Raw genomic sequence first — 144,179 nt, 5'->3', positions numbered from 1 at the left:
AACTGATGAAGAATAATGTCTTATCATATGGGGTGACCACCTTTGATAGGCAGGTTTGGAAATACAGCACAGACAGTGGCCTTGATTTATTTTATTTTTTCATTCATCTGACTGGATTTATCAGCCTTGGATTTTGTGCCTGTTTAAAGTCTCACAGATGAGTGTAAGGTGGATCCTAATCTACCCTACCCTTTCTGTTAAAACCCCCAGAGGAGAGGGCCTTATACTTTACTAACTTATGCCCCCTACAGTCTCTTTTAACCTCCACTGGAGACTCATGCAATTCATCATGTCAGCGCTCCTTCTTTCATAGCTGGCGCAGATCCTGTCAGCCCCGCTTGGAAGTTGGGAGCTGTACTGGGATCACAGATGGTGGGATGGGTTTTCTTTCTTCAAAGGCCACTCTTGCAATGGGGCTCCACAAGGAGCTGGTCAGGGCACAGGTTGTTTATCTGAGTGTAGCTGCCATGGAGGGCTCAGGTGTTGGGTCTAGCTAGGAAATGTTTCAGGACCCCATTGGTGCAATGTGTCCTCTGAGGACAGCCAGGCTTGGTTCATCTCACACACATAGGACTGAGCCCACTGTATTATTATACTATTTATTTTATGGGATTCCATTTCAGCAAGGCCTAATAATGACGCTGCTTATGCCAGGTGTGTTTAACTTCTTCCTGGTGTATCACCTCTGTCCTGGGGGATGGTTCTTGGTGTTTGAATTGCTGTCATTTCTCCTTTCCTTCTTTGGCAATGCACTTCTTGAGCTTCTCTGAGATCTTGTTTTCCTCCACATTTTGCGCCTGCACACTTGAGTATCCTCAGTCTCTTGGGGATACATATAAATATGAAGAATACAATTACCGTTGTTACAAGAGATATGTGTGACATCATTCACTCTGTGGCTGTCCGTACTTTAATGCCGACATTCCCGACCACATTTGTTGCTGCTTTCAACCCTTCAACCACATCATCTGTTTTTACTTTAATTAAAATTCCCCCTTCCCCCAGGGAGACTAGTGCATGGCCATAGCACGTGGGATTAGATTTGGGTGAGTTTTGATGCTCTACCTGTCTGGTAGGTTGCTTGTAAGACTGAATTTGATTTACCTCTTTTTTCATTGCACTATTGTAGCCTCCAACCAGACTTTCCCATAGTGTTGACGCATGTTCTGTTTCTCCTTCTTAGTTTTGGTTGCACTGTGCTGGCTTACTGCTTAGCTTCTGCTCCTCCATGAGGTGGGTGATCCTTCCCTTTTGCTGGTTTCCCCTTGGAGGTCAAAGGGGATTTTGCACACAGGGATCGCAGCTAGATTGAGGTTGGTAATTCCCTCTTTGGCGACCACCCCTGCCCCGAACAGGAATGCCGCCTTGTTTTTCTTAGTTCTGCTGCCTGAACCTGGGAACCATGTATACAGATGTCATGTATTCCCCTGGCCAACAAACTAGATAAGGACCTTGGCAAGGGCACAGTTATCTCACCTGCCACATGCTTTCTTCCTCGGAGTCGGTTTTCACAACAAAAGGAGGATGCAGTCTCAGACATTATCTGCCTAAAACACAATCCACTGGTTTCCTCTTTTGTCCACTGTATATTTGGCTGTTGGACTGTCCAAAAGGGGAAAAGGTAAGCAAGCTCTTTCTTCTTTTCTCCCCTCCCTTACAGTATATAGAGGATCTTAGGCAGAGGCTGTGTATCACATGTGTTCCTATTAAGGCCTTATTTGCAGAACAAGTAAATATATGGTTACGTATCTCAATACAGAAAGCAATTGTATGCGTGGTCATATATGTAAATGTTGAGAGAAACATGGCTCAATGAGTTTGTGTCCCTTTTCTGCTTCCAGCGCAGCCTTCTCTGATCTCTCCATTGCAATCGGCCATGCCTTAAAAATATACTATGCAGGAATTGTTGGTTACTGTTTCTAAACACAACATTGGAACGCTGCAAGCTGCATTGTAGGAACTTTCCTTTTGTTGTAATGGAAAAGCCGATACTGCTAAACTAAGCTAACCACTGGCACCTACCTGTCCAACAGAAAACAAGCCAACTCTGCCAACTGGCATCTGCCTCGTCTTATTTTCATTTTTTTGGCTCTTTGTTCACCATTTTCCTAGCTTCCTCTTGGATGCATGCTGCTTACACTCTGGCACCTGGTCGCTACCTTTTTATAAAATCCCGACCTCCCCTGCACGCTGTTATTGGCTGGGATTTACACACCCACTGCCAAAAGCTTAGAGCCCAGAAATGTTCTGACCACATCAAAATAAGAAGAAAACACCTTTACCTTTAAAGAGCACAATATCCAGTCACTGGCCCAAAGTGGAGGAACAAAAAAGTGATATATTTGGTACCAGAATGTGACTTTATACAATTATTGCAGATGTTTGCATTCCGCCTGTTTTTATATGACGTTTATATTCTTAAATAATGAATGTTTCCTGCATTCTGTAGGCAAGAGTGGATGTTAATGATTGGCAGACTAATAGTATTTGTGCAGTTTATTTGCTGTACCATTTCAGTACATTTACATGGAACAACGATGCCCGCAACTGCTGACATGAAATTTCTGATTCATTCCTCCAGTAATTATATCCATTTTTTCATGCTGGTTCAAACAACACCCACACAAGCAGCTGCAAAAAAAAACAAACAAAAAAAAAAAACATTTTTGAGGTCACTGTTGCTGTGATTGTCACACGAGGTCACCAGTATCAATGAATAAATCTGAACACATTAGGAAGGCACAACCTGAGATAATGCTGATAATGTGTTAATCTAAGTATGTGTGCAGGTTTCAGCTAACTATATTTATGGTATAATAAAAGCATATGACGTAATAGTGTGTTATTTCAGCTCCATTAGACTATGTTTACAAGTTGTGTGCCTCAACTTTGGTAAATACTGTAACTTAATGGTTATCCAGCAGTCCAGACTGCCTTTAATAAAAACTCAACAAACATTATAACCCAAATTAAAACCAACTCAATAAAATCAATGTGTCTTTGTTGAAAAAAATAAAAATAAAAAATTCAAACTCACTCTTGTATGATCAGTCTCATAAATACACAACAGACAGAGGCTTGCCTTAGAAAGTATATGTTGTGACATATTATTAATCAGAGCACTGTCACAATGTTGAATTAGAGAGAATTGGATATTTTTATTACTCAAAGCTGAAAGACTTTAATTGAGCTGTGCTACTTTATAGTGAGGCCACATTGTTTCAGTCTGTGAGCGACTCTGCTTTTGGCCAAGTGCATTTGTCTCTGTCATAAAATCACTAGCTGGTACCTTACTACAGTGTCAGCCAGCAAGATTTGTATTAGTCCATCCATCCAGTTTCAAGTCACGTATCCGGGTCAGGGTCATGGTGGCAGCGGATCAAGCTGAGCAGCGTAGATGGACTTTTCCATGGTGATGTCCCCCAGCTCCTCCTGGCATTGGAGGGCCAGCTGGGATGTGGAATCCCTCCGGCTCTGCTCCAGGGTCTCTTCTGTTTCAGTCATGCACTCTGAAAAGGAAGCACCTGGGGGAGCACCAGGTGCTTGAATCATATCAAGCGGCTCTCAGTGTTGGAAAGCAGTGGTTTGATGTCCGCCCACATTGCTGGACTTTATGACAGAAAGCAAGGACAGCTAACCTGTGGAGGAACATCATGTCGAGCTTTTGCATGAGTACCATTAATCTGAGTGTGTTTTGATTATGTTTAGATTAGAGTTCTGTGCAGTGTGATGGTATGTAGAACTGGGGCTGTATTCACAAAACATCCTATTGTTCAAAGAAGCTGATTTAGGTGAAACTCTTAAAAATAAGTGTGTCAGTCCTAATTTAAGGCTCTCAAGTTTTTGGCCTGAGAGCTGAAATTAACTCATAATTCTGGGAGAAGTTTGAGGCAGAGGACTCAGTCACTGCAGGAAATACCCCTCATCACATCAGTGTTTTGCAAAAATACAATGATAATGACCATTATATTATTACATTTTGATGGTGGTGAATTATTAAAGTTCCAGTCAACTCAGCAGCAAATCTAAACAATCCAGTAACACCAGAGATGTTTGCACAACTCTGTAGTACTTGGACACAGGAAAAAATGTTTGCAGCGCTGATGAACTTGAAATATCTCAGCCTGTCAAGAGCTATTCATCAAAACAAAAATGTGATTTTCAGACCCAGATTTGTTGGGCGGCTTATTAAGTGTGCAGTAACACCAACAAAATCAGATAAACAAACATTGTTTCATGGCCATCACTGAATAAACAGGTAAAATAGATTTTGCATGTGGAATTACCTCAACAAATCTATGAATCAGATTTGAATCAGAAACTCTTAGCTAGGAAGCACCATTTACGGGCCTCATAGTGTTAAGATCCTTTTTAGGATCCAGTCCCTGATCCGTAAGATGGGATAGAAATTAGTCAAAAAGGAAGTTAGCTAGGGATCAATAAAAGCAGTGATTAACATGTTTTAGTAGCTAGTCTGAAGCTAATATGAAGAGATGGATAGAGTAGAGTAGATTAGGCGAGCTCCCCAGACAATTGTGTGACATCAATACTATGGTGAAATAGAACAGCAACTTTTGTTAAGCTTTTGGACTCAAGAGTTGAAAAGTTTATGGATGGCCTGGAGAATCTGGCATGCCTCCGCATGATTACATAAAACTGGATTGCAGAACGTCAGTTTCCAAGGCAACTGTGTTTTTGTGTCTTTGCGTTCATTCTCATCCGTCAGCTCTCTCAGCACACTCGGCAGTTTTTGTCAATCGAGGGCACTGTGTGTTTGTCGGCTCTAGTAATGGTTAAGTGTCAAATAGAAAACGTGTTTAACAAAGGCTGTGATTGCACAGGAAGACATGAAGAAGTGAATAAGCGGAAATGAGTTCTCTGCATGTAGTGACATAAAAGACTGACGCACAGAAAAGGATGGAGAGAAGAAGAGGAGAGGAGAATGTTTAATTGCCTTCCTTTTTGTCATGTACTATGCGTCTCTCTCTCTCTCTCTCTCTCACTCTCTCTCTCTGTCTCTCCCTATATGTGTGTGTGTGTGTGTGTGTGTGTGTGTGTGTGTGTAGGCATGCATGCATCTTCGAGAGTGTTCACATTTGGTACACTGGCCCTATAGACAGTATGAGTTATTAGCAGACTGCTGGAAAATCTCATTATCTGCCAAACAATGCTGCTTAATAACTTCTCCAACAGCTGCGTCACTCTGTGAATTAAAGAGGGGGGTATTAAAACTGAAAGAAAGCGCTGTACAATCTTTACCGTGAACACGGAAAACTGGGTACGTAGTGGCGCTGTACAGCTATGGAGATGCAATTCCAAATGCATCTGAAGCCTTGTACAAACTAAATCTCTTGTACAACTTCCAGGTCTTTTTTCCTGATTGAATCGTATCGCGTGGCTCACATTTGGTTGCATTTTACATTTAAGGCATTTAATGCACATTTTTACCTGAACACCTAAATTGCAACAATACACTGAGGATTATCTCTTCTTCAGTGTGTTCTGTGACCATTAAATGATGATCTCAAAGTGATATTGGAGTAATTGTAAAGGAGCACTATCACAAAAAACATAAATATTGGTTGCGTAGTGATTTAATTGTCTGATACATGAGTCACATTTGTAGTTAATATCATAGCACTTTGCACTGTATATAATTTAGTTACACATTCAAGTTTACAATGCAGTGAAGTTCATTCTCTCTGCGCACCCACACATTTTCACACCACCGAGTGTGTTGTCTAGTTACAAACATTAAATGCAGCCTCCTTACACTTTCAGATGAAAGTAGAAAATGTGAATGGTTGAGGATTGTGTGTGTCAGAGCAGCCGAACCATTTTGACCGGCTTAGTTATTTTCACAGTTCATTGGATACTCCAGTAAAGCATCAGCACAGCTGCTCTGAATTCATGTGTCAAGGGTCCCTTCCTCCAACTGGGTGCATTGTAGACAGTGAGCTACAGTAGAGGGTGCTACTAGATGGTACTATCAATCTCAGACCACTTGGCAAGCAAATATGAAAGGTTACTCTCCTGGGAAATTAGCTTCTTGCTCGCCTCATGATTGTCAGGCACAGCTTAATATGATTCCTATAATGTAAGCACTCTACGCCTCGGCTGTCTAGTCTGCAAATGTATTATTTTATAAATTCCTCTCCGTGATTACAGTAATTGCAGAGAAATGTAATCTAATTCATCTTTTTGTTAGACTAGAAAAAGTGCTTTGAGGTCCCATCCCATGGCTGATGAATCATACATTTGCCACCCACTCCCTCGCTGGACCATCATGGTTACGTTATGTCCTGGTTAACAGTGTCATACTTGTATAAGCCCGAGGCATTATCATTAGTCAGTGGTAAGGAGTGCTGCGCCTGTATGCTGCCATCTCTCACATTATCAGTGTTTGCAAAGCACGGTAGTACAACCACTTCTCTCACATTCATTGCGAGATTCAGGCAGTGAATGTGGAAAGTGGCTCCGTGAGAAATCCTTGGTTTAAACCTTGAATTTTTTTTTTTTTTTTTCATTTTTATATATCCAGTTCCCATGTTTCCATATTTCATGCAACTACAGCTCTATTGACCACAAATGCAGTAAAGAGTCAGGCTAGTCAGATACTGTTTCACAACATGTAACTTTTCTGGATTACTGAAAAGTAAAAATACTTAAATGCTCACTCTGTGGTGCAGTTTTAATCACCCATAGCTAATTAGGCAGCTTATGATATTTCCATTGAGCTCCCTGCAGTGTGACTTGTGCAGCTGGATCCAAACACTATTGATTGTGGCTGCTGGTGTTTGTGTCTTATTTTTCCAGCACGACGGCCCCTCAGGCACTGGGGACTATGATGTGTCATAAAGATGAAGGCAAGCGATGACATTATGTGGATTTGCTGTGTGTGTTTGTGTGTCTGTGTGTGTGCTTAAGCTTGAGGGTTTAATTTCTCTTCGGAATGACTCACTACCCTTTTTCGCCTTTTCGGTCATATGTAGTTTGGCTGTGGATATTCATTTCATGGGCCTGTTTTCTGTTGATATTTCCCCACTTCTAACTACTTATCTCTATTCCAACTATTTCAAACCATTCTTTGTTTTTAAATACAATCATTTAAGAACGATCCACACTGCTATAGTCACTGGTTCTAGCATGGTTGCAGAAACAAGAGATGTGTCTTTACTGGTTCCCATCAATAGCACTTAACACTTAACACATATTGGGAAAGAGGGAGGCAGAGGGGGAGGAGTTAGTGAAGGACATGAGGGAAGGAGACCGAGCTAGGTGTGTGTGCTGTGAAGCTCTTCACAGCACCATGCTGATAATGAGGAGGATTATTATGTCCCCCCCTCAGGCAGTGGAGGCAGACCGAGTGGGTGTGGGCGCAAGTATTTCGCTTGACAGCGTGATTGTGTGTGTGTGTGTGTGTGTGTGTGTGTGTGTGTGTGTGTGTGTGTGTGTGTGTGTGTGTGTGTGTGTGTGTGTGTGTGTGTGTGTGTGTGTGTGTGTGTGTGTGTGTGTGTGTGTGTGTGTGATGAACGCAGAGAGGAGAAGCCTAACCTTTTGAAAGTGATTCTGTTTTGCTGCCCTGACATCTTTACTTTGTATCCACTTTATTAGGTACTCATCCCTATTTATGAAAATAGCTTGCTCCTCCAGCGCTGAGTCATATAAACAAAGGAGGTGTATAAAGTATGCTGACTGGGTTAAGAGGCATTAGTGTGTGTTCAAAGGTCAGAGGAAAATCTGTTCATGGGTTATGCGCAGCCACACACACACACAAACTCATAATCATCTGCGCTCCCTGCTTCCCTTCCCTGCACACACCCTCTCTCCCACCCCCTCTCTTCATCCTCTCCTCCGGTCCCCCTCCTCCCTCGCTCAGCAGCAGCCAGTGGTATGTTCCACTCGTCTTCGCTCCTCTCTCTCTCTTTCTCCACAGTCAGCCTCAGCAGTCTCCACACCGGAGCGAGACACTGGTGCAGCATCGCTTCATACATGCACACGTGTGTGTTTCTTGGGCGCCGGGCTCTCGAGAACGCTCCCCGTCTGAGTGTGTGCAAGCGTGCGAGCGGATCTGTGTGAGAATGTGCGTGTGAGCGTTTCTGGAGCATCTTTTGTACGGAGGAGCATGTGTGTGGAGTGAGAGCCAGCGTGAGGATGCGTGGTAGGCAGGTGTTGTTGTGATCGGTGGAGTTTTTGGTGTACAATCGTTGAGCTGTTTGCCTCCCCCTCCCTCCCATTTGGTTATCTTGTGAGGGCAAAAAGCATCCTGCTGGGATGTCTACCTCGCCTGGTGCAACAGACGGGAGCCAAAGGAACTCCTGTAAGTGACTTTTTTTTTCTTCGTCTTTTGTGATTGGGAGTGGCGATGTGTGTGTTCCAGCATGTCAAATTTCTGTGTGGCATGTTTGCAACCAAGCTTCCTTTTGTCCAGTCGAATAGAAGGTCCTTATTTTGAGGGGAGACCTGGTTAAGAAAGGAGGAGACATGTAGTTCAAGGCGATGTGACAGCAAACACATTCTGTTATTAATAATGGAGACATTGCAAGCAAAATGAAATTTCTTTCTATTGGTAGTAGGAGTGTGAAGTTGTGTGTGTATGCGCAGCAGGAAGATGGTGAGCAGTGGGAGTGAAGATGCCAAGAGTTTGATTGTGTAACACTACAGTATGTGTAGGGTCAGATGATATGCACATTAGTGCAGATAAAGGGCAATAATGTATGCCTGTGTGTGCATAGTTGTTCATGTTAACATGATGGAAGGAGAGCTTGGCGATGTGTGTAATGTGGGAGTGTGAGGGAACATGCATGAGTCTGTTTACATATTCCCTGGAGCGCCTCCAGCTGTCGCTCTAGTGCAAAGGTGCTGTGCATCGATTGACAACCAAGCCAGCTGTATCTTTTCAGAGAGAGGAAGAGATTAGAGGACCTGTTGGTGTCACTCACTGCTGTCAAACTGAAGAGTATTTCACTTTATCCTGGAAAGACGGCACAGCCAGTTAACCAGGATGCAGTCCTGTGCTTTCAGTTTTTCATTTTCTTTGTTTCTGTTTGGATGAATTAATGAGTCAGAGTGGAATGCTGTGCTGGCTGCCTTTTTAAGTGTGTGTGTGTCTACTGTATGTTTGTCCTGTATGTGTGGCAGTAACTTTGTAAGACGCTGCAGCGATTCTGATAAAGAAATATGGCCATAATGTTATAGCGTGAGGAGTATCAGTTATTCAGTGGGTGAAAATGTGTGGGACTGCTCTGCACTTTTAATGTTTGACTTCATTCTGGCCTCAAGCAACGCACACACACACACACACACACACACACACACACACACACACCAAACCAAATGATCGCTGTACTGTAAGTGGGTGATTGATAAAATGATGTGACTCATTTTGACTCATCTGAGGGCTCAGTGGGAACACACACTCAGAAAATCTTCCTCTCTTACACACACACACACACACACGCGCGCGCACACACATACACATACATTGACTGGCTTGACTGAGGCACAGATCACATTCGGGAAAATGGATCTCCTTTTATTGCTTTCATTATTATTGCACCATCCCCCTCCTCTCGCTTTCATTCCCCTTCTCCCTCCTGTTATTTTCTCGTTGTTATTTACTGCCCAACCTTGTATATAACTCGCCTGGAAAGCTTTTGTGTGTCTGGGTGATGTGTTAATGATCACACTCTGACACACCCACCCAATGTAGACACCTATTGTGTGTTTATGACTGTGGGCTTTTTTTTATCTAATTACATCATTGTGTGTTCAATAATTTGGCTGAGTAATATGCTGGCTTATTGTTGTGTAACTCCCACTTCGCTCTCACATGTTTAGCTCTAGTTCTTGGCTGCTTCACTTTGTACTTGACCAGTTCGTTCCCTGTCAAGACACATCCGTCACATTACCTTCTTATAGAGCGGTGCCCTCAAATGGAAATATCAAGTAGCCTCAAGCTACGATTGCTGATTTACTAGCAATAATGTTACATAACCAAACACAGCATCTGAAGAAACAAGTCAATAGTCTCAGCTCTTAAGAAAAGAAAAAAAAAATGGAGATTAGAGTAGTTGAAGATTGAACAAATGAAGAAAAGAACGATGTAATCATGCAGAGGAACATTTGTTTGACTCATATTTCCATTTCATGAGTTGTGAATTGTCCTTTGTTGTAAATATCAAAGGAACATACCCAGACAATACCAGAATAGTTAATAATTTATGATAGAAACTCATTAAAACATCAAATAAACAGCTTACGCTGTGTTTTTGCTGTTGTTTTTTTTTGTTTTTTTTGGATGATTAAAAATGAGATACTGTAATTACATAATGCTACACCAATTGATACAAAAATAGAGAATAGTTATGGGCTATTTCTGGACATGTGTTTAAAGCCCTTTAGTAATATTTTTAGATAAGGCTCTTCTTTCAGACGCTTTTCCGGCAGCCTGGCTCTGGTGTTATCGCGGTGTGATGCTGGTGCAGAGCTCTCTCTCTGTTCGTTTGTGTCCTCTGTAAAGGAGCAACAGCAGGCACCTGCCACTGAGATGGATGTGCTGTGTCATCACTTCTCCTGCCAAATGATGGCTTGCCTCACCTCTCCTCTCCTCGTCTCCCCTCCCCTCTTCCTCCCTCTGTCAACCACCTTTCTTTTCTTTCTTTTTTTTTTTTTCTTTTTTGCACCTGGCTGCTGGACACATCTGCTCTCTTCTCTGCTGGTGTCTCATCTGTTCCTTAATCTCCTCTCCTCTGTATCCCATAGCACTTCTCCTCTCCTCCCCCTCGTCTCTCATCTTCCTCCTCTCTGCTCTCCTCCTGTCTGGTTTATCTGGGTTCGCATGAAACTTTAATTGCATGTAAATCAAAGCGCTGCAGTTGTGATTAGTCTTTTGTGCTGCTTTAATGAGTGGGGTCTGGACTATTGAAATATGGTACAGTAGCTGGCTCCTGCACTTTCTGTGACTGCCAACGCCACAAGCAAACTCAACTTTTAATGCTGCCAGAGGAGCGCAGCTTTTTTTCTCGAATAAGTTAAGTTCTCAAGGATAAAATGAAAAAAACATTTTTTAAAATATTGCTGAGAGGATTATAGACAATCTTGAATGCGATAACTCTTGAGAGTTTATTGGTATTTGCATAAAATCTCTATAAATATTGAGCTCTATTCAGAAAAGAGTATTAAATGGGGTTTTGGTGCCCATTACAGCAGTATCAGTGTGCAATATAATGTATGTTGGCAAGCTAATGATATGCCATGGCTGACATTTTAAAGTGGCAATTAGCATCTAGTCTACTCATTCTTATCTTTATTGGTTTTGTAACATAAGAGCCCTTGAGATGAATAATACAACAATGCACGAGTATGATCACATAGATGGCCGACCATCCCGCTTAAACAGATAATGGATAATAACAGGTAATAGCTCTTGTGTATTATTTTATATGAAAGAGCAGGATCAAGGGAAAAGGAAAAACTATAAAACAAACATGCCTGACTCCCACATGACAGTTTGATACAGTACTTCAGATCGTATAAAAGGAGGACTATGCTGTGGACTCTAGAAATTTTAGAAAACCACCCCAAATCTTTTTAAACTCTTTCATCTGGTGTACAGATGTAAGTGGTTGTTCATTTTTCCCATTTGTTAGCTGTGATAAGCAGAATTCTGATAAATGTGTTGTTGATTTCATCGTCGATGTTTCTCCCAGTTGGGTTCAGACTCGTCATTCTCATTAGAAATTGGCATGTAATGGAGGAACAGAAAAGGTAGCAGGAGTGTCTGAGATGTGACATTTAGCAAGCGGCGGCACAGAGGGTGCTCAAGTGTTTTATGTTCAGCCAAATGCTTGCTTGCGCTGAAAAGTTTAAACACTTACTGTAAGTGACACGATTGCTGCCAAGTGAAAATATTTGAATCCTATGTTGACTTTTTATGCAGTGTCTCTTGTGACTGAGAGGCTATGTGTGTGTCTGTGCACGCATACACTTCTCCGTGCACTGCAGTCTCACGTAACTAATCTGCAGTTAGCCTGCTAATTAGCGTATTCAAACATTGCTCGCGTAGCATGTAAACAAAGACACTGTGTACACGTGTCTTAATTTGTGTGTTCATTTCCAAGGAAGTCACACCATCATCTCAATCTGTGCCATCGAAGGGCAGAGCACGGCTTGATTTCCATAACACCTAATTATCACATTTAAACCTTCACTGACTCCACTTTTTGTTTGTTTGGTTTTTGTTGCAATCGACATGAAAAAGTAATTATATCTGTGTGTTTAAGCGGGCAGCTTTTCAGTTCCCTGTGAAAATCTAGCCTCTGTGTCGGATGCTCCCACTGTTGTATAAGTGACGCGTGTGTGCAGTTGCACAAATGTCAAGTAATGCACTCACATGTGCACGCAGAACCACATGAGCCATAATTACCTTGTCTTTCCATGCAGATTGTGATGATGCTAATAGTCTGTCCATCCTTTTGTCTTTTATTTTTGTTACCCACTTACCCATCACAATTGCAGGGATGTCAGCCATGGATCAGGAATTTAGATCTCACTTTACATACCTGCCTTTCTCATGTGTCGTCCCCTCTCTCTCTGTCAAGCTTGTTCCCGCCTCTTTTCAGCCCACTGCGTGTTTTGCCGGCAGTGTCCACCTGGTTTAACAGGTGTTGTTGGCAAAGCCTGAGCATGTTGTCTCCTCTCAACACTCATATTGTTTACTCAACTGTACTACTGCCTGTGTCTCCCAGCAATCTTTCCGATAAGATCACCCTTTTTCAATTAGATAGGAGGAACAGTCTAGCAGCAAGGATGCTATTGGGATTCAGCATGTTACAAAGAGTGCCACAGACGAAGAAAGGAGACAACGGGAGAAAGAGCAAAAGGGAGGGAGAGACAGAGGAGGTGGGAGGGCAGGAAATGATTCGATGGAAGAAAGAAGACAGAAGTAAAAGAGGGCATAAAAATGAGATGAGATGAACAATGAACGTTGAAAGAGGATGACAGCGTGGAGAAGAGACGGCAGAGGAAGAAGAGAGCAGTGTGGCAGAGGAGGGCTAAAATAGAGGAGGTGAAGATAACAGGTGGAGGATGAAGGAGAGTGGGTGAAGAGACAGAGAATGAGAGTGACTCAGGAATAATAGAAAGAGACTATTGGTGGAGGGAGGAATTAAAAAGACTGAGCCGAACCAAAAAGCACATTACAGATAATGAGAAAGAATAATAAAAAGATGTAGGAGAGTAGGACAGGCCTCCACACTATCTGGGAGTCTGCTAATTGGTGGTGATGGTGGTAGCGAGGTTGCACAGAGATCACAGACTGCAGCAATGGAGAATCTCTCGCCTCTGCTATCTGGAGGACAGGACGTTTCATTCGATGTTTAGAAATTAATCACAGTGGAAACTGAAGAACTAGGACCTCGTCACATACAATAGTGCTGTTTATTATTTAAGCTTTAACATATTGGTTGAGGGTTTGGCTCCACGCGCTCAGTGAGGTTTAGGTGCAGTTTAACATGTTTAATGCAGTGGGATTTCCAGTACATGTGCAGTGTGTTTTTAGGCAAGTTTTACTACATACTGTACGCAGTAGTCTCCTGGGTGAAAGTCCTGTTTTTGTTTGACCCATTCACGTTCACATAACTTGGCACACAATGATTTCTGGTCAGTCATTATAAATATTGATGCATCTGAGCACCTTTGTGAGATTTCTGTTTATTTCTTTCAAAAGGTACAAGTGAAAGATCACCAAATCGGCTTAACTTTCATCCTGCTATCCATCCATTTTTTTTAAGTTTCACAGGGCTCCCACTACTTATCATGCTGAGAAATGATATTCTGAGCTGTGTGGCATGAGAAAAGAATAAATACTTAGACACATCACATGGGGTATAATGATTGTAATTAAAGGGACAATATTGGCTGGTATGTAATTTTACACACAGTTATAGCAGTTGTTTTATTTTAAGGGCATGCTGCAGTCACTTCAGTGGTGGGTGAGTCAGAGGGATGAATCTGAGTTTAAGCGTATCAGATTTTCAAACACCTTCACAGACGTGCTGGGATGATGTAAAACTGGAGGACCAAGATGACACCCTGTCAAAAATCATATTGCACATGTTGACATACAAAAATAACCTCACAGATACACGCACAGATCAACAAAGACCACCAGGCATTCTCATACAGACATCTATCGAAACCCAAAATCTGTTTTCTAGTCAAAAAAAGAAGCTGATATAATCTGGTTTTCTCTCAGATCCTGGTCACAGATGGTTTAGAAATTGCTTTTTCCATCCCTGTGTGATGTACCTCAGCAGGTGGGTTATCGCTTTTTTTCTCTCCTCTCCTCCCACTCCTCTGGGAAATGGAGAAAGAGAGGATCGAGAAAAAAGTAATAGTGTGGTCAGACAGCCAGAGAGTTGTTCTAATTAGGTCCATGGTTGGACAGACAGTATTTACAGTCTCAGACAGAGAGTCTGTTACAGAGTTTATACTGTCAGTAATCCCTGTGAGTTGAATGTTTTTGTGTGTTTTTGCTTTCTGTGTTGTGTGTATATAAGTCTGTATTTTTGCTAAAGTAAGTTCTGCTCGTCTACATGCTGAAGGCATCACTACTTCTGTGACTTGCTGCTGGGTCTCCTATAGCTTTCTTTCCAAGGCTTTCTTCTGCCTGTACTCTCCCTCTGTGCTCCACCTCCTGCCTGCTGCCTTATATAAGGGTAAATAACTCAGGTCAGGCAGAGACAGGTAACCCCTGAAGGACCTCTCATTTGGACAGGGGTCATGGAACACATCTTTTCCCCTCCTCTCTCCTTGACTCCCCATTTCTCGCTCTGTCTCTGTAACTTACTCTGCAGAATAGAAAATGTTCGACCGTGCGTGCTCCTGTGTTAGCGAGCGACTACGTGTGTCGATGATATCAGTGAACGTGTCTGCTCTCGGTTTTCCTGTGCGTATTCACAGATTTGTAAGCGACGCGTGAACGAACAAAGGGAGACAGCGAGACAGGTTTCTGCGGGGGAGGGAAGGCTTCCCCGCTGCGTGCCAGGTGACTGTGTGTGGCCCAACTAGAAGTCCGACACAACAAAACAACAGATGGATTGACAATACAGCATCATCACTGGGCCACTAATCAAGCGTTTTATCCCAAGGTGTGATGCTGTTGCTAAAACCTGCTTGCCATTAGGAAAGAAAACAGATACACTGCTGACAAGACTGCAATGGTTACAGTATGCGAAGGATGTCAAGATGATTAAAAAGTTTTCTGATAGCCTTTGTCTATTGTAGAAAAGTTTTCTTTTGATGTGCTGGTGAGAATGTACATGGGGCTGCAAGGGCAAAGGTATATGTGTTCGGACAGCAGCAGTGAACCACATGATCATGATGCAGTGTTTGTACTATGATGCCCCGGGACATGCAGTACCATGTATGTGCTACATTAGAGAAATAGTGAAGTAATATAGGGAAGATGAGATAATATCAAAGAGGGGAGCACAGCATGGAGTAAGACATGCCCATGGGGGTTCTATCTGTGTGTGTGTGTGTGTGTGTGTGTGTGTGTGTGTGTGTGTGTGTGTGTGTGTGTGTGTGTGTGTGTGTGTGTGTGTGTGTGTGTGTGTGTGTGTGTGTGTGTGTGTGTGTGTGTGTGTGTGTGTGTGTGTTCTCATGTGTGATGTTGCCTCCTCTCTGTGTAAATGCTCTTTGTAACGTTCTCTCCCCCCGGCCAAGCTCAGGCTTTTCACAATTCATGCTGGGGCTAACAAGAGGGCACACTTTGACTGCAGATAAATGAGGGAGTAACATGGGGGGGGGGGGGGGGCAACAAAAGAATATGTGAGAAATACGCAGTGACAGAGATGAGAAGTGGAGCTTGGCAAAACAAAGAGACGTTGCTGATAGCTTTTGATATCTCTGACATGGTTGAACAAAAAACACTCTTGAAATATTTAAGGGAAGACTTCAGCTCAGATGAGAAGAAGGAGCTCTCTGCCCTATAGCTCGATAGAGAGCTGAAAGCATTGAGTTTACGGGCGGCATCACTACGACCTCTTTTTAGTTTCATTACCATGACACCTTTATGTCAATAACTGGAAAAGTACACTGTTTCCTCAATCCTTTGCGTGAGCTCTGACTTGTTCACATACAATTAATTAGCAACAGCAAATACGTTTTGAAGGAATCATGATGATGACTGAGTTACATTTGTATTAACATAATGAGATAAGGTTGGTAATTAACCTACCTGGCAAGTCGCAAAAATGTTGATACTGAACGTATGCTGATGAACAACGTATTTCATTCATTGTCCGCCGGAATAGGCAATCATGCAATGCACTGTCCACTCGTACTGATTACACCATTATTCACATATTTTATGGTTCAGGCACTTAGTAAGATCACAGTCTGTGTTAATGCAGAGCACGTCAGCAGCAATCATGATCTCTTTCAAACCTAAACCAGAGCGCTTTTGTTGCCAAGACCTGACCTCAGTCAGGATGTGAATCCTGGATTGTGATGTCACAGTCCACCCACCATCCGTCCCGACCACCTCCCTGCGACTCCAGCACCACACATAACATCTAGTATTTCATTCACTAAAAACAAACATTGACTCTGAACGTAATCCAAGCAGCGATTATGTTTGTCAGCACATGATTATGAATGCAAATTGGCTGTATATAAATGTAATTTCCAGGAGACAGGGTTGTTTGTGTAGGAACATAACCCTTTCATTTTTGCTCATGGGCCTGCTTACATGGCCCATTTGCAGTGACATCAAAATGTCATTGAAATGGGAATTGCAGTGGAGTGCACAGCGGCGGCGTATCTAAATGTTTCTACCGTACGAGTAGAGTATACCGCAGCATTTTGCAACGGCAACCTCAGTTTGTAGAGCAACAAAACTCTGCTGCTTGACATCTTCATCTCACAAATCCTCTGCAGCATGTCACCCAGTTTATTAGGGCAGCATTTGGTTTAGTCTCTTCCTGTTGCACCATTCTCCCCAGAAATTTAGTTGCATTTAATTGGCATGACTTGAGGGCTGGGTGGAGGTTTTCAGCCATATGGATCATGTTGTGAACATCCTGTCAGCCTCACCTTGAGGTCATCTGTTGAATTGATATATTGGACCTGTGCAGGACATTAACATAAAGTCATTCTCTTCTTCTTTGAGCCACCTGGAAAAGATGTGGGAAATAGGTGCATCTTCCCGCTGGAGGTGGCAATTTCAAAAAGATTAGTATAATCCCAAGAGACGATCATCTTGTTAATAAGAATTTTTATCTTTGCTGCAGCCCTAAAATGATGCAGTGCTTTTGTAACAAGGCTGGATGGATCCTTCCAGTCTTTGCCTTGACATGTTTTTAAATTAATCTCGGGTAGACTGAATGTGAAATAAAAACCTTTTTCCAGACTTTGGGCAATCGATTTAGATAATTATGTGCCCACCATGGTTATGTTTCATGTACTTAAAACCTTGGTGCACGCACGCACACACACACACACACACACACACACACACGCACACAGATATCTCGGACCCTCCCGTTCACTTGGTCACCACAGGATGACAGTAGGTCAGCTCTTGGAGACATGAAGGAATCACATTTGTAGATTCATACAATAGTTCCATTATCCCACTTGGCTGCCTCTTAACCTAAATCTATACAAACATTACCGCCACCGCCTGCAGCTGGGAGCTTCTCCACTGTTGTTGAGCCCTGCAAGGAGGAAACGAGGTTGCTGAATAAAGGCAAAGTTTAGGGTCCAAGAAAGAGACGAAAAAGTGAAGGAGGAAAATACAGTATATAATGTGGGCTTTTAGTTGACAAACTGATCAGGGCTTTAATAAAAAGAATAAAACAACCCTGTCAGGAAATCTCTGTTCCGCGATTCCTTTGAAAACCTAACAAAGACGCCGTCTCTGTGAGACTCCTTTGAGTCGCCACTCAATGGAGATTGTTGTTAAATTAATAAATGAACGTGTCAAACCGAAATAATACTCTTTTAAAACCTAGTTCAGAAATCAATATTTGAGATGCTCACAGACAGTTTGACTGTTCACAGAAATCAAATTCTTCATGGATGGTGGGCCAAACATGACTACAAATAACAGATAGCTATATTAACAGTAACCATGAGGTTGTTGTACATGTAACCTCAGTTAAATGTGGGATCCATCACTGGTTTGCTGACCTGTCGGTGGTCTTCTCCTCTATCTAAAATCCACCCAAACTCTAAACAAACAGGGAGCACAATACTGTTCCTACAGATTGAAGCATTAATTCCCACCTGCCCTCAGAAACCTTTTTGACTCATTCCAGGTGATCCCGGAAAAATACATTTGTTGCCAACCATCCTCCATGATTAAATTAACTTTAAATAATAAAACAGCCATACTGCACATATGCCCAAACACCTGCTTGAGAATTTTACCTTGCATGTAAGCTAATCTATCATTTATCAGCCTCCCTGAATGAGAAGACCCGCATACAGTCCGCCACACACACCCAGCTCTCGCTCTAACACGATGAAAGATTGATCAAAGGGAACATGTGTGTGGGCCTGTTAGCACCATGTTTTTACTGTACTGTGTACAAAAACACGTGTTCTCAGCTGAGCTGATGGGATATTCATGCACAAGGAGACTCTACACTCTTTGTCTTTGGTGAAGTTTCAGAGATGAACATAAAGATTATTAAATGAAACACCTCCTTTCAAGTTGTATTAGCTGTAGGCATTTTTTTTTTTAACTTTGTCAAGGTTATTGGAATATGAACCGGCTCCACTTGAGACTCTGTGCAGCTCTTTCCAAGGAGATTTTCACATTTTTATGCTTTTGTTGTCCCTCAATGTGCATGCGCTTCACTTCACTTATGCTGTGTTTCTGTGCCATCTTCGCTACGTTTGTGTAACCACAGCGCTGCACTGCCTCTGACTTGATTGTGATAAAACTTGTATGACAACACGTGCAACTATTCACAGCTGACTGCATTTTTAACTTATAGGGTATACTAACAATATGATGTGCCAGGGCCCCAAACCTGATCTTTAATAATTCGCTGTATAGTGAGCACTGCAGAGCTCAGTTATTATTCATCACATACAGTAGGCTGTATACAGATACTCTATGGTCTGCTTGTGTCAAAGCTTCTGCAGTGTTGGAAGTTCAAGTTCGGCTTCGCAGCCTTAGATGTATTTCATCCCACTTCTCAGTCTCCTGCCTCTCCCTCTTCACTTTCCTCTGCTTAGTAAAATAGAGGAATAAAGCACTGAGTGAATAGGTCATTCTGGAGAGGCGTCTTCCCTGAGAGCTTGCAGATGGTTTTGCTGATGTAAGGCTGTATTTGTTGCGGTATAGGGAGGAAAGAGGAGATTGCTGCATAATGCATCAAAGCCTGATCTAGAAGTCTAAAATTTGTATTCCTGAAATATAAACGCATGCGTGTATGCGTGTCTCGAGTACATGTGCATATTGGGTGTGTATATCTTTGCAAACACCCGGTTTCACTTACAAACAGTCGACATGTTTTTCCATTTTAACCGTGCTACAGTAGTATCACATGGTGAAGAGCTCTCGCCTGTCCAGAATAGCCCAGCTGCCTGAGTTAGATTGCACAAAACACCTGAGGGGATGTGTGCACTCTGGTTTCCTTTTTCTGACTGTTTTTTTTTTTGTTGTGTTTTTTTGGTCTCTAAAGATTGTAACTGCCTTGTTGTGAGGATCAGATTGGCCAGAGTTCCTAATTTAGAAGCTCAGCACTACGCTGCCCATCGTAAAACAAGGCATCCCCCTTATCGGTGTGAGTAAAGCTCCCTTCAAGGCAAGCAATTAACCTGTTAGAAAATGCCTCTCATCCTCACTTTTTCCCCTTGTCCTCCTCCTTTCACTTCCTCTTTCAGCCTCTATTAACAGTTCACAGAGGTTTTGGTGATGTAAGCTTTTTTAATTGTCTCCTGGGGAGCAGGGTAATTTTTAATCTGTTTCCAGCAGTTCAGCCTGGCATAGCAACACTAGACAGTATGTGCATATGGTTAAAGCCTTTGTGAAGGCAATAAATTGTATTCAGCTCCACCGTAGTTCGATTCCTCGTTGTCAGGTGCTTAGAGCCCATTGGCTGAACGCTGATTTATTTCGCAGCCCAATGCTTCTTTCTCTCCCATATTTATCTCTGAGCAAAGGGAAGAGTATGGGAAATTTAATTCTTTATTATTCATTAAGACAAGTTTAATCCCTGTTTGAAAGGGTGGGTTTGGCTACATTTGAATGGCAAATGAAGCACGAACTGGAACTGCAAAATTTTGATTAGCCCAAGAATTCAATTTCCACACATTAAGTAACATCATTTATCCCCCATGCCTCAAACATTAGTTACAGTGGGCTCTTGATATAAAAGTATATGGCATGTGAACACGAGGAGGGTTTCACGTGGGCAGCACATTTTGTTGGTGAACGAGAGAGTCGTTTTTGAGCAGATTGTGAGAGGTGGGCAGTCTGACAGGCTGGTGAAGAGCTGAAAGACCTCTGAGAACATGTCGGCCTCCCCTGTCCTCCTCTCTATCCTTGACGGATGGACCCTGTATTTGACAGTGTACTGTCAGGTGCTGTCAGATAAAACAGCCGACTCTCCATTTCTCTGTCTTTCTCTGCCACAAGTCATCAAGATACAGGTTCAAAGCCGCAGAGCCACATCAGACACGAGCATTATGTTCAATAATATCTGTGTGACTTAAGATCACACGGCTGCTACAGCAAAGGTTTCATTCAGCTTCATCAAGACCACATGAGTAGAAGCATTCTGACATCGAACATCTATTTATTCACGCAGATATAATGTATATTCTTATAATGCTTTGTTGCTGGGATTTATTTATTGATATTCAGTTCAGTTTTGGTGTGCATATGCATTGATATGTTTCAGAAAGACTTGGAAAGACTAAGTCGTTTTGGTTGGGCGACCCTAACCCTTACCAGCTAATGCATCATCTGGATAGGCTCCATACCCTTTATCTCCCCTGCTCCTGACCTTTCTAACCATCTGGCCCCTGCTGGTGTGTTTCTTAGAGTGTGTTGTGTCCGTTGTGTGACTGCATGCTAACGTAGACATGTACTGTGCGCTTGAATATACACATTTAAAAAGGCCAGATGCCTTACAGCAGAGGAAATGTTTTGAAGTAAATGTCAGCTGGCAGTGGGACGCAAAAGGCAAAATATATATATATTCACATTGCCTCCATAGGGTAGGTTTGCTCACATTCCCCTCTGTCGCCTCTGCTTCAGGCTACTCTACCCACAATATTTAGATTCGGTACTCATTCAGAACAACAAACTGGCAGACGTGTCCACTCATCCCACAGCTGAAAAGTGCAATTGAGTTTGGTTTAAAAAAAATAGATGAATAGCTCAGATCATCTGAAATCACAAGACTTCTTCCTTCCCTGCTGCTTCGAATCAGATTAAAAGCAGCAAAATGAATAAATGCACCTTGAAAACCAGGATGCAGCCATTGTCATCATAATGTGTCATGTTATGTAATGGTTGGTGTGTGCGGTAATGTGTGTGTTTGTATTTGCTGAGTTATACAACTTGTGAACATACATTCACACCATGACTCTTATCTTTTTTTTTTTTTTAACAAAATCTGTCCGTTACATTACTGGACGGACTTTTGGTCAGATTACATTCTCTCTCACTTTTTTCCTCACCTCTGCTGTAATTATTGTCTGCCTCATAAGGACCAAACAGTTGATTTCGCTGCTGCTTTGGAAATGCTCTGTTAGCCTCCTGGGTTTTATCAAATCTGACTTTAAGCTCTTTAGTTGATACTGACTGAGGCTCCATTTAAATCCCCTGCACTGCATCCACTGTAAAATTACTGGAATCTCCAGCATCAGCAGCACTAGAGGCCAGGGCAGTGCAGACGACGGCAAACGTTTTATCACTGAGGAAACAAATGAGGGGTCTGATAATAAGTGTAACCCTCATATTCACAGCTGTGACCTTCACCCCTCTCAAATGTAGTTGGTACATTCCTAATCCAACGGTACAGTCTTCTACTGTGAACGGTTGGGCTGCTAGCTGACACCTCTGATTTGCTGCAAGGCCAAGTCGTGACCCATCTGACTGTGCGTGTGTGTGTGCGTGCGTGCGTGCATGCGTGCGTGCGTGCGTGTGTGTGTGTTCCCGTCGAAGCAATTTATGACTTTGAAATCCGTTTTCTTTTTATATGACTAATTGACAGGCAGTAAACCAGGTAAACAACAGTGGCAGCTCGTTGTTTTGACGCTGGAGTTAAATGCGTTTGTGTGGAATCGGTCAGAAGGAGTTAATTGGATCACTCAAGGCGCTTTAATGGGCATTTTGTATGGGGTCTCTGAAGCTGTATGGTATCTTTTAACATGTAATAAGTTCTCATTTGTAATGAAGGATGTTCTATCCCCCGGTGGTGTTCAGACTGTGAATGACTTAGCAGGAAGAAGCCTTCCCACTGAGCTTTGCCTTATGTGTTGTTGAGCAGTTGCCTGGTGACGTGTAGTTAATAAGACTGGTTTAATGTGCGTTTTCGCTCCCACTCAAATTAGACTATGGTTGCTGACGGAGAAGGAGAGAAAGCTTGATGTATCCGGCCATGAATCGTGTGCACCAAGCAAATATTTAACAAGCTCCCTGCGCGTTAACAAGTGCCCACATCTTTATCTTCAAAACACAGCTGCGAGCACAAAGAGTGTATGAAGTGTCGCTAAGCGTCTCCACTCACTGCTTCTAACTTAACACAAGATTCCAGCCAGATGCATGACGCAATAATATTTTAGAAACTGTCATATAATCAGCAGAAGTCAGAGTAAAACTAAAACTCCACATGTTATATTTTATTGCTTTCATTTCCTCTCAATCAGACCCCCTTTAGATGCCCGTCATTGACTGCTGCATCACTGCAGACACTCATTTGATTACAAACCAGTGAAAACTAGTTTCGGCTCGCTCACCAGCTGTGAATGCATGGCACACACAGTAACAATTGTATTTGTACACCACCACACTGCCACATTCATAGGCATAAGTTTGAAATGTCTGTCCTTGAGACCTGTGTTTTAGTTTGAGGAAGGAGACAGCTGGAAATAAGACTTCTGTAGAAAAACCCACTGGATGTGTTACATGTTGAAGTGGTAAGATATTCTTGGTATTGTCTGTTCTGTGGTATTTTTTCATTTTCCCTGACACTCCTAGCTGACAAGAACTCACTCAATGCGATCAAGATACAGCAAGTATCTGTAAGTAAGTCTATAGCCTATGCTCGTTGCACCTGATGTCTCTATAAACAGTTCCACTGGTGCATTTTTTATTCAGCCATAAATATCAAAATACTGAATCTGGAGGTAAAATGTGTTTTTTTTTTGTTTTTTTTTTTTTAAGTTTTGGGGAAAGAAAACCACAAAAAAGTCAGTTGCCCTCTGTTGTTGTAAGGTCATGGAAAAGATGAAGGGAACACAAACGGTGTGGTGGTAAGCTGTGTTCGACACCCACACTGCGTGTAGCACACGGCGTTGCCCACTCGGTAACGCAGCCCTCTGCTGTATCTGAAATGCTGCAGTCTGAGACACAACAGACAAGATATGTCAAAAGCAATAGCAAATTGTGCATTCAGTAGGCCTAATTTGGGGCCATCAGATCCCGGAAATATCTCATTTTGTTTCACATATGATTTCAATCTGAATCTGAATTTTGCAAGAAAGTTCCAACACGTCCTCATGCCTGAATGGCTGGATAGGTTGAATGGCTGATCATCTGAGAGTGGCGGTCATAGGTCTACTGTACCTTTCTCATCAACTGGTGAAACGTTGCTTATATTGCTTAGATTTGGGCACCAAAACGACTTGCTTAGGTTTAGAAAAAGATCACGGTTTCGGCACCCACACCGCACAAACAGTGGTCTCCTGGATGAAAGTCTTGTTTGTTTGGCCCATCGGTGAACCCCACCTTCCTCCATGTGTGGACTTACTTGCTGCTTATACTTCGTCACCTGACTTCCTCCTTTGCTCCCGTCATAATTACTACAGCCACTAGAGGTCGCAGCCGAACAATAAATGTAAATGTGAGTCATAACTGACTGCTTGCACAGTTGACCTTTACCTGTGGGCTGGAAAGTTCACATAGGTTTCTTGTTTCCATATAAATGAAAACAAAGTAAAGCCAGCAGGCTTTGTGGAACATTTTAGATAACCTTTTTTTCAGTGTTGCAGAAAGCCACAGTGTAGTGTTTGTTCTCGAAATGTCACCATATTCAACAGAGGGAGATGTACTGGTAGTTGCGGTCTTAATCTTGGATCCCCAAGGCAAGACTTCTTAAGAAAACAAACTTTCACTACAAAGTGTAACAATAACACTAATATGCTTGAGGGCTGTCGGAGATTTAAAATTAGATATAAAATGTGCTAGTGCTGTGCTAATAATACAGAAGCTTAATGATTTTGTCTTTCTTGAGCTAAATAAAAAAAAGCCACAAAGGACCAAACGCACTCTTCCAGCTTCACGTGGGCGCGTGAGTCGTGGTGTGCATGAACTCAGCAGCTGATGTTTTCCAGCCTGAAAAACCTTATGAGGCTGTCACTGCTGCAGCTCAGCAGACAGGTGTTATCTACAGGAAAGAAGAGGCAGAGCACGAAACAAGAAACAGTACATGTGGCGGGAAGTTTGAGCTGTGAGTGTGTACTGTATGTGGCGTGTGTGTGTGTTGGTGAGCCCCAGAGTGGGAGGATGATCGGTTCGAAGATAAAGTCATTGTAAGGCCAGCAGGGTGTGTGTATGTGCTGTATGTTTGAGTACCTATATGCATGTCTGCTTTAGATTATCTGCAGCCAATGAAAGCTGGTGCATGTTAGTACTCAGGTATACAGATAAACGGCTTGTTAGTTCATTCTGGAGAATACACTGATCATTTACACTTCAGCCACAATAATGACTCACTGCTTCTCTTTTTTCCATGTAATGTGCCTCGTCACCTGTGCCCGCTTAAGTATCTCATTTGCACACACAATCATGCAACACAGTTTCTGTATCATGCACATTTTGTCACTTAACATCCAAGTAATTTTGAAGGGCTGTGTGCGCGACAGAGAAAGAATCAATTGTGTGTGTGCGTATGTGTTATTTACAGCACGGGGGCTGCCTCTGGCGGAAACCTGAGCACTTGAGAGATATAGCGAGGCGGACAGAATCTAAAAATACCACGGCTGAGTGAGCAGGGGCTTAAGAAGAAGGAGAAGCAGGGGCTGTCTCCACCGTCAAGCCTGCCTCCTGGTCTTCAGGGCTGCACGCTGCTGTCTCAGAATGAAATATTAGGCCTTTATAAGCAAACGGAAACAAATCCATCTGAGACCAGGCAGCTCATTTAAAGTGACGGGTAGAACAAGGGGGGGCTTTATATCAGATACTGGGACGTTTGATCTGTTTTGTGAGAAAAGTGCATGAAACGGCCATAATGAGAATGGTGGATGGGCTGTTTGAGCGTTAAAAGATAATTTGAGTTCATGAGGCGTGAGAAAAATCCCACAGCTTTTATTGACAAGCTGAAAAAATCGAGGCAACACAAACTTTGACATCACATAAGCAAACTTAAGACCTCTTCAGCCTCGGCTTCAAGGTCACGCCTCGCGGCCATGTCCCTGTCCTCTTTTCATCTCTTACTCCCAGAATGACACATGGTGAAAACATTGAACCCCCCACACACATCCTGCCTCTCGCCACTCAACCCACTTCCTGTCTCTCTGTGTACCCTTCTGTCTCTCCGTCCCACATACACAAACAGCCTCAGAGGGCCATTTACACGTCTGATACCGTCCACACAACACACACACACAGGCACACGAACACTGGCCTTAGTCCCGGGTCTGTGTGCAGGCATTAAAGGCAAACTGGCCAGCAAGTCCACTGCCGCTTTCATCCGTCCGCCCGTCCATCCATTCATTTGTCCAGCGAGGCTTCAAACATAACCTTCTCTCCATTGGCAGAGCCTATGATGGCACCTGATGTGTGATGTACACTACAAAGTGTAAATGACTGTGGACCGGGCTCAGCGGTGACTTGAATTGGCTGTTGATGACTCATAAAAAGGTACATTTCCATTTGAATAAGGGGCTTGTTAGTGTTGTTATTTACGGTCATTTAAATTTCTGCTTGTGCTGCAGCTCAACATTCGTTACACCTCAGAAATCTTACTAAACAAAATTCTGAAAGAGCTCTAATGAAGATGCTTAAGGGAAAAAAGTGCTTCAAAAATGGCATTGAATGGGAGCCTTGAATGTCCTTGAAGAAATAAAATTAGCTCCTGTTTCAAGTGAGCTCGAATTGGCTCTGCCTGTGCAAAAGAGTCATGGTGACCAAGCTGCTATGAGGAACACTTTCCTGTTAAGATGAGCACTTTTGCTCTGTGAGCCAGGCTGCAAGAAAATGACACTATTTAGTCAAAACTAAAGCTTGAGTTGAATCCTGAAGGCTTGAATTACCCTCCTTTCCTCTCTACTTTTCAGTCCTCAGCCACTTCTCTCATTGTACAATCGCAGCAAATAAAGAGCAAAGCTAGCGAGGTTTGAACTTTGCTCTTCTATATATGGACGCACATTTACTCGCCACATAAAGAACATTCACAGTTCTGCTTTGCTCACAGATAAACTCACAAACAAAGCGAGTCGAGCCCAGGCTGCATGTTGATGAGAGGGATTAAAGTTCATCAGCAGGTAAATGCTTCTCTGCTCGTTTATTGCGTCTGGGTATGAAATGGCTGTATAAAAAGATGTGCACAGGTGCATGATCACCCACACAGCTACATAAGCTGAGCGCTGTCACACACGCACACGCCCTGACGTAGCAGCCTTTTTCCTGTGGGTTCTGCTTCCTGCGTTTATAGAGCGCATACCAGGCGTTTTTCTACTGCTGGAAACAGATACGAGCCTAATTACATTAAAGGTCTCATTTCATATTGATTTGTCTGCAGCCATCTGAGCAAACAGAACAGGATTTTTTAATGCAATTTATGTTCTTTTCATTTCCCCTGAGTTTTGGGTCACACAGTGGAGAGTTGAGACAACACTTTGCGAGTACATGCTGCGTACAGTTGCCTGCCGAGCATCCAAGCAACAGAAACAGCCTGTGAGGGGACACTCATCACCTTTTTGGCCTGCATGATGATTGCGGGAACAGACGTACCAAATAACACAGCAAGTACAAACTCAGGTAGTACATCAGACTTTTTTTGTGCTTCTCGGAAAAGGTTTTCAGTTTTTCATTTTGAAAGCAGAACTATTACAGGAAACTCATTGCTGGAGACTTTGTGACCTTCATTCACGCTTTGATTTCGCCTTTTTTCTCGTGAAGGAAATTCCTCTTTGTTTGGTTCAGAGGTGGTTCAGCTTTACATCATCGCAGCTATTCTACACATGTGCCATTAAGAAACCTTTGTCTTTCTAATTGAATAACATGATGTCATCTCACAGGACATCATCTGCTGTGACTAACATAATGCAATTGCCCTAGCTCCTATGAATCATCACCAGATGTGTACGTCTTTGTGAGTCTTTGCGCATTCACCATCGTACATATGAATCATGACGAACGAGTGTGTAACAGACTGTTTTACGAGGCTGCGTGAGTCCACGTGAATCTGAAGGTGTGTCTGCACAACTGCGTAAAAGCTTATGTGCAGCTGCAAAGATGGAGTTTGTTGGACTTAATGACTCGCGCTCTCACACTAAAGTCATCAGCACAAACTTAATCCTGCGGGCTAAATATGAGCGAGGGCTAAAAATAGTCCCAGTAGCTACAGTAACGTACGTAGCAGGATATGGCTGTCTGGTAGATGATGATGAAGAAAAGACCAAGAGAAGGAAGGGGGAGGAAGAGGAGATTAGAAAGGAAAGATGTAAATTCATACGACAGGTGGTTTTATGTTCTAAAGACGCCTGCAGAGAAAAAAAAGCTCATCACCAAATGCAGAAAATGGCGTTCTTTTGAGTGTTTGAAGAGCGTGCTGACATAAACCATCACTCTCTATGCTTAATGTCTCGCTGAGGCTAAGAAGCTTTTATGTTTTATATAATAAAGAAGCATTTGAGATCGATTTGAAACCACTGATTTTTTTTTTTTTTTTGGTTCATATTTGAATAATTATTTTGATTGATAATGTGACTTCTTTGTTAACTCTCAAACTGTATGTAGGTTTGATGGAGAAAGGAAGGTTTATACACTGGCAGGCAGACAGATGGGAGCACATACTGAGTAGCTACAGAGCCGGTCTAAATAAATAGACAGCTCAGGCTAATAATGGATTGAGAATTTGATTAGAGACGGAGAGATAAAGAGACATGATAGCTCTATCATTAATGCTGTCTGTCCGCAAACCCTAATTATAACTAAACGCACTGCCCTCTTTATCCCTCGCTCCCCCTGTTACTAACCCCACACAATGCTTGACAATCCGAACAAAGCTTCCCCGAGGCTCCTAATCTAATAGAGCAGTCTCTACAAGACACACACACACAATACACACACCAACAGAGAGGGTAGGACAGAGTCAGGAGGGATAGATGAGGGAGTGATGGAGAAAAAAGAGGGCGAGTCAGATAAAGGAGATGAATTGGATGCTGAGTGAGGAATGACACAGAGAGGGAGCTTTTCTTTTCTCCAAGGGCTGTTGGTGTGATGTGTATCATGAGGGAGCTCTGGCGGGACCTCATTGTTCCCTTCTTCGTGTGTGTGTGTGTGTGTGTCCATCTGCTGCAGACCCCAGTCTCAGTCTGTTTTATCAAGACTATGGTCTGTGTGAGGGTGCCTGCTCTGACCCTGCAGTAGAGTTAACACTCCTGAAGCAGGGTATTGATTTTGGGGGGCTGGTGAACACAGAGGAAAGGCAGAGAATGGTGCAGAGCTGAGGATGACAGACAGCACAATAGACGTAAACGCAGTCATAAGGAGGTAATGTTCAAATGAAACCAGACAGATAACCAATCACTGACCTCGCTGTGGGTGTCACTGTCCTCTGTCGGCCTGCGAACATCTTTGGTGGCCCTGTTTGTTAGGTTGATGTCTGCATGCTGTTGTGCTTTCACCACTGTTTTTTCATCATCGGGGAAGTAGATACAGTTAGGATTTTTTGCCAGATCATTGTGAGAAAAGGTTCACTAGTAATAAAAGGAAGAAGAGCAGGTTATTGCATTTGTTTGCCGAAGCAAGAGGATACAATTAGAGAAGTTAGAAAAGGTACATTCATGTTGCAGTGCAGCTTTTGGCACTGCAGAGCACACAGTTTTAATTGACCACCTCACACGCTGTGTTGGCATCAAGAACACACAGCATTTACAGTAATTGGTTCAGCTCATACCTCCACATGGAATCCCCTCCATCACTTTTGGCCTATTGCTCCACCTTTGTTTTCATCTGAAAACCCAGTATTTCTTGTCAGCGTGTCAGTCGTAACATATATTTACTTCTGCCTGAGCAGTAGTTATTATGTGTGACAAGTGAACCGTATGCAGCTCTCAAGGAAAACGTCACTAACATTAAATGCTGCAAACTGACTCGGAAAGGCTTGTGTGGCAAAAGCCAAACAGGAATATGTGGCATTCTTGATTTATCTTGCTGATAACAGTTGATGTCTTTTACCAGCCTGAGCTGTGTATAACATAAATAAAACAGAATGTGATCACTTATTAATCACTTTTCACATATACTGATCTGAAAACAGTACAAAAACAATATCTTTAAGGTTTTACCTCATTAACTTCATTGATTGTTGTAAATATATGCTGATTCTGAATTTCAAACAAGTTGAACAGGACCAACTAAAGACTGGGAAAGGTGGAACGCTCCAAAGACACCTGTTTGGAATAGGTGGTAGTATCATGATTGGGTATGAAAGGGGCATCCTGGAAAGGCTCAGTCGTTCAAGAGCAGGGTTCACCACTTTGTGAACACTCTGTGAACACATGATTGTATAAAGGATGATGAAAGCACTTTGTACAACCGTTGCCTGATTGCATTCTGTTTATATTTATGTTTTACACAGTGTCCCACTTTTTTGGAATCGGGGTTGCAGACAGTGAGTTAAAATTGGCAAGGCATCTTTTTTTACCCTATCATTCCTGAAATTGGATGTTTATTTTTGTTCCATATTAACCCAGGATCAAAGATATGGGGCACATTAGACATTTACATGTTGTGGCCTGTCGTCTGCCACAGCAGTGTGTCAGTGAGTGCTCTTATATAATGCTGCCATCTATCAGAGGGAGACAAGAAAACTAAAGAGACAGCCTGTCGGAGACTCCAGGCTGCAGCCCACACACACACGTGCACACACGCGCACACACACACACACACACACACACACACACACACACACACACACACACACACACACACACACACACACACACACACACACACACACACTGTGCTTTCTATCAGCCCCGTCTCTTCAATATGCTCCTCCCTCTCCCGTCCTGCCCGGTTAACTTAAACTACCAGGACAGGGCCCTTGAGTCCTGTGTGGACCAATCAGAATCCAGCATTGTCAAGGCCAGGCTCATTTAAGAAGTACTGTTCATCATTTTAAATCATCCTCTTAATTTTTTATGCAGCCAATGGATGTTTTGCAAAATAATTGCATGTTTTAAATGGGTGAAAAAGCAAAGCCTTTTAGCAGTGCAAAGCCAACCAATCAGTATCTAACAGTCCTTTTTAGCCTAATGGATGTCAAACTCAGTGAATAAATAATAACTGAATGTCTGTGTAATCTTTAAATTCAAGAAAGAATACAACAAACATAGCAGTCAATGGTTTTCCTAGACAGCAGTGACAACCTTCCCCTTTAATGCGTGGTGCAGGACAGATATCAGGAGATGAGACTTGGTTTACTGAAATGAGCGTGAGACTCCAGCGTCTCTCCTGGGGAACACGCAGGAGACAGAGCGTGGAGATACTAAGGGTGGGGTGATTCGCAGAGTATGTGAATGCGGTGGAGCACTGAGCTCAGCGTCGTTCTGCTCCAGTAAAGATCGTCCCCAGCCTGATTTCTGTCCGCCGTAGCGCTCGTTTACTTCAGATCAAAGATTTTTGGTCAGAGAAATGTGTGTAGAAGTAACTTCTAACGGTCTGCTGACAGAACTTTCCTCTCTCTTTTTCCTAGTGGAGCTCGACACGGAGCATGCACAGAGAGTCCCTGGGGCAGAACAGGGAGGGGTCCCAACGCCCCAGGTCAAGCTGAAAGAGAGGCAGAAATTCTTTGAGGAGGCCTTCCAGCAGGACATGGAGCAGTACCTGTCGACTGGCTACCTGCAGATCGCGGAGAGGAGAGGTGAGAAGGAGGTGCTGAGGTCAGAAGTTCCTCACAGATCATCGTCATGCTCTTTGATTAGATTTAAACAGCTTGAAATTCAGCAATTCTTGTGGTCTGAGGCCTGCGAAGGAAAAAAGGAAAATGTTGCGGTTGAGATTATGGTGTCTGTAACTCATTCGAGGGTGAATGCAAAGCCATCCAGCATTCAAATGAATTAATTCCAGCGCCCCGATACCATCAGCCGAAACCTTCACACTTCAGCTGCATATCACAAGATTGAGCCATAATGGCTTTCTGCAGCGAGGCTCCACACTCTTGAGTGCCTGTCGCTAAACACACAAGTAGAGCCATTACTTTGAAAAATGCCACTGCGCCATATAAATGTAGTCTTCCACTGGGATTGTAATAGAATCCTGCTGCAGTTTACCCCATGTGTTACTGCCAAAAGCCTGTGCTAAAATACCCGAAGGATGTGCTGAAATGAGGGACTGCATGAGATTTGCACCATGCGCTGAAAGATGAACTGGACTCTGCTGGCCCAGAGTTTGTAATGTGGTTTTTCTTCTTCTTTTACTCATCTATCTTGCTCCCTTAATCCTCTGGAAATGGCTTATTAGAGAGGATTGTGGAGCAGTTTGGAAGGAGGAGAGATGGAGCGAAAGGAAGGAGACTCAAGCAGAGGAGAGGGAGAGAATGTGAGGGACTTATGTTTTCGCTGCCAATCAAACCAGCTTTTTTTTTTAATATATAATAGACCTCCATGACAAAAACAATCACCAAGAGCCAGGTTTGAGGTGCGGAATGAAATATTCGCAGCTCATTATCCGAAGACCGCTCAGGAAAAAAACGATGTTTACATTAAGACTTCACACTTTAAACGATGTGATACACAGTACAAAGGGAAGCATGTGGGCTGCTCGGCGAAAATCCGCCACAGCCGGATTAGAATCAGCCAGCTGTAATTGCTATAGGAATATTTGTAATCAGTTAGAGAGGAGGTTCACATCATAATAGTGGTGAAATGCATCTGAAAAATAAGGCTACGGCGTGCGAGAGCTGAATAAAGTGAAGCGCTGTGGTTCATTATCCATCACGCAGCTCCGAGTCCCCACAGCAGGGCGGCGCCACTGCAGAGCAAAGATACTGCTGGGGAGATAGAGAGAGGGGGGGTGGGGGAGGGGGGGGGGCGAGAGAAGACTGAAAGAAGATAGTTAAGTAAAGGGAACGAGCAGCGGATGTCATAAGCCACTGAGCCATCAAAAGCCAGTCTCAAGGGTCTCACACACACACACACACACACACACACACACACACACACACACACACACATGCGCGCGCACACACATACTCTCTGCCTTCTCACTGCAGGCAAAAACAGTCCTTCCCAGCAGGGAAACCTTTTAGGCAAGGTCACAGCAGGGCTAAGAGAAGAACATGTTAGAGGCAGTCACATGGAAATGATGCTCTCCACACACTGCTTTCTGGACCAGGACTTTCACAGCGTAGCATCAGTGTGTGTGTGTGTGTGTGTGTGTGTGTGTGTGTGTGTGTGTGTGTGTGTGTGTGTGTGTGTGTGTGTGTGTGTGTGTGTGTGTGTGTGTGTGTGTGTGTGTGTGTGTGCTTGCACATTTGTTTATTTTCGTTCATGTGCTGGAAAGGCAGCTCCATTTGGGGCTGAAAACCAAATCAGCAGCCTCCATACTATGTTTTATGAGGCTGAATAGCTGCTGTGTGGTGGTAATTGCGTAGCTGACAGGCGAGATATGGAAATGCACGTGAGAAGAGGCTGCATACTGAGAATTCATTAGCGAGCATTAGACCCTGGTTCTTCCATAAGATGTGTCACAGAAAACAGCACTGCTGTCTCCACGGAGAAGGAGAAGGAGCAGAACGGTTACATTACTGGATTTGTGAATCAAATGTGTGCGCAGGAGTGATTTTGCATGTGTGTGCATTTGAATAATACACAGCATCTCCATTTGTGTGTGTGTGTGTGCGTGCTCAATTCATCTGGGTGTGTGTGTGTTTATACATTACAGTCAGTTTGTGTAAATTACATTCAGATGAACTGCCAAAGTTGAGTGATCTGAAAATGTGCGTGCGTGCGTGCGTGCGTGATCTTTTGTATGTGTGTTGCTATTTAAAGGACGGGGAGACTTTTGGGGCATTCTCGATGGGAAATAACATTCCCCTTCTTTCTCTCTCTTCACTCTTCTCTCCCTCCCTGTGCCGCCCTCCTCTGCTCTCCTCATTTCCTTGAGGTACGGTAGCCAATGGCATCTTCTCTCACTGCTGTGCGCCGACCAATCATCTCCCTTCTTCCTCTCGTGCTTGCAACTCTGCCCCCACATTTCCCCACTCCCTCCATCCCCACAGTGCACTGACTGGCTGTTTGTGCTGCATGCAGTACATCATGATGGGGGGGTTGTACCCCTGCAAGGTGGTGAATCCAGGACTGCAGTAGTTAGCGTGTTAGCTGGTGTGTATGAAGTTTCCAATGCCTTCGTTGTGTACTGCTTATTACAGGTAGTTTGCCAGCCACATTCATGTAGAACATCAACACAATTATCAAACAAAAGGAGACACTGGTCAGCTGAGTTGATTCACCCATTTCTCTGTGCTAAACCTTCACTCTGCTGCCCCCACTGAATGCCAAAAAAGTCATGTGGACAATGTAGAATCAACCACAGTACAATAAACATTATGTCTGATTTATGTATTGTATTGTACTGTTGCTGAAGTCCACTTCCTGATCTTACTTAAAGGGACAGTTCAACCCAAAATCAAAAATACAGGTTTACGTGCTTACCTGGAGTGCTGTTTATCCACTGAGAGTGTTCTGGTGTGAACTTTCTACCGAACTACACCAACCGTATCACTGCATGACATTGCTGCTCCTGACATTGCTAGCTTGCAGAGATCAGTTTATACCTGACCGTGGTTAGCTAACGTCACCTCGCAGCCGAGGAGGACGCATTAATGTTTGAGCTGTCACGAGCACGCGCCTCTCATTCATGAGTAGGTGGGCGCCTCCCTCTGCGCAGTGATACGGTTGTGGGGAATAGTTCCGACATGAAAACGCACAAAAATATCTGTTGATCATCTTGACTAACTGGGACATGATTTCTGGAAAGAGACGTTGCTTGTTGAGTTTTTCAGATGGATCTTTTTGGCGCTTTGAGCACCACAAGCTGAGTGCCATCTAGTTTCTTTCTATTTGACAGAAGGCAGACATCTCTACAGCCGATATCTCCAGAACTCTGCAACTCACACCAAAACAAGCAAGATGGGTAAATAGTACTACAAATACGAGGGAGAATGTATTTTAGGTTTTGCTGTGGGCTGTCCCTTTAATGTGTCTTCAATGGACAGGTTCTGGGTGCATTGCATTATGTGGCCAGGTCAATGCAGCCAGCTCTGAAATATACATGTGGGTATCATCAGGATTAGCATCACTCACTTCTTAAGGTTGATCCCAATGATGTTTGAATTCTCTTTCAGGAGGCTCTTTGCTTCTGAGCCACTGAAATCTGTCCACTTAAAGGACAGGCTCACTCTCAAAACAATCCTCACATGCCCATCTGTACATCAAAGAATTATCATTCACTGAAAATCTCTCCTCCTCATGCTCTGTCACTGTAAATGATGGAGTTCAGAGTCCTCATCCTGTGCAAAAACGTATTTAAAGTTTTAGCCAAAGTTCATATGAAGCTCCAGCAGTCGAAGTCTAATCTTTTTAGTATGAAATTCCCTCTTTGTGTTTGTAGCAGCTCAGCAAGGAAGTGCTTGTCTAGAGAAACAAAGAGGGAATTTTGTAATGAAATGATATTAACTTGACTATTTCAGACTGCTGAAGCCTCATTTGAGCTTTATCTGAGCTGATTGCAGCAGGAAGGGATCTTCTCATGGCCTCTATGAATATCAGTGTAAGTATAATAGCGACCAAGTACTCTTTAAATGTACATGTGGGCACGTGAGCATGAAGATAGACTTATGAACCTCTCCTCTCATGGTGCTGTTGGTGTTGCTTGTCGCCTTCATATACAGCTTCCTGCCGCCAATCCATTATTTGTTGTAATGCTTTGGATCGTACGGTAAACAAACTGTTATCCATTTCAAATGCCATCCAGCTTGAATGTGCTCATTTGCTTCTGCTCGGCAAATTTTGGAACAAAAAACCCCCCAAAGCGCCTCTCTTCCTGGACTCAGCCCCTTGCTGCTGCCCCGAACGCTCCAGTCCTGTGTGAGGCTAATATCTCGCTGTCCCGTGTCCTGTCCAGAGCCAATAGGAAGCATGTCGTCCATGGAGGTGAACGTGGACATGTTGGAGCAGATGGATCTGATGGACATGTCTGACCATGAAGCCCTGGATGTGTTCCTACACTCTGGGGGAGAGGACAACAGCGCTGCCTCGCCCGTCACCGGTAGGTATCTAACTGAATTCATTTAAACTCCAATAATGACACTTCATCACAGGAAAAAACTTCCTACAGCTAATCCACAAGAAAGAGCCCACTGAAGCAGAAATATGTCACTCAGATGATTGACAGGAACTTTGTTTAGGCATGATGCACCAACGCCATCTGTCCACATCTGCCTGGGAAAACTCATGTCACAGTAAACAACCTACAGCATCCAACTGACAGCTCGTCTTCGTCTAAAAATAATTTGATGCAAGCGAGTCTCTGCTACGTTTTATATATGTCTGTGGGCGACTGAGCCAAACTCAAGTTTAAACAAAACCTGTGAAGTCATTCCAACAACTAGAACGCAGCTGTGGGTCCATGATAGAAAATAAAGAATGAATGACAGAAATGTTTGGGCTTTATTTTGAAGAGGAAAGGTTTCAGGGTTCATTGATTTCAAACTAGACGAGTGTGGATGTGATGGTGCCACTGCAGCATTGCTTATCCACCTACCTACCACCATCCCAACCTGCCTCCATCTCTTTTCCCCCAGGTCCAGATGTGGAGTCCTTCACCACAGAGATCAGTCTCCAGGTTCCCACCCAGGCCGAGCTACGCCACAAGCTTTCTTCCCTTTCATCCACCTGCACCGACTCAGCCAGCCAGGACACGGAGGCCGGGGAGGAGGATGACGAGGAGGAAGAGGAGGAGACCGAGCAAGGAGGAGGCGTGGGAGGATCGGGCGGAGGAGGAGGAAGGAGGAGAAGGCCCCCCGTGGTGGTGGCCCTGGATGAAGAGGAGGTGCACCCGGATACAGCGCTGGTGGACAGGGTGGAGCAGGAGGAGCAGAGCAGCAAAGACTGTGAGGAGAGCAGGCCGAAGGTTTGAGGAGAGATGGACTGGATTCAAACACACACACACACACACACACACACACACAGAGGATATATAACAATATCGGCTTCCTCCTCAAAATCCTTTCATACTGAAGAAAAACATATGAAAGCAAACACACTGAGGTTGCACTAACTGCCACATGACCTTGCCTTAAAAGACCACTGATGTGAATTTCGACTCCTAATTGAATCCTGTAAAATAGATTTGAGTTCCCTTTAGCGTAATAGCATCGAATGGCTTAACATGCGTATAAATAGTTTGACATTATTCAGAGGTTGCTCTAATATTCAGTTTCTGTTGAGAGGCCTGATGACTGAAGTATACACTAAAATCATCCATGTGTCCCATGCTAACACTTTAGCATTCACTATGAGCATTAACCTACGTGCTGGAGAGATTTTCCCAGGTTTTGACACATCTGTTCATCATTTCACATCATTGAAATGATCATCATTTCTGCTGCTACCCCCACACAGAGGAGGTGTAAGGATTATTGTTTTTAAAGCGTCAAAAAGTTACATTTAAAAACTTAACAGCAGCTTTTCTTTGCAGAAACAAATTATAATAATCAATAATTCTGCCCTCAGTCACAGAAACATTTCTCTGATCTCTCGGCAAGTGACTCCATTAATCTCTCATAATCTGGGTTAGTTGACCCTTTAATACAGCAAACGCTAAATAATTGGCACAAAGCACTTGACAGATGACCTGCAGTGGGGCACATGGATGAATTTGTCACGACTTGGTGGATAAGCTGAACCATGAAAGATTGTTGCATTTCTTTAAATGGTTTTATGATCTAGATTCTGCAATATTTGAAATGTAAAGTACTGATTAGATAATACTTTAGTGCCATTGGCTTTGTTAAACACAGCGTAATAGCTGGCAGTCACCTGGCAGTGGGTTATGTAGTACATAGTACAGTATAGCTGACAGACTGGTGAGTTCAGGTATCAATGATTTCACACGCACACACGCACGCACACACACACACACACAGACACAGGAGAGTCACCCATTGCCATTCCCTTGACCAATAATATTTGGGTGAACTTCTCTTTTTGAACGAGGACCAAATCCCTGTTTGGACTGTGTGCTATGCACTGGACATCACCCGGAAGGTTTAACTGTACCCAGATTTTTTTTTTTTGTTGACATTCGTGCGATGTGACAGCGTTACTCCCTCCTTACTTTTCCCCTGCCTACAATATCTGACTTGTTGGTAATAAATGTTTCTCCCCCAACATTGTTTAATTTTCGTCTAAGCATTTCAGGAGCATGTTTAAGAGTGAAATGTGAGCGGGATATAGCGTTTGAGCACGTTAACGGTCCCTGTGCGCTCGCTCTTGATTTACAGGCCTGCCTGAGTGCTTTACAAATGGAAAGCTGACACAGTGAGGGAATGGACAGAGCGCGTTCAGCAGGGGAGGGAAAAGGCTTGAAATACAGAGGGTTTTCTCCTGGCAGACTAAATTTACCGTGAATATATTCATTATTACAGGAAACTGTTTTCTAACTGAAAAATAAGGAGGCAACACCGGCGTTATGCTGAGAGAGAATGGCATCTGAAGGCCGCTGCTGCTGCTTAGTGTGCAAGCAGATAATGTCACTGAACCACCTTTGTAGTTGTGCTGTTGTGAATTTTCCCAAATTACACCAGACCTCTTTTTTCACCTCACTTACCTTGAGTGGCATCTATCTAACAATGCAGATTGTTCATTTGCTCTCAGATTTCTGCCTCTATGGTACTCACAGCATTAAAACATGAAATCTATCTAAACGTTTCACTTACCTTAAATCTGCAGGCCTCGCTGTCAAAAGTTTCAATTTCGACAAAAAAAAAACCCTGAATGAATAGTTCCAGTGAAGACAGAGAGGTCTGTGGTCCTGCAGATGATTGTGGCTAAATTAGGCAAATAGCAGCTATTTTCATTATGGGTTTCCAGAGTCCAAAGTGGCCTTCAGATTGCTTGTTTTGTCTGACCAACAGCCTAAAACCCCCAAAATATTTGGCTGACTATGAAAGAAGACCTAGACTCACATTTGAGAAGCTGGAATCAGTCTTTAAAATGGCTCAAATGATAAATAGCTAAGTGTGAAAAGGATTTTGTAATCTGGGTGAAATGGCCCTTCAGTTAGTCGAGTCTAAATTATGTATTATGTTTCCTCTCCAAGTCACGTCTGCACAAAAAAGAGACACAAGCAGGTTGGAAAGAAATGACAGTGAATTGTCGGTAAGTTTTTATTAAACCTTAAGTACAAACTGCAAAAGTAAAAAACTGTCAATATAACCAACATGAGACTCTCTTTCCGAGTGGAGGGAAAGGCCGAGACGCGGCACTAATAAATTAAGTCACCAGAGACCCCACCGTGAGCAAGTAGTTTATACTGTAGAAAATGGAAGAAACAAACAAACAAAGAACTGAAAAACAAACAAAAAAATCCCATCAGAATAAAATATATTGTAAGGCCATAAAAACTTGACAACCACTTTTTATTATGTTGAAAACACCCGACTTGGTATTTTATTAAATAGTCCTAAAACAGTTCAGTCTTCTGCGAGGGACGACAACCAACAAACTGGATTATAGGATTTTTCCTTGACAGTCACCACTGGCAAGCTCAGTGCAACATGAGTAGCTACTACATTTTTGTTGAATTTTCAGTAATGAAAATGTAAAAACCCATTTTTTTGTGAACATATCTTTTTTTCCCTTTTCTTTAAAAAAGTAAAGCTAAACAAACAAAACTAGGTTGGGGGGCAGTCGTTGGCTACTCAATATCTTCTTTCTTAGTGATATAAGCAGCACTTAAAATTTTTATACACGTTTACCAGAGCAACCCTGTAAGCATCAAACTCACATGGATGAAGAAAGGGAAATGTAAGGCTTTTTCTTCATCAAGCACTCTCCTCTGGAACTTTTCTCCTCTCTAGTCCTTCCTTCCTTTCTTTCTTCCTTAACCCCAGAAAAAGGCTCAAGTATTTAAAGAAATTTACAGGATTATGTACAAAAAAAAGTCGATGTTTTGTTTGAGTTGGACTTTTTCCTCTCTTAAAAAAAAAAAAAAAAAAAAAAAAAATCACTCATAATATATCTGGAAAGGGAAAAAAATGCAAAAGCCATAAAAACAAAAAGGACAATTTTAAAAACAAAACTTGGATTTGATATTTCACATTTTACACTCTTTGACTAGTGGCTCTACTTGAGATAACACATCAGATCAACAAAAGTAAAAAACACAAAATAATAATAATAATATAATATAATAATTAATGTTTACTGGTACAGATGAAACAAGAGGACTGGAAGAATGGAATGTTAACACGATTGCACATCTAGAACCAGAAAAGCCTGAAAGCTTTTCTGCCCTGTGGGGCGGGGGCGCATGAGCTAGCTGTTAGCCGACAGCAGGCGCTAACCCCCAGATTTAAATTTTGTGTTGTTATACAGTAATTATAACCAACAGCACCAATAAAATGGATCTCCCCGCTAAGGTTCAGGCACGGTTTTCACTTGCTAGCGAAGGAGGGATCCCTCCATACTACCAGGAAGTGAGGTGAGCGATGACCTTTCACAGGTCAAGCAGCTGTAGCTCTGCCCCCTCTCACATCCACCAACGAACAGAAACATCCACGATGACAAAAAAAAAAAAATAAAATACACAGAAGACTTCTTGCAAAAAAAACAACTAGCAAAAAACAAAGCTAAAATTCAAAATAGAACTTGAAAAAGCATAGCCAACCAACAATTAACCAACATCGTCTGTCTTTCAAGTTTTTACCTCGCGTCGCCACCCCCCCTTTTTAAAAACATCAAGAAAGGATAAAATCAATAAAAAAGGACTCCTCTTCCTCAAACCAAGGACAGGGAGAAACTTTGGGTAACTACTTGATCTCATTTTCATTTCAGAAAACCGGGGAGGAAAAAAAAAAAGGCCGCCTTTTCATTTGTCCCATGTTCACAGCTGAGTGACGCATGATGAGAAGGGATGGGGTTCAGTCTCAGGGGCGAGATGAGGGCAGGAAACAGTGATGCAAGAAGAAGGTAACAAACGTAACCCATTTCAGTTAAGGGAGGATGGGTGGTGGAGGTAAAGGGTAGAACAGGGCCCATCAAGTCTTCTCGTGAACGGTACACTTAATGCTCATACTGCTGCGAAGGACGACTTCAGGGCGAGGGGGGGAATCTAAAATCATCCAGAATAAAAACAAATTCTTCTTTCACACTAGTGCAAAAAAGACATCTTCCTTTTCTTTTTTCTTTTTTTCTAAACAAGCCTGTCATTCTAAGGGGGGAGGTGAATATCTTTTGGAGGGGGGGCTGAGGTCAGGTGAGGGGATTTTCAAAGCTCAAAAACAATCGATCTTAAATATCAGGTGGTGGAGGAGGGACTGATAGTGACCCTGCTTAATGTGGAAAACAAACGAATAAAGAACAGGGGAGTCGGGGAGGGTCGGGGCAGGACGTGGGCGCAGAGCACCCGGCGGTGATGTCGAGGTGTCCCCCTCAGGACACAGCAGCGGCCTTGGGTATGTGGCTGGAGGACAGGCGTGCCAGGGACACCTCCACGGTGGCGCGCTTTCGGGGGCCTCGCTTGGCCGGCGATGCTTTGGAGCCGTGGCAGGGGTCCCCCACACCTCCTCCGCTGACGATGACTCCTCCGCCACCGCCGCCGCCACCTCCGTTCTTTAACAAGGCCCGGCCACACACCTGGTTCACCAAACTGTTGATTTGCTCCTGATTGGAAGTTACAGAAAAATCTAGATTAAAAAAACGATTCGACAAAGACCATTTTTCATCTTCCACGCTGTCTTGCATCACTTTGTTCATCTATAACTTATTCACACACAGCAGGAGTTACAGCACTGACACAAGAAATTACAGAAGATGAGCAACTATCTCCCTGCTGGAGGAGTGGAAGCCTGGCTGATGTCGCCCCCGTGTGGACAGAGAGAGAACTGAGGGACAGCAGAGAACAGGGCTGCAGCTCACCTCATCGTATCGGTACATCATCTTAAGGCCTCTGCAGGACTTGTGCTTCTCCACATAGCGCAGTGCACACTCCAGACAGAAGACCACATTGTCAGTCTCCTGAACCACCTGCACAGACAGAAACCCAGACGTTAGCAGAGAGCTGAGACAGCAAGAAACCCGATAAATCATTTAAATGTCTTCCAGTCTGACTGCATTATACCACTAGTAAGTTTGCAGTTTCATCATCTTGGTTTAGATACTTCTGAAATATTGAGCCATAAGTACACAGTGTAATCTGTGTGTTTCTTTCAGGGCCTAATCCAAAATAACAGCCACCAAACTGGAAAATTATAGCTCCTCTTGCATGATTGATGATGAAAATAAATATTTATGACAACGACATCCTATAGACCGTGTGTGTTACTGCGCCTGATCCCAAACACGTCTCCAAACTAGCCTCACACATTATAACCGTCGTGTGTGACGCCCTCACCATGGACAGGTAGCAGAGATGCTGACAGATCTGGCAGCGTCTCTCTGAGGACTCCAGTGCCAACCATTTCCCGCGGGGCTTTTTGCGTCCCTCACCGGGCCCCAGGCTGCCATCGTGGGTGCCGTAGCGGGCAGAAGAGAGCAAGCCTGCCTTGTAAAGTTCCTGCCGTTGGCGCATCTCTATGTTCCTATGGGACAAGAAAGATGCTCATGAAGTGAGATGAGGTAGGGTGTTTTAAATTGGAGGGTCAGATATCCTCTAATGGAAAACACCAGTATTTTTACAGTACAGCAGTCATTAAGATCAAAGAATACAGTGTGAATATAGCTTAAGTGCAACATCTGATTGCGTATTTGTGTACATATGTGTGAATACGAATATATCTGCACTGCCGGATCCTACCTGAGGTCTTTGAGTAGGGCGGAGATGGTGGTGAGGAGAAGGCCATTGTCCCTCTTGGATTCGGCTGTGGCGATCTGGTACAGTAGCTTCTCCATGGAGAAGGGTTTGGCTATACGACGACACTTCAGGTCCTGAACACAAAATCATTATTCAATCACGAGTCTCACTAAAATCAAAAACTGTTTATGATGAGATTCGACTTGTCAGAGGTTTAAACACATCCAGACACACATGGCGGGCAGATGATGCACTCCAACGATGCTGACAGCATCCTTCAGCGTGTCAGACTGAAACTGTTTGCAGTGTAACCACAGACTCTGCACACTCAGATTAATGGTTCTTGTCCTCTGCTGTTTATCACTCTTAAGTAAAAAAAATGTCCATTCGCAAGAAAATGTTTCAGGCAGAGCAGCACAACACAACAGTGTGTTGTATGAATGTCATATTACCCTCGAGAGCCGTCTCTGCTGTGGCTATGAATACGATGGCATTGCAGAAGGTGTAGGTACTTCCATCACCATAATGCCCATAATGACACTAAGGAGCATTTTCTTCTCTTCTATTACGGCTATAATGAGGTCCAGTGGTCCAAAGGCTCGCTCATGATCGCGAAAGAAAAAATTTAAATACACCCCCCGGGGAGACTTGCGGCTACAATTACTCCTTAAAGTTCAGCACACTGGCTGATTAGAGAATCTAGCTCCAGGTCCTAAGTTCATTTATCCATTTCAGTTTCATCACATAAATCAGAGCTTTAACTGCCAGCGTCCACAGGGGGCCAGTGTTGTGAGGCATTACAAAGCAGGAGCAAATTAACACACGCGCCATGTCAAATGTGTGACACACAGGCATAAAATGACATTTTATACTTCATATTTATAGATGGTATTTTTATCTGTTGTTTGTTTTCCACATACACACGTGGAAACCATGATTCCAATGCTGACCTTTGCGGCCTGGTAACCCAGGTTCATCCAGTGCGGTGTGGCAAAGTGCACCGTCTCTGACACGCTGTAGCCACAGCACACTTTAGCGACAAAGGCACCGGGGTAGCAGACCACAAACTGGCCGCTCCGCTGGACCGTGCGGTAAACCTTGATGCCTTCGCGGCACAGCACCTCTGGAGAGATCTGGAAGGTCGAGAGGGAGAGAAAGCGTCACATTTCTGAACCTTTCTCAAAACACCTCTAAAATCAGCACATGCCAAAGAAGGATGGTTCTCGACTGACCATGATGTTCTTCTCCAACATTTCTAGTCCTGGGGTGCCATTGGCCTGAAGCAGTGTATGGACCACCTTGTCCAGCTTAGCCTTCTCCTCAGCAGGGACAGAATACCTGTGGGAGGACAGATAAAGTTTTTTTTCCTGCTTATTTTAACGTATGTTTAAATACGAGAAGAAGAAAACAGCCCAGTGCGTACTTACCAAATGCAATCAGCACCAGTGTGTAAGTAATCAATATATGGAAGGCGGTTTTGGTCTCGAGACCAGCATGAGGTAGAAAAGACCATGCCAATGTTAAGCCAGGGAATGGTCACCCCTGAGGAGACGGAGGGGTTTAAAGAGAGAGAGAAACAAGGCCATAGGTTATTACTAAGTACAGAGTAACAACAGCATGGAGTCTGAAGAGATGCTGCTACAAGTCATTTATGTCCTCTATATACACTTTCTTCTGCAGCTAAATCTGTCCTTGACTTTGCTATTGGGCAGCTGCAGCCTTCACATGTCCTCACCAGGCACAGCACCCAGATGCCTCAGAATGGATCCAGAGTTATTGGGGAGGACAGTGAGGTTCCATCCATGTCTGAGGAAAAGATATGAGGAAAACGGTCATTTCTGCATTTTGTTTCCACAATACAGTGTCAAGATTAACCATCCAGCACTCATACAAGCAGCTGTCCCGTTAACAGGGGAAGACGGCAGTGTTGTAACGCAGGCAGAATGTTCTGTGCAAACTTCAAAGTGCACTGTGAGGGCTACAAGCTACTTACTTTGAAAATGGCTCTGACTTTCCTGTGGGGAAACCACTGCCATGTGTACTGGTGTCCACCTTCCCACAATGCACCGCCACGTGGCTGTCTCTCTGCTCCACGATCCTCCAGTATTCTTGCTGCAAGAACAAAAAGAGAAGGAGAGCGGATCAGTGGAAGAACGCACGAAGCAGGGAATAACATGCACTTTAAGACACTAAGCTACTGTAGACGATGCAGTTCACGAGTGGTACGATCAAGATGTTAGCATGCTAACCTCAACATCAGCAGCCCCTGGTTCCTTGTTAAAGCACATGGTCATGGTGTTCCGGGCTATCCTGAAGAAGTTAGTCAAAGACACCGATTTCCCCTGCAACAAAGAGCCATCAGACACATGTATTAGACCATATTTATGGTCTTGGGGCCATGAAAAAACAACTACAGCGAGTGCGAACTGAGATCAGAGCATGAATAAAACATGAGCACAGAAAATATGGCTGCACATCAATGAACTGCAAGTCCTCCGCTTTCCCACCACATGTTTGTATGAGTTAAAGAGTGACAGGAAAAGCATTGTGGTCTACAGAATGCATGCACTGTATCAGCTGTGCATGTTTATGCATGTGTCTCTATAAGGCTCCATGTCTGCCTTTCCCGCGGACCGGACCCTCTGTCCCATCCTGGTGACCATAAATCTAACAGATGCGCGGATCCTGCTGAATGACGACTTGTGGATTCCTCACAGTGACAGTTTGCCTTTCCTTTTTCTTTTTAGGCGTCCAGATGTTTTCAAAAAGTGACCTTATTACAAATTTCTATTTATACAATAGCTATAGGGTTGGAAGATAACGCAGTTAAATAATACAGCATAGTAGAGGGCCTTGTAAGCACTGACAGGATGTTCTTTAGGCGACTTAGTAGCAGCACTTATCCCGAGCCTTTCCTGGTGTAATTAGAGTTAATTATACCCTTGACATGCACTTTGTTCACTTGATAGAAAAAGTGAAATATAACCTCCTCTTGGGGGGCGCTCGTGATGAAAAATGCATACAAATCTGAGCTACGGAGAAAAGTGATGGGTCATATTTAGACAAGCCTGTCCAGTCCGGATGGTGACAGCCATTCACATGTCACAGCGCTGAATTGCACTTCCATAATTCAGAGGTCTTTGCTCTGCGCTGGGTCAAGTCTGTTGACAGTATCTCGGTTCTTCAGCGGGAGGTCAGAGGAGGGATTTAGTTACCGAAGGAACTGGGAGGGGAAAAAATAATAAAATGGGATCTACATTTGAGATGGGTGGAGTATTGTGCAGTGTGTGTGTGTGTGTGTGAGAGAGAGAGCCGACAGAGCAAACTTATCTTAATTACGGAAATAATTACTCCTACACCGCATCAAGATGCTGTGGCAACAAATGTGCAGACAAGCTCTTTGCAAATAAATATCATACATCAACAGTAAGTGCACAGTTTGTTTTTTTTTTTAACAAATGTTTGCGCAAGTGGATCTCTGCATACACGCAGAACTCCAAGCCTTTGCATTGACTGATTGGAGCGTTGATGCACCGGGGCTCGGCGGAGGGACTGACAAGAGCACCGGAATGATAGACAAAGGGATTGATGGCGAGAGGAACGGGGATTTGGGGACATAGCTAAGAGCAAGGGCATGAGCTGAAGGAGAGAGGCCATGGGGAGAGGGCTGGATTAAAGGAGCTGAAGGGTGGAGAGAGCTGGAGAAGGCGGGGTTTGAAGGGGGCGGGACAGGGGTGAGGGGAAGGGCTGGTTCGGGGGCTGCCTTCTCTCTGACCTACATTTCAGCCAGCCAGAGTCAACACAGCTGCCAGCAGGCTGGAGAGGTGGGAACGCATCGAACGTGCGCACACACACGCACACACACACACACACACACACACACACACACACACACACACACACACACACACACACAGGACGACTGACCACTTTCCACACCCACACACACACACAGCTGCACAGAAATATCTAACCAAACCACCAAAGTGCAAAAACTGTCGTCCCTCGCTCTCACACCAGAAACCAGGTCTTAACAATGCAGCTACAAGACACATCTGCATGTAAACAGGTGTGCAAAACCACAAACTACGAGAGCTGACAGCATGATAATGTTTCCGAGAGCACTGATTAAGAATTCCATCAGGCATCAACATCCTGGCATTAACATTCTCCTACGTGGGTCCCAGTCATAGCATGTTGTGACAATTTATAGCACGGCTTGGCTCCTCCTGGAGACAGAGTGCATATTTTGTCACTTAAGAACTGGCACAGTGATATCGACACACTCGAATTTCAGCGGTGGCACTACGAAGGTTGTGGGCTGCTTACACCTCATGTGTGACATTTGTCTTCATTCAGACAGTAGTGAGATGGCAGACATCTGGCTGAGCGATAATGAGGCCTTTGAAGGCAGCTCAGGCGCTGACACCACGTTACAAAAGGTCTCACATTTAGCATGTAAACAAGACAAAGGGCGGATCATTTCTGATTTCGGTTCAGGCTTGTTAAGTTGAGGGAATAAAACCTGATAACGGATGCCACCATGCTCATTAACAAAAATCAAACAAACTACAACAGTTGGCTCTTACGTGTCACATCTCGTGTACATTTGCTTACGTTTTAAATAAAATTAGAAGGAGGTTTGTGTGCCGTTTTTGTGACGACTCATCTTTTCACAGACAAAAATCAAAGGCAACTACGATCCGGAGGCAGGCAGGCCAGTGAGGGGGCAACATCCAGAGATGTGCCTGTGCTTTAGTGCTGCTGCTGATGCAAAGATGGCTGACTGTAAACTTCAATAGACGATAATAATGAACAGCTGTGAACAGTAATGACTTGTGATCATAAAACCTCTTTTACAATGAAAACAATAATGAAAAGAAGCAATGCACTTCTGTGCGTCTTGCCTGAATGCTTCAAATGTGCGGCATGATCTTCATCCTCACCTTGTTAATACATTTGTGCTGATCACTGAGAACGCCACTGTCCTCCTCCTCATGCTGCTGCTGCTGCTGCTGCTGCTGTTGCTGTTGCTGCTGCTCCTCCCCATGCTGCCTGTCCTCCTTGCCTTGTTTTTCCTGAGCGAAGAGCCGGCGCCGGCCCGCTTTGACCTGAGCCTCCAGCTCCTTCAGACGATGATACACTCCATTGGTGCGGTGGTGCCCTGTCGCCCCTCCCACTATCCCACCCACCAGCCCGTTCTTGGGCTCATAGCGGGGCAGCACCAGCGCGCTGGGTGCTGAGGAGTCCGAGAGACCCTCTAGAGGGCCCCTGCGCGACTCCAGGTTCTTTTTCTCCTGCAGCACCTCGGCCTGCAGTCGGAGGCGCTCCTCGGTGCTGAGCGAGTCATAGGAGAGGATGTACTGGAGGTAAGCCTCCTGCAGCTTGGCCAGCCGGTCCTGCGCTGACTTAGGGATGCGCAGAAGATCGGCCAGCTTGGTCCACTTCTTCAGGTCCATCACCTGCTGCATGCCGCCCATGTCATTGATGAGCTGGAAAAAACGTGACAGGTCCACTTCACAGCCACCTGTGCAGAGCAGAAGGACAAAGAGATGGTTAATCCAGGGGAAACATGAGGAGTGAGCTTAGTGCGGCTGAAACTCAACATTTCCAATAGGACTCTACATCAAAACCGGTCGAAGGAAACATTTGTCATCTTCAATAACAGAAACGTTATGCACCCTGGAATGCTCTGTGTGCACGGAGATGTTGTCCATTTTCACTTGTCTAAACTCAGGTTTTAAGAAATAAAACACAGAAAATCAAATCAAATCAAGAAGACTGCCAACTTGGAGCATCTGCTCCTTTGGCTAAACATGCCATTTCGTTCAGGCCAGTTCATTTTATTTGAAACGGCCAATTGAGCTATCACCTTTCGAAATGATCTGAACCAGCATTGTGCCAAACACTGATACAAATTCGGCTAATGTAGAACTGATCTGCTGGGCACAGTAAAGGAAGTCATTTGGAAACAGGGTATCCTGGCTGGCTGAAGCCGCTCCACTGTGGCTCGCCGGCTGCCAGGTCTCTCTGGCTAACAGTCGCATGCTGACTGTACTCACACTGGTTTGATCTGAATGCAGCTGCATGCAAAAGCAGCAAACACAGCACAGCGCATGAACAACACGAATCAGTGCAAAAATAAAAATAATATTCAACAGTCACATAAGTGCATGCAAGGAGTGCATACACGTGCAAACGGGGGGCTATTAAAAGGGTCATAAAATGCTGATGTCATTGTGAGAAACGGAAGGTGACGGGACAATCAGGGGGAAATACTGTTTTTGTGGCCCGTCAGGACCGCAGTCAGGTTGTTCCTCATTGTTATAGTTGTCCATAAACAGGAAGATAAAATCGAGTGGAATGCAACTGAAGCTTTCGGAGCACCACTGATACCAATGGAAAGAGCAATATTTGTGATGCTTGCTCGCTGGCTGGCTGCTTTTGTCGCGGCTTTATAAAGCCCAGCATGAGTGGCAAGAACACGGTTTCAAGACCGCAGGATACCGAGAATGAAAACAGCACTACTTGTGCATTATCTTTCTTTGATGTACTGTATCTAGTTTATCACTTTCCTGTGAAAGAAAAACAACCCCGAGTGTAGACAGGGCTGGAGGAGGCCTCGGTTTGGAAAGGGGTGTCTGGATTTCATTGACTCCTGTAAAATTGATAGCTCTGGTCCTCTGTGGCAGTCTGCAGGAAGAAACCTGTGGCTTATTCTTAGTTAATTCAATCAATTGTTCACTAAGGCCAGGCTCAGACTACAGGAGTTTTGGGCCGATTTATCCCTTATTCACCCCTCCAGACAGCAGGACAATCAGTGCCTTGGTCGGTACAGACGTTCACGCAGATTATCTGGTGATGTGAGGGGCTTACAGATCCAGCTGTAAGCCTCCCAAACTGCTCGCAGACTCATCAGGGCCGGCCTAACAACTGCAAACATGTTTGATATTGAGGAGTTCAAGTCTGGATGATTACAAGTACTTTCCAAACAGGACCGCAACAGCCAATGAGAGAGACAAGTCATTAGCCCTGGAGCAGCTGACGGTGTTGCCAAGCAACAGTCAATATTCTAGCCCTTGAGGCTTACGTTAGCTGGCATGCTACTGTTGACAGTTACTGAAACTGCCAGTTAAAATCTCACCTCCAGTTCTCGCTGAGAATAGACACCCCTGCACTGCAAAGCATTACTACAGCAAGCTGTTGCAGCACGTCAGTCTCCATTTTGTTCGCATCTGCTTCCTCAAGAGACCACGTGAGAGAGATCACGTGAGGTGGTGCATTGCTCCCTCTGGCATGACAATATGACTAATATCCTGTAGTGGGTGATGCGCCATAATTTTCAAACCTTGTAGCACGAGCATGTTTGAGATTGAGAGATCTCTGAGGTTTCTCCTTGCGTGCATGATGCAACCTGAGAAAACTCCAGTCGTCTGAGTTTGGCTTCATTTTCCTCGTGTACATCCACATATATGTGTATGTTTGTGTGTGCTGGCTCACTTACCAATGACAGGTGGCTCATCCATGGTAATGCCCTGAGATTTGAGGTGCTTGCGGATGCAGGCCAGCCGCTGCACGTTGGGGCCCCAGCGCCGGCCCAGCATGTGGACCCTCTGCACCTGTGTAACAAAACGCATCTCCTCGCTCAGCTTGCACTCCGGCCGCCAGTCCGGTGGCGGGAGCACACGGCACATGCCAGCCGCCTCGGCCTGTTCCCTCACTGCATCCAAGTACACCAGGGGGTCCAGGAACTCCCGCGGCATTGGCCGGAAGACAGGGGCTTCACCCAGCGCCGCCCAGCCCTCTGGCCTGCTCCGATGGCGCTCCCACTCCTTCTCCTGCTCGCGTTCCTTCTGGCGTGTCATCTCTTTCTCGCGCTCCCACTCCTTGTCACGGTCAGCAGGCCGCAGTGCTGCTGGTTTGAGCTGTCCGGGGTTGTTGGTGGAACTAAGCACAGAGGAGGTGGTGGAGGAGGACACAGAGGTCTGTTGGAGGTCTGAGGTAGTGCTGGCACGACTGGGGTTCTGTGGGTGATTCTGGCCTGATGAAGGGGAGGAAGAGGAGGAGCTCCGACTATGAGACCTGCTCTGCTGCTGCTGTGCTTGTCGAATCAACATCAGCTTGCCAGCCGATGCCCGCTTGGGTCGCTGGTTCACCGGCTCCGCATTGGCTGCTGGTGTAGAGGGAGTCTGTTGAGGAGGGGGAGTGGGAGGTGGAAGTGGGGTGGCAGGTGGAGTCTGTTTAGGTGAGGGCGGTGTTTCTGATTCATGTCCATTAGAAACTGGAGTGGTAGGGGTGGTGGTGGTTTGTGTGGCAGCTTTCTCTTGATTGGCCACCTTCTTGCTGCTGCTGCGTGTCTCCAGAGGCGTGGGTTGAAGCTTGGCCTTCTTGGCCTCATTGCCAGCGGTTTTGGCTTTCTGCTCAACGACCCCTGTCCCAACCGAGTTGAGCAGCACCTCCAGACGCCGCTTGGAGTTACGCAGTCCCTCTCGACCCGGACACTCCCCCTGGCCCTGCTGGCGCTGGCACTGTCTCTGTCCGTCCTCCTTCACCAGGGTGTTGTGCCGCTGTCCGTTTAGCCTGCCGTTGAGGCGGGCGCCAGCAGCCACATTGTGCAGCCCATTGGATAGTAGCACCTGTTTGCGGGTTTTTGCATTGCTGTGGTGGGCTGGTGCCGCTGCTTTTCCTGAGTTGGCCAGCCCATTGCTGGCTGCTGGCTGGCTGTGCTGATTGTGATTGTTCGCTGACGATGGTGCCGAGGCGGCGCTGTTGTGTTTGTTGCTGCTGCTGAGTTTGGTTTTCTTGCCCAGTTCTTTCTGTTTGGCTTTGGTGTAGGTGACGTGGCCCTTGGACACGGTGGCTGTGTACTTCTTCACAGTTTTGGACGGCAGTCGGAAGTCGCGGCTCTTTTTGGCACCACCAACAGCTTGTGCCGAGCCTGCCCGCGTCAGCCCGTTCACTTTAGAGACCTGAGATCAACAGAAAAAGTGGGAGAGGGATGGTACACATTAGATGATTTGGATACAGAATCTCATCACGATGCTGTGGATCAATCATGCATTTGAAGTAACAGGGAAATATCTTGGAATACAGGGAACTTTGCTGGAGGGGAAAGGTGAATACTTTATGCTGATAACGCATAAATCTTAAAGAATCCTATTTGATCAGATCGTTGAATGTTATACAAGTTGAAAACACCAAAATGTTGTTGAGAATCAGAAAGTAGAATACACACGAGGGGCACGGGCGCACCCTCCCTCCACGATGAAGAGGACAAATATTCAGACGCGAGCACTGCAGTAGAGCTTTTGGCTGGTCAGACCAAAGCTATTTGTGGAAACCTACGCTATTCATTAGAGAACCAATCAACCGTCTTGATTACTATACTTTCAAATGCAGGACACTTTTGTAAACTGCAGCTCAAACTGCTGTCAACACAAAGGCTGAGATTTAGAAAAGGATATGTGCAAACCAAAACCAAAACCACTACATCCAGAGATAAACAACAGCTTAGAGCGGGTAGGAGAAAAAAAGAGATGGGACACATGAGAGGGAAAGCAGGGATGGCTCCACGGTTTCTGCTAGCAGATGGCTGGACAGTATGAGGTAGGAGGTGGGGTCACTGGAACGGAATAAAATCCCATCCTGTGCACATAAAAACAGCCTTTTATTTGCCACGGGTTCCCTTAAATGCTATAATTCAATTTTTGTGCTGTGAATAAAGGTCTTGCTTGTGTGTTTTGCGTGAGTGTGTGTGAGAGAGAGAGGCAGAGAAAAGGAGCGCATATGTACACATGACTGTGTGTGAAGCCTTTGAGGCCCCCAGCTGTAGATCAGAGGGTTGGTACAGCGGTGTCTGGTTCCACGGCTGGCTCGCTGGCTGCAGCTGTGGGAAGGATCATGGTCACCCTCTCCCTCGGTACAAAGAGCCTCACAGCCGCGTCACTACGTGCACAAATCCATTGTGTGAAATTAAAGCGTGCATGGGAGTCTGTCGAGCTATTTCTGCCTTTCACTCAATCACTTCACTCCCCACATTCCACTTATATTTCGCCTGTATGCATTTCTAAGAATATCCACTCCCTCCTCATCTCTGTGTTGTTTTCATGGCCCACTTTCAGCGCTGCCACGAGTTTCTCATTCCCTTTTCCTTTTCTTCCTCTCTCCCCTCTCTCTGATTGATCTGTGTGTGTGAATGTGTGTGTGAGAGAAGGCCCTTCGGAGCTCTGTAAAGTTAAAGAATTTTTTGATTATTGGATTGCCAATATCTGAAGGGACTGAGCTGGAGGAGGTGTGGCAAATATGCTTTTCTTTATGTTTCTGTTCTCAAATATCTACTATGCATGCAGGGGTAGACACATTGTATATAAGGCAGCTTGATTGTCTTTAGAAAACCTAAAAATTTGCATCTGTAATCCAATTTTGAAGCCATTTATCTACAGTATCTGGGTCTTTCTGTTCGACCCAGCTGGACGCGAAGCACAGAAGAAAGAAAGGAGGAGGGATGGGAGCGATGGAGTTATCAATCACAGTCGGGGCGCCACAGGAGGGAGCTGACAGCCGGCCCATTGACAGGTTTGCCTTTGAAGGGCTCTCGTGTCACACTTGTGTGTGTGTGTGTGCGCGTGTGTGCATGTATTGTATTGTTTGTCTCAGGTGGCGGGGAGGGGGGGTGCACTGACACAAAGACCGGGCCATTAAAAGATAAGGGGGGACTGAAACCTAACCCTGCCTCCGTCAATCATTCCCCCCAACACACACACACACACACACACACACACACACACACACACACACACACACACACACACACACACACACACACACACACACACACACACACACACACACACACACACACACACACACACACACACACACTCCTCCTCACAATGGAAAAACACAAGGTGACAAGGAGAGAGGGAGGAAAGAAGGGGTGTTGAGAGGGAGTGAGGAGAGGGATGAAAGAGAATTAAGCAACAATATGAGTGGATAAAGGACGCCTTAAGAGCACTACGGTTTGCATATATGTCACATTATGGGCTCCTCAAAAAAAGTTGCTGCTGTTGTTACTTCAGAATTAATTAGTAATCTGAAACGAGTTTAAATGGACTTATTTGACCTTTTCATTCGCAGCTCATGAAGCATCAATATGACATTTTTAGTGCTGAAATAGTAACAGACTGCTAGAGCAGCAGTTGCACAGATAGCTTCTATATTTGTCCAGCCGCAGTTTGCTGACAAAGCGTTGAGACACGCTGTCATGACCGCCTCCTGCCACAGGGGGGCTCAGCGGGCCGGCTCTCCTCAGGGGCAGCTCAGCAAGTCTCCCTCACTTGTCTCTCTCTAATTATTTGGTCTGGTGGAAAAGGAGGATGGCAAGAGAGTGATGATGAGAGGAGAAAAGAGAGAAGAGAGCTAGGGACTTTGCTGGGGAGGGACGGAGAAGAGAAGAGAGAAAGAAACAGGTAAGAAGGACAAGAAAATCCATTCACCAGACACTGGCAGAGACAATTCAGACAGAAATGAGGAGGACGAGGAACAGAACAAGAAGGACGCTGAAGCCAAAGGGAAAAAATAGAACACACACACACACACACACACACACACACACACACACACACACACACACACACACACACACACACACACACACACACACACACACACACACACACACAGGCAGGCAGTTCTGGAGTGGATTTCAGTCGCATGTGAGCGGGGAAGGGGAGGGAGAGGGAGGTGGGTCTAGATGACATCATGTGTTGCTATAGCCCAGCTGAGGCCTGGCAGGAAGATTTTTAACAGGCAACATCTGCAGGAGCCGGCCCTGAGAAAGAGAGAGGGAAGAGAGAGAGAGAGAGAGAGAGAGAGAGAGAGAGAGAGAGAGAGAGAGAGAGAGAGAGAGAGAGAGGAGAGACAGACGGCGAGAGAAGGCCAGCCAGGGGATAGAAGAAGACAGCAGAAAGTTTAACCCTTGCAATGCCCACTGACAAAACAATGGAGATGGAGAAGAAGGTTGTGCATGCAGGCCGACGCGCAGCATTGTTCTGTTCGCCGGACACATTCACTCACGTCCGTAGTGAATAACAAAAGTGTGATTGGTCAGCTTTGATATTTTCGGTTTTCTCCAACATGCTGGTCGATTGTTCAGGTGAAGAAAAGCTCGGTAACGCTTCTGTTTGTGAAGCCATCTCCAGTGCAAAGCTTCCTCTCACCGTGAGCTGTAACGCCAGGAGGGCGAAATAATGTAAACACATAAATTTGGGCATATAATGCATGCGTGTCACAGCTCGGTAACGCGCGACACGCATCCATCAAGTGCTGTGGAGACGCGATGACAATCAACGGGTTAAATCCTGTGCTGAACTATAAATCAATTCCTACGCCACAGTCATTTATGGCGCGACTGCCGGAACACCTTGACGGCAAGGCATAAATCCGGCTTAAGCCTTCTTTCCCCTCTGCTGTCTTATTAGGCCGCGATGCGATGCGGCCCTGGGCAGGTTGACTTTTAAGCAGCTAGAGAAAGGTCAAGACAGGCTGGCACTAATAACACACACAACGCAAAAGCCCCTTCTCTAAAGCAGAGATCTGCACACAGTAGCCGCTCAGAAGAGGCTTGCCTCAAGAAGACAAGCAACAAATCTTACATTTCTCACTGGTTTGTTATCTTTAACATGCTGTTGTGTTATGGAGGAGGCTAATTGAGGACGGCGGAGGACAAGCAGCTAAACAAGAAAAGTGCCGAGTCCTTTTCAAATGATGCCGAGTCGGCTAAATGGTTTGGCCCCACCTGCGCTCGCTGCTGTGTGCGTCTGCTTCGCTGACATCCCCACTTTTTGTTATTTAATTAAAACAGATAGAATCGTATTGTTTTATAAAAAGGTCCAGTCGCGGCGCATGTATTTTGTTGATATCAGCCGCTATTAAATTTGGGAGTACAGAATCAGGGTGAATTGAGTTATGATAATGCCTTTACCCTCCGGTTTTACACACACAACCCCTGGTTCGTTTTACGGCTACATAATCACTTAACCTTTTATATGGCTTAGCCTGTATTTTCACAGTCAGCTGTGGGTATAAATGTGTGTGTGTCTTGAACACACACGGTTAACACACATACTGTTCGTGCTAATTGAAGGGAGAGCGAGGAAAGGGGGAAAAAAAAGCACTAATCCTTCCAAATGATTGGAGCCATGTTGTCAAGGGCAAGATCCGTCTGTTTGACACAGGAGCAGCAAGAGAGAGAGAGAGAAGAGAGAGAGCATGAAGAGAAAAGGAGAGAAAAGAGGCAGAGAGAGACGGCGATATAATAAGAGGAAGGTGGAATGAGAGGAAAAACAAAATACACATTATGAGAGGAGTCAAAAGGAATCAAGCAGGGTGCCAACAGTGGACTGAAAGAGAAGGAGAAAGAGAGCAGAGGAAGAGCCGTACAACAAAGACGAGCGAGTAAGTGAGGCTCAAGTTTGTCTTGGCAGGCGCTCGCTCTCATTGAGATTCATTGTTGGTTTTACCGGACAATTCCAGCCACTTAAAAAACCTGAAGCATATGCCCGAGTCTGCATCGGCTGCAGAACGCTGCTACAACAACAACAACAACAACAACAACAACAACAACAACAACAACAACTTCTACTACTACTACTACACTGGACAGAGGTTGGCATTCAACAGGAAGGAAAAGGCAGGGAAGGAAATGGAAAAGAAGAAAGGAAGCCTCAGCAAGCTCCTGACCAGCTGATAGGAACATAACAACGCCAGTTTTCCGACGAAGGCCACCTCCACCCCATCTCCTCCTTGTCCTCCTCTTCTTTCACTGTGTGGGGTTCCTTAAAACCTGCTTAGTGCCACAGAGGAGGGAGGGAGGCTTTCACAGCCCCTAGCCAGCACTTCTAAATATAGCTGCAGTCAGGGCAGGCCAAAACACAATCATTACTCTCCCAGACACAATGGATGGAGGAGGAGAGAGGAGTTAAAATGCGAAGAGATGAGAAGATAGGAGCTGCGAGAAGAGAGGGAAAGGAAGAGCGCGGAGAAGGCAAAGAAGCAAGCCAGCAATAAAGAGAAAGTATAGGAGGGAGACAAGAGAGGCTCAGGAGTAGTTAAGAGAAATCGCTGTGAGGAGGATAAAAAGAGGATGCGGCAGATGGGTAAATGAAAAGAAAGTGTTTGAAATGGGCATAAAAGCCAAACAAGCATGCGTCACCTCGAGCCTGTTAATACTGAATGTTCCATGACAGCTCCGGTCATTACAGAGCTGTGCAAACCATTCACCGGCCACACAGGCTTCCTGTAGGAGAAACCTCCTGCACGCTGCACTCACATTTCCCAAGGTCTGCCGGGGCAGCTATAGGAGCGCTTTTGTCCCTTTCCTCCCTGCGTGCTATTTAGCATCTTGCAGCTTTGTCATCTCATTGATATTCCAGCACTGGGCGCTCGTGGCCGTACGCTACCTGTTTGCGCAGCTCCTCAGCAGCTCTCCTCGGTGGCAGCCCGTTGGCTGAGCCTCGACTGTTGGCCAAGGCCTGCTGCTCCCTCGCGTGCTCCCGCGCCTCCGCCCGCTCGCTGCGCTCCCTCAGGAGGGGCGGAGGTGGAGGCGGAGGAGGTGGCAGTGGCGGGGCAGGTGCATCCCTGCCGTGAGCTCCCGCCTTGGGCCTCGGGCTCTCCCTGGTCCCTGCTTTACCGTGGCTGTTGAACACTGGAGAGGAGGAAACACAGGAGTCAGGTGTGCTGCTTCTGCCACTCTCAGTCAATATGGAGGATGAGGGATGTTGCAGTTTTTCCATTAACATTTTTAATAGAGCTAAATAAGGTAGCAATATGACTGACCACTGGTGAAGCTAACTGATTTTACTTATTTATGTGCTTCAAGTACATTAAACAGACATGCTCTCATGCACTTTCCTGAACATCATGAAGACACTACAGGGTCTAGTTTTCGGGCCCTGATAGGAATGCAGCATCAGTACAAACTCTGCAGTAAAGCTTTGCACAATTCTCTGTTGAGATCGGTATGTATACACATTTTCTATAATTTAATGCAAGCTAGTATAAATTCCTAATGCGCAGAAAAAGTCAAAACTACAGCAGTAAAATAACAGAATAACAAATTAAACCACAGTAAAGAAAACAAGACAGCGTGGAAAGCTCCTATAAGGTAGCAAGGAATAAATAACCTTATTAGGACATATACTATGCTTTTTCAGGCTACCGTCTACATATGCCAATGCCAATATATGGGCACAAGTCTCAATAGTCCTCCCCCATAGTGCAGAATGGGCTTATAAACCCCTGGAACCAAACCACAACGACCAAGTGGAAAAGCCCGCACAAACATTGGAGTGACAGGCTTTTGGCTGACATATAGCCCCCAATCAGTAAAATATGCATAGATTTAAGGCGTGCATGAAAACGTCTTTATACTACATGTCAATGAACCTGTTCAAAATGGACGTAGACTACATCAGCCCCCGGGGGTGATGCTAAACGAGTCGAACGGGAGCGAGGCAATTAACATACACATTCAATAGCTCTCTCTTCAGCCTTTATGAGGCTCAATTTAAAGTTTCACGGCGTCTTAATATTAACAGGCAACAGACTGTACGGAAAGAATGGCAAGAGGCCACAGCGCACACACACACACAGCATTTACAGTACACACACACACACAGCATTTACAGTACACACACAACGCACAGCATATACAGTACACTCTGTTGTTGAGACAGCATGCATGTACATTTTTGAGCTTCGTGCATGTTTCTGTATGCAAAAGTGTGTGTGTGTGTGTGTGTTGAGCGTCTGCAGGGATCTTGGGCTCCTAGTTCAAATAAAAAAAAAAAAAAGAGGAATCCTGACATTTTGAGAAGTGAGCTAAGCAAGAAACTGAGCCCAATAAAAGCTGTTTAATTTAGCTATGTCAACATGGCACAAGGCCGAGCGGGAGAGCGAAGCGGAGAGACCCAGCGCTGATGAATGGCCTACAATGTAGGGCCTTTCCTGCCTCTCTTTACCTCCCAGAGCAAAATGTTTCTCTCGCTTTCACCAATTCTGCCCCCCCCCCCCCAAGCCCACCCCTTCCTCTCCTCCACCCTGAGAGCCCATATAACCCTGCTCCTGCTGGAGAGCGGCCCAAGCTGCATATAAAAGTGTCACGTTTGACACCTATCTTAATATTGCAAAATGTACACAGGAGTGTGTGTGTTTGCCTCTGTGTGTGTGTGTGTGTGTGTGTGTGTGTGTGTGTGTGTGTGTGTGTGTGTGTGTGTGTGTGTGTGTGTGTGTGCCCGTCTGATAGCCAGCACAACATAAACACTGCCTCAACACTGGAGCAATGACCCAGTCTTGACTGTGTGTGCACACCTACGCATGTAAACGTCCGTTTGGTTGTCCTTAACCCCCTCGTCTCTATTCTCCCCTGCTAAGTATATCTGCCTATTTCCCTCTTATCTATTTATTTAGCATATCACAGCGAAGGCGCCCAGCTGCTCTGCAAACACTGTTTTTATATGCGATAAGTAAGGAGGCTAAGCCGTCCTCGTGCACACAACAAGCCTGGATTCGTTCAAACAGGTTTCACTTTCCTACCGTCTGTGCTCCCTAAACAGATATGTGCAGTTCATGTTTCAGGTTGCAGCCACGGATGTTATCGAAACAACGAGAGAAAAGTTGGTGTGCGCGTGTGTGTTGGGGCTGTAGATGCTGTCAGTGAACTCTACAAAGGCAGTGCACAGTTCTCCGAGAGTTCAGTGCGAGCAAATCTATGGACCTCTCTCCCTCGTTCTCTCTTAATCCCACAGTCTCTCTCTCCTGTCTCTCTCCTCCTCCACATTCCACTTGAGAGGATGACAGAGGAAAGAGCTGAGCAAAGCGTTCACCTTTTGAACCTTTCTGGCGGCAATTCTACAGACTAAGGAGGGAGGGAGAGACACGGGGAGGGCAAAAAGGAGGAACTATGAAATCCAGCCCTTGTTTCGTGGGGAAACGCCTGGCCGGAAGGATTGTGTGTCTCCGAAGTCTGCCAGTGTGCCAGGGAGGGGAGGCAGAGGGAGGGCCTGCAGCTTAAAACACCTCCTCTGAAAAAATGCAGATCAAAACTAAAACGAAGGAAACACAAATGTGCCACCAATCTCCATTTTAGCTATTTTTATCCACAATGTTCTTACTGAAAAGATTATTTATTTCAAAGACTTTCTACAACCACATTCTTTTTCTGGGTTACACACACACACACACACACACACACACACACACACACACACACACACACACACACACACACACACACACACACACCTGATAAGACTTTTGTGGCACACTTGTTTTTAATTGTCGTCCTTGCTGGGGCTGGGCTCAATTGCATGCAAGCAAGTGTGTGTATGTGCATTCATCCAAATGTCTATTTGCCCCCAGGGGTGTGCGTATGCTGTCACTGCTGTGTGTGTGTGTGTGTGTGTGTGTGTGTGTGTGTGTGTGTGTGTGTGTGTGTGTGTGTGTGTGTGTGTGTGTGTGTGGAGGGCCCCGGCCAGCTGTTGCAGTGCGTGCATAAACACCTTGTTAGGGCTTAGTAAGCTAAGTGTTAATTGGGGTGGAAAGAGTCGATGTGCTGCTCTGCTCTCCCATGTGACTTACACAGTCGCTGCAGAGGAAAACAAGAGCACAAACTTAGGAAATTGCTCATGTTCACACACAAACACACACACAGACACACACGTCCTCTGTCCCGTCACTCATTCTGTGCTCGTGATTGGCTAAAGTTTCTTTCTTCCTGCTGCTGCATCTCCCCATCTTTCACCGTCTCCGAATCCTTTTCCAAAATGGATCTTTCCATTCATCTCTCGTTACTCTACTGGTGCATCATCCTTGACTCCCCTTCCTCTTCCTTTGCCCTCACCTCCCCCGCCATCATTCTCTCTCCCTCGGAGTGTCCCATCTTTCCCTCCTCTTCACTCACTTTCATCCTGCACCTCTTCTCTTTCTGAACTTCTCCTCCTCGTCTCCTCAGACAGTAAACACAGGCAGGACTCTCACAAAACTACTCCTACTCATGAATGACTACATTTCCCATCAAGCTCTGGGAATATGTAGGAGGAGTTGTAACACGGAACAGTTGCCTCTATAAACTGGGAGACGTTATTTCCAGCTCCGTCCTGTCCTTACCATGCCCGTTGAGCGGCTGCCTGGCGGGGAGCTTGCCCTTGCGGGGTGTCGACTGGCAGGAGGAGGACGCCGAGGCTTGGCTGCTGCTTCCCCCACCGTGAGAGTGGACCCCACCTCCGTTCCTCACCTCCTCCTCCTCCTCGTCTTCCTCCTCCTCCAGGTCCTCCTCCTCCTGGGAGCTTCCGAAGTAGGCCATGTTGCTGGGCAGGGCCGATGAACCTGAGTGCAGCGAGGTGGAGGAAAAGGAGCAGAAGGGGGCACAGAGAGGGGGAGATGAATAATAAAGAGGTGGGGTGGAGGGAGGAGTGAGAGAAAGGAGGAGAGAAAGGGAAAGTGACAATTTTGAAATAAGAAAAAGGCGGTGAAAAGCGCAGAGGTACCATTAATAAAGTCCGAGATGCTATTTGATATTCCCCAGCTGTTTCCATGTGTGGAAAAACTGTCTTTTCATTCTAATCGCTGACATTACAGATGAATCAACATCAATGTGTAAGTGGTGAAATATTAATGTAAAAATAGAAGTTGCTCAAGTGCTTGTGAATAATAGTGATTGTGCTGCTGGTTTTTTCATCTGTTATTTTCTCAGCTGGTGGCCTATTGATGCTTTGTAAACTGCTCTGCACATTGCGGCTGCATTGTTACATTCACACACACACGCATGCACGCGCACGCGCACACACACACACACACACACACACACACACACACTAAAAATGCACGCAATCAAGGACATGCGCATTTTGAAGCGATTTGAGAGGCGATGACAGTTTTCCTTTATTCTGTATCTGAAGCTCTTGTGTTTATAAATTACCATTTATCTACCGACCTTCACCTTTGTTTCTGGCGCTTGTCCTGCAAATGTGTCTGTTCCTTGTAACACAGTTTGCCACAGAAAGACATCAGTAGCACGTGGTGGTTCTAGCAATAACAGCGGCTATAGACGGTGCAGACAGGGGGGACGATAGGGGATCATTTGCAACATATTCTGATAGTTCAAACTAAAACCAGAGAGCTTGGAGTGTGTAAAGGGCAGTCGTTCCACAGAGACTCTCCATGTTGACAGTTTTATTGAGACATATATACAGTACATGTGCTCAAATATCTAACTCTGTAAAAGAGTTACTTTAGAAACCAAAAGAGTCACTGCTGAGCTAATCCCAAATCTGTCGCTTTCACTCTTCCAAACAGGATTACTGTCAATCTCTCCCCCTATTGGAGAAGAAAACCAACCATCTCCCTCTTTCCTCTTTCTGTCACACTCCATCATTTTCATTGTCATCTCTGAGAAATCTAGCTCAATACATGCTGGAAGGAGGTAAATGGTGTTTGGCAGTGGATAGAGTATAATGTCAGCTCAGTTAGCTGAATGCAGACACACAGTCACTCTCATAAAAAGGTCATAAAGCCCAAAGCTATGTTATTAAATCTCATAATGTTGCACTCATAAATCAGTGTGCAAACAGCTGGTTCAGTCATACAGATGCAGGAATAAAAAAGCGAGGCAGGCTCGTACAGCGTAGCTGAAGTGTCTGGCACGATACGTTTGGACAGAAATAGAAATGCACAAACACACTTTTTTGTGTGTGTAATACTGCTGCATCATGCCTCAGCACACTTCCAGAAACATCTTAAAAAGCTTTTCAGTAATATGCTGATCTTTGCCACAAATGAAACAACAGACCGGGAGAACAGCGTGTGTTTCTTTGTGCGGATAGCTTCTGAATCGACAGCCTGCAGCAGCCCCTCACCACAGGTAGTCTTCTATCCAAAGGCCTGCTCCCCTTTTGAGGCCCTTATATATAACCTCAAGAGGACAATCGGGAAGCCTGGATCAACCTGTACACACCCCATATGCCCACATCTGTGCATGTATTTTCATTTCCTTATGAGGCCTGACGTTATGTTTTATTGTATAAAATGAAGACCTGTTTGCAAAGCTCTGACTGACAGCTGGACGGCATTTCAGCATAAAACACTCAACCTTTTTCCTCTTTTCTTACACTGGATTCAACCAGAGGAGCTACTTCCGCAGAGCCAGTGAAGGCAACATAGACCTCCCCTATAGATGTACTGTATGGGCAGGGGGCAACACAAGTCATTCTTCATCATTAGCCAATTACTGCTGAGAGATAAATGAAGGTAACAGACCCTCACTCAGTCACAAAGGCCTGTGTATACACATGCATGTGTGAGACGAGAAAAGGTGGACACAGTGCAAAATTCAGTAAAATAACGCTCATTTTGAAAAAAACGATGGATTCAACTGATTTTATGAATGCATGAGTCGTTTGCATAGCATGAGCAACTGCTGTGCTTTTTATTACGGTCTGAGGAGCCGCAGTGTTTAAAGGGCATTAATGGGAAGCAATGCGTGATTATATGTCAATTAAAGCAAAGTTAAGCCTCTGAAAAATAGGCTGAATTTAACTAGCCTGCATTAAGTGCTTAAAATGCACAGAGAGTAAATTAAGAATTAGCCAAGTCAATTATTTAATTAGCGCTCTTGTTTTGGAGGGTGCTGAATACTTATCATAGATTTTACACATTCAATGCATTATTAAGTGGCTTTGGAGAAATATAGAGATAATACAAGGGTGCCAAAATTTCAATTTTCTAAAAGACTTCCACGTCTGATTTATCTTACACATGATAGAACGAGCCAGAAGTTAGCCCGACGAGGTCTGCAGGTGGACAGCAGCTGTTTGATTGAAGACAATATGCGCAGTCATTGGCTCATGGGTGGATAGTGTACTGTAACATGACACACACAAACACATTCACGCAAGAAGTGGACAATGGGGCTCGACTTGGAAAAGACTAATCATTTATGTGTACTTGTGTGTGTGTGTGTGTGTGTGTGTGTGTGTGTGTGTGTGTGTGTGTGTGAGGATACACTCAATACTCTGGTGACAGCCTGACTAAGCCTGAGCTTTCCTCATGACAAAGCGGAGGACGTGCGAGGCTTAACTGGTGCTGACCAGTACCATGCAGACCAGAGTACTGCTGAATACTGGAGCATTCTGCTTTCAACAGCACCCACTGCACAACTAATAAATAAGAATGGAACGTCCTTAAGAGAGCACTGGCAGGCACTGCTGCTTCTCTACCGACAAACTGCTGTAAATCAATATCTTCAATGACATTGACTCGATGGATTACTGTCTGCTTTTGTCATGAGAACATTAAATAATAACATATTGAAATCATTACTCCGGCTTTCTTTTCTAGGCTGTAAGCTGCGTCTTTGAATGTGGATTAATTCTCTTTTTAAAGCTCACCAACTATTATTGCTATTATTGGCGAGCCGGGGGACCTGTGGTTACCACATGTCACATTAAATTCGTTTTGAAAAGCTCAGTTTACATTTCATGCTCCTATCAAAGATTTTCCAAACAGTTTAAAAAGAGAGCCTGGTAATAATACATCTTGTTGTGCCTTGGATCCCACTTTTCACACAGCAGCTCTGCCAGTTTCTAATTATCTCCTCAGAAAGCTGGAGGGAGAAAAAAAAAAAAACCTGTCGTGGCAGCAGATTCCCTGAACAGATAATATTGGAGTTCTACCTGCTCTCTTTAACTTCCGGAAGAGGGCTGTCGGACAGAAAGTATCCGCTCCACAACGCTGAAATATGGCTTTCACATAATCCATAGCGGCCCACATGGTAAAGGACAGATTCTCACACTGCGTCTGGTTAAAGAAAGCCTCATAACCCTTTGCCCAGTGTGTGTTTAAGCTGTGGTTTCTTGGCATACGGCATCTGAAGTAGGATGCAGACAATCATAAGTGGTTGTAGCAGTGCCACTTTGTCGCAAAGTACAATTTTCTGGCTTTTAACCAGCGGATCAGGCCTCGGAGGCTGGGCGACCGCATCACACATACACACACTCAACAGATAGAAAAAGCCTCACATGTGCACCTAAACACACACGCAGACACACACACCTCATTTATCTTGGCGACGGAGCAAAGGCTCGTCTCCTAGACCAAACAAACACACCGAGGCTGCACACACACTGGTCCAATCAGCTTCTAATGACTTGCTTCATTAGTTAAATGGCTGTAATTTACTGCCCTGAACAGGGGTCAGAGTGCCAATGGCAAACAGACCACAGGGGCACGGGGGGCAGAAATGGGGGGAGGAGTGTGTGTTTGTTTGGTGGTGCAGCGAACAAGTGAAAAATGTTCAAATAGAGTAGGGGAAGTGTGTGTGTGTGTGTGTGTGTGTGTGTGTGTGTGTGTGTGTGTGTGTGTGTGTGTAACTTAACAGGGCTTCTGTCCTTCTGTGAACTATTTACACAGGGTAAGGTTCAGGCTCTGAATAAATGCAAGTTCCCCATATCAACAATTTTTCATATGAAGCAGAAGCTGACAAGAGGAAGAGAGATGGAGCAGACTGTGAAGGCGAGAAAGAAAAGAGCACACAGACAGACTTTTTTTTCAGCTGCAGAAAGAAGGAGCGTGGCAGAAAACAAGGAGCAGAGATCAGACAAAAACAGATGTAAAAACAGCACATCTGTATCCTGTAATATATTCAAGATCCCCAAAATAAGACTGTCTAGGAATTGGAGAGAAGGGAGAGAGGAGACAAAGGAAGAGAGACGCGCAGAGCCAGCCTACCGAACAGACGGAGCGGTCCAGTATTGACCACTGTGGGAGTGGCTGCAATACCGGAGACCCTGAATGCATCAGAAAACACACACGCACGGTGAAAAAAAAAAAAAAAAAAATACTACTCAGTCCGTCTCAGAGACCTCCAACAGGGTTTGAGCCCAATCCCCCAATTACATCGGCTTTTCATCCACCTCATTCCGACCGCAGACAAATCATAATTAGGTCTGAAAGAGTCTATTAGGATTGTCATTTTTAACAGGGATCTTGGGTGGTGGTGGTGCTGAGAGGGGGGCGTAATTACAAACCCTCCTTTCTCTGGCTACCCTTCTTTTGTCCCCTTAACTGGAACTGAAACAATGAGGACTATTTAAATAGTCAATCAGGAGGGTTTTTAGCTGCCATGGGGACATGTGGACGTGCTGACTTAGGGCAAATGTGTGCACAGGGAGCACGAGCGCTGTTTTTTAAGGGAAGGTCGGAAAGGGAGACAAATCTAGTGGCGAGGAAACGTTATCTCCGACAGCTGAGCTCTGCCAAAACTGTTCATCAGTCACTAGGGGAGAAACAGAGAGAGAGACTGAGAGAGGATTAGGGATTACGTCTCCAATCGACATTCCTTGATGTCAGCAAAACCATTAACCCCACAAACAGTGGCTGCGCTCTTGGAGGAGAACGCGGGACAAGTCGGTGCTGCAAGTCCAATTTCTGCACAGCATCGCCAGCGACAAGAAAGTCACAACTCTACTCAGACGCTTCGCAGGCTTTAATCGAACAGCAATCATACATTATGGAGAGAGAAAAGTGCGTCATCCCAGCGGGAAAGCCAGTTGTCGCAGCAGCACTTGAGAGAGACACAAGAATAGCTGTTGGACTTGAATCCCAGGAGTGAAAGTGTGCTTCTCGTTAAGCGAGACTCTCAGACAATAAAAATACCATCAGACAAAATCCAACAATGGAGGCACAAAGGCAGAGGTCCAAAGCACCGTTCCTGGCGTTGGCCATCTTGTCTTAAAAACCAGATGTGAAAAGTCCAAATTTGTCTCACATGTGTAATCACGTCCTAAGCATCTGAGGTCTTTGGTTCACTGGGTCAGGGCTGGGGGGTTATGTAAGCAGAGCAGAGAACCTGGCCTCGCTGAACCTGAGGGAGAGGCACCACATGCTGGGGCTGGCGGGCACGGACGAGGGCCCAGAGGGCACTGAGGTAAACACAGCAGTGGTGCACATATACACTGACACGCAGGCACATGCACACACTCCTGGAAATGAGTCTTATGTAAGAGCCACATTTCCAGGATTGTGTGTGTGCAGTTATTCATTTACTCCCTTATCTATTCTTATCTGTGTCGATGTGTATACTGTATGCATGTGTATGTGTGTGTACTTGTGCCTAAATAAATGCATAAAACAAACCCTTCCTCGTGCTTATTGTTGAATATTTTTAAGATGAATGCTTACGCAGCAGTCATTCCTGGAAGTCTGAGCCATTTACTTAAATAGTAGGCATCTCAATCTGAAATGAAGCCCTTGGATGGTTTAGAAAACTTGAAGCAGACCAACATTGAGTGCTTCAGTGTGAATCTATACTTTACTCTGCTCTTCTCAGTGCTGCCCCCTCCCTGCCAACAGCAGCACTACACCCTCTAGGTTACCAGAGGCAGACAGAGCCAGAGGCAGACTGTCTGGCTACCACCCAAATGGCTTTCTCCATGGATATAAACAGCCCAACTACAGGCCTGGACCACACATAAACACCATTCTGAGAACACAGGCAAGGACTGAGCGCTCGGCTTGTGTGTGAGGGTGAGTGTTTGTGTGTGTTTGCAGGAGATGAGCGGTGAGATAAATACAGAATATAGGCCCGAGACAGTGTGGGTGGTGAGCATGCATGGTGCGCATCCTTCCATATAGTAGACAGAAATCTTGCTTTTTCACTCCTCTGTCCGAGTTACTCCCACGTTGCATCAGAATAATCGGGCACCCCTGCCTTCTCCCCCCCGCCGGAGGAATTAAAAATAACTTTTCCTCGGAAACGGCAACAACACCACCACCAGTGGGAACAAAAATCCCTGAAGAATAAGAGGTCGCCAATTACAAACTCCGGCACTCATGCAAGGGTACGTGAGTAACAGGCAGAGTGATGGAAAGCTGAGTTGTGATTTCACAACACGGAGTGACACAAGAGTCCTGCTTTCACAAGATTTTTTTTTTTTTTTTTTTTTGCTGCAAACTTCAAATCCTTCATGTTTTAACTGCTTTTATGTAGCTGTCAGAATGAGTGATAGATAGAAGCCTTTGGGGTGGATGTGTAATGTTTGCCAGATAAGAAAAGCAAACACTGCAGCCGGGGTGTGTGTGGGTGTGTGTGTTTAGACTTTGTGAACGTTTGACCTGGGCTGAGTCCCAGAAATCTCCACTGATGGGGTTTCAGGGGTAGAAATGTCGCTAAACGCCCTCCCTTAGAGCTTGAAATGAGTGAAATCAAATTGAAAAGAAAGAGAATTAAGGAGACTGTGGATCTGAGATTTCCATAATACAGTTGGGATCCCGTCAGAGGCGTTCTGGTAGCAGACATGAAGCAGCCTAATGTGTGCGGTGGTCAGATCACCAGAGACACATATCAGAATCTTAAAGGGGATTGGAGGTTTCAGACGATATCAAAGACCTGGGTCCCTTTGAAAAGATTAACCGGGCTAACACGGTTGTCCTCGTGGGCTGTGTGTGTCGTCATCGGCCCTGGATGCTGCCTGCACACACACACACACACGCAGACAATGGCAGGGCACACTGCAGATAAGCAGGCAACATCAGTGGTGAGCATGGATTTGCACTCACGCACACGCTTGAACAAGCACACTCAGAGACACACAACCTCAAGGGCTCTGCTGACATTCTCCCATGTCCCTTTCTTGGTAAGGGTCCCTGCATATGGGTCATCCGAGAGGCCAAGGGGAAAAACAGAGCAGAAGAAGCCCTGCGCGGGAAAATGTCATCCTCGCAGCATGGACTGTAGACACTCACACACACACACCCCCACACACACACAGCTAAACTTGGTCTATAAATACGGCAGTAAAGCAGGGAGCGGCAGAGTGGAAAAAGCCCAGTGGAAAACCAGTCAATCGTTAGCTTAGCAGCCTAGCTCTAAAATTAGCCTTGGTAGCGCAGTAGAGTACAGCAGCGTGCGCACACACACACAGACACACACACACATACACACAGACTAGAAATCATCTTGCAAAGCACCATTCCTAACCTTAATTATAAAGAGAGAAAGCAGCAAAACTGAGTCAGGACCAGCCACCTACACCTCATTAGTCTACCACTCCACATGTAAGGGAGGGGTTAGCTTAGCACCCAGAGCCCAGAATAATCTCAACTTCAAAGTGTATGGGACATTATATCATTAGCCTATGTAACATCATGGCCTATATATGCAAATCAAAGCCCCTCTCACCAAAAGCTTCAGTCAGTTTTAGCAACCTCCAATTATGCGTTCTTGAATGAGCCCCTGAAAGGTTAAAATGACATTCCATAATGGGAGCATTCTCGTCAGAATAGCAACGTATAGCCGCCACGTCCCAGAAGACTCAAATCTAAATTTGCCTCTCCTGAGGCTTTAGCCTACTTTGTAAGATGGGCAGAGGTTAATAACGATAAGTGTAAATTAATCTGAAGCAAGCTGGTTCTTTGTCTTCAAAACGAGTTAATTCTGGTCGTGAGGACACGTTAAAGAAAGAGGTGAGTGGGATATTTAACCGAGGGGGAAATTAAGATAGCGGACAAAAGTCATGCACGGACAAGGTTGTTTGAGAAAATGGTTGCAAACTTTTTTTTATTAGTATTCAGGCCTTGAATGTGTCCCTCCCTCTCCTTTCGTATGTCATAAAAAAAAGGATGACTCAAGACGGAAGGTAAAGCTTATGATTTATTAATGGGTACAAGGGTCGTTGTGCTTCCTTGCATCTTATCTACGAGTCTGAATACACACAGGACATGTGTTAGAGACTGTTACTGGTCTTATCAACAACAGAAATGTGGAATATTACAGGATGAAACCTGACCAGGGAAACACTTGGCGCGAAAAAAAAAACAACTATATTTTTTTTATGCAAAATTCAATTTTTATTCTATTTTGATATATTTATATGTAAACATATGATGCCTGCTACATATAAGTTAATTAACCCTTATGGTTTCTTACTGAGCAGTGGATCAGTGCAGATTTTGAAAGCGGACTCATGGGTTTGGGTCTTGAAACGTGGCTCTTTGTTCTTGAGGCTAAGCAGAACTTTAGAGCCGCGGCAGAAACTTTTTGCAGCGCCCTGGCAGCGGACTAGCTTTCTCTCTGTGCTGGCCAGCGGCGTGCAGATTATAAGTAACATGAATCCTTCATTAACTCCGCAGGAAAAGAGACGAGGACTTGTTTAGTTACTGTGAGTGTCGAGGGGGGTTGCGGCTAATTTGTGCTACTGTACGCGGGCAGTTTATATGGGTGTGTGATAGTATCTCAGTGCCTGCATTCATCCCAAATAGTTTTCCCTGTTAAGACACTTCCAATAAACAATGCTGCTGTTTGTAGCATGAGAGAGCTGCAAACACACACACAACTCCAACTCTCTAATTACTCCACCGTGGCTTTTACAGTTCATTTGACATGGAAGGTGCGACATAGTGTCAATGAACCTGTGTAGTGTTTGTAGTGTGAGGGTGTGTGTGACTGTGTGAGAACGACATGCACGCACAGCAGCTGCCGCGGTGGAGGGTGATGGGCAAGGTGTTAAAGAGACAGATAGTTGTTGAAAGGTAGGAAGGGAGAGATGTGTAAGCTGATGAAATGCAGGATAATCTTAGCCTGGGGCAAGTACACAGTTATTTGTAGTATGTGTGCGTGTGGCTGACGGGTGATCAAAACTCGACTTCACAAAATGTACTTGAACTGTACGCCTCTTTATGTGCGTGTGTGTGTCCATAATAAAGAGCAGGGCAATGTGTTTAACCACAGCTCAGGATTTCCAGATTTCAGGCTGCATGGATTGTGTGACAGGTCATGGAAATGCTTGATTACAGTTACTGGATGTGCTCACAAGCTTACATACTGCAGGCTCATTTAGAGACAGCCAAACAGTAGCAAAATGCTGTCCAGCCCCAGCCTGTGTATCATCTGACATATCTGCAGCTTCCTTGTCTGACAACATCCCTTCACGTCCCCCACTGGCTGCAGGTGAGCATGTAATTATGTGTCCATCTGCTGCGTCTTACCTCTGAGGCAGAGGAAGGTGAGGAAGTCCTCCGTCTTGGGCTTGCGCCTGGACAGGTCCTGAATGGAAGAGGACAGGGAAGAAGAGGCGAGGGTTGAGAGGGATGCGGAGGGCACGGTGACCAGGCCAGTGTTCAGGCTGCCCGGGTCGGCCACCTTGACGGGCGTAGTGCTGGGCGAGTTGGGCTGTGACTGGGCAAACTTCCTCTGGGCCTGGAGCCGAGGTCTGAGAGGCAGAGAAGAAGAAGGGGGGGAGAGTGAGTTAATGATATGCATTACTGAACTACAGCCGAGCACACTGGTGTTTCCTCCACAGCGGCGGGACACCACGGCGAGGAGGCTGCCACGACCACTTCAGGCTACATTCACACTCGTACATTTCGTTCACGTGACCCTTTTCTACAAGAAATCAGCATCAGCCTACCAGCAGTTAGTTCAACATGGATAACAAATTACAGCTGTTGCTAACCTTGTTGTCAATGCTAGCAGCTGTTGCCCAGTGTACGTGGTCACGTCACAGGCCTTTTCAGGTGTGTCTGGACGGGGTCATTTCTGATACGGTGCTAAAATGCTTGTCTGTTCATTTTAAACCACTGATTTAAAATGAACACACATTAGTGTGGACTTAGCCTAAGATAAAAGGTAAGTTAATGCATTTTATCAGATTTTACGCCCCAAGCACGACAGGACTTAGTCAGATATATCACATTGATTTCAAACAATCAAATACATTAGGGAAAAAACACACGTGCAGGAGTGTGTGGTTACTGCTGTATGAGGTATGGAGCTGGTATCAGTCATCACAATACATCTCAGCAAAAGACAAAGCAGTCTGCAGCTGATTAAAATAACACATTTTACTTAGGAGCACACACACACGCACACTCGCTCATCTTTATTACTGTGGCCATCATCTCACTGTGGGGTGGATTACTGAGACAATTATCCTGCAGTGAAGAATTGATCACCTTTGTGTGTGTGCGTGTGAGCGTGTGTGTGAGCACATCATGATCACTTGCAGGCGCCCACGCACTCACCGGCTGACATGGTCATTCAGCGTTCAGAGTGTTTTGAGTGTATTTCATTGTGTGTAACAACGACATGTGTGTAGCTGCAGATACAAGTACATGCAGTAAGTTCCTCTTTTATTCCTGCTGAGCACCGAGTGAAAGATAATTGAGCTGTCCATAAAGCAGAAGCAGCGGTGGCAGCTCGTAATAAACAAACACGCAGGCACCGTCTGCAAGAACGGAAGAAACTTATTTCTTCATCTCTCCATCTTTTGCCCCTTACATCTCTTTCTCACTTTCCACCATTTTATTTTCCACTCTTTCTCCTTCCCCCTCTACCTTGCACTTACTTTCCAATGAGGTGCACCAAACCTTTGATATGTCTCTCTCATTTTTCTCTGCTCGTCTCTTTTCTCTCTTTATTTCACTGTGGGTGTCGGCAGAGGCGAGGAAAGGAGGAGAATATTAAAGAAGCGATGTCTGTCTGAGGGAAAGCGATGGACTTACCTGTCACACCACCTCCCTCATACACAACACACACACACACACCTGGGTGTGGACACTCACACACACTTAACATGTAGGCGCATGCACCCACACACGCACACAAACAATATAAGTCCTAGACTGTCAGGGGCCGCATGAACCGGCAAGTGGCCTCAATCGATTAGTGCAGCCGTGTGTGTGTGTGTGTGTGTGTGTGTGTGTGTGTGTGTGTGTGTGTATGTGTGTGTGTGAGAGAGAGAGAGCTACGCTAAAAATGTTGAAGAGTAGTGATAGAAGCAATGTGATATCCTGGTATTATTTGTCAATTTGTCACGGACCGGATTGAAGTAAGGGAAGATAGGATCATGTCTGGAGAGCTCCCACAATGCATTTGGTGCACTGAAAAGGTGCAGAGTTCCGATTACACTTCAATCAGGGAACAGTGCGGTGTCAAAACGTGTCAATTTCCTGCCGCGACATGGGTGTAAGCTCAATATGTGAGAAATTGGGAGATGATTGCACGCACATTGGCAAAGCGCCGCATTTGGCCTCGAGGTGTGAGAAAACGAAGCCGAGTTTGTTTACAATCAGAACACTCAGTAAACAAAAAGCTTCGACTGTGATCAGCTCTGCATTTTAGAAAGCCGGAATTCAATTACACACAAAAATGGTCTTTCCAAAACGTCCACCCTGCTTATCATTTAAGGCTTTTAGTCTCCAGACAAGCGCGGCAGTGACAGGTTTAATCACTAATATTACTGCATACAAGGTGTTTCAGTGCTGCCTTATTTCGACATTCATGTAAAAGCTAGGTGCGTACGGGAGGTGCCGTGTTCCCCTGGTATTACAGAACAAAGACCATGGCGATTCACTCGGCAAACAACAATGAGGACAGGTGTCACTTCACACAAGGCAGTGATTTACTTGCAAAAATAAGATTGAGGGCAAGAAGGCAGCACGAGCGTGAGCTGAGATACGACCAAAGAATGGAAGAGAGAAGAGAGAAGCGGGTTTTTGCTGAGGTTGTCAACCGGTATAGACGAAGGGCATATTGGAACAGGATAGGAAACAAAAGATAAAGGAAGGGACTGGAGAGACAAGGCCAAAGATCAGAAAAGCGAGAGGTAAAAGCACAGTCCTCTTTGTTTCACACATTGTACCCGCTAGGCTGGCCTTCTGTTGTCGCCTGACTGGAGGGATTCAACATGTGCACAGAAGCAAACACTTCCACATACACCCACATGCAAAAAGCACAAACGCACGTATACCTGCCCAACATCAAGTCTAGCCTCATGAAACATTTACCTTCTCAGTCTGCACGCACGGCATAATAAAACTTCGCCTGTGAACACCGGGGATGGAGAGCATGGGGCATGCAGACAGAGAGAGGTATGGAAAGGGATGAAGTGATGGAGAGAGGGGAGGAAGGGCCCGTGGGAGGGTGATGTGCAGAGGCTGGAAGCAGGGAGGTGAGCGTGACTGCAAGGCTGGGTGAGACGCAGTGTGTGAGAGGAAGAGAGAAGGGAAGACACAGAGTTTACGCAGAGATATGACAGACATCAGTCGTTTGGCAACTTTAACCACAAACACGCCGCTACATCTACGCTATTTCAGCACACACACACACATATATATCTACTATCTTGCACATAAGCAGACACTTATATTTAAAACATCAGGCAAATTATAATAAAAAAGAAGACAAAAGGGACTTTACACTGTAGTTACAATGGAGGCTTCACTGGGATTTAAGCCAAGTTTGATTTATTGTGTAGTCAAGATATCAAAGGACTTTTATAGGATTTTCTGCAGAACACTTCAGTGCAAAGCTTCAGTTTAACTTCACAGCCCGTTTGCTGCATCTCTACCTGTGGAATCACTCCTGGAGCCGCTGCCTTGGCTACGTGTCCTGAACTGCGTTTCATGGCAGTAAAACTTCAAAAACTGTTTATGGAGATGCTTCTAAAAGCATTTATTTTCCTTTTCACTCACTCTCACTGTCAGGCCAGCCTCTCTTTCATGTTCAAGTGCGTTCTTTGTTGTTCATCCATGGTCTTTCCTCTCTAAGACCCGTCTTATTCACATCCTTCTTTCAGTTCAGAATTTGAAGACAGAAAAGCTTGCAGTGTCAAGTGTGCTGTATGAGTACATGTGTGCCTGTAGGCTTTACCAGACCTTGAGGGGACTGTTTGTTAAACACACACACACACACACAAAACCCCACACTCTCTTTCTCCTTACTTCACCTTCATATCAATAGTAATTTCATATTAATAAAATTGCTCTTGCATAGACATGAGCGCGGCCGTGTGTGAGGACCTGCAGGTATGCATGGTTGTGTAGCTGTTGCTATGCTAACGGTTCAATCGTGCAGGCACCCAAACCTCTCCCACCATCCAATAAATTCAATCACCTTCAATTCAATATCTCAGAGGAGGGAGCAGTGCAGACTAAGCTGTGCTATGAACACTTTCTAAATAGTAAGCACGGGAGAGACTGAGAGCTCTCCATAAAAGCCTCTTTGGTAAGCTAAACCCTGGATAGTTTTATTGCACCAGCCTCAGATGAATAGGACTCTATTTAACTGCTTAAAAAGAGAGATTTACACACACAAAAAGAAAAAAACAGGCAGTATGACAACAGAGGTAAAGCGCAAGCAACTGTGCAAAAGAATGGGGACAGAGACAGATGAGCTAATAAAGCTAAGTGCTTACTACATCCTGTCTAGACAGTCAGCCAGAGTCTCTTTAGACAAGCCTCGGGTTTTCCTGGGACAATCCTCTGTTATCTGTTACCTATTAACTAACATGGGAGATGCGCTGGGGGGGCTTTCCCAAAGTCGCTGAAAATACATTTGTGGTTACAAGTAATCTCTGGTAATTGGACTAAATTTCTATTTATGTACATTTCTCTGTGCGTTATCAGTTGTCATCTTCCTGCTTTATTGGCATGCTAAAAGCAAAGACGGTCTAATAAAAAGGTAATAAAAACAGACCTGCTGCGCTGATGATGTGATAACACGGGTTTGGCAGTGAATCCAAAAGCAGAGGGAACGGATAAATAAAACCGAATCACCCTCCTCTGTGGATACGACAACTTCAGTAGCTGATTCTTTTAAAGATGACAGACAGTGAAATAGAGTTCAGGTGGTAAAACAGAATTACTGTTATTATCACGATTAAGGGTGTCAGAAAATCAGAGCATGGAGAACAATGATAGCAGCGCTTAGTTAACAGTGAAGCCTTGCCCCCGGAGTTTTGTCAATAAGGAGAAGAAGAAGAAGAAGAAGAAGAAGAAGAAGAAGAAGAAGAAGAAGAAGAAGAAGAAGAAGAAGAAGAAGAAGAAACATCGATGCTGAGCCACATCTCTTCACTTGTATGAGGGGCTTGAGTATGGCTGACACACACACACACACACACACACACACACACACACACACACACACACACACACACACACACACACACACACACACACACACACACACACACACACACACACACACACACACACACACACACACAGAGACCAGGTAAATATTGAGAAATCAGCATGGGAACAATTTGCATGGGCATGACTGTTTGTGTAAATGCTGCCATTGCACTGAAGGCTGAGGGGTAACATGAGCCTCTGATTTAACCCTCTGTCTGCCCAGAGGAGGGCTGCCTGTGTGTGCGTGTGTGTCCATGTGTGCAGGGTACACTATGTTCCCATTCGTGCTGAACTATAGAATACTGGTGCAGCGCCGTAGCAGGTAAGCGAGGCTTACGTAAATTGAAATTAGCCTGATTGCTCTGATTGAAGGCGAATGAGAGGAGAGCTGGAGAGGCGCAGGGAGGGAAAAGAGGAAAGAGAGACCCAACAGAGGGAGAAAAAGCAAAGAGATTACAGCAGGATGTCCCCATTCATCCCGTCCTAATCCACCTTTCATCCATCCCTTCCTCCCTCCATCGTTTCCTGCTACCCCCCAGCCATCTACCCTTCAAAGGGCTGCTCTAATGTCTAATATTACACGTGGCACCGTAGCTGCTGGGGCATTGATTATCTCTGAGAGAGACGGAGTGAGAAAATTTTGACGATCCTGTCAGCCAGCGATCGTGGGGAATGAGACCAAAAGGAGGGAGAAGAAAGGGAGAGCATAAAGGGCCATTTGTGATTTCCTTCTAACACATAAAATGAAGTAAGATGAAAATTGGGAAGGAGGCGGCGATGAAGGGACAGAGGGCCTGGGACAGAGAGGAAGACGAGCTGCAGCGAGCTGAATGTGTCCCACTCAGCCAGAGCCAGACATGGATCCCACACATGCACGCGGTCCCTGTCAATCAAACACTTCTAGCTCTCTTCTTCTGTCCCCATCTTATCAACACCCTTCCAGTAATGGCCGTTTCCATGGGAACTGCTGTGATGGCAAGACTCCTCAATGTGGTCATCTCGACTTATGTTTCGAGGGCGTTGGCAAGCATCCACCCTGCTGAAGTGTCTCTGAGCAACGCTGCACTTCCTAAGAGGTCCAGGGATTAGAGGGTGACAGGGGAGTGGATTTTCACTCCTGTCCCATCCCACAATAACACCCCTGTCCCACCCCATCCCAGTGATTGACTCCTGTCCCATTTCCTTCCTGTGCTGTGCTTTTCTTTGATTACTTTGTGCACTACTGCACAGATTTGTATTGACACCATTTGGCCAGTTTTGGCACCTAAAGTCCAAAATATGCTCCAAAGGCTTTTTTTTGGAGGGCCAGAGTCTACACATCTAATACAGCATGTGGCATGATTCACACCATGCCTGCCTTAGCTGAACATGAACCAGATGTGGCGTCTAATGTTGTATTTTTGTCCTTTACTCTGCTTTGCAATGCTGTCTTCCCTGAATCTGACTCCACTGTCCTTCACGCACTGGTCAGGCTGCATCCAACCAGCAACCAGAGCAGACAGAGAACGAACAAAAGACAACAGAATGACAAGCATTCTGCTCAAAATGAAGAAACTACACTTTATTCATATTAGAACTCCATATTTATATGAAAACCGCTGACATCCTGTCCTACAGGAAAATGTTAGCTTCTAGCAGGGATGTTGATCAGACCCTCGTCTCTGACCTCTCCTGGTGGAGGGAAGCCAGCAAAAACTGAATTTCTCCTTCGCACTCAGTCAATAACTCAATAACCCTCAGTGTAGGAGAAGGAGAACCGCCAACCTCCAACTGGCTCCTTATACCAGTTTAGTGTCAGCCAAAGCACATCAGCAGGGTGCACAGAACAAGGAACGAGATGACTAAGCACACGTGTGTGTGTGTGTGTGTGTGTGTGTGTGTGTGTGTGTGTGTGTGTGTGTGTGTGTGTGTGTGTGTGTGTGTATGTGTGTACAGAGCTGACACCAGCTGATTTATTAAACCGCATATCAACTCATTTGTGCAGAAAACACTTATAATAGATGCAAAGGAAAAAATGCTTTAAATGCCAATTAGGCGGGAGTGATTGTTGAAAAAGCAGCCTCTGGTGCACGTTTGATTTATTGAATAAGCTGTTGGCTCAGCATATCAGCATCTTTCAATTCTTTAAATATATCAAATATTCACTAATGGAGCCCAACGTGCACAAGAACAAGCGCTACATAATTTAGAGCAGCGGAGGGGACGAAGTGATACAAACACTGCTGAGACCTGAACTCGAACAGCATGTTATTGATGACGCAGCTTTAATTGCTTAATGGGTGAAATCTAGCTTGAAACAAGTAATCAACACCAGATATCAATATTCTGCTTTTAGCCTGAAATTTCCCTTTTTTCCTACCAAATATAACATCAGATCTAAATGAATTGGTGGATAGAATGACACGCTGGATGACCGAGCACCTTCGCGTCAGAGGGCATTTAGCATGGAGTCTATCTGCGGCCCTGAGGTCACAAGAGGTCACACTGCACACTGCGTGCTTCCACACGGGAGCCTCAGCTGTTACGTGTGGCAGCGGCGGTTTGGTTTCAGACCTTTGCTGTCACGCTGTAACCCGATGCTTGGAGAAGGCTGGCGTGTGGAACAGGAGCTAGTATTCCCTGTGTTGATTTGCGCAAATGTGTCAGCCTCTGACTTTTAAAGCACTCTGCACTCTTCACGCTGCCAAGTTCTTTGGATGCAAGCAGGCGCCGGTGATGCCAAAAATGCTGCATTAATTGAGAAATAATTGCTTATCTTAATTGCAAAACACCAGACACAACAAAAACAAACATGTTTAAGTAACTATATGCTTATTTCAGGAATTCAGTAAGTGCATCCATAGCAGTGTAAGTAATCCTCAAGACATGTCACAAGCCCAGTCTTGAGCTTATCCGCGGCGTGTTCACGGCTTTGATCGATGTTGGCAAGAGCCGGGGCTCGAGTCAGACTTTGCGTTCCCTCCCATGGTAAAGGTTATTGTGTGAGGAGAAGAGTGCTGATCCAGAGTCTGTACCTTAGGGGCTGTATTAATTGGCTCCAGATGGCCCACATGGTGCTGATAAAAGACTACCTCACTGCAGCTGGCTCTGTGAGAGAGAGAGAGAGAGAGAGAGAGAGAGAGAGAGAGAGAGAGAGAGAGAGAGAGAGAGAGAGAGAGAGAGAGAGAGAGAGTGCGTGCGTGCGTGCGTGCGTGCGTGCTCGAGTCCATTTTGTCCTGATGAGGGCAACACGAATGTACATGTTTATGTACCTAAGAGTATAAATGTTTATACGCAGGGATTAAGCATCACCAAATGTGTATGTGTTTAATCTGCGCCCCTGCCCTCTCATCTATATTTATTTCTGCGTGTGCTTCCTGAGAGCCTGTTCAGATCAAATCCATCAGCAGATAAAGGAATGAAAATAAATTGTGTGTATGCACAGCGATCACACTGTAATTGGCACCATGTGTATGTGTGAATATGAGCATTAAAGCACGCGCGTGAAAAAGACAAAGCTACTACGTTTTAGCACGAATACCAAACTTTTCTTTACAGGCAGTCAGCTGTGAATTCACTGTATACCTTTTAGTTTGACACATTTAAGAGCTCCAGATGTTTACGGATGTTACTTCTTAGCCTGTGGGGAGCAACGACCAGGGTTGAAAGTGCACCGTGACACGCTCAGACCAGTTTCCCAACACAAACCCTGAAGGGGATGATGTGTGGTCAGCGTAAACAGTCATAACTGAACACTCCGCCTTCCTCTGACCCACTGACCTCGTGACCTTTGTACATGCAAACAGCCTCTGTACAGACCACAGTCGCGCATAGGCCGAGCATGTGCACAACAAACACAAACACCACTGTTAGTCAATGAGCCAAAGCTGCTGGGAGAACAAATAAGGACACAGCAGCCCACTGGAACAGGCCTTAATAACATGATAGCAGGGTATATTTACGACAGAATTTCTGTATATCTTGTCAGCATGTGGTTTTAAGGCTCAACTGTTTGGTGTTGACATCAAGATTAATGTGACCATGTTATTCAGAGGTGTGATTGTTTGTGCGTCCCAAAACAGATGTGACAGCTATACGCTTCACGCAGTCACAATAAGGCTAAAATTCATTTGAGATTAAAGATATCGCAGGGCTGGGGTGCATATTTAAATATAACCTTGGCTTTTCACTCGCCCTGCACCCCCCCCCCCCCCTTTTTTTTTGAATGAAACAATGAGAGTGGAGATGGCCTGATAGGGAGATGTGGAGAGAAAAGACATCTTGACAATAGATCAAGCTCAGCTGTATCTCTGTGAATATATAAATGCTATATTAGGTCACATGGCAGTCAGCCATTGTCCCCTGTGTCACCTTAAAAGTGCTAATGTACAGAAGTGGCACCACACTTAAGCTAAACGCCTCTGAGAGAACTTCAAGACACAGAAAGAGCTTCACCCACGCGAAGCCAGAAGTTTTGAATTTGTGGTGAATCAGAAGCCAGAAAGAATGAATTTAACAGCACTTCCTGCTCGGCTTCCTTCTCGCTCTTGGCCAGAAAGAAAAGATGAAACAATGCACTTCAATGCAGGCTTTGTTAGCAGTCAAGGTCCACTGCTCGGGGCTGTTTGCCCCACCCCTTCACAACAGAGGCTGAACTCAAACCCTATGACCTCTGACCTTAAAGTCCTCCTTAAATCACTCCGGGGAGATGCTGACCACAGCCAGGTTAGGTCAATGAACATCAGAGATGGTTCTGTACGTGCTTAGCAATCAGTCTAATTAAGCTGGAGTCCCGTATGTGGACCCTCAGAGACTTGAGGCCTTGGGGTGAGAGACACAGGAGGCTCGAACAAAGGACTGGGGACAAGTAGAGGACAGTGGGGCGGTAATGCGATAAACTAGGTCCATGAACTGAAGAGTAAACATTCGTTTTCTTATTCTCACATGCAGCTATTTCTGTTGTTCTCATGTGCTCCAGTTTTAAGTATCTTGGTATCCTGCGGTGCAGCAATTAGAACAACTGAGCAGACAGATTTGAAAGAAACTGAAGTGTGCACACACAAGCAAGGTGATCTAAGCACCACACACACACACATCGTTCCCAACTGATCAATCTCTCACCCAGAAGACTCCCAGGTCGAGATGACGAGACTGACCCTGCCAGTGAGTCGCTGCAGTCTGCAATGAGGCACCTCCTGCTTCACTTTTTAAACTATTTCCTTCACACACACAAACACACACACACACACACCCTCCATCTGAGCTCTGGCTTTAATAACACAGCAAGGTGTAATACGTTGCTTGCCTTTGGCTTTATCCAGCTAACATTTAAAGGAATACTTTCTGGCTTTTACTGGAACACATAACTTGACACACGGCTCTTCTCATCGAGAGGTTTCATCTCAAAATCAGCTTATTTTAACGTACACATGCAGTATTCTGAGTCATCTTAGATACTTTTGCTGCTAAAAAGGGACAGAAACTATTAAAAGACTTTTCTGACTGGCAGCCTCAATTGCTCCTGATACAAAAATAACAGTGTGCGGTAAATCCCATGAACCATTTAGACTTTGCCGCATTATGCCATAAGAAGCACCAAGCAAACCAGTTGCAACACGGTTAATCCGGGCAACAATCACAGTGCTAGCGCTTGTATTTGACAGTGATTATGGGAGCGAGTTTGCGCGCTGAGTGACATTATGCACTGCGGTGGATGGTTAATACTCCTTCACCCTGCCATTTCAGCGGAGCGGAAGGCTTTCATAAGGCTGCAGCGACAATGAGAGGAGAGTTTAGGGGAGATTTCGGGGACTGACATGCTGACATGCAGGGGTGAGTCGCCGACAGACGCGGAGAAAGACGAGAGAGAGAAAACAAAGAGAGGGATGCTTTTAACTGTAGTGGAGCGAGCGGAGACACTGTGGTCGTGCTCCAAATTTCTCTGGGCTTTTTTTTTTTTTTTTTTTTTTTTTTTTAAAAAGGCACACAAAGCCACCATTTGACTGCAAAACCAAAGATGCTATTCTGACCGACCAGATAAAAGCTCCGCGGACGGTCTGTCCAGCTTTCAATCTACGCCTATTTGTTTGTGAGTGTGGCTGCTCCACCGTGTATGGATACAACATCAGTATTAGTAGTACAGCAAGGTGTTACACTGCATATAGGCTCACTCACAATACCATCTTAAGTAAATCAATAGACACATTATGGTCCTCTATTAACAACCACACACACATATTTGCAGTGTGTGCATGCAGGCCTGCGCGCACATGCATGTAATCCCTCATAAATGGAAATGGTGATTATGCATTACTGACAAGAGTCATTGGTTACGCTAGACAAGACAAGTGTGTGTGTGTGTGTGTGTGTGTGTGTGTGTGTGTGTGTGTGTGTGTGTGTGTGTGTGTGTGTGTGTGTGTGTGTGTGTGTGTGTGTGTGTACACTTGGCATTCATTAAGTCGAAACAAAACAAGCGGCAGCAGCTGAGTGTGTGAGTGTGTGTCTTGGCTGAGACAACAGAGAGAGCAGATTCAAAGGGAGCCAAAAGTGGGGTTCAGTGAAGAGAGAGAGAGAAAAAAGAGGGGGAAAGAAAAGAGGGACGAGAAAGAGAGCGTAGAAATGAAGTGAAGAAGTCTGCTGAAGAGGGCCACTCAACTTCTGATCCACACGCGCTCTACCCCACACTTTTACAGTGCTTTGCAAGTTTTTTAAACTCACACACAGTTCAACTAATAGCCGAGTCGCCGGGGGCGGGGCTACGGAAACCTCCAGTAAGCATTAATCAGATGAGCTGAAATAAGCCTGAAATGTACCACAGGATTTCATTTTTTCTGGTTCTGATTTCATCTAAGATTCTGATGATCTTAAATCACACCAGATGAAATGTTCTTGATGTTTTTCCTTTCATTCAGAGGCTAATAAATGACTGTGGCATTATTAATGTAACTCAGTACCTACGTGTTCCAGTCAAAGCCCCCAAAATGCTCTGCTCAAAGAACAGAAAACCACACTGGAGTCATGTTTAGACTGCACCTGTGAGAGCAGCAGCGCTGAATGAAAATGCAAATGAATGATTTACTCATTTCATTTATGACTTTACAGGATGCTGACTGAATGCCAACACTGTGACAGCTTATTGGAGAAGAGCAGCATGTTTGATGACTGAACCCAAGACGTCCTGCAGGGAGCAACACAGCGGTGTTCAGCTGCAAAACAACGGAGACATCTTTTCAATCAGGCAATGCTAAAGGATACCTGCACTGCTCTGCTAGCCAAGGCACCAACTTTGGGGTAAAGACCGTTTAAAAAGCCTGCTCTGGGATCTGTCTTGACACTTCAGTGACTGGTAAATACACACACGCTCTTCAACCTAAATCAAATGTGGGGGAGGAACAGAGGCGCAGGAATATAACTAGGTCACTAAACCATGGCAGAGGAGATGAGACCGTGCTGGGATGTGAATTTAAGTTTTTGTGTGTGTGTGTGTGTGTGTGTGTGTGTGTGTGTGTGTGTGTGTGTGTGTGTGTGTGTGTGTGTGTGTGTGTGTGTGTGTGCGCAGGGCCCACTTTTGGCAGGGGAACCCCATTTGGAGAATATGGTCATGCTGGTAGGAGAGGGCTACAATGAGCTGGCATGTCTGAGGGGATGTGCTGCCAGTCTCCGCCAATCTCAGGAGCATGGGAAGGCAAACACAGAGTTGATCTCAAAGACTTCTAAAGGGGGCCGCTTCCTGCCAAAAATCACTCGCACCTGTCCTTCTGTCTCTGCCTCTCTTCCTCTCTCCCTCTCTCTCTGCTGCTCCTCCCAGTCTTTCCCCTCTCTGTCTACCCTCTATCCCTTCATCCTCTCTCCACAGTGCGAAACTTTTTTCTTCACTCAAAACTGGAACTCGCTAGGCCGCCGCCGCCCCTCCCTTCTGTTTTGGCTATTGCCAGGTGTAAAAGCTCCTGGCATTATCTCAATTAGTGCTGTTCAGGAACAGTGCAGGGCAGCCATGCCAGGGCACCGGAGTCATCCTTCACACATAAAGCGCACACACACCCACACCCACACCCACACCCACACACACACACACACACACACAATAAGCTTTTTAAGAGAGCGTGAGGCATTGCCAAGCACTGGCTAGGCTTGTGTTTCATTAGCATCAGATAGAGAGCCTTTCTTCATTCAGTCCTGCTGTGTGTGTTTGTGTGCGTGTGTGTGTGGAGCAGACTAATGAAAACCACGGATCAGGCTGGCCTCTAACTGAACTCCGCTCAACACACACAGACGGCACTACAGGCCACCAGAGCAACAGAGAATAAAAGTGCGAGAGTGTCCTTGTTATACCTTATTCCTCAGCTGGTGGAGTGTTTACACTTTGCTATAATATGAGCCAGAGGGTCACTTTGTTTCAATTCAGCACTTTGTGTTATTGTCAGTCAGGCAGTCCCCGCTACAGCTATTCTCTCATGTGCACAATTCAGCCTCATTTATCCCGGCTGACTTCGAGATCACCTGTTAGGATTTTTTTTTTCTACTACTAGCAGAAAAAAAATCTCTCCTGAAAAAATGTCCTATCAGCTGCTTCGGAGGCCCGTTTCGAAGGCAGGTAGGTGAAAGCTCGTAATGACCGAGCTCAGATTTGGAGGTTACAGTATCGAATGACGGCGAGGAGGACTTAGGCAGGTGCTTGACACGCAGTGAATGGAGCCTGTATGGGCCGCTCATTACAGAAGGACATCTGCTGCTGTCCGGCCCCCAGACTCCGCCCCTCGCTTTACACTGATGCTTTGATGCCCTGTCAGAGTGGGGGTGTGTGTGTGTGTGTGTGTGTGTGTGTGTGTGTGTGTGTGTGTGTGTGTGTGTGTGTGTGAGCGAGAGACCAGTGACAGAACAAAACAACACACAGGCATGCACCCACGCTCACACACACACCTGCCACCTACAGTAGCTAGAAGAATATCAGGAAAAGGTTTATGGATGCTGGGTTTTCCCACAAATGCATAAGCATGAATGTGCGTTACGTGTGCGCGTGCACGTAGTTGTGCGGCACAGGGAACAGCATCACAACAGCCATTTTAATCCGCTGTACACTCTTCAGAGCGTGATTATTTGTAAATCATATTTTCCAGCTTGTGATTTCAAAACCGGCTTCATGCTGAATGCATTAGAAGCATCACATTTTCCAACAATCCTTTATTCCGTTTTTCAAGAACAAGAGAGAGAGAGCGAGCAGTGTTTTGTACCACTCTCTCTGAAAATTACAATTTTTTTTTCAAAAATCCATTTCAATAATTCACTCGTGATATAAATGCCTCCTTTTTAAAAAAAAAAAAAAAATTATGCCGGCTGGAAATTAACAGCTTATTGTGCTCTGCGACAACTTTGGTTTTTAAATGATTCATTTGGAAATGCAAGGCAACGTTCCTTTAAGTGGCTAATTATAAATGACTGAAATGGCATTTGCATTAAAAGATGAGGGGGCGTGCTCATTAAAAGACCTCAGCGGCCTTTACAGGGTGGCATTATTTACTCTCCTCTGTTGACTGTCATCTTCTATTAAACTAATGGGCAACTTGCTCTTGTCCAGAAGAGGGAAGAGAAAGAGATGACAAAGAGAGTGCATACACAAAGTTTATAAATCAAAGCGACGGACAACAGGAGCACTGAAACATTCTGAATTGATTTTGCTGGAGGATGTTGTTAGAGAGGATGCATGGGGAAGTGTGGGGAGACGGAGAGAATGAATTACACAAGGAGAGCAAACGAGGGGAAAAAAGAGGGAGATAAAGCATGTGTGTGTAAGGAGTTGAAAGCAGCTGGTATCACGTGGCAGCCTCTTAACCCCCAGAGCTCGGGAAATTCATCACAACTGAGCTGCGCTTACAGTTGGCAACGTGTGTGCAAAGTTTCTCGTCACGCTCGCAACCTCGCACACTCGCAGCGTCAGCAGCGGCCTCCTTTGATGCGAGCTCACATACGCAGACACCAGCACGCTCGCGGTTCTACGCCAGTGCAAGATTCATGGCTCTGTAAAGCTCAGCAAACAGGATTACACACACAAACGGTCGTGCAGTCTCACCTCTTCTTTGCTGGGCCATCCTCGCCGTACTTGCCGCCGTCCAGGCCCTGAGAGCGCAAGGACCCGTCTTCTTTGTGGCTGCCCTTTGACCCCGAGCCGTTCAGCTGCCCATTGGCTAGGAGAGAAGCACCTGGGGAGAGGAGCGCCAAAAGGGTTACCGCCAAAAACTTGACCAACCACCTCCGCAGATCTGCCATGGTGTTTATCTTCTACTGTATGATCCTGGGAATTTAACGTTGCATTAAACACAGCTGGAGTCTTAAGGGAAAAAACAGTGTTTTCATCTGACAGTGTTAATAAAGCCTTCTGTTTTTGATTTGACGCAGTGGAGGGGGCTGAGGGCAGAGCAGATGCATTTCTTTTGATATGATTTTATGGTGGGTCTGCTTTATATGACAGTGCAGAGCGAACAGAATATGGAAGAAAAAGCGAGAGAGGGAGAGAAGTTGATGAATGCAAAGAGGACAAATTATTCAAGCATCTACGCTACACAAATGCACCGAGATCCTGAGCCAAAAGCATCTGCAGTCAGTGCAAACGGAGTGACGTGTCGTCCACTGTGCAGCGATTGTGACTGAAACTCACACGCAGTCCTTCAACATCACTTATTGCCACATCTATTGCAGCATCGTAGGGGTTTAAGCCTGGGAGTGAGGCGAGTTACTTATTCATATTTCTGTCCACATTTCCCCTCGTCGAATGCAACCGCTGTTCTCTGCTGACGTACGTGATGTGTGCCCTTTGACAAGGGATAAAATAAAGAAAAAAAACAAGCCTGCGGCAGTGAGGGAGGTGAGCAGATATTGCTGGACTTGACATTCTTAGTGAGCCCAATTGACAGAGCCCTAATTAAATATTTAGCAAGCAACTCAGACAAACAAAATAAGCCCCCAGACAGATCCTTAAATCAAAAGCAACAACAGGCACCGAGAATTCAAATTAGGTCAAACAGAGGAGTGGAAGTCAATGGTAATTAAGGGAGACAACCAAATTAAATAGATATCACAAGGCTTGATGTCCTCGTGGGCAGTTCCTGGAATGTGTCGCACGGGCTTGTCTGATTCAACAACCGCATGTGAGCGAGCAAACTTATCGGGGGAAACGACGGGGGGGGGGCGTTCAAAGCCTTACAAGAAGAATGCCGCAAAGGAGACAGACTGGAGACGGAGGCGCGGTCGCGTGTTCAAAACTGCGCTGAAATATCACTTCGCAGAGCCGCAAGCTGGAGATTTATACCAGCCAGCAATCAAACGCTTGACACCGGCTGTAATTAATGGCGTTTTGACCCGTTCTGACAAGCATTCATGCCTGGCTGGACGTCGGTATGGCGGGTTGTTAAATTATTCACGTTGATGTTGCAAAAACAAAATGATGACTCACTGAACAGTCAAGCTCCCAGTGGTTTGTTTAACCAAGAGCGCCGCTGTCATAAACCCTTTCATTCACCTTTCCGTGGGTATGCCACTCTCTCATTGGCTGAGGGATTCCTAGTTCATCGCCTTCCCTGCACACCCAGTGAAATTCCATTTGACTGATGCGTCGGAGGGATCTGTCACTCACCCCGCACCGCAAACTCCTAATAGCGGGTGTCAAAAGGAAATTAAGATAATAACGACAGTGGAGCGCAGGTTAGGATAAGTGGCAACTCGAATGATATCCTGTTAGCGAGGAGGCTACTGTGGAACAAGCCCAGGCATTGTGTTGTCTGAGGAAGCTGGGACGGGGAGGGGAGCAGCGAGATCAAATGACAGCGTAGGAGACAGGATGAAGATGAGCAGTTGTGGAGCAGGTAAAAGGAGTTTTCAAACATATGATTTAAGTGAGATTTATAAATGTGCTTTGGGCTGAAGGAGCACACACACACAGTCACACTCTCTCATTGCTGCGCAGACACACAGGCTTGCTGGTTTTCCCTCACACACGCAGGGCAGGTCAGCACCTGAGAGCGGAGGTACAGTCATCACACACAGATCGTTGCGGTCAGAGAGTTAACAAGCGCGGGCGTGATGAGTAAGGCCATCGCATTGCTGTCAATGCTTTATGTTGGCACTGGAGAGCCTGTAAGTCTATAGGGCTCGGGTGAATCACTGCCTTACAATGTCACGGTTTGCACGAAGGCCTGACATCTTGGTGCCTTTAATCAATCAAGAGTTTCACTTGAGAGTCTTTGAAGTTGTCCCTTTTCAAGTGAACGTAGATTTCATTTAATCTGCATTTGTGAAAGATTTTTGGCACTTTTTTTAGGATGAATTCTAACAGGCTGACACATTTCTGAGCACTTCTGTGACCGTGAAAAAGTGTTTCATTTAGTTAGTTTAATTTTGGAAAACTGATTTAAAATGATCATTTGTTCAAGCACAACAAAGAGTCCTATCACAACTTGTGGACAATATGTTTTGCTGGAGACCTCATTAACTTTAATATTGCTCGGAAAAATGACAGAACGCAAAAGCAGGCAGAGGCCCATGTCCCCTCCCCCTGTTGTCCTCCCCTACATCTACCCCCATTCCTCCAAAGAGCTGTTTGACATATGCTGGTTGCACACGAACGCCCGTCTGAGGGGCAGAGCTGTGAATCTTGGGAGGGCAGAGGGCTGGGGATGAGCGAGGCAGAGAGCCAAAGGCCAGTGGCTGAACTGGGGCTCCTGGAGCTGGTGGAGGCCTACGACAAGAAGCTGGAGTCATGGCGGACTGGAACGGGATGGGGCAGCAGAGGCTGGTGTGCTCTCCCAGTAGCTGCTCCTATGGGGGGGCTTCTAATCAGATTTATGCGTGCTTAACTAAGCCCATCGCCTCGCTATGTTCACCTCAAAGTCTCGAGAGAGCAGGAGGGAGTGAGCAGAGGTACATAGCGTAACATGGCATATCACAGTGCTGAGAAGAGCCTATTAGTGCGAGCCGCAGTAATAAGAGGAACTACAGTGGAGTAGTCATGCCATAAGAAAGACTCATCGAGGGGCACAGAGTGCCCCCTTAAAGGTTCTTGATTACACTTAAAAACACAGGCTGAATGTGAAAGTGACTGCAATGCCATACCTAATGGACAGGGAAGCGTGTAAGGGCTGTGAAGACAGCGGTGGAAAAAATGCTTTCTTGTTTGTAATCTGTCATTTGACTTCCTTCTCATAAGTGAACAATTCTGTACAAATTTCAGTTCAAGTTCTAATGTTATACAAGACCATAATCTCCCTTTCCCTCTTGTAAACAAGAGCACTAAAACTCTATTTCATGCCCTTTGTTCAAGTAATCCTCTGTGCCTGTATACAATTAAAACTGCGGGATAATATAAAAAGAAACAATGGGTAGTTTTATTTTTCGGGGAAACTCCCCATAGTACCCATTCCCAGGCGTTTTTTTTTTTCTTCAGATAGAAGCAGATACTAAAATTGCTGCCTGGCGAGATTTCAAATAGCCCCAAATATATTGCTCTTCCTTCCAAAATTAGGCCTACCAGCATGGCATGACACTCACCACAAGCCAGAACAAAGGCACACAGCAACAATGTGCAGTTGGGAAACGTGGCATCTGCTTTGCGAAGTCCAAGGCTGTGTATCTAAAGCATCAAAAGGCAAAGATGGGATACTGGCAGGGCTTGAGCTGGTGTGTGAAAAGAGCCCGCGAGGACACAGTTGATGACCTAAGCTCTCCCTCCTTCGGCTACTCTTATTTTTTCCCCACCTTCCATCCGTCTCTCTGGTACTCCAGAGAGAGAAAAGAGGGGCCCACGCAGTGTTGGAGCTGCCACGGCTGCCACTCCAGCCAGGCAAGGGGCTGGCGGCATGGGAAATACAGACAGACAGCAGAGTGACAGCAGAGTGAGCGCTGGAGGAAAGAGGACGGCGTGCATAAAAACAGGCAGGAGCGGCAGGTCCTGAGACGGGCAGACAGACCGGAAGAGAAAGAGAGGGGACAGTCGGAGAAATGGGCGAACAGGGACCCCTCTCTTCAGCCCCTCCTGGTTTCTGGCTGGCAGCCAGCTCCTCCATCAATAGCACTCAGGGAAATGGAGTGGGAGGAAGGGAAAAGAATGGGGAGAGGAGTGTGGAGACGAGGATAGCGGAGGGAGATGGCGAAGTCAGGAGGCACATGAAGAAGATGCGGTGGCTTCGGAAGAGGAAGGGCGGGAAACAGGACAGAGGGAGAAGGAAGGGAGGGTGGTGACGGAGGAAGAATGGAAAAAGAGGGAGGGAGGGGTTTGGGTGACAGATACTGTAGGTAGTTAAGACAGACGGGGGCAGGGGACAGGAAGGACAAAGCGGAAAAGAGGGAGATGGTGAGAGAGAGGGGGACAGAGACGGATGGAGGGAACAGGAGGGGAGAAAAAGGCTACGGTGAGGAGGGTGGGGGTGCGGAGATACATCATCGAGGAGATTGAGCAGCGGGAGGGAGAGAGGAGACAGGAGCTTGCGGAGAAGGCAGTAACCAGAGTCCTATTGATGTGTAATGAAACCCTGCATCCGGGGAGAGACAACCGGAAGGACGGTCGGGTGGAGGGAGAGGAGGAGGAAGAGTGTGGCCGTGACGGAGCGGGGAGAAGGGTGAGTGGGTGAACGAGCGAAAGCCGGGACACAGGAGGGAATAATGTCATTTGTTAAATAATGCAGGCGGCGAGCGGGAGAGGCAGGAAGCGTGATGGGCACGGAGATGGACGGCTGCCAGCAGCGAGAGGTAAAGTGGCTGGGGAGATGGCATAATTGCTGGCTATGGGCAGGGAGAAGGCTGGGTGGGTGGGGAGATAGACTGACACGCACACACGCACACTCACGGACACACATGCAGCTGAATGACAGAGCGCCACACCCCCTTTAAAACAGATAGCCACTGCTGCCACACAGTGAGTGAGAGAGGAGGAGGAGGTGGGGGAGGAGGAGGAGGGAGAGGCTGGGGATGGATGGAGGTATGTGGTAAGGGAGAGACAGATGCCTGGGGAGGGGGGGACAAATGTTTTACAGCCAGGTATTGCTGTAACCTCCTTCCATCAGATGACACCTATTTCCCAAAATGGAGGATGCTTATCTTGAAATTCAGCGAAGCAGACGGGGAGCCGTCTTTTATTTGGATGAGATCCTGCGTATAAACCAAGACGTCAGCAAACTTTTCCCCATTATTCTTTTAGCAGGTTAATCCATCAGTGGAACAACATTTTTTAAGCAAAAATGGCCCAAAATAAATCTGGTCCAGTTTCACAGATGTGGATATTTTCAGGTTTTCTTAGTCTGCTCTGAGCAGAAAAAAAAAAAACAAAAAACTTTATGCTCAAATTCCAGGGTCACGTCTACAAATATCTTCTGTTGTCTAAAGATTTTCCACCATTATTCTGTTGAGCAAACGATTAACTGATAATTCGGCAGAATAATCCATCATGAAAAGAATTATTTTCTGTAAAACAGCAAAAGAATTCCTTTAGAAAATAGCAAAAAAAATATTCTCCCAGAGCTCAAGGTGAGGCCTTAAAATTACTTACTGTGTCCAAACAAAACTTTATAATGATGTTGAGCAGAGAAGGGTTCACATGTGAGACGCTGAAAGCAGCACATTTGGCTTAATAACACAGTTATTAAAATGTTCCCTTATTAATTTTCTGACTATCAAGCCATCCAGTTACAGACTAATCGTTTGGATGTGACAGTTATCTGTAATCCGTCATCTCCTCCGGTTCCATCCGTCACATGTTTAATGATGATGTGCCTGCGCGGGCTGGCTCTCCAAAATGGCTGATAGTTTCGCAATAAAGCCTGTGCGAGGCTGAAAACTGTGGCACATGTCTGGCTCCAGCGTAAGCCCAGACTCTCTAACCCACAGTCCTCTAAAACAGCAGGGGCTGCCAATTCAGGATGTAGCGCACGCTGAGTGTGATCCTCCAAAATGGCTGACAGTTTCTCCACAACGTCTACGCGAGTCGGGAAACTGTGCCGCTCGTACAACCTCCAAAGCCTCGCTAACCCACGGTGCTCTGAAACAGCAGGGCCAGTCTATTCAGCCCGGCTCCCTTTTGTGTCAGCGCGGCTGCTGTCGTTACCCCCGGCACGACGGGCCGCCGACGCTTTCTAATGAGTCATTTTTATTCAGGCGATAAGGTCAGCTACCCGCGGCGGCTTAAAAGGCCCCGAGGAGCTGTGGAGTGGCAGCTATGAGATGCCAGACAGACACACAGAGATACACTCGCTCCGGGGAGGGGAGGGGGCTCTCGGCACAAACGTGGGGCGAAGAAACGAAGGTGTGGAAAAACATATAATAAAGAAAACAAGAGAAAACTGGGGAAGGAGGGAGAAAGCGGTGGGTATGAAAGAAAAGCTACATTTCAAAAGAGACTTCCCTCCTGCCTGCCTGCCTGCCTGCCTGCCTGCCTGCCTGCCTGCCTGCCGAGCTGGATGGCTGGATGACTTTCCTTTCTCTCGGTGTCTGGGTTGTGTTAATGTCAGCTGAGAATAGCTTCTGAGGCACGTGTGAAGTTCAAATCTCCGCTGTTGGTTGGCTGAGGGCTTTTTTGTTGTGTGGGAGCACCAGTGTCAAACAAAGACATGGTGGCAGCCTGGTTCAAAACAAGCTGTTCACCCCCCCCCCCCCCCTCCCCCCCGCCCGCCCACCGTGCTCTTACTCTTCTTCTGTTGTTTCAGGTTTACAAGGCACAACAGCAGAGCCCCTCGACTGTTACTGAGCAGACCTCCACCTGGAATTGGATTTCTGTCTTACTAAGCAACTTCAGGTATTAATTCATGTCGAGGTTTCTGTTCGTCCACATTTTAATGAGTCTGGACAAACGGGTGAGTGTAAATGCCCAAGCTGAGAAAGATTAACTACACTTCTACACGTGTCTTTCTTGTGTGCTGCCCCGTGGAGGATCTCGTCAGAGTCCCTCTGTTTGATGCATAAACAACATGTGAAAATAAATGGGAAAAACTTTCAGTTCAAGGGTTCCTTTGAGGATGTGACACCGAGCCAGCGGAGTGAAAGACTGCAGCTCGCTGCCCACTGACCCACAACAAAAAGCAAATGAGTCCTTGATGGTCTGGTCTCACTGGATTCTCTCTGTTTTAAGTAACATCAGGTTCCGTCGGCAAAGAAAACATGCTTAGTCCTCACATACAAACAGACTAATAAAACTGTCGCGTGCAATTAAAGCAACGAAGAGCGAGGCTGAGATGCTAATGTCAGCCAAGCCAGACTAAACTGGCAACTCTGACATTTACTCCACAAAATGCTAGTGCAGCAGTTTCCTCGCTTCTTTCATTTCGTCGAATCAAAGTGAAAGTTTTCAACATGTAAAATTGCTACATTTCAAGATATCCTTTAATCGTTGCAGGCCTGTTTACAGTGCGCCGTGAGAGATGCAATTCAGTTTATTCCATTTAAATTTAGCTCTCTGGAAAGTCCTCATTTCAGCTAAACACAGATTTCCAAGTATGGGATGGGGGAGAAATAGATCGCACATACGCTTTGAGAGAAAAATGGTAAATCTTATTCTTAGACTAGCACGGAAACGCATCTTTAACTCTGAGTTTTCTTAATACAGCCAGTGTTTTGAACCAATCGGCCACATTTCCTGCAATTCACCACATGGAACTGAAGAGAGCAAATTACCAAAACATCATATTGTGGTGAACTGGACTGCAAATACTCCACAGATAGATCGATAGTGTACTTTATTGATCCCCTAAGGAAAACTGTTCACATATCACAAAAAGAATACACACAAGAATGCACAGAAACAACGCCAGATTTAAAAAATAGATCAGAATTAAGGTAAGACAGAGCTATCACAGGGCATATAAAAGCTGAATGTACAATGTCCCTCAGAAGATACAGCATGATCACAGTGGCTGGTATATTTTACAGTAACCATGCACACAGCTGGGACTCACAGTGGGACAGACCCCTGCATTAGGGACATGGACGTGAACTCACCATTGGAGTTTGTGGTTCCGTCATCCAGCTGCCGTTTCTGCGCACTCCTAAACTCCTTCAGGGAGAGGTAAAGCACCTTTCGCATAACCCGCTCCTCCGACCACGGGATCCCATCACTGTCGTCCTGTGGAAACATCCGGAGAAACAGAGAGCGGGTCAGTGCAAACTGTGGTCACGGACAGAAAGCTGGCTTCTCAGTAAGGGGGAATTGTCATGTTATTGTTTGAGGAATCAAAGCTGGCAGACAGACGATGAACAACATTAATACAGGCTGCAGGTTTGCGAGCTGGACAGTTGTTTACGCTGAGCTTTCGCCCACAGCATGTCCTTAAACGTGTCTCAAGCTCAAGCCGATGTGAGCACAGACCGTCCAGCTTCACCTTCTTCAGCCAATTAGATGCCACAGTCGCTCTGCACCTTTTTTCACTTTGGAAACTCTAAGAACAGCCTGGAAAAATATTTGTTTACATCAGTAGCTGCAGCCAACTTGCATGGAATTGATTTTAATATCATGTATTTGTCTGTCAAAATAGCAGCGGTATATATGGGAAACACAATGATGTTGTACTCAGCGTGGAAATGCATGAAAAGTTATGACAGCTTTAGTAAAGGGAAAGTCTTTGCAGAAAGGGGAATCTCCTTCCATATTGTTCCGCTTGCCACTTCTCGCTACATCGTGACATTAGCATGACACAGCATTAGCATAACATAGCATTAGCTTGCAGCAGCATTAACATGAGAATGCACAGAGGCCTGCGTCTCACCACAATGCTGAGAGGGGAGCGTTCTGGTGATGAATAGGTAGGAAGCAAATGAAAAAAGCATCATGGGACCGTGAGTTCATGTGTTGCTAATCTCTCTCAGGGAGACTGAGACAGAAGATGTTATTGTCAAAGAGGTCACCAGAAGTCACACACACACACACACATGCACAATGCATCCTTTTCCAAGACTCCCCCAGTCAGTTTCAGCCGCAGCATCAAACACATGACAGCAGAATGTAAAGCGCATCAAAGCCGCGGCTTATTGGAAGCACTATATTCTCACATTAAGAACTTTAACAGCTTCATAGAAAAATATTCCCCAGCAACGAGCGTTGTTAAAAGGGTCTTTAGTGAGTGTCCAACAGCAATAACCATACTTCTCTCCCCCCACCTCCCTCCCCTACACTCAATGCACTGGCAGCTGTGTTTGATGTCGAACAACGCTAATGACTAAAGGAAATGAGATTAGGACATGAGCAACAACAAAGAGGTATTAATAAATAATGGAAACTGGAAATAGCTTTTTCTCTAGTCAAGCCACGGGGCGAGTGGATTTCAGCTGTAAGGTCTGAGACGAGAAAACACTTTCTGTCTTTGTGCGAAAAGCTAATGTATGCTAATCATCCGAATTTAGACAAAAAAAGAACAATCCTGATCCTGCTGGCTCATCCCGGCGAGCACACTTCCTCCTGTCTGAGTCAAACGCAATGGAGGAGGCAGATGTGAGAGGCGACGTGTGTGTGTGTGTGTGTGCATGTGTGAGTGTGTGCGTGTGTGCGTGTGGGATCATCCAGTTGACTCAGATCACGTGAGCCGGCCAAGCGGCTGGCAGGCATCACGGTGACATCAGCGCAGGGGTGTGTTCAAAATCTCCACCTGGCATGAAAATAATTACTCCAAGACTTTTTTTTTTTTTTAATCGCCGCTGTAACAACAAGATAACAGTCACAGCGTTCCATTAAGAACGAGTGCACTCTCAAAGAAAACCGAAAAGCTGAGGAATTCAGACGGTAGCTGGGGTAACACACACACACATACACACACACACACACACTCTGTGCGTCAGCCTGTCTGAGTGTGTGAAAGGGAGAAAGTTAATCTCATCCTAATATTATGCAGCCTCCCACAGCTGGTGAATAAAATTCTCCAGAAATGACTACTGCTCACAAACGTCTTTCTTTCAGTGCTGCAACCCCAGGTCTTGCATACTTTAGTCGCACTCATTCAAACACACACACACACACACACGCGCACACACCGGAGATGTTGTGATGGATAAAAATCCGCCTTCTGATCAGCACAGCAGACAACTCGCTGCTAATTATAGCAGCATCACAACAGGGTGTGTGCAAGCGTCTCAGCGTGTGTTTACTCCAGAGTTCAGGACACGGAGCTGACGTTTCTGAACAAGATATATGTTCTATTAAGATAAAGTCAGACGCGGTTCACCGTGTTCAGGGCATGAACTCAGATCGACTGCAGCTCCCTGCCCTGTCCCTCACCACTGCTGCACGGGGTCTCATTCAGCGGAAAGCCGAGCACAGATCTTCTCAGTGGATCACTTGAAAGCCACAGGTGGGTCATGAGAGACGAGCCTTCATGTGAAGAACTGCTTGACGAATATGATTTATTATCTCCTCCTGTAATTAGAACAGAACTAATACAGCCTCATTCACTCACTCGATTCATTTCACAACTCTTAACATTTTTTGACAATATTGACAAGACTGAAGCTTTTGCTTGTTTATTGTGCTTTTGCGTGAGTTTTTTTTTTTTTTTCCTTTTGTGTGTGTGTCTTCAGCAGATAAAAATAAGCTTTTGCAGAGCATTGTTTTGATTTCCCAGGTCTGCTCGGGGACCTTGGGGACGAGGCCTCAGCAGAGCTAAAGGGAGGGGAGGGGGTGGCGGGAGAACAAGATTAAAAGCTGGGTGTCTGCACATGATGGAGCTGATGGGTGACAGCCACATCTCCCTGCATACAGCATGCATGCTGGCACATGCACGCACGCACACACACACACGAGCAGACTGTTCAGTGCACCGATGGTTTGCCGCCTCTGACAGAGGTTGATAGGGTGTGTTTTGTGTGTAGCATGCAGTCCCTCATTACACTGTCACACACAAGCGTGTGCACACACACGAGCGAGAAAGGCAGTGCGAGTATTCAATTATGCCATTTTCTCCTGCAGTTAATGTCATCTAATCCATTCTGTGCATGTGTGTGCAGGTGTGCGTGTGTATGTGTGTGTGTGTGTGTGTGTGTGTGTGTGTGCAAAAGCCTGCCAGGTAAGCACCAATTACCCAGACAGCTCAGTGGCACTCTTTCCCTCCCGGTGTGTCACAAGGCCAAATGTACACTGACACACACATAGCACTGACAGTACATCTCGGGGTTACAAACACTCTCACATACATGGCTTCTACAGTATCTGGATTTCCACTTGAGACACAACACAACACAACACAACACAACACAACACAACACAACACAACACAACACAACACAACACAACACAACACACAGCTGTACTGAGAGGGGAAAAAAAACCTCTTCCCTCCAAAAGTTGACCTTAAAGTTCATCTGTGTTTCTTTTTCTCTCGCTTTTTCCTCACAGTCGTTGGCAGCGTGCCACAGATATTTCCTGCACTGTGTACACAAAGCAACAAGGTCTGGAAAAAAAAAAAAAGGAAGGGGGGAGGGAAAAAATGCTGACTGACTTTTCATCAGCTGAGGGGGTGAAGGGCGCTAAAACTCTGCTCTCTTTCAGCTGCAGCACCTTGAAACCTCCCTAATAGTTCTTCATAACTTCAGATCATCGGTTAAATGGGTTTTCGCAACCTTTGCTCAGCTGCAGGTTAACTATTTGTCTGACCTGAGAGGTAGTTTGCCGTCTGCTTTTGCTGGATTTTCAGCCTGCCGGTGTCTGTGCGTGTAAAGGTGTGAAATAAAGAAAGTGATGGACAGCAATAGCGTGCAGAATCCCTCCAAAGACCTACACGCCGGCTGCCAGAGGGGGAGTGCAGCATGACAGAGGAAGGAAATCTCAAATAAGCAATAAAACCAAATTGTGTTGCATCTCAGTTTCTCAGTCAGACATTGTGTGTGCATGTGTGTGCGTGTGTGTGTGTGTGTGTGTGTGTGTGTGTGTGTGTGTGTGTGTGTGTGTGTGAGGCATTGCCAGAGCTCTTTAGAGACAGCTCTTACACAGAGCAGTGCCAGCAGAGCGCTACCTGGCACTGACACACACATCTACACCCCGACCAGCTCCCATCAGGCTAGTGGAATTCCACTAATGAGCGCAGGGACCTTTTCTGCGCACACGCCTGTCTGTGTGTGTATGTGTGCAACCAAGGGATGCGTCAGGAACGTTGTCTGCCTACTGTCACCCGGCAACCCCACCCCCACATCCTTTGGAAGAGGCAGGTAATCCGACCTGCACAAACCGCAAAATCTTTTAGGCATCCACGGGGATACTGCGCCTCTTCCTCTCTCACTCCGTCTCTCTCGCTGTCACACACACATGCTGTGATAAATCAGACAGCGCTTGGAAGTATACCAACATAATACCTCTCCCGCTGGGCTTCTTTAAACATTTTACCCCAATAAACTTCTCCAAAAGGCTGAATCCAAGGGGAGGAAATATCACGGAAACACACACCTGAGATGCTAATTCTTGCAACGTTTAAATTCTTTCCCTGACATTATTTTGGATCATAATGACGCTTTCATGCCTCAAATAATGTCATCTCCGGCTAGAGTTTGTGTTTCTTAACTGCCATTTTTTTGTTGTGAGATGAAAATATGCACATTTAAATTCATCAGGACAAGAAAGATCTAGGGAAGAAATACCCACTAGATGTAGTTTTGCCAACAACAGAACACTCATGACCAACATAAGTGAGCAAGCTGAATTTTGAAAACAATTTCCAGGAACTGGAAGTGACAAGAAGTCAAGAGTTTGAGCAGAATTGATCTATCCCTGCTTCAAATCCCTGCATCTGTTCATCTAACTGGATGAAAAGTGGAGCTGCTTCCACTTCATAACCCTGGTCTTACTCAACAATCCTCTCTCCACGGCAGGCAAATCCAATAACTATGAGAGTTGGTGAGGAAACAAGTGGATTGCATTGGCTGCGTGTGATAGTGCATGCTGAAAACAAAGGCCCTTGGATGTAGTATGAGACAGAAGAGAAGGAGGGACGATGACGAAGGGTGCCCGATGTGCAGCGTGTCCATTTTCGTGTGAGAAATTGCCTATTTCACCGCTCGCTGAAAAACACACACTGCGCCTTTAAGAGCCTCACAGAGCCTCTGTGTTGTGCTCTGGGTCTGTGTGTACAAGTGTGACAGAAAGCCAGCGCTAACGTCAGCTCTGCAGCTCAGACGTGCCAGTGCTGACTGTACGGCCGAGGTGGAAAGCACCCATTCAAAAAGGTGATGAAATGCATTTTCCAATATTTGGTTGCAAGTGTTTTAATTCAGTAATTAATTGTCCAATATATCAATTTATAGACACCAAGGCAGCATCCAACACTACCACAGAGTCACACATTCACCTTTTCGTTTGTGAGCAAAACCAAACCTTCCAGCTTAAGCATGCATGCATTCACGCACGGGAATCTGCATATACGTCCATTTCTGTGTGTGTGTTTGTGTGTACGTCCTCGCTAGTGGTTCTAAAAATAGCGCCGTGCTGCTGCCGACTGTGAGGATGTCATGGCAGAGGAATGTGGGCCACGCGCCAGCTGTGATCTGCTCCACAAAACCGGCCCAAAATCTGTTATTCTAACACACATTTCCCTTTAGAAGAGAGACGGAGAGACAGATGGAGGAGAAATGTTATTTTAACAAAGCTTGGGTTATTGTATCCAGTAGTCGGGACAGTCTTTACCCCACCGCTACCCTCTTCCCTTTCTCCTTCCACATCTTACTCCCTCACCAACACATGGGCCCCAGATGACTGGCTGCAAGGAGATGACTGCTCAGGGTTCACAAGTGGTTCAGATGACAGCGATAACAATTATTTCATTCCTAAATACATCACTGTAACCTTTTCTCAGGGTCACGACCAACCGTTTGTGGATTAGAAACATTTGAGGCACGTTGATTACGACCCAGTGGAGAAACAAAAACAACTGCAAAGCATTGAAGAATGCCTCGGCGCGGCAGCAAGAGGTCCTAATTATGCCGCCACAATAATGGAGGGCTCTTCAAAGCAATCTTGTGAGTGAAAGATGCAAATGCAAATAAGAGCATCTAAAGCAGCATTTTTGAGAAGAAGTGACTCATTAAAAAAGCTCTGACTGGGAATTTGGAAACTGCGAGAGGTATTTTTCGAGGCCACGGCCCGCTTTCGATGTAAATGATGGCCGCCGTTTCCCAAAAATCACCCGAGCACCTCTAACTAAATGTGACAAATGCTTTTTAGCAGTTCTTCCATCAGCACGACGCAAACAACCGAGGCGGTTGCTTAAACCAGGCCAACTTCCTCAACTGCGAGCACGTGTTCGCTCAGAAAAAAGCCCACATTCCAATCCTAACTACATCCTGGTCCCCATGTCCCTTATGGCTTCAAGTAGACCGGATGCTTAGCTCAGCTCGGAGCTCAGAGAATAGGCGAATAGAACAAGGTTGTGGGGTTGCCGGGGAGGAGAGGCCCTATATAATCGCCTCATTACACCACAAGCTCACTGCATCGGAATGTGAGTGTGTGTGTGTGTGTGTGTGTGTGTGTGTGTGTGTGTGTGTGTGTGTGTGTGTGTGTGTGTGTGTGTGTGTGTGTGTGTGTGTGTGTGTGCAGCCACAGGGCCTTCCCTTTAAACCCGCCATGCTGGGATAGCCCCAACATTTTGAGCGGAGAGATCCAGAACATTTCCATCTGCAGCAGAGGAAGAGAGGAACGCTACAAGAGCCGAAGGTAGCTCCCGAAATCGTGTAAACGACTTAAGCCGCAGTTTTTCCATGAGCAGAGAGGCTGCTGAACTCAACAGCACTATAAAAAGAAAACAACCACACAGATGCTTTCTGAAAAAGAGCCATTTTTAAACAGCGCACATGTAAGAAATGGGGCGCGTGAGCACAGTCTGTCTCCACCTTCCCTCCCTGCACCTACACATGCAGCCGATAAGGGTTTCTCCTTCAGAACAATGCCTTCTGTTCGCAGCCCGGCCGTGATGGTCTCTCCTGCTGAGCTCAGTGTCACGCGCGCGCGCACACACACACACACACATGCACACAAACCTCCCGCGTCTGCACTGTCAATCATATCAGCTGTCTGCATTTGCACACTCATGCACGCACGCGCAGTCTGAATGTATCTGAGCGTACATAAGTGACAGACTGCCAGCGCCATTCAGCCCTGTCGAGCATAAAACGCTATCAGGCTGGTAAAAAGTAGAGCACGGGAAGAGAGAGAGATGGAGAGATGGAGCGAGGGAGAGAGCTTTTACATACAGACTGTGACCGAGTTTATTTTGACTGAAAGAAATAAATGTCACAGCGCTTTGAAGATCCTGTGTGTGTGTCTGTTTGTATATGTGTGCGCATGTGAGCAGAAGAGGCTCGACTGGCTGCATAATAAAGGGTTTAAATTGACTGGCTTGCCCACCCACACTGGCTATGTGGCCGGCTGACCCCTGTTCCGACCCTTAACCCCCCCACACACACGCAGCACCTGACACACACCTCCACCAACACTGATAGATGTCCAACTTGTAAAGCTGTTTTTCAGGTGTTTGTTTGTCTTCTCTGTTTGATTTTAGACGGATGGATGAAAAGCCGCATCGCTGCCTGACCCCTCAGCTCCCACACGAGCGCCGCGTACCACATGTGCGACTTAAAAAAACACCCCCGATCCACCCCCAAAACCGAAATGTAACCAACCGATTACTCCATCGCTTGCCCAGACTTCAGCCAAATCTTTTATTAACCTCGAGAGATGTCTATAAAGCAATCACACAGTATAAACTGTGGCGTTAAAAACTTGAAAACAAAGCAGAGGAAAGAAAAGAAACCCAGAATAATGAGGAAAAGCATAAACCCCTCTCTAATCTCTTCCACTTGTTTGCTTCTCACATTCCCGCACTGTTACGGCAGTATCGTCAGATTATCTCGCAGAGCGTGGAAGGAGTTCTGCTTCCGTCCTCGGCGCACACACGGCGCACAGCACCAGAGGAGCATTACCATAAAGAGCCGAGGCTCAAAGCAACTGTTTCCTGTTCGTTCGGCGCCGCAACGCCAAGACAGGACGGTGGAATTGTTGTTGTGGGAATTTTAAGTGTCTCTCATAAAGTGAAATGTGAAAGTAACGGCGTGATATCGGCTTTGCAGCGGCGTCTCTGTCAGTTTCACAGCCCTGTTGCCATGGTTTTAAGAGCTCAGTTGAGGAAAATTCTTCATATTCTTAAGTTACGTTTGGCAGGTGGAGAGGGCTGACGGTAGAGGCAGAGGACTGGCCTCGCAATAGACTGAAACATGGGTCTCGTGGTGGAAATATGTGTTAAAATACAGCGTAAAGCAAGCCGGGTGTGTAGTGTGCGCTGTGACAGGTTGCATAACAAATGGCTCCCATTCAATAATAACAGCCTCATTCAACACACTTACCCTCCAACTCTGTCACAATATCATTTTCACTTTCGCTACTTGCCGCTGACCGGAGGTTTGACTCAACTCCCTGCACTGCGGGCACATGCACACAAACACCAACTCCGCAGCCGCGGTCACGTGGGCGGCCAGTTCTGATCGACGGCGCTCTCCGACACGCCGTCATTCATCACGGTAGAGGCGGCGGTGGCCCCTGTGCCTCCCCGCTATTCCCTCGGGGGGCCTGAGAAGACCCTGCTGCTGATCCCTCTTAACAGAGCTGCAGTTGGAGCCTTCTCTCCTCCACACACAGAAATGTGAGGTATGACTTCTAACATCAATAGCAATTTATTTCCTTTAGAATCACACAGCCAAATGAGTGTGTTCCTCACAGTCCGGGCTGTGTGACACCCGGCGCTGAGTGTCTCTGGAGATTATAAAAATCCTTCCACATCATAATACAAGTCCCGGCAGGGCATTTATTCACTTAGATTGATGTGAAATTGTAATCCTATGCATTCAAATGTATTAGAAGCTGTGTTAAAGGTCACAATGTGGAAGAAATATCTGCACTGCTAAGGTTCTGTTTTCTTACATGTGTATGTACTTTCATGATGAATAAACATGATGTCCTGCACACTGCCTGAGGCTGTGACCGTGCTAATGGACAATCCTATAAGAAATGTTTTCTTTCTTTACGAGCAGGGTCAAAGTTATGCCATTGGGCCCCTAAAACAAATGCACTTTGATTGTTGCGAAGGGTTTTAGGTGCATTTAAAGCGCTATATGTTTGTGAAACGAACTGCTGTAGGCATGCTTATTCAAGTAAAAGCACTAAAACATGGGAATTTCATATGAGAGCAAAAATATATTAGCAGAAACTAGGCTATAGCTTTTCCAGCCTTTCTTCTGGCCTTTAAACATGGCAGCACTCCACATATTCTTTTGTATATATAGTATGCAGCATGCTTAATACTAGCAGAAATGTGCTGCATGTGCATAGATCTACACACACACACACACACACACACACACACACACACACACACACACACACACACACACACACACACACACACACACACACACACACACACACACCATGCCTGGAAGCATATGCAAGGTACGTTACAGCGTGTAAACATACTGTGGCACAGAGCTGAAGCCCTCCCACTCCCACAGACACGAGGAGGGGGCAGGAAGGCAGAAGCAGGAAACAGAGTAACCTCATTAGCCTCGTGCGTCGCCTGACAGGAACAGCCTGCAGGCTTGCAGGCTTATAAGAATATACAGAGAACCGCCGGCCTCTGGTCAGTTTATGCAGCATCTGTCTGCTACTAGCAGAAGATGCCATTTGTATGGAAGCAAGATGGTGTTAGGATGATGCCTGAGGGGGGCTTCTAGAGTCTCCCTGTTAGCCTTGGATAGTCAGACTCATCAGAAAGACTGTAGGATTACATCTGGAATCCAGTTAGGTAAGGCTGTAAACAATCAGACAGGAAGAGGCGCACAAGAACCATCACACACGTACACACAGACACATAACAACAACAACAACAACCCATAGCCCGAGGCTTTGGGCTCATTTACCCTCGCAGAACTTTGCACGGCCTCAGACAAGCAGCTTTACTAGAAAGACTCATTAATTCCCCTTTCCACAACCAGGACATAAAAACATATTGAGCGTGTGAAAAAGGCCGCCGCTTGCCCACACAAGTGAAGAGCTAAACGGCTGTGTACTGCGAGACACGAGTTAGATTAACGCAAATGAGGTGAAAGAAGAAGCCGCTTCAGAAGCATCTCCCGCTCGGCACAGCCGTGCCTAAAATGTTGTCTGTGAGTATTTCAATCCTGCTCACGTCTCTGTTTAGATTGAACAAAAGCAGAGGAAAAGAAAAACAGATGGACCTCTGCGCCTCCCCAGCTCGTCTCTCGAGCCTCCCCCACCCCGCGCCACTTCCAACCAAAAGAAGTTCAAGCTCAGCACAATCATATTTAGATACACTGAGCCTCTGTGTCTGTTGATGCGAGTGCGATTAAGTCTTTAGAAGATCGATAATGGTGCTGTAGTAGTGGCCTTAGCCAGGCCTGCAAATTAAGTTACTTACAGTTTTTGTTGCTGCAAAAGAACCTCTTTTTGTCATACGCCAACTGTCTCCCACACACACACACACACTTTCCTACACAAACCATTTCCCCCGACCTGATCTACAATCGTGCATTGTGCCTGCATTGTAACAATTTACAAAAGCAGCTACGTGGGTAATAAAAGCCACATTTACCTCAAATGTTTGCAAAGTTTTGTTTGGGACCCAGGCTCTTCTTTTTCCAGCAAACAAACAATGCCAATGTTTTTGCAGTTCGACAGCAGTTTCAAGGACCCGAGGCCCAATCAACCCAAAATCACCTTATGTGTTTTGAATTGTTGACTTATAATGGGAAAAATAATGAAAACAACAGTGTGTGACGTCTTATTCAACCTCGGAAAATGTGCCTAATAAAATTAAATCTAGCTAAACTAAATGACGCTACCTGTGCATATTTGCCTTTTGGTGCTTTGTTATGTCAGGCGTTGGCCTAACCTCAGCCTGACACGCAGGACCACAGACATCATGTGCTGGTCAAATGTTGGTTGAGGTTCCCCTGCCAGCATCCCTATGCAAAGACATTAACCTGGATTTAAACAGAAGCATCCTGTATCAGCCTCTACACAGACTTTACCCTCCAACCTTTTTCAATAAACCTGGCACCGGGCCACCGACTGAAGTCTGTGGTCTCACATTTGCTTTGGAAGCACAACAGACCGTGAAGCAACAGCAGCGACGGAGCAGCCCCACATATGCATTACAGCAGGTACAGTAATACAGGATTACATCGTGGTTTGAGATCAATTACACAGCAGAAAAACAAAACAGCTATGGTGAGACGAGAGACACGTTCTGAGGAAAGGTGTAAGAGGCAACTGAGCAAAACAGAAAGCAATGCAGGGCCCATAATGCACCACTGCATTACTGCGTCCTCGCTCCCCCTTTATCTCACACACGCATGCAGCTGACGCACTGTCCAGTGATATTCATTGAGATGGATGACCAGCCTTGAACGGCCTGGATCCATGCAGACACACTGCTCCATCCATGTGTGTATGCGTGCACACACACGCACACAGACACACACACACACACTGACATTTTATATTTAAATGGAGAAGAGAAGAGAAGAGAAGAGAAGAGAAGAGAAGAGAAGAGAAGAGAAGAGAAGAGAAGAGAAGAGAAGAGAAGAGAAGAGAAGAGAAGAGAAGAGAAGAGAAGAGAAGAGAAGAGAAGAGAAGAGAAGAGAAGGAGGACAGTGGCTCCTGTGTGGCCACTCTGGGCTTGGTGCCGGGTGGCATTGGTTGGCATCACCCCCTCTGCAGCTGGTGGCAATATTAACCCGCCTGTTGGCAGACGGCTGGTGGGGGCATACAGGCAACAACTAGCCTGGCTGGAGGTGGGGCAGCGCTCTGTGTCTGTGCATGTGTGTCCTGAGATGCCCTCTGTTGGCCCTCATGCGAGCGCACACTTGTGGCCAAGTCTTGAGGGTAAGTCTGACTTTGTGTGTGCAGAACTATGCGCACATGCCCTGGGTGTGTGTGCGTGTGTGTGAGACGGAGTCGGCATGCAGCTGCTTGCAGTAGTAGATGGCGTGAGGATCGAGTCCAGAAACAAACCAAACTGAGCTGAGATAAGCACGTGACAAAATATTGGCTGGCGCTCCTGGATCCCATTTGAAAACTCAGTGCAAACTCCAGGCCTGTTGATAACCTCGGACTGGAACATATCAGCTCCTAGAAGTTCAGGCTCTCTGGCTTTATCTCCACTCCAGAACAATATACATTTTTCACAACGGAGAAGACAGCTTTGTTTGACTGAAGGCTTTGTATTGTTGTTGTGTATCAGACCAGGTTGTGCGAATACAACCCTGATTCACAAAAAGCTGCGACACTGTGTAAAACAGAAATACATTTGCTCATCCCTTTTGACATATGCACGATTGAAAACAGTCCAAAGACAATACATTTAATGTCTTCAAAAACTTCAGTGAGTTTTGCAAATTTATGCTTATTCTGAAGTTGATGCCAGCAACATGTTTCAAACAAGTTGGGACAGGAGCAACAAAATACTGGGAAAGTTGTGCAATGCTTCAAAAACACCTGTTTGGATCATTCCACAGGTAAAGAGGCTCATTGGTAACAGGTGATAGGATCATGTTTGGGTATGAAAGGGGCATCCTGGAAAGGTCATTCACAAGCGAGGATGGAGCGAGGTGAACATTTATCAAAGATATTACTGCATGAGCTCAGGAACTATAGTCAGCGAATACAGTCATTTTACACAGCGTCCCTACTTTTTTGAAATCGGGGTCGACGTCTTTTTCACTGCAGATGGAACTTCACAGCAGTGTGCTTTATGAAATTACTGCCATTAACAAGATTCCTACTCGACAAAAGTAAACGTGTCTCTTTGATAGCTCTAACAGTTGACGTCCTCCACTAGCGATGCAATTAATGTTACACTATAAAAAAAAAGATCTACGCGAGGACAAAGCAAAGAGACCCATTTTCCACCAGTGTGACTGGGGCTGATGACAGCAACAACACAGTAGTTTGTACAGACCATGTAAGGTCAAGTCTCTCTCCGGCTGACAATCTCACTAACAAGCACGTCACAACGGCGCTGTTTCTGCACTGTACACACACACAAACACACATACTGTATATACACAAGACCGTCTCTGAAGGACTTAAAAGCTCACACGACACAAGTGCTTGCCTGGATCATTACTGGCAGACTGTGTACTGTCATGTAGACACACACACACACACACACACACACACACACACACACACACACACACACACACACACACACACACACACACACACACACACACACACACACACACACACACACACACACACACACACACACACACACACACACACACACACACACGAACACACAGAGCCAGGGCCAAGAGGTGCATATCCAGGCCTACTCAGAGCAGCTGCGTCTGATGAGCGAGTCAACGCTATTTGTGAGAGTTTGTGCACGTCTGGATGCGTATGCGCATGTACAGTCGAGGGTCGCTAATTATATGCCTTCAGGTGTAGCTTACATACGAATCAAAGAAACCGTCTGAGTCAAGAAAAAGGCAAAAGACAGGAAACGGTACCTCCTACACATCATCCTTTCAAAGTGCAACAAACAGGAACGTGTCTGAATCCCGCCTTCAACTTGTACCTCACCCCGCAGGAAAGCTGAGCGTCTAATTCAGAATAAACGTATGTCAAGTGTTTAGAAAAAAGAATGACTACACGGTGGCTGAAATATTTTAGATGGCATGCAATTAACAATACTCTGCGTGCGACTTTTCCTGTAACTTGCCAGTCAAATGAGACCGTTCCAACAAAGCAATAATTAGGCAACATTATTATTTCATAGTAACACAATTATTTCGCAGTCTCACATTGCTTAACGGGGGCAAAAATGAATCAAACTGTTGTGAACAAGCCACAAATATCACTTGGGTGACGAGTTAATTACCCAATTTAACAAAGCAAATAATTACACTCCGGCTCGGATCCTAGTGAACTATTTTCCGTGTGGAAATGAGACTCATGTGCACAGGCTTGCGATGCATGGTGGGGGGCTGACGTCAGCAGAGCCGTCCGAAGGAGAGCTATGTGGAAGAGCTGAGGTGGGTCAATAGTTAAGGCCTGTTATTAGTTTGCTGCCTCTCCTGGTCATCGAGGTGATTCAATAGGAAAGAGGAAAGCGGGAGGGAGTGTGTCAGCGCCGGGAAGCTCCGTTTTTTTTCATCTGGCGCTCACTTTGAGGAATGTGAGACGCATACCATGTTTCTCATCCCGGCTCAAACATGCCAGTATGCACATGCCATTTATCTTTAATGGATACATGCATTCAAGTACACGAGTGTACACACACACAAGCACTTAAACACACGGCGAAAAGTCCAATCCTAAACTCAGGCGTGCAGGCATTAATCACAAACAACAGGGGTCGTAGTAAACATATGTCAGACGCGACACACTTCTGCAGAGCTGAGGGGCCTTTCTTCTGGACGCACACGCGCCACCACTTCTGCACGTAAACCACATACACACAGACACATGACCGAGCGTTTTGTTCAACAAAATGGCTGCCTTGTGGCCTCCGCAATCCCAGTTACATACCATTGAGTTTTTCTTAGAAACTGCCAACACAGACCAACTTAAGTCCTCTCAGTTATAAGCCTTACAGCTGTGACTGGTGTGCAAAATCTCAAATGAGTGGCAATATTCAGCGAGTGAGCTGAAGTGGACCACAGCCCCCCCCCCCCCCCCCCCCCCCAAAAAAGAAAGAAAATCTCATAATCTTCAATATTGCCAAAATTACCAAAGCTAAAAGAAAGTGAGCTGCAATGAATCTCTAATATGATCAATGAGAGGTTGCAATAGGTAAGCATGCACAGTCACATTTACACACACACAGATACACACAAACACCCACAATCTTTTTATTTAGTGCACCATTTAAAAGACTAAGCTAGTCCACGAGCAAAGTGCAAGACAAGCACTCTGTAATAAATCTATAACCGTTCACAGGGGAATGGAAAAAGCAACCTTTACAGCGCAACCTCTTATTCACACACCTTCTTGCTGTTTCACTCTCTTTATTGTCGTCCAGATGCATTCTGTTTATTTACCCCGACACTGTGGCCCAATTTAGCCCGAATAAGGGAAATGAAATCAGGCCTTGTGAAATCGCTTCACTTCCCAGCCCTCGTTTCGCCCATTAAATTGTCATTGTTGGCCAGCCATTTACGAGACGCAGCAAAACAAATGTAACGCTCAGGGAGCGCAGCAGAAAGCCAGAGGACATGGCGGAAATTACAGCACACTAGGTGGGTGGGAGGTGGGGTGCGTGGGCTCAATGAGAAATCATTTGCTGAAATGTTCAATGAGATGGATCGCAGAGTTTTTAGCGGTAAAACGGGGTCACGCAGGTACTGAGAGTGTCCCTAACCCTAAGCACTGTGGCTTTAAAGTGCACAGAGAGGAGAGGGGAGGACACGGAAAGCACCAGAAAGCAGCTGTATTTATGTTTTACAGCGTTCCTGCCTGTTTTCCATATTCCTTCCATGTCAGCTCAATTTCACTGAGATAACGGTTGATGCGCATATTGGAAAATACAGATAAACGCACAAAAAAACACAAGCTAACCTCTTTATTCCCTTTCAAAGTCCATATGAGCTTAAAGCTCTGCATGGACCTGATGTCCTGGGCCTCTCCACGCAGAAGTCCAGCTAAAGGTCAAGGGTCGAGGGCAAGCAGGTGGCCAGGAGGGGTCAAAGTTGACCTCCCAGCTGACACATCAGTGGGCGGGCCTGAGCCACTCTGCTCAAAGGACCTGTCAATCACTGTGACTTATTTGCCATGCGTTGATCTCAGCTGGCCCCAGGGATCCGGCTCGCTATTTCTCTCCAGCCTCTTTACCCCCCAACCAGAGCCAGATAAGGGCCTCTTTACATGACAAAGTGCTGTGGAAGACCCGGGCAGAGAAAAGAAAGAGGTTCCTTTCAGTTGCCGGTGGGGAGCAAATCCTCTGCCCACAAGAGGTTATGGTCACATGGTTCCAATTTAAAACTCAAAGGTGAAATGGGAACTTTGGATTCCTCAGCCTAACATCATATCAAGTATCTTGCACCAGCTTGATCTCAAATTAAAGTTAAGCTGCCATGGCCATGATGTCCTAGATGGCTGCTTCTAATCTTAAAAGCTTTGAAAATAATGTCCTAAAAGCTATTCTTTCATTTCTTTCATTCCCAGCCAGTCACGACATAATAAACACTCTTTTTAAGTCAGACTTTGTCATTGGAACGGCAAACATTCTGCACACTAGAAACCAATTAGACCGGGCCGCTGTGAAACGCTGAAAACTCCGAGCTCGTCTGCGGCCCGTGTTGCAGCTTTAGCACGCAGCTGTAAGCTCGCTCACCTCGGCCTGAACCTCGCCCTCACTAATGATGTGCAACGAGCTTAAGTTATCGCCGCCGAAAAAAAGAAACAAGAAGACAGAAGTAAACCATCTCCCTTTTGTCTTCAAACGAGCTTGGATTCAGAGGGATGTTTTGGCAAGTGAAAGCGAACGATTTTAAAAGAGAGAAACACGATGTGAAAAGGGGGAAGCCTGGTTTCCATGGTTTGCGAAACCTGGCAGACAAACAAGGCGTCTGTTATGAGTAGAATTTATAAAAAAAAAAAAAAAAAAAAATTAGTACAGGGAAGATGGAGGATTTGGGGTTTGATTTTGTTTTGAGTCTGGGCTGGAGAAACTCCCCATCGAGCCATCTGCCCGTGTGAAAGGAATCAGAGGAGTCAGACGGTTTCTGCCAGCAAGAGAGAAAAGAGGAAAAGAAGGGATGTCACAGGGGAGTGAGGAGGAGGAAGAGAGGGAGGGAGGACAGGTAGGCATTGTGTCTCCAGTTCCCCTTTCTATTCATCCATGCTGGTTCCTTTTGGGCCTCCTGGGGGGATGGTAACTAAAGAGGGTGTTAGAAACGTCTTGCTGCTCTGAGGCTGTCATGTGCGGACAGAGGGAAGTTTTGTACGCGGTGCTCTGCGAGGATGAAGGAATGCAATCAACTGGCATCTGCAGAGGACAACAGAGCCTGCTGAATATCAATAGCTGGAGCATTTTAAGGAGACGTGTCGCACGTTCGCTGCTCAACGCGCACGGCCGCGAGCTTCGAATGCTGCAGCAGTTCCAGCAGAGACAACGGCATTTGTGGGGAAACTCTGCTGGCGAGCCTGTACGCAGCCAGCGTTCACGCACTCAGACCCGAGGAAAAAAAAAAATCACTGTTTACAGTCCCACAGAGTTATTAAAATGGTGATTGCTGAGTTACTACTGTGCAATGGGGGGCATTTAATTTAAGACGAGGTGAAGGTATGATGACAGGTCATCCCAGAGGCCCGCTGGTATTTCTCCTTGGGGAAGTTGATTTTAAACAACCCCCCCTCGCCCCAAGCTCCCCACCATATTTCACACAGACTTTTCAAATGCGTGCAAATCTTCATCCATCACTGACAGCGGGGCAAAATAAACAATCATACCGCAGATCAATCACTGTCTGTTTAATACTGCGCCGCGCCGCGGCTGTGAGGTGGAGGTTTAACGTGGCGGCGTGCGTGCCCACATACGTTCACAGCGTTCGTGTGCGGCGTGCATATTGTTTTCGAGCGTGTGAGCGAGAGGAGGCCGAGTAACACAAAGCAGACGGCACTTCTCTCCGTGACTTTGAGTCTGAGCTCTGTGGACACAGAGTCTAACCCAGCGACCAGGGAAAACCACACTAGAGCCTCATGGTTGGCAAATGACGAACATGTGGCCAACCAAGTCAAAACCCTTTCTTCTTCTCTTTCTTCTTCTCATTAGGTGATATGACACATTCATCCTTGTGTTTAAGGGTTAGTGCACCACCTGAGAGGACGGCAAACAAAAGTTTCAAATCCAGATTCTGCCGTACAAAGAAATCTCTGACTACAAGAGTCGGTGAAACATTGCTGCAAATATGGCGGCAGAGAAGTGCATCAGGTCCTGTGCTGATATCAGTGCGGCCAGGACTGATCCTGTCTTTAATATAAAGCTCAGATCTGGGCTCTCTACCGCCATGTCTGCTTTAGAACCAAAGTCTACTGGCCGTCATCACCTGGCCTTCCCTCCTCTCATCTAACACTTCATAAAGACCATTCATCCCACCATCCTTTCATCCGTCTATACCAGAGGCCTCGTTAATCCTCCTCTCCATCCTGACCCTGTACCACTCTACTGGACTGGGACAAACTTCAAAGAGGGAGAAAGAGACAGAGAGAGAGATTGGGTGTGTGTGTGTGAGAGAGAGAGAGAGAGAGAGAGACAGACAGATTGGGTGGGTGGGCAGCTGTGTTGTGCTTGGCCTACACCACAAAGCCTTTAGAGGACAAGGGCCCACACACACACACACACACACACACACACACACACACACACACACACACACACACACACACACACACACACACACACACACACACACACACACACTCTCTCTCTCTCTCTCTTCAGCATCCTCTCCTGCAGTAGTTAATCTCTAAAGAAAGTGAGTAACTGGGCACAGAAAAACCAGCATACTTCACATTAGGCCTGCAAACTCGGCTTATTTTCTGTGTAGTCAGTCTCACGATACTCCAATTTACACACACACACATATAAATACATAATATTACTGTGGATTACTCCCAGTCAGAGCTATCAAATGGCAGGCACACATCATCTTCCCACAGGAAGATGCACTATTTAGCCAACCAGAATAGAATTACAACATCCTGGCCCGGTGAACTCTGATGAGCAGCCATTAACTGGACTGGCACACAGTGTACTAAGCTAATTCCCGGCCCCATATGGGCTCCAATGAGCCTAGGAAGGGGCACTAACGGAGAGAGAGAGGGGGCTTTGACAGACAAGCCCCAGCCAAAAGTGACAGTCTGTGTTGGAAATAGACTCGCACACATGCATCAAGTAACCCCCCTACACACACACACACACACACACACACACAAAAATACACACAGCTGATGACAGCTAACGGAGTCTGACATGCTTGCCATCGCCACTGATGGATGTATGTTTATTTTATTAACCTGCCACAGACTTGGCGGGAGGGGGAGGGGGGAGAGGAGGGAAAAGCTGAATGTCTGTGTGCACGCTGTGACCTGTGAGCATACATATACGTTGAGATGCCTCCATTTATCTGAAACATTTCTCAGGTAGACTTTTAAAAGCTTTCCCCCTCTTCAGAGCCTACGGCGCTTCATCAAGTGCATGTTTTTCCCAGTAGGAAGGAGTTTCAGACTGACATTTTACTTTGCGTCCGACTGTGACCTATTGCGTCCAAACATGTTACAGCTGAAGCCTGACTTGCGTAACAGAGGAATAAAACCCGGTGAAAGGGATGGAAACAAACAGAACACGGTAGCATGTTCTTGAAACACTTTTCTCGGGGTGTTTCTAACAACATGACTTCTCACAAGGAGAGCCATTCCTGCGTCACCTGTTCCTCTTGCCAAACCTCATCTATGACACAGCCTCGCCGTATCAACCTAACGGCCTCGCTTATCTCTGGACAGGCTGGTAACCGACACCCAGCCATGCATGGCACACCCCGCCTCGATCCCAGGCAGCCCTGCTCTGCTGCTTATTGACGTTGGCTCCCTTCTTGGCGAGATTCTACATAGGGGTAAAAGCGCGTGCTTGCGCCCCACAGCGCCGCGGCCCTTCATTGATTTGTGTGTTTTAATAAAAAGCTCAAACTCTCGCCTGTCACGCAAAATCAGCGGGCGAAAAGTGAGAACAAGGTCCCCAAGATACTGAGACGCACAGCAAAAAGGCACAAAGCGTGTGGGCAGGAGGACAGCCGCCGTGAGATGGACGTCGGCAGAAAAAGCGTGCTCCTCTCAGGCTGCGGGGGAGGGAGGGAGGGAGGGAGGGAGTGTGAGCCGTCCTTTGTGTGCTGCGTGCAGGTCAGCTGTTGCCCTTGGCCCGGTTTACCTGCACAGCCTGGTGGCTTCAAAGCACAGTGACACCCTGTCCTCATGTCCCCATTTCTCTTTCTCCTCACTACCACTATGATATAATGGTCCATTCACCGTGACAACAGCAGAGACACACTCACGTTACGAGGGAACAGGCTCCTTTTAACAACATGCTGAGTCAAAAAACACTTCACTTCTGGCTGACTAGCTGAGACCATTAAGAGCGCTTTTCCATCTCCCGCCAGCACCCCTCCAAGAAATAAGGTGCCATCAGTATATAAGTACCTTTAATTGTGCCCAACGTGCCGTTTAAAGCAAAGCTTGTGTTTTCGCATGTCTCGCGCCGAGTTGCGTGATTTACAGAGCTCTCATAAAATGTGCCGTTTAATTTAAGCCGATGTTCTGTTAGAAAACGCTCACGATCGTTTTCCTGTATTAGCTCAGTGAGGAGCCATCGACGGTTTTATTTCTTCTCTGTCGTTTATAACCGGGGATTGTAAAAAGAAAGAGGAGGGGAGCGAGTAAGAGGGGAGCGCAGCAGAGAAGCGGAGGAAATACAAGGGCATAATTGCACGCCACTTGCAATCAACTTCAATTCTGCTTTTGTGCTGCTTAAAAAACAGAGAGAAAAAACGTGCTAAAGACATCAGAAATATGGAATCAAATCAACATTCTGCGTTCGGTCTCTTCACCACCGCTCGCACCCTTTTTTCTTTCTTTTTCTTTTTTTTGTTGTTGTTGTTGGAATAATTGCCAACTTGCATTAAAGGCAGGATTAAAAAGAGGAAGAGGTAGAGTGTTTAAAACAAAAAGGACATTTCTTCTTTTTTTTTTTTTTTAAGGAAAAGAAGAAAAAACCTGTTCCATGCTCGAGTGCGGTGGCTTGTGCTTTTATGGCTGAGTAAAAGCCTTATCCTGCACTTGGCTTCCAACACATTATCAACATCTAAAATTACAAGGACGGTGAAATAATGGCAGGCTGTCGTTCAGGTGCTGCCTCCTCTCCTAAAATTATTCACACCTGGGTATTTATAGATTTGGTGGGTATTATGCGAGAGGTGGGAAAGTTGACATAGCAGCATTTGTCTGCGCTCTTCTGCTGATTACTTGTGGGAAAACTCGAGACGCTCGTTTCTGCATCAGCGCTCAGCAGAAACGCACCGTACGAAACCATTACTATCACATTTCTGTGGACATTTTAACCAAGCAACAATTTCTCCATATGAAGAACAACATCAGCTGCAATCAAATACGAATGAATCCGGGTGAAAAGAAAATGTGTAAGCACTGCAAGTGTCTCGTTTTCATCGGCGATTAAGCACGCAGCAGCAAAATTACCTCTGATCATTCAAATCATATTACAACTGCTGTTTGAGTGTGGCCCAATTAGCAGAGTATTAAAAACTACAACACGAGGGGCGTTCTCTGAGCCCAGACCCGGCAGCCAGACTTGTATGCCAAATAACAAATGCTTGTTCAATTACTTTCACCTGCCAAAAAATGGTCATAAATATTGCTGTAGGCAGGCGAGGCTGGCTGGGGAACAGCCCCAAGCTCTTGGGCCAAACAGGCTGCTGGCCTTCACGGAGTCTGCTTGTTTCTCCTCACCCTGAAAACATGCCCTTTCCTCACCTAACCGCGCTCAGCTTTGCCTCTCATCAACGCGCCCCCGGGCAGACAACGAGGGCGCGTACAACCCGCGGTAAGAACGCATCGGGGTGATCAAGTCGATTCGAGGCGCAGCAGGAAATTTCCATCTCGTGCCAAACCCCTCACCGTTACCTTTGCCTCCTGGGTTCAGGAGACGCAGGGGAGTCCAGTTCCCCCACAACTTCCTGTTCAAATGGTCCAAGTGTACATACAGTCTCACATCTACACACACACACACACACACACACACTCAAAGTCTGCTAGCCTGGCGCCTGCTGCCAGAGGTAGGAGCGAAGAAGCAGAGGAAAGAGAAGAGGAGATAGACAAACAGAACATCCAGGAGGCGCCGCCACAAAGGGCTCCACAGTGAGGTCATCTTTTTCCCCTGGTTGTCATTTCTAACCATATCTCAGCCGGCCCCACCTTCCCTTTATTGCCCCTTTAATGCCCTCCGTCTATTCCCACTCAGCACAGATAAGAGCAGCTAAATATAAGCTAAGATGATTCCTGATCAGTCTCTGCTTAAAAAAGAAGCCTGCTGCTCTCTCTCAAAGCTGGAAATACTACTACTACCACCCGTGGGGGGGCTGCTTAATGAGATTTGGGAATGCTGGAGGGAATGAATGAGCTGTGAAGCCAAAGCGACCAACCATTTTGGTTTCAATAAACCTCTTTCGCTTTTGAAAATTTTAGCCCTGGGTTCTTGATAAATGAAGTGTCGAGCAGCCGCTGGTGGTGCTTCCCGTGCGGTGGAAAAAGGAATATTCAGCAAATTCGCAAATTAACCTTCTTCAGAGCGCAGGCTCTTGCTTGTGGATTTTTAAAGGTCACGTCAACCACAGGGCCACAGTGGCACTCGCAGTAGAAATTCAGAGCTGTTCTCGCAGTCGTCCGACACAACAAATGCTCATCTCATCGGGATTTGACAGCAAACTTAACATCAGAGTGATATTCATCGCATTTATAGGTAAACAAACAGGTAATAAGTGCTCGTGAAGTGGCAACACACCCATTCAAAGACAAGTATACACACATAATGCTGAGATAAAGAGCTCAGGGTCTCTAGCAGGTAAAGTGGCCGCTATGCTTCATTAAGCAAGCTGCGATTCCCTTGGCCCTGCTGCATTTACCCAATTTAGACAGGAAATGACATTGTGTTAGCGTTAGCGAGCGGAGGGAGGAGTGTTGAGGGGAGGGAAAGGGAGAGACCACAGAGGAAGAAAGAAGAACAGACTAGGAGCGAGCGAGATTAGATTAAGAACGTAGGGAATGGTCTACCATGAAGAGAGCGATCGGCAAAGTGAATTAGTGAATTAGCACGCAGCGGAGGTGAGCGGAAAAGAAGCCCAGCGTGGCATTACCTCAGCTACAGTAGCAACGAGCGGGACGACGGGTTAGGCAGAAGCAGAAAAGGTGGAGGAGAGAAAGACAAAAGAAAACAGCATGCGGGAAGCAGGCGCACAGGCCTAATCACATTAACACTGACTGCAGGAAGGATGGAGGGAGGACGGAGGGAGCGCAGTGCTGTAAGACAAGCCCATATTGGAAATCAAGTCTCGTTCCGCGAGCTGAAAGGTCAACGTGGTCACAGCGTGCGCGCGTGTATGTGTGTGCGTCTGTGTACTTAACAGGTTGAGGCCACTGGAGAGCCCAAGGTCTGCAAAGTAGGAAAGAGGTCGATAGTGCATTACTGAGAGAGAGAGAGAGAGAGAGAGAGAGAGAGAGAGAGAGACTGCTGTGTGTGTGTGTGTGTGTGTGTGTGTGTGTGTGTGTGTGTGTGTGTGCAGCAGTTGCAGAGACAGTATCTCCACTGGGAGTCAACACCCGCCAGCATCAGAGTGTGTATGCATGGGTTTGATGCGAGCAGCTGAATGAATAGGCTAAGCAGCACTCACAGAGTGGCTTTAGAGAGATATTTATATCTACACCAACTTCCCCAAAATACCACCTCTAGTTGCAATAAGGAACAAAAAAAAGCCCCTTTGAGACGCACACACACACGTTCTCACAGCGGGCTTGTCGTTGCTCTGGCAGACATTACATCATGAGGCGTGGCCTGAGAATGATCTGGGAACGATTCTCACACTCATGTCCGGCTCTCATCCAAATCCCAAATTCCCATCCTTCCACTTCAGGATAAACACCAAACCACATGGATTAAGCTGCGACGTGAAGTCGAGCTAATGACAGCGGGATTGCGAATGTCGCAATTAAACCCTCATTTGCCTGTGCGGAGCTTGTACTTCATTGGCTTGATTAGGATATTAAAGACGGCGAAAGGACGGGCGGAAAATGGAATCAAGGGAGGGGGAGGAATGGTGAGAAAGCAGAGGAGACGGAGATGTGTGGGAGTGTAGTCACAAACTGACTGGCAGTCCTGCTGAGGGCTAGCAGGAGGTGCGCACACACACACTCATTCACACAAGCACGCTTGCACACATGCAGAGCGGGCCAAGGCATCTGTGCTGGAGACCTGTGTGAGTCAGGCTGACGAGATGACGAGCAGACAGACAGGGAGGAAGACGCAGAGGAATCGGGCCTGAGCGAGAGAGAAGTGATCTTGATGTGCAGCCAGTAAATGTGGCTTCAGCACAACAGAGCTGAGCAAGTACATAACTTGTCAGACCGACACACTGAACTGAAACACACACACACGGAGTGTAAGAGCAGGTCAAAACTCAAGCAGAAGCAGATTTCTCCGTCTTACTGATAAAGTATTACTTCTGCACTCGTGCACCTCAGTGTGCACCGGGGGCAGCGCACCTGGGACCGTCTCTCTCTACCACACAGCCAGGCACAAATATATGCAGAGGCACGCAGAGCCGGCTCACCCCAAAATTCTGCACTTTATTGGTCTATTTCACGAGATCTTTTGGCAACACTAGAAACAGCTTTATATCATGCGGTACAGACTGAGTTACAGCTGTAAATTTAGGGAGCAGCTGCACGTTTGCCAGCCTGTTCCAGACATCTCTGTTTCTTTGTCGTGGTCACATTCTCAGCTCAGCGACACTCTGCTCTCATACCAAACTATTTCCACTGACTTGACATCTTTTGAAAAGAGGCACCTGATTTCAAACCCTGAACTCCTGTGCGACTCAGAATGAGGGGGAATCAGACATTTTGCATTCTGAAGCCAACAAGAAGCTTTGAAATAATCCTCCCTCGCTGCACCCAAAGCTCCCCTGCCTACTATAAATCCATATAAGACCATCAGCGCTTCCACGTCGTGGTGTAAACTGCATTCCAGCGCTGCCCTCGGAGTGTCCCAACTTTAAAAAGACAGATAAGACACTCTGGTTTAGGCTGTGGTCATCAACCTCGATTAACATTTACTCCCCAGTATGGAATCATACAAACCTCTACAGGGAAGCTGGATAGCGGCAGATCTCCCTTCACTACCCATCCAGCCTGATAAGACAGATTTCCAAAGGCTATCATCTAAAGGCTAAACCTTGAAACCCTGCAGACACAAATGCACTCTCGCACGCTCTTACACACAAACAGATAACTTCCTTGAACCAAACTCTGTGACCCTTTGTTTAATCATCGGCCATGTGCAGGGGGTGGGGGAAGGGTTTACAAGGCAGGATCAAAGCAAGCTCAAAGGCAGACCTAAATAACCGGAGGAGCAGGGTCTCGGGTGAGCGATGTGTAAGTGCTGGGGGGGAGACTGAGGGGCGAGTGAGTAAGGAAGACGAGGAGGCCGAGCCAGCGACAGCGAGGCCAGCTCACTGGTTTAGACTCAAGGCTGTCTGCGTATCGTCATAAAAACACTTCATATGGCGTCCCAGCCGCATTAAAGCCCCTCGATTTATAGTCCGGTCACTTTATTGGGTCTCCAAAACGTCTCCAGCCAAAGGGGCTCTTAATGAAACGTAGAAGCCCAGCGAGAGAGACCCATGCAATGCGTGCAGCGTCACTGGTGAGTAAGACGAGGCTGTGCTTTGATACGGCTGAGACAAACACCAGCCGGGCACGGGAGAGGTGGGAGCTCTTGTCAAGGAACCCATCTGAAATGTCTCCAGAGGGGATTGATAGTTGGTGGCATATCTGTCTTCAAGTCTGACAAAGTGTTGCTGTGACTCAGACAAGCTACGAGAGACAGGAGCACTCTGCACCACAAATGAGATTTTGATATTCACCACAGACCGAGCTATTACAATCTGTTTAATATCACCGAAAATCCCTGGCTGCGCGTGCTCGTCCTTTCGCTGCAACCCTCTCCTGTTCTGTCCGCTGCGGTGCGCCCACCCAATCATAGGCCTTTTCTGGCCATAATTACTGCCTGTATTAAGCTTGGAAACTGTATACTCAAGAGGATGGGTCAAACCACAATGACAAACCGCAGAGCTAATAATAATGAAAACAGAAAACACATTTTAACCAGAGCCAGAGTTTCGGGTTCATCTCCACAGAACTTTCTGTCTGGCCACGTCACGCGCATTTGCCATGACGTCATCAGCCCGTGCAGCTGCGTCTGGGAAATACCTCCAGGGGTTTCCTCGTGTTCGTCTCAGGAAAATGACGCCACGACAGCAACCACAACAAAGCATGAGGTCCTCGGCCTCGGAGAGGCAGCACAGGAGCCGCCGCTCACATGCAGGAAATCATTGAGCTGACTCAAATGTGTGTCAGCGACATGGTGCAGTGACCTGCTCCAGTTATTTAAAAGAAGAAGAAAAAACGGACAGAAAATGGCTTATGGTGATGCAAGGCTGGGGGGGAGGGAGGGAGGGGTGAATCCAGGTCTGAGTCAGAACCCTCTGAATCACTCTTTCATGTCAGCGTCACCATTTAATGAAACCCAGAGGAAGTTTCTCATGAGGAAACATTTGAGTGCGGCGGGGAAGCGGAGGTACGCTGGAATCAGCAAAAAGAGACTCGAAAAGAGCTGCTTCAAGTGCGCCGGGGAAAAAGTGGCGCTAACGGTGGCTGCGTGGGCACGTTGTCATGTTGTCAAGCTTTGAGAAGTCGAGTTAACAGCTTTTTGTTCCACTGGTCATGCGTGCCTCAAAGCTGCCCTCGTTGATTCGACATTAAGACAAAAACTGCCGTAGTCATAATTATGCTAAATAATTCCGTCTGCAGTACACTGTGAGAAAGCATCCAGAGACATCTTAGATCCCCCCCCCCCCATATTGAGAAAAAAAGCCTTGAACTGATTTAACCCTGCAGTGACCCCTCCTTCCTCATGATGTTGTCTTCCTCATCAGAGGAGGAAACTTGCCTCTCAGTCCTCCCTCATATTTTCTTCCTTGTTAGACTCAAGACTCCTTTTCTCTCCGTCTCTCTCACGCATACACCCACGGACGCTGGACAAGTGCCAGAGAGCCGAGGAGCACTTTTCCAGCAGGGTTAGGGCTTCAGACGAAGACTTAAATGGATCTTCCACTCAAATGTCATTTTGCATTGGCCTCGACTTCAGACTGTTGTTTGCAGATTTCGCCCGCAAAAGCAGCCAAGAGCATGTAAAGACAATGAAATGTGCGCTTGTGTGAGTTTCGGCATGTGTATCCTTATCTCTGCCGAGCAGGAGGAACGGGTTCAAAATGATCTGCGGCGCGTTTAGCCTGCCCTACATGCTTAATACCCATATGCCCACAGCGTATGCATGCTCGCTTCCTCGATAAAGGGTCACTGAAAGCAATCAATCATGGTGTGGCACTCAAGAAAAATGTTCACATTCGTCTCGGCGAGAAAAAAAGAATCAATCTTAATCTATCGCGTCCCTTTCATTTCACATTGACAGAGGGAGCGAGAGAAAAGTAAATCAATAGGAGAGAAATGTGGCCTCAATGACGTGGCATTAGGTGTGTGTGTGCGTGCGTGTGTTTATGCAGTGACGTTGAGGTCTACACTGACATTCCTGGGAATCCTGAGGCGAAGCGTTCGGTTTGACCTGAGAAACCTGACAGTGGAAAGGAAGAAAACGAGAGAAAAAGTATTTCACGTGGAGCAAAAAGGCAAGAAAGGCACACTGAACACACTCTCTCACACACTGGCACCGGTATGCTAACACTGAGCTCGGTGTAATGTTGCTACGCTCAGCGGTGGGTAGGAACGCATTAATGAGCATGAGTAAAAAAAAAAAAAAAAATGTAGCTTTGTTTGAGAAACGAGTACTCAAGTATATTTTTGAGGCAGTAATTTACATTTTACTTTCACACCTCGTCTGCTCTAAATGAAGGGATTGAGAGGGGGGGAGGAGCAAATCTACTGCAGACGCCAAGTTACCAGCTGCCTGGAAGAAAAAGAAGCACCACCTGTCTTTTGGCCATGATGTGACGATGATGGAGCAAAACCCAGAACAAGAGGCCGTTTCCAGTAACGATCCCTGGACACATCTGGCCTCACTGGTGAAAAATAGATGATAAAATAAAACAAGCTACAAGGGTTAGGCTTCTCAGTGCTCTGCCCACCACTGGTTAGGCTGTGTATGAACTCTACATACCCTCTGAGATGGGGGGGCACTGTGATTCTGGCCCTCTAAAACCACAACTCCCAGGAGGCTCTGGGGATTTATTGACCACAGGGGCAGTCTGGGAGTCTGGAGCTAACACGGCCTCTAAGCAGACCAACTGGGAAAAGCAGCAGAATTAGTACAGGGAGGGCCATAGGGGAGAGACTGTGTGTGTGTTTAAATGTGTGTGTGTGTGTGTGTGTGTGTGTGTGTGTGTGTGTGTGTGTGTGTGTGTGTGTGTGTGTGTGTGTGTGTGTGTGTGTGTGTGTGTGTGAAGTGTGCCTGCGTGCTGGAGACAGGTTAACTGCCAGTGTCTGCACACAACGGAAGACGGGCCAGAGAACTGCCGCCCCAAACATCCGTTATTTAGGGAGCAGCCATTGATCTCTCCCCTCCTCTCCTTTCCCCTTTCTCTCTCCACATCTGTTCCCTCTCTCTCTCTCCCCGTCCCTCACACCTGCTCCTCCCTCTGTCTCCCTTTGCCCACCGCTTTTTCTCCCTTCCCTCCCTCTCCTCTCTCTCTCTCCTTTGCCAAGCTGCGTCAGTCAGCAGCTCGACCACCAGGCAAAAATCACTCTACGCTGAATTATGAGTCCTGTTTTTTTCCCCCTCGCCTTCCTCCATCCCCATACAAGTGGTGGGTCTGTGCGGCGAGGAAGCTGATTCAACTCAGGCTAGACTGATAGCCACGCAAACCGCATGCACAACATGAAACCCCCCCTCCCCTCCACTCCCCAAGATTGTTTTCCCACACAATCAATCCCCTTGCGCTTCTGCAGAATGATGTGAATCACAGGAGACCTGTGCTTTTTTGCCATAAAACCACCAAGTGGGAGACTCAGGAATTTTGACGATTGTCAGGGATCCCCCCTCCCACCCTCCCCCAGTTTGCGATCGCTCACTATTCGGGTTCTCTTTCCCACTGAAGCTTCGGCGTGTGTGGGGGAGGGCTGGTATCCTGTCAGAGAGATCCAGGAATTCTCTGTGTGAGCTCGAGTACAGTGAGGACTCAGTGAGGAGAGAGGCCGGTACACTGAGGCCATTGTAAGGCAGTTAGCCACCCACACGTGGTGCTAGGCTAGCAGATACAGACACACGCTCACGGCCGGAGGGAGGGCCAAGAGCCGTGTCCGCACTATACACTGCATGAGCATCCAAATGACGTTAATGCACTTTGCAATCAGCTGGGTGTAAAAAAAAATAAAAGAAGTGTGGCAACATTTTTCCAAAGCTGGGACAAATTTTCTTCATTTCTTTCGCGCAGTGCAATCCGAATCATGTGCAACATCAGCACACTCAGAAATCAGGCACAGACTTAACTGCATACTTTGTCACTTTTCCTGTGTTTTACAGAACCAGATCGTCAGTCTCGTCACAGACCCAGATGCCACTCTTAGGTGCAGCAGTTGGGCGGTGTGTGTTTTGTCTGTGCTCAGCGCCCACACGCGCTCACCAGCTTCTCTGCTGTGACTTGGGAGCTTTTCATTAGATCAGTACAGCTCATCACAATGGAGGAGTACGTGTGAGTGTGTGGCTTTGCATCATCTCGGCTTTGCTCATCACAATGGAGGAGTTATGTGTCGGCGCATTTACGTGTGTGCCGGCTCCACTCCCTCTGGTTCCCACACCTCCCACCTGGGTCACATCTGCCACTTTCCCGGTAAAGTGAACAGCTCCTATGTCGACGGAAAGCCTATACAGTAAGAGCAAATCTGGCCCGCCGTTTCAAACAAACACTAACCCCCTCTGCTCCCTCCCCTGCTCGCGCACACCTACGCACACTGTCACTCACTTTGTCTTGCATACACAAACACGAGTTCTCTGAAATTACCATCTACACGACGTAATGATGTGGCTTGCTATATAGACACAGCATGGTGCCATTTCTCTTCTGTTATCCACGGATAAGTGGGATCAAAGACAGCAGCACCACACTGGGGCAAATGTCAGGTTCTGTTACTAACTACTGCCGTAAAGCGGCGTGACCACATACGGCGCTGTATGCTTTAAGTCACATTGTGTGAGGCTAATTGACTGGGTAAGGGCTGTGCCAATGGGGCTCAAGTCAAAAGTAAGGTGGAGTCTAATTCCTGGCAATCACGAGTTGACCAAACGTAAGAGGTCATGGATGTGACTACATTTTGGAAAACCAGTGGTGATGTATCAGAGATTTTCCCCTCTCTAGAGCTCTTGATGTGTATTTGCGAGGCTTTTCTTGCAAGTTGTGTCATAATGAAACTAATCTGAAATCAGGTAGTCTTCCTGTCAGCGCAGCCGAGGAGGAGGTGGTGCAGGGGAACGTGTCATGATGATGACTAAGATTAAAAAAAAAAAAAAAAAAATGGCTGAAAATAATGTTTCGTGCGGGAGCGTCAGAAGACCACGGCAGCAAACACACACTGAGAGAGGCAAGCTGAAAATGTCCTCTAGTTTAAGCGCGTCATACAGCGTGTACACTAATGTTTAGAGTCACAGTATTCTGCATGACCAAACCACAGGAGGCCGAGCAGGAGGCCCCTGCACTATCCCTGGGGAAACCCTGTGCATGTTTGCGTGCCAGGCGTCTCTCCCACTGGTTTGAATAATTAACTTGGGGCCTGTTTATCCTCTGGGCTTATTCAGAGCTGCTGGACCGTTTACTCACCCTTTTTAATTCCTTCAGGTTTTGGCTAAAAACGGGGAGCCGGCGCTGGCTCTTACAGGACTGCGCTAAAACACACCACACACTTTCTCCTCTTTGGGGAGTGAAAGTTTGTGGTTTGTGGCGGCCAAGTCATTTCAGAAAGAAAACAAAAAAAAAAAAAGACTCCTTTGCAAAACAAGATGATGCACAGCTTCTCTGATCTGTTCACCGTTACCCAAAACACGGGGATTTCTGCTCCTTTTCTGTGTACATGCTTTTCAGCCTGGGTGACTGATGTAGGCACAGAGTACAATACAGATATGATAAGAAACTTGTATGAACAGGACAGTAATGGAAAACCTCACCGTCATATGTTTACTTAGAGATGTGTTCAAATGTCTCAATGCCCAGATTCTTGACAGACACAACCCACAGTGAGGGCGTCAGGGCAGCTGACAGAAACTGAAAAGACGCTGTCTTGTCCCTTTCTGGCAGCCTTATGCAAAAAAAAAAAAAAAAAGGAACAAGCTGTCAATGTAACTTAAATCCATGCAAGCTAGCAAAAACAAACACAGGTAAATATAGTTTTCCTGAGCCGAAGAGGGGAAGCAAAGAGCCTCAACAAAATGCCCGTGTTTCCGAATCAATGTTTTATCGACAGGCCTGGTAGCGAGCAGCAGTTTTTATTGTATTTGGCAGGCCATTGATTTGAACACGTGCTGATCTCTCAGCTCATCTATATTCATTTAGACGCTTAAGGCATCTTAAAGAGACCGAAGGAGAGAGGCGGTCAGAGGTACACACAGACGGTTATTACAATTAACTAAAACTAAATGCAGAAGTGTGTGAGAACATTTTAGCTGACAGAAAGAAGAACTAGATATTGGAAAAAAGGAGACTAACCGAAGCAATATTGTGTAGTTACAAAAATAAATGAAATTAAATAAAAAGTATAAAAAAAGGTCTGTTTTGGCCCAATTTTGAGAGGCGCTGATGCACATCCTTGGTGAGAAGGGGATGTCTACATGACTGTGAGTCAACTGCCTTTAATAATACTGAAACTAATAAAAACGTAACTTTGGCGTTAACATTTAAATAATAAAACCTAAACTGAAAGGAGCAAAACCCACTCTGGAAAGTCAACCGAAGTGAATAAAGTAAAAAATACAAAACCATAATAAGTCAGAACACACACACAGCAAAGCGACACACTGTTGGAACCAGCCCTCCTGCAAAGTCAGAGCATCAGACGGCATCTGAAGAAAATTGTCTGAGTTGAGGCAGATGTTTGTTGTCTATTGGAACCATATTTTCTATACACAACAAAAAAAATGAACAGCGCTTGCACTTCCAACTTGAACTTGAAGTGTGTTTGCTCGTGTATACATCTTGGATTTTGTCCTGCCTTTACAGACTGAATATGCAAACACAGCTCGACAAAACGCAGCTCTTGTGTAGTGTACAACATACCCAAGGACACAGCTCGGCAGCCATTACGGAGCAATCTCCAGCTCTGGTTTCACTTCCCATTAGCCATTCAGAGCCATGACAATACCCAGGGGGGAGACAGTGCAGCCCTGGCTTTTCCCCTCTGCCAAGGCCCTCGCATTAGTCAGTTCTCGCTCTATATATATCCAACCAACTTTTCCAGAAGACCCACGTTTTGCAAGATGCTGATATTTTCCAGTAAATGTGACTAAAATTAATTCCCCCGCCATGTTTCTTTTAAAAGGGGAAAGCGTGTGAGAAGCGGCAGTTAACCTCCAACCTTAGCGACCCTGGGGAGGCATCGTGAAGGCCACGGAGGTCATGTTTGGAAGTGGAAGTCACCTCGCTGTGCATACTGTACTGCATGTCCGGCAGGGTTGCATGCAGCATTAAGTGGCGAGGTGCGCTCAAAAGCATTCATTCAACACAATGTAACCTGTCATTCGGTAGCCAATTTTTGTGACTGACCTGAAATGTGGAAATTCAATCGTGCACATTGGGAACACTGTATTGTAATGTGATTGCACTGCCATGATCTTATCATCGCCCTGTATCCCTGTCCCAGTGGCTAAGTCAGTCTTAGCTTACCCCTGCCCCTCTCTCCCCCCCCACCTCCGGTCCCAGATTACCCATCAATCCCATTTTATTTCACTGGCTCAGACAGCCCACCAATCAGACGGCAGGATGGGGAGGAATATGATAGTGGATTGGCTCGTAGGGGGGGGAAGGGGTGGAGCAGCTCAGCCATCCCCTAACAACAGCAGCGTGCTGTGAAATGAGTGAGTGAGCATGAGAGGCAGAGAGAACTCACTCGTCCAATGTCTCCCTCTCTACTATTTAGTTCTTCCTCTGCGTTTCTTCACTCGCCTCTCGTGCCGCTGCCGGTCTGTCTTTCTCTGAATCTCCCATGCACACTTGCTCCGTCTCAAAAATAGTGCCCCCCCTCCCTGGCTCTCTCGGCTGTCAGTCCGCATATGACTGCTGACTCTGTTGCTCACAGCGACACTGAACAGAGCTCTGCCGGGGCTTCAGCCATCACACACACACACACACACACACACACACACACACACACACACACACACACACACACACACACACACACACACACACACACACACACACACACACACACACACACACACACACACACACACACACACACACACACACACACACACACACACACACACACACACACACACACACACACACACACACACACACAAGCCTGATGCTGTGGAAGCCGGGGGAGGTCAGGCTGGTTCCTGGCGGAAGGAAACAAATTACACACTGTGCTACACATGCCCACACACTCGCACACAAGCGCATATGCGCACGCACACATGTATGCACTTGCGCACACTCAAGCGGCTCAGCTCGGGTTGAACGGGGTCTCTTCGCTGACCTACTTCTTTACCGTCACTCAGAGGCAAACACTGGGCACGCTCGCGCTCAATGTAAACTCTGCAATAAAGCTGTTCGCATGATGTGAATGTTTAGGATCAAGACGGGGCTCTAACCTCACGGGCCCCCTCCTCTCGATCCTTCCTGTGGCGAGGAGGCAGTGATGAAAAGAGGCCCCCTTCTGTAGAGTAGAGGTGTTAACAGCCTCAAGCAGCCATCTTGTCAGTTTGTTTGTGTGTGTGAGATGAATAGAATGGGGTAAGAAGAAGAAAGATGTCTAGAGAGTGTTTGTGTCATCACACAGGTGCCTTACAAACTTTCAGATATCCAGCGGGAAGGTCATAATTTTTGCCGTTCTGTTCGATCACATCTCTACCTCTGTTCTGAGAGCCTCTCGTGACAGTGAGAGATTTCCCTTTTCATCGCAGCTGCGGACAGCTCACCGCGTCTCCATTCAGACTGCTTTCCACTAAAAACAACCTTGGCGCGTTTCCTCCGCTGCCGAACTTAAAGCGGTTCATTTCAGACGCAGAAAACGTTTGCTCAAAGAGACAAAGGCAGCCTCTTCTTCTCTGGAATGGTATCGAGCACAAAAAGCTACCAGCGCTAACACCCTCGTCTTGGCCTCTGTCTGGGCCACTTGTCGTTTATTTGCAGGTTTTTGCTGACACCTGAAAACTGAACTCAAATGCACGCGTTGTACATGATAATTCAACCTCAAGTCAACTATCATTCAGTCCAAATAAGTGACTCTTCTGGTCTGTGAATACAGACCAAGGCACTGGCACAAAAGTTCGGCTCTACACTTCCATCATCACCAAAGAAACCCACTGAACAGGAGTCAGACTTCCAGATCCAATGTCCAAAGCAGCCCAAGTGCAGTTTCACACTCAAAATCAAGTGGTATTAGGGTGGACCCTCTGCACCAGAAGCTAGTTAAATACAGGGATTTCAGGTAATTTCCAGATGGAACTTGATATATGAGGTCTAAATCAATGCAGTGTAACATTACCATGCAGCTGTGGTGCGTTTTTTTTAATGGCGTTGCGATTTGCCACGGTCGTGGATTCATAGCTGGTTGATCTTAACTGTTTGTGCCACAACACCTGCGGCTAAAACAGGTGAATACGCGAGAGGAAGAGAGGTGCTTCCCAGACACACAAAGGCCTTATCACAGCAGCCACTGCACACACACACACACACACACACACAGCACACAACGCATGGAGCCCAGAGAGGGGGGAAGCATGTGCCCATTGTCAGGGGGTCTCATGAGCCCCCCTGCTCTTTCAGTCCTGACAATAGCTGCATTGATAACACCTACCAGCGAGAGATACAAAAGGAGAGGGAGAAGGCACAGAAAAGGGACAAAGAGCAATAGAAGGAAAAAGGCACCGCAGCCTGTCAATGGATCCATTCACTTCTTTGCCGTGCAGAACATTTTTCCTCATAAGGAAAACGAAGTCTGAGAGCAACTTCTTTTTCGCCTCTCATTAGATGAAAACGATAAACAATCCAATCCTGAAAAAAAGTCGAGCTACGGTGAGATGAACAGAAAAAAAAGCCAGCGGCACATAACTCGATAACCTTGCATTGGTTATCAAGTCCGCCAGTCAGTCAATCAGTCAGCCAGTCAGCCGGCTGATGGGCGAGGTTGAGCACGCTCAGAATAAACTCCACCGGTGAGTGACAGCCGCCTTCATAAATCAATCCATTTGACAAGTTATTCATACATCAACACCCTCGTTTATGGAAATCATATGCAAACTCGCTGTCGAGCGCCCGACGCATTTACAAGGGACTTATCCAATTCTCCCACAAGATCATTTGGTGTTCTTGCACTGCCGAAGAAAAAAAAAAAATTTATGGCAAGCTTTTCGCTAACGAGGGGAGAGAATGATAAACTGCACCGGCTTGGAGATCTGCAATTCAGACACATCCAGACATTTCTTAGCAGGAAGATGGAATAAAAGATGAAAGTAGCTGACATTAAAATTTGTGCATGAAAACCTACTGAACTCTATTACAGCAGCAGAGGTTGGAGAAATATAGATTTATACATAGATCTCTATGATCTTGCAACCACAGGCACAGCTAAGAATTCTGGGCCTCGTGTCAGCAGCTCACTCCAGGTCTGAAACAATAAATATCTAATCCCTGTCATGTTACAGGGCCCCTGTGCAGCTCAGGGCCCCCTAAATCGATCAGGGCCACCACCCCCCCATCAAAGCCCCTGCCGGTGACATGAGTGAAGGGAGTAATCAATGGGATTTAGCGAGCGCTGCAGATGCAATAACAAGACAAGTGAATAAAAGATTTAGAGCTGTGCAAGTGTTTATTTATATGGCTTGTGTGGTAGGATGACTGACAGAGAAGTTCAGCGTCATGCGGTAGTTCTCATGACGCGCACCGCTGTGCATTCACGGGAACATGACGAAGACAAAAAAAGGCAAACTGAGGCAGAGGCTGAGGGGGTTTGTGTGCAACCAACGGGAGGGATGCTGAGAGCGCAGCCAGCTTCATTTCCCATGATACCACCTCGGCCACCAGCTCCTCTCCAAATGATATACACGAGGCTCATCTGCTCTATTGAATCCTGTAGACGCTCATTCAGGGTCAACAACTCTGACCTGAGTTTAAAAAAAAAAACGCTCCAGCGATCACCTCAACAACCTCTCGTATTTCCCAGTAATGACACCGCAAAGAGGGTCTGGTGTTAACCTTAAAAACAAGCCCTTGACTTGTCACGTTTAACTATACTAATTCAACGCACTGCGGTGGCGCACAATTCTCCTGCTCCACTTCCAACAACTCTGATCAGGAGAAATGGAATGTCACACAAGCCGGAGTCGACACAGAGATTAAAAATTCAATATAGGCCAAGTCACTCGATATCACAACAATCATATTTCAGCCGCGCTAATCAAATTCACAAGCGTGACCTCTGGGGTATATTAAATGTGTATATAACATGTGTCATCTCTCAAATGTTTTGCAGGGGAGATATACATCTGCACTGGTAAATACGGCGTAACAAGGTGAGCCAGCAGCACTCGCTACAACAGATTCGCTCCCCATAAAAATGAGCAGTGGGTAGATTTCAGCGTGCGCCTTGCCAGAACCACGGGAGGGAGACTAAATGATTATGTTACAACAACACCGCTCCAGCTCTCCGAAAACAACAATCACGGTCTAGGTAGGATATTGCGGCCGAGTAAAATTAAAGGGGAGTGGGAGCGAGACAGACTGAGGGAGGGAGAGTGGGAGACAGATTTTATGGATATCATCGGGGGCTGCGCGTCTGACTGCGCTGCAGAGCGAGCAGAGTCGAGCAACTAGCTCCGAAATTCATACATCCTCTTTATGAGCTGACAGAGGGAGGAGGCAAGAGAGAGATAAGCTTCCCTCTGTGTCCAAGTAGCTATGACAGACTGATCCTGTGCAGAACATGAGCTGTCAATCAAACTCTGTTTAGGCTTTTTCAACACGCCAGAGTTCAAACCCCAAACGCCAACACTTCCGCTCGACATACAGTGTTGCTTCACTAGGGACCAAAGAAAAACGATGCCTGTGCTGTGACCTGCGAAGGGTTAACCGGCAGCAGGCTGAGCCTAATGCAGATTGTCAGGGTGATAAGATCACCAGTTAGGGTGGTGGTTAATAGAAGCCACCACAGCCCTCCACTGACAGTTGACAGGAAAGGCAGGAACGGGGCCTGACCGCGGTCACAGCGGTACCCCCTTTCAGACCGCGACAGTGACGTGGGTTCACCCTGCCTCCGCGGCCAATGCCAAACATGAGTCAGTATCTACTGTGCTTTGATTAGGGAGGACGCTTTAATGTTACAGATGGTTAAATAACATCTAAGCGAGTTCTAGACTGGTAACAGATCAGGCTCGGAACTGCAACTGCCAGAGATGGATCTGTGACATCAGAGATCCAGATGAGGTCAGGTCAGCCGTGCTGAGCGCGAAAAATGTGGCTTTTCCACGTCTAAAAGAGCTTTGGCTGGAGAGATTTGCTCCACATCACCACAACCGCTGTTTTACAGAACCCAACGAGATGATAAGACCAGTTTTATATCTAAAAACGGGCGGCAGATGCTGGAGTTACGACTGCAAGAAGTTCTGAGAGCCGCTCTTCTGTCGCGCGATGCGCACACACGCTTTTTCGTACATGCAAAACATGTGAGATTATGAGCGCAAAACAAAAGCAGCAAAAGCTCGAACCGTTCACACATTTGAGTCAGGATCCCAGACAATATTGAAAACGACTGTGCGAAGATGTATTGCCAAACAACATCTAACACATACCGTGCTTCACATTGAAGTACACAGCCGCTCATTTACAACTCACCTAGACCTCATAGTGCTACATCCAAAGCCTATTTTCTCTGTATTCTGCTGTGTCCAACATCTTAAGCCTTTTTAAAGCCTCTGTTTGTGTGCGTCAGTGTGTGTGTGTGTGTGTGTGTGTGTGTGTGTGTATGTGTGTGTGTTGCTGTATGACTGCAGATTACACTGTAGCCAGAGAACATTATGAAACAAAGCCAGGGCTTAGGCGAGGGAGTTCCTTTGCTTAGGGAGTTGCAGTGCAGGCCCAGGAGTCCATTCCCCCGGCGCAACCGCTGGCACAAAAAAAGACAAGAGGCAATTAAGAAATGATTTTCACCTCACAGCTTGGGACAAAACCCTCGCACCTCACCCCACCCCCTTCGCTCCACTCACTCCACTGTCGCACACAAAGGCGAAGTCTCCGCGGCCTGAGGGGGCCCAGAGAAAGGGGTGGACGAGACCGACAGAACACAAGACAGAGAGGGAGAGAAGGTGAGAGACGGCACGAAAATATGGTGCGCGAAGGCAACGGAGCAGGCGGTGTAGATGGAGGTGGAGTGAAAGCGAAAAGAGTGCGAGAGCGAGGTGAATAATGGTACAGTGGGGATGAGGAATGAATGTGATGCATGAGGGGCGATTATAAGGCGTCAGAGGGGGAGACAGAGAGAGAGCATTGCTGGTAATTGACCTCAAAGGGAGGCTGGAGAGGAAGTGAACTAAATGAATTTAGGTCGGAGGGCAGAGAAGAAAGAGGAGGCTGAGAGAGACGTTGAGCAGGTGCTGCGTATGGGAGACATGTTCTGTTGGCGCGCTTACGTTCACTTGGCGAGCTGGCAGTCATTTACAAATATCATTAATGGATATATTCTGCCCGGCGTTCACATAAATCCATTCACGCTGCTGTTAGTATAACAAACCACCCGGATTGAGTCAGAATTAGTTTCTCACACGCTGTGTCAGAGTTCTAAATCGGTTATCAGTGCTTTGTTGTGCGATACAATAAACCTCTGAGTCAAAGCTCCAGTTCGTCATCACGCGCGCTGCCCGTCCCGGCTGTGGCGCTTGGTGTTACCGGTTTTCTTAGAAAGAACTTGGCATTTCATTCATCAACATGTTTTCCCAGCCTGTGTGAATATGATGAGCAGATAATCCTTAACGACACAGGTGGTTCATCTCTTCAACGCAGGCATTTACATTTAGTGATTCAGCTTACTTTTCACAATAAAAGCATCTAATGAATCCTCAGCTGAAAAAGGAGTTGTGTGATATAGGGTGAACTGACCCTCTTTTGTCGTTTAGTTTTAAGTCGCCTGGTGCAAACTAACACGCACAAGACGCTCAGACTGATGTGAAGCCAGTTGCTCTTATATTACAGCTTCTGCATGACACATAGAAACACGCTGTCAGGATCAACTATTACGCTGGAACACAGTAAGGCAGATCTACGCCTGTCACTGCTCACTTCTTTTGTCATATTTGATGGTGTGTTTTGTTGATTGAGCCGTTTTTTCCTGAACGCATGAATAAGACATCTAATGAATTCATGTATCACCTCTTCACCTCAGGAATTACAGAGAATTACAAACAACTGTCATACGACTGAATGGTATGAGTAATATGAAATTCCGCTCTTGATTTCAGTGACTGAATGGCGGGGGCGTTTTTGTCAAACTGAAAACGACTGTCGATAATGGTAAAATAACTGGTCTACTGTCAGGAAATTGTGAAAGCTTACGAGTTTCTTAAGACGGCAGAAATTTACTGAATAGACATCGCAACAGCTGGGTGATACAAGGAAATGGGATGACTAGAGAAGGAGCGTTTTTAGAAAATGTTCTCGCCTCTGCAAATGATTAGCAAAATAAAAGTGGGGGGAATTTAAAGTCTTAAATTTGTGCGTTTCTATTTTTTTTTTTTTTGGAAGAAAAGCACACACACAGCACGCCAACTTTTGTCCCTAAAATTTCCCTTCTCAACGACATTTTCTCACTTTCACGTCTTTTTCTCTGACTCACATGATTGCGAGACAGATCGAGTGACTTCCCCTGAAATGCAGCCAGGAACCAGATGCTCCAACATCAACAACAGTCTAACTTTACTCCTCATCCAGTCCCGCGGCCTCCTGAGCGAGCGCCGAGACAAAGAGGAAGAGACGTTTGACTCGCTCAGAAACCTTGTCAGCGTGTCAGTTTCTATAGAAACCTGAGGGTGGGTGGTATAAGCCCCCCCCCTTCAGTCATACATGCCCATCTCACACAAACACATACACAACAGAGACATAGAGACAATAAAGTGGGTGGGGGGGCTATACTGTCTAGTCACCATGGTAACTTCCTTCTAGTTGGCTTACAAATTCTGTTCACCCAGAGTTTGTTTCGATTTTCTGTTAAGTGCTAACCAACAGCGCCATTACTCATTACACAATGTGTGAAAGTGAGCGTCAGGCTTGGATTCAACCAGTGGTTATCTCGCTTCCTATCCACGTTCTCAAACAATTCAGTCTAAAAACAGCCTTTGAGCTGCGCTTTGTATCGGCCCATTTTGACAGAGATCGGTCCACAGGCCTCGCCTTCACCGCCGTCACTGTGGATATTCCACTTGAGATGGTGCCTAATTTGATTATTTCTATCCTCTTGGATTTCTTCTCCTTGACGATCACAGGTTGTGATTTCCAGGGCTGGCCCCCCCTCGGGGCCTTGTGATGTTTGATCCATGGCCAGGGGAGGCCGGCCAGACATTCAGCCCAGACTCTGGCGCCCTTCCCTCAGTGTACCATGCACTCTAGCTCCCTGCTGTGAGGCCTGGAGGAAATCACGCAGCCAGGAGAATTATAAAAGCCCTCATCTATTGAGCAGAGGTTAAAAACAGGGGGAACAATACCTTTGACTCACACTCTGCCTCTCTCTGTGGAGAAACTTAAAAAGCACCTATTGCTCGAGAAAAAAATGAAGAAAAAAAGAAAAAAAATCAATAAGCAAAAAAAAAAAAAAGAAAGAAAGAAAAGAAAAATCAATATTCCTGTACTGACTCTTGTCAGTTTACACTGCTTTTCATTTATGGGAATAAGAATAAGAAGGACAGTCCCAAAGTGCTTCACATAAAAAGATTACAACAAAATAAACATTTAATATTACAGCAAATATGAACAATTCACTATAAATAAAAATGTTAAGCAAAAAAAATAGACATTAAACACTGAAAATGTGTCCAACAGCTCTTTCAATCGAATTTGTTGCAAAGGCATTACAGCAAGGACAAGATTCACCAAGTACAAAATGACAACCCCAGAGGGCCAGATTATGCGTGTGCATGCATGTTAGAGTGTGTGTGTGTGTGTGTGTGTGTGTGTGTGTGTGTGTGTGTGTGTGTGTGTGTGTGTGTCTGGCAGGGTGGCGTTGGAGGGGGTTAATTCACACAGCTGTGTAAGATCAAACTGGAGAGGATTCCAAAGTTTCCTTTGGCAGACCAAATCAAAACAAAACGGATGGAAGAATGCGAGAGTGGGAGAGCGAGAGAAGAGCGCTGCAAAAACCGCCAACAACCTAATCATGTCGCTAAGCAGTCTGAGCTTTCAAGCAAATGATTATCACATGCAAACACACGCACTCGGTAAAATTAAGACCGAGCGCGAAGACAAGGGAACAGATCCTGCCGATCGCGCGGCGGCTCCTCCCCTGCAACTGCGAGGCAATTTCGCAGCTAGGCGAGGAGAAAATACCCCCGCTTCTTCCGTCCTCTCTCCAGCACTATCCCACTGAAAGCTCCCGACGCCTCTTTCCTCTCTTTGTAGCTGCGCTGAGTAATAGAGCGAATGAGTTGAGAGGGAGGAGGTGAGAGAGATAGAGTGGAACGAGGGGGGGGGGGGGGGGGGGGGGATCCACTCAGTATTCTATTACAAGACAAGATGGGGGGGAAGTAATGCGTTTCTCATGGCGGCTGGAGGATGGGGGGGTGCAGGATAGACGCAAACAGAATGTGTATATATTGACCTGCGAATCAAATAAAGCGTTTATTCTGCCTCTCGCAGCCCTCAGCCACCCACCACCACTGCCTCCTCACTCCTCCCGTTTTCTCACATGCGAGCTGACACGGGAACGAGCACATCCGACAGCTCAGCAGCCACCCCTCCACCAACCGCGCTTCAGCATTAAAGCGCGCCCTTGTCCATCCTCCAAATACAGTTTGGCGAGCGGAATTAGTACGAGCGAGGGCCAGATGCAGTTAACACCTTTTCTGCAACCAGTCATTTTCCTCTAAAAGCAGTCAGAAAACACAACATGTACCACTGCTCTGCCATGAATCAATAAGATTAGTATAAACCCTCTTTGCACCACACCACCGTCACCACATCTACTTTTTTTATCATTCAGTGAGGGCTGGAAAGTAGAGATTAGGCAGCAACAGTGGTCAACCAGCCACTTTGCTCCACTGGCTCATTACTCCCCTGGTTGGGGGATGGATGAGGAGGGGAGGGAGGGGGCTGCCATCCTGAATTAAGGCCTCCCTCGCAAGGGGCCAAACGCTCGGTGAAAAGGGTTGCGTTCGAGAGCGCTTTAACAGAAGGGAGGTCACCGTTCCGCAACTAGCTGCGCATGTTGGAGAGCCACAAATGACTGTCGTGAAAAAGAGGGATAATGATAGTCAAATATTTAAAAAAAAAAAAAAAAAGTTATCACAGGAAAATGCCCTCATGAGAGATTAAATGAGAGAGCGATTCATCGGCCAAGGCAGCACTGTGCCAAAGAGGACCTGAATAGAGCGGCCAGTGGCTTGTTGGCAGGAAGAAACAAACTGCTCCATCATAAAAAGAATGATTCATAGATTGCTGCACTTGGTTGAAGGCTCGTGAGGCCGTAACGCATAACAAGAACGGTTATGAATGTACGCTGAATAGGCGGTAAGGCTGATGACACTGTGCGACCGGCCATCTTCGCAGAAATTACGATCACATGCAGCATCTTCTTTCGGCAGACAGCTTCAGGATCTGCTAATCTTAGCATCACAGTCGAGACGTTTTACGATGTTGCCTACAGAATCTTACTGGCATATATTTGACAGTGAAACTGGTATTCCGGGCAGAAAGAGGGGGAGTAACGGAGGATCGATACCGACTGAGCCTCTGCTCTGTTGCTTCATCCCCCCGAGGCTTAATTCACTGGATGTGTAAAGACGACGGTGTCACAATAGGGGATCAGATGGGATTGACCACAGGATGAAAATGTAAGGAGTGTTTATTAAACTGATGTAGCTGAGATGAAGAGCGGGGAGAGGGCGAGCGCAGATCGGTCAAGAGGTTGCCTGGGAGATGTACATAATGGTCATTAAAAGCTAATGCGAGGCTAAGCTACAATAGCTTGGCGATTCAAAAACAGATGAAAAACAAGCTAATGCCTCCTACCTCAACTTACAGAGCTTAAAAGGAAGTCCAGGGCTAAGCTGAAATTTGAACCAGAACCAAAAGCACCTGAAGATTTGTGATTTTTTCGTGTGGATTTTTCTAAAAATACACATATGACAGTGCTTCCAGAAAGAAATGGGAAATTTAAAAAAAAAAAGCCTCAGCTGATTATTTTCTTGTCATTCTACCATTGCTGAATGTCCTTCACGGGCCCCCGTAAAGCCTGCAAGGCCAAACCAAAGACAAAGCTAAAGTGTTGATTCAGCTTCATAGGGATCCTGAACGGATAAGCTGTGGCAACCACTCACTCATTCACACACAAACACACACACACATGCATGAGTGAGCACGTGTGTTCACATACACACACACATACAGAGCCTCTCAGGGCCTGACCAGCTGTCTCACCCCCCCCCCCCCCCCATCTCCATCCAAACCCACAGGAGCAGGAGGATATAAATCACTCGGCAGAATGAAGACGCGCACGGAGGGAGCACACATGGTGTACGTGACACACACACACACATACACACACACACGACCCCGCTTGCATTGGCTGTCCACAACTGCACTGTGTCCAACCGTGCCTTGTGTCCAACTATTGGAGCATATGCTGTAAAACACACCTACATGGGCCTGTGCACACACTGCTGCTGACAGAAACACACACACACGGCGTATAACAAAGACAGTCACGCCCAGTTTTATGTCATTACTCTGAAATATCCTACACTGCTGAAATCCACGTGACAGCATGCCATGTTGGCCTTAAAACCGGTTTATCTCACCGACTGACTACAGGTGCACACCTACAGACCTTTGCCTGTGTGTGTATGCGTGCGTGTGTGCACGCTGGTGCCAGCAAAGAGTCGGAGATTGCGCTCAATGTCAACAGCTGATAAGAGAAAAGGTCATGTTGCATAACAGGAGTTTGTGCTGTGTGTGTGTGTGTGTGTGTGTGTGTGTGTGTGTGTGTGTGTGTGTGTGTGACATAATGCCGTAGAAGACAGACACAGGAGAAGAAGAGGGAGGCAGAGACAGTAAAGGGTAAACAGGGAGAGAGTCTGTATTTATGCCGAGGAAAAGAGCTGAGTGGTGATGCATTTGGCCGCTGAACATCCATCGCCGGTCCAAATTGAAGCCGGCAGCTCACAGAGCGCCCGTAATGATGCAGTAAACTCTCCGCTGGCAAAGCCGACTTTATTTAAGGGGAGGAAGAAAAAAAGGGGGCTCCCTTCTCCTCATTTCAGCACAAACTTAATAAATACATAAATAAATAAGGCTGAATTAAAAGAGGCTGGGCTGGCCAGCTTCACTCCCAGAAATTTTTCTGGCGGCGCTCGTGGAGTCGGCAGGCCCTGCGAGAGGAGAGACGGGGCTGCGCCTGCAGCGTGGGAAGGACCACTTCCTCCCTGACTGCTGAAGAGGGGGGGACACGCGAACCGAGGCTGTGCTCAATTACCTGACAAATTTCAGCGTCGTCACCAAGACACGCAGAGAGGCCGCACAACACATTTGGTTATGTGTTTTCCTGTTTCTTAGAAATGCTGTGAAGTATAGATTCAGCTTTATGTTTTTGAATGACACACAAACTCCCGCTTTGTTTCAGTTCTTTTCCAGCGTGTGTGAATTGCTGGCAATCTTCATGGGGACTTTTTATATTCTTGGCAGTTACTTTTATGCCACGCTGATACAGTTTGGCAACGTAATCAAAGCAGCGGCGCTTTGATTTTTCCCCATTGGTGAATAAAACAAAACAATAAAGCAGGGTGATGTTACTTTCAAATTAAAAAGTATTATCCTCTGTTGCCTTTTGTTCAAGGCTCTCGCTGCCACATCCTGCTGCTTTCACACTCATCGCTGTACATTCAGCATGGGTGTACGTTCGTCATGTCTGAAGCAAAGCAGACAAAATGAGCAAGCACGTATAGAAAGCACTTTTATCTTTTACCATAGTGCCTTTCACAGGTGCCACGTGGAACATAAACATAGCGAACATGGTCAAATAAACAGGCTGTAAAACGTTGCTTTTGCCACAGTACACTTTGGTTTGCCCTGGTAGCCATGGTGACGGGGAGGTTGCAAAGTGAACCCTGCCATGTTGCACACGTGAGGAGAAGGGAGCTTATGAAAGAATAATTTGCATTGAAACATAAGGTTAAATGAAGCGCATTGAGGCTCAGGCACGGTGAAAAAACAACCCTGTGACCCTCTCTTCATGGTCCTACATGAGGCCCACATTTCATTTGGACAGCCCAAGAACGAGAGAGCGAGACAGAGACAGAGAGACAGGGAGATAAAGAGAGGAAAAGGAGGAGAGGAGGGGGAGACTCTGTGCCTTTGCACTCCCCATTCTGCCCCCGCTCTCTATTTTTGTTTCCTCTTTTTGTGCACGCTCGACGCACACACACACTCACAGTGCAATGGATTTTCAACTTGGCCCTCATCAGTTGTGCGCCTGATGAAACAAACACTGACAGCCTCTTTACATTTGTAAAGGCCCCTGCAGCAGCTGTGCTTGTCCCACACACACACACACACACACACACACACACACACACACACACACACACACACACACACACACACACACACACACACACACACACACACACACACACACACACACACACACACACACACACACACACACACCCTTTGAATCAGAGGCCTAGCCCCAGCTGGGGCCTACAGGAAGAGCCGACTCGGCACAAAATGGCCCTGGCTGCACTCTGCCGTGCTCTCCTGCTATTCTCGCTTACACACATTCAGCAGCACGCACGCACACACACACTATATGTCATGTTTCGTTAGACAGAACAACACTGCCGCACATTAGCGCCTGCTACCTCAGTCATTACGCAGCACCTACCATCCACCATTGGCTTAAAAAGGCACCAACAAATTGAGAAAATTAACCTCCAAAAACACACTTTTTAAGCTAATTTTAACGGGAGCAGAGAGAGAAAGAGAGCTCGTCTGTTCCTGCTGTGTCACTCAACCTGACATCAGTGACGATGCATCTTTTGAGGGGAAAAAACTGACAGGGCAACATGGCTTTTCTTTCAGGTTGCGTTCACACTGCCGGCTATCAATTCTAGTAGAAAATTGTAATTGCCTTGTTTGCGTTTATTAGGGTCTTGTCCCCCTTTTTCAATCATTTTATGACTGATGAATTTTAATATCAGTTGCAGATAGTGGGTGTTTGTTGGGCGCAGAGGGTGGGGGTGGGGGCTAACAACTCACACTCGTGTTTCAGGGGAAATGGTTAAGCCAAGCATGTATAATTGTCTTACGCTAATTAAGGGGGGGTAGGAGAGGGGGGAGGGGTGGATCAGTAGGGGCCAAGAGTCCTGTCTCAAAGCTGGGGGGGGGGGGGGGGGGCTTGCGGATCTGGACACCTCTAGGTTGTTTTAGAAATGCATGTTTGTGAGCCTTATTTGGTCTTGGCCAGACTTTATGTATTAAGTACAGCTGCTGAAAACACATGACAGATGTGACACACACACACACACACACACACACACACACACACAGACACACACACGTGAGACAGAAACATGCAGTCGGGCACACAGACAAACCATTTCCCCAGCCCCGATGCTCTAATGAATAGTCAGTTATGAATAGACCAAACTAAAAAAAAACCATCCAGTTTTAGAGAGCATGACACCGCTGACCATTGTAGTCTGGCTCAATTTTAAGTGGGGATTTTTGTTTTCGTCCGTTAGTCATCAATTCTATGGCACATCCTGTTTCTTCGATTCAGCGGGAGACTTACAGCTTCACCAAACCTTTGTTTTCTTTGCACAATTCATCCCACTTTTCCCAACACACGGCAATTCAAGCGCGAGCGAGTTAATGTTAATGTGACTGAATCTGCTCACTCACTGGAGAGGAAAAGGCAGAGTCATGGTTGCACGTTGAAAAAGTCAGCTCTGACAGTGACAGAGGATATTATGGGATGTTAATCGCTTCTTCTGAGCACACTGAGTACAAATGTTAAACACAAGAGACTGGGCGGCTATGGTAGACTTACTTTACCAGACATTTAAAAACACCTGTGTAACTTCTCTGGGTTTGTGCTGCTGTACAATGATAATAAATGTCCACACATTTCAGCACATTGTGTCATGATGATGTGTGAGAAATGTGCAGCCATAACGAGACATACAGATGTGTTGGAATGACAGTATTCTTTAGAGGGGATTTGTTTTCCTCTTCCGTGAGAAAACAGTATATGCAATTAAATGGATATAAATATAAAAGCTTGATCATATGCTCATGTGGATTTTTTTTCTTGATGCTCTATTTGTTCACACTTTGACCAGGACACATATTATGAGACAGAAGCCAAAAGGACATTTGAAATACTTAAAAAAAAAAAAAAAAAAAAAAAAAAAGCCATTCAGGCTATTATTAGCAGAAACACTTACACTATGCTTTAAGTGATTGCATATGAAATGCATTTAATTCTTTATACGTCCAGTTGAATTAGGCGGCATGCAAGAATGCATGCAAACCCTTCAGTTTTTAATCTAATTGTTCGCTTGCTTCTGCAAACCTGTTGCTCAGTTTGGCCCTTTTGCAATATTTCCTTTCAGCACAAAATCAATGTGACAAATTGTTCTGCTCGGTGCATCCAGTCACCATACTGTCTGCAGGAGTTACACTTTTTAAAAGACACTCCACGTGTTGTTTGCACGGGGGGTTTCGGGGAGGAGGGGGAGCGGCTGTAGCTCTGCTGACTCCAGCTTCAGAGCATTAACAGACATGATATGCCTCGTGCAATTAAACGCTACAATGTGTCCATTAGGCGCGTGACGACGATTGGCAGCGACAATCTCGAAATTTTATTAAAAAGTACAACAAAGTTTAAAGCCCGGACACGCAGGCCCGACCGGCGGGGAACACGATACATGGTAACTTAGTGGAGTGATATGCTGAGCATTCACACTTTACGAGATTAAAAGCCTGTCTCATTCATGGGGGAGGGGGGGGGGGACAAACAGGCGTTCACCAGCCCGAAGCCTAAACCTAGACTACTATTTAGGCCGAGCTTTGGCTCAACTCTTCTATTTCACAGCCCCTTCCCCATAAATTCACCAGTGTTACTTGCAGAAAGAAAATGGTTGCTTCTTGGTCTCGCTTCATACATGAGCCCCTGCAATGCGACTGAACGGCTTCTTCAAAACGTTGCCTCCCGCCGAACAAGCCGCACAGACCGCGTAATGTGCAGTTTAATGTGGATTCGGTAGCCGGGAGGACGAGCCCAAACGCTTGTAAGCTAATCCCCGGTAGTGTAGCAAAAAAATGGAGTTATCCCTCAGCGGGCTGCTGCAATATCTGCTCGTTCACAGAGGTCACACGGAGACCTGCAAAACCACCGAGACCCCGGTGGACTTATCGTTCACAAGGGGGCTAATAGCGAAGACAACGAGCCCCAGAGTGTCCCCACACCGTCTCAAGAGCTGCAAATTGAACGAATATGCTGAATCGCATGACCCCCTTTCCTCCTGCTCTCCCTCACTCTTTATGGAGAAAATTAAAGAGCCACAACAGTCCGCGAAACATGTCGGCTTGCCAGCCCTACGGCAACACAAAAAAGAGCCCGGACGGACACAACGCGGTCCGGAACACAAACAACGGACATGAAGCTCCAGCGTAAGGGTGGGTTTACATTCACCAGGTGTGAGCTCGGTTTAAAGCGGAGACAAAATGCTCAGCATGGGACGAAATGGAAGCCGAAATAGCTGAGCCATGGCCGACAGGCTCGTCTTCACGGCTGTGAATAGGAAAGAACGGGGAGCGAACAAAAGCCCTTTCTGGAAACACTTTGCCAAGTCCGCTAATTTAAAACCCTTTACGGCTTCATCACGTAGCCGAGACACACCGTGCATCCCCCCATCGGGCGTTAAAACGGGTCAAAACGAGCGAAGCAATCCCCCCCCAAAGCAGCCGATGTTCCGATAGCCTAAAACATGTCTGATGTCGAAGAAACGCTGCAACACAGACACTGAATAAACATTGCTGTCTCTTTAAATAAAAAGCATGTAATTTTTAACACGCTGGGGCCACTTGGAGCCGTTGCCTTTTAAAGGATATTTGACCTAAATAGTGCACAAGCCGCCTGATGGTAACCTTCACAGTCCGTGATGAAAGTTTATGCATTTTCATCGAGACCAGCAAGGCAAACTTGAATAGGGCGATCGCGTTTGAGAGCAAAATCAGGCAGAAAAGGTGGTTTTTACTTACGTATTTCTTTTGAATGATATTCCTCTTAGGTCTTTCCTTGCTCATTATGCAATCCCCCCAAAAAATGTTTGGCTATAGAGAGAATGGCCACATGAATTTCTTTCTTTGACTCTCGCCTCTCCCGGAGCACCACCAAATGACGATTTAAATCCCCGGCTCCGTAGGAAAAGCTTGCTGGCTTTGCAGAATCCTCCTTCGGCGTTCCCCCGAAACTATTCGGATATAAATCCCAAAAAAATTCAAGGGTCGACGACGGACAGACACGGGCTGAGGCCAAACTCACTTGGGGTTAACATAGTCAAAACAAATGCACAACAATAAGTTCCATTCGCCAGAACAGCTCGGCTTCTCGTCTCTGCGCACTCGCTCCCGGCTCTTTTCAAATGCATGAATATGCTTGAGGTGATGTCAACAAGTTACATCTTGCTCGGAGGTGACGATACGGCGAGAAAGGAATAAATAAAATGAAAAAGAAAAGGTTAGGTGTCACGTCTTGACGAGCTGGAGCCTGCGGTCGACGAGACAGCTCTCCAGCGGCACTGCTCTGCTGACGGAGAGCAGCTCCTTTCTTCCCCAGCTTCAGCCTCTCAGCCTATCACATCCCGCTGCATTCAGCGGCAACTTCAAACTGTGCGTGACACGGCCCTGAACGCAACACATTGCCAGATGAGCCTTTAGCCTGTTCTTTCACGGACAGCGAGTTTGTTGTGACTGTAATACAGAGTTTACAGTTATCTTACACTAAGGGGGTCCATTTCACCGCTGTTATTAGTTTTGATGCTTCCTGCTTCTGTGGCTTTTCAGGGAGAGATGGGTGGTCATGAGCAAGTGTTTGCTTCCCCTATGCTGCCAGGAGTATTTTAAATCCTATGTTATCATAATAACCGCAGTGTGTCTATAGATTACACTCAATGAGGAGTGACCTCAGGCCTTGTTTTTATTTCCTGTTTTGAGCCTATGAGGGACACGTTCTTGGAGCATGTTTTTGATGCGCGGCATTACTTCAGTTAAAAACAGTCACATTTCAAGCTAAAAGAGGACAAGAGGCCAAGAGACAAAAAGTTCCTAAATTCATATGTAAATGACAGGCCCCAACCCCCATCCTGCATTCCACCCCCACAAAGTTAAACATTAAAGCAGAGACTTGTATCTTATAAGATGGGGTGCTTTCAAGAGCACTTCCTTTGAGAAA

The 144,179-nt window shown here is 46.0% G+C and overlaps 2 protein-coding genes across 2 annotated transcripts; one reads left to right on the top strand and one right to left on the bottom strand.

Moving 5' to 3' along the window:
• Nucleotides 1–7,781: 7,781 nt before the first annotated feature.
• On the top strand, nt 7,782–37,875 carry dtnbp1b (dystrobrevin binding protein 1b). Its single transcript, XM_070984144.1, has 4 exons — nt 7,782–8,320; nt 31,179–31,346; nt 35,618–35,752; nt 36,288–37,875. Exons 1-4 carry the CDS (start codon nt 8,275–8,277, stop codon nt 36,620–36,622), a joined length of 684 nt encoding a protein of 227 aa, XP_070840245.1. The 5' UTR covers nt 7,782–8,274; the 3' UTR covers nt 36,623–37,875.
• A 3,025-nt stretch (nt 37,876–40,900) lies between these two features.
• jarid2b (jumonji and AT-rich interaction domain containing 2b) lies at nt 40,901–143,556 on the bottom strand. Its single transcript, XM_070984140.1, has 18 exons — nt 142,988–143,556; nt 93,413–93,536; nt 85,509–85,638; nt 70,538–70,761; nt 60,665–60,883; nt 56,959–57,203; nt 50,004–51,468; nt 47,446–48,026; nt 44,749–44,841; nt 44,493–44,611; nt 44,235–44,305; nt 43,927–44,041; nt 43,732–43,837; nt 43,450–43,632; nt 42,503–42,633; nt 42,101–42,287; nt 41,626–41,733; nt 40,901–41,370 (listed from the first exon to the last, which is right to left on the bottom strand). Exons 1-18 carry the CDS (start codon nt 143,030–143,032, stop codon nt 41,140–41,142), a joined length of 4,377 nt encoding a protein of 1,458 aa, XP_070840241.1. The 5' UTR covers nt 143,033–143,556; the 3' UTR covers nt 40,901–41,139.
• Nucleotides 143,557–144,179: the final 623 nt, after the last annotated feature.

This window comes from Chaetodon trifascialis, chromosome 17 (genome assembly GCF_039877785.1).
Source record: "Chaetodon trifascialis isolate fChaTrf1 chromosome 17, fChaTrf1.hap1, whole genome shotgun sequence".
In the NCBI taxonomy this organism is placed as follows: domain Eukaryota; kingdom Metazoa; phylum Chordata; class Actinopteri; order Chaetodontiformes; family Chaetodontidae; genus Chaetodon; species Chaetodon trifascialis.
This window is presented reverse-complemented; position numbering and strand designations above follow the sequence as displayed.

Excerpts from the sequence above, each read along its gene's own strand:
- dtnbp1b (XM_070984144.1), top strand. The coding sequence starts at position 8,275 with ATGTCTACCTCGCCTGGTGCAACAGACGGGAGCCAAAGGAACTCCT. Across the intron at positions 31,347-35,617 it reads GCAGATCGCGGAGAGGAGAG|GAAGCATGTCGTCCATGGAG; the intron begins GTGAGAAGGAGG and ends CAGAGCCAATAG. Across the intron at positions 35,753-36,287 it reads CGCTGCCTCGCCCGTCACCG|GTCCAGATGTGGAGTCCTTC; the intron begins GTAGGTATCTAA and ends CTTTTCCCCCAG.
- jarid2b (XM_070984140.1), bottom strand. The coding sequence starts at position 143,032 with ATGAGCAAGGAAAGACCTAAGAGGAATATCATTCAAAAGAAATAC. Across the intron at positions 85,639-93,412 it reads CGGAACCACAAACTCCAATG|GTGCTTCTCTCCTAGCCAAT; the intron begins GTGAGTTCACGT and ends TCCTCTCCCCAG. Across the intron at positions 43,838-43,926 it reads ACTGGTGCTGATTGCATTTG|GTATTCTGTCCCTGCTGAGG; the intron begins GTAAGTACGCAC and ends GTCCTCCCACAG.